The 144,179-nt window shown below is 37.5% G+C and overlaps 4 protein-coding genes across 5 annotated transcripts in view; all 4 read left to right on the top strand.

Moving 5' to 3' along the window:
* Positions 1 to 6,772, top strand: part of DPH6 (diphthamine biosynthesis 6) — a 199,988-nt gene extending 193,216 nt beyond the window's left edge. The window contains exon 15 of the mRNA XM_053980646.1: positions 6,455 to 6,772. Within this exon, the coding sequence (XP_053836621.1) occupies positions 6,455 to 6,570 (116 nt within the window). The 3' untranslated portion in view covers positions 6,571 to 6,772. The remainder of the gene's footprint in view (positions 1 to 6,454) is intronic.
* Positions 6,773 to 44,051: 37,279 nt separating this feature from the next.
* On the top strand, positions 44,052 to 52,797 carry ZNF770 (zinc finger protein 770). Of its 2 annotated transcripts, none has more exons than XM_053981496.1 (2): positions 44,052 to 44,093; positions 48,841 to 52,797. In XM_053981496.1, exon 2 carries the CDS (start codon positions 48,983 to 48,985, stop codon positions 51,146 to 51,148), a length of 2,166 nt encoding a protein of 721 aa, XP_053837471.1. In that variant the 5' UTR covers positions 44,052 to 44,093; positions 48,841 to 48,982; the 3' UTR covers positions 51,149 to 52,797. The 2 variants fall into 2 exon arrangements, with proteins under 2 accessions (XP_053837471.1, XP_053837470.1); XM_053981495.1 differs by having other exon boundaries at positions 44,075 to 44,114.
* Positions 52,798 to 62,223: 9,426 nt separating this feature from the next.
* Positions 62,224 to 111,036, top strand: AQR (aquarius intron-binding spliceosomal factor). Its single transcript, XM_053980035.1, has 35 exons — positions 62,224 to 62,339; positions 63,278 to 63,334; positions 63,634 to 63,674; positions 64,662 to 64,697; positions 65,743 to 65,863; positions 67,185 to 67,325; positions 68,936 to 69,004; positions 69,469 to 69,569; positions 70,233 to 70,309; positions 71,521 to 71,585; positions 73,400 to 73,516; positions 74,955 to 75,068; positions 75,837 to 75,940; positions 76,450 to 76,552; positions 77,537 to 77,657; positions 80,478 to 80,619; positions 81,333 to 81,511; positions 83,340 to 83,507; positions 83,936 to 84,105; positions 87,914 to 88,155; positions 89,601 to 89,744; positions 90,242 to 90,311; positions 91,256 to 91,366; positions 93,450 to 93,559; positions 94,885 to 95,020; positions 96,678 to 96,887; positions 97,387 to 97,524; positions 98,392 to 98,463; positions 99,884 to 100,071; positions 101,679 to 101,850; positions 104,107 to 104,277; positions 105,002 to 105,087; positions 105,896 to 106,070; positions 107,385 to 107,498; positions 110,515 to 111,036. Exons 1-35 carry the CDS (start codon positions 62,244 to 62,246, stop codon positions 110,758 to 110,760), a joined length of 4,407 nt encoding a protein of 1,468 aa, XP_053836010.1. The 5' UTR covers positions 62,224 to 62,243; the 3' UTR covers positions 110,761 to 111,036.
* A 25,209-nt stretch (positions 111,037 to 136,245) lies between these two features.
* Positions 136,246 to 142,335, top strand: ACTC1 (actin alpha cardiac muscle 1). The gene is made up of 7 exons (XM_053980449.1): positions 136,246 to 136,304; positions 136,878 to 137,026; positions 137,794 to 138,118; positions 138,754 to 138,915; positions 139,028 to 139,219; positions 140,434 to 140,615; positions 140,966 to 142,335. Exons 2-7 carry the CDS (start codon positions 136,898 to 136,900, stop codon positions 141,107 to 141,109), a joined length of 1,134 nt encoding a protein of 377 aa, XP_053836424.1. The 5' UTR covers positions 136,246 to 136,304; positions 136,878 to 136,897; the 3' UTR covers positions 141,110 to 142,335.
* The last annotated feature ends 1,844 nt before the right edge of the window (positions 142,336 to 144,179 follow it).

The raw sequence follows: 144,179 nt of genomic DNA, 5'->3' as shown, positions 1-144,179 counted from the left end.
TAGAAAATAAGAGAGACTTTTTAATAGGGCTTGTAGTGACAGTATACCCCTTATCCAAGGAGTAATGGTTTTAAACTAAAAGAGGGTAGATTCAGACTAGATATGAGGAAGAAGTTTTTTACAACGAGGGCAGTGAGACACTGGAACAGGTTGCCCAGAGAGGTGATTGATGTCTCATCCCTGGAAACTTTTCAGGTGAGGTTGAATGATGCTCTGAACCACCTGATCTGGTTGAAGATGGCTCTGCTTATTGCAGGGGATGGACTAGATGAGCTTTTAAAGGTCCCTTCTAACTCAAACTATTTAATGATTCCATTATTCCTCTTGGTGAATGCTCTGCTGGGGGAAGTGTTGTCCTCTTTCTATGTCCAAAGTGACAGAGTCCTATCAGTCTGGATCCCAATAATTGTATCCTTCACAAAAGAGGTTGCAATAATTTAAAATGGTTCTCCAGTATTAGGGACAAGCTGAAAAATGATGGCTAACATTGGCCTTAGTGCTTTCAATATAGGCTGTATTTTCATCTGTTAGGTGGTTAAATGAAAAAGGTATTTTCATTAATACAACTAAAACTAGTTTAGTGGGAGAAGAAGTCTGTCAGTATAGATGGGTCCATGTGAGGAAATCTTGGAGATAGGTTTTTATGAAAGAATTGTTTGCAAATACAGACATGCAGATCTGGCTGCCTTGGCAGCTGACCGGGCATATGACTTGAGTTCCAAACACAACTACCATTCCCTCTGTAATTTATTTTTTTTTAATTTGTGATATGTATACTTACAAATAGGCTTGAAACAGTAAATCTGGGGATTTTTTTGAAGTCTAAATTATACCAGTTACATTTTTTGTTAAAAATTGTTATTGTGTATTTACCATTCAACAGGAAAACTCATTTATCAGTTGTTGTCATTGAAAGAAGGGAGAGAAATCTAGACACAGTTTAAAAAATCTCAACCACACAGATTATGTTATGAAAGAACACAAGTTGTTTTATAGTCACAATTCCAAGAACTGGCATAGGAAATCGCAGGTTTGAAGTGGTTTCACAGCCTTATCCAAACTCCTGCTGGTCATTTGTCTCATATATCATGGCTATAACAGACTTCCCCTGCAATTCAAAGCAACTGCTTAACTTGTATTCAGATAAATATCCTAGGTCAGAGTGACTGAAGTGCATCATCAGTATTCCATGAAGGAGCTTACATCAGTTTTGAAAAACCTTAAAAGTCCCTTAAAAGTACAATGACCAACATGAGATAATGTCATCAAGAAGAGTAATAAAAAGCATAAGGCACCACATGAAAAGCCAAGTATTGGACTGTGAAAAATACCCATGTTGTGATTTAAAATCTTTATAGCTGCAGCAAAAAAAAAACAAAATCAGCACAAAGTCATATTTTGCCAGGTGACTCCCTTTTATATTCCAACATTATAATTTTGTTTACTGGGTTTGATTTTATTTTGGATAGAAAGGTATTAATTGCAATGATGCAAGCAAACTCTGCAGGTTTTCCCAAATCTTATATTCCACTACATCATTTTATATTAAGAAAAATATGTGAAAAACCCTGGACTGTAAAAACAGACAATATTTTAAAGCACAGCTTCTGTTCTTGCTGTAGTTGAACACCACAGAGACAGTCAGCTGGATGTTTAAGAAAGGGAGGGGCATCTTCAGTTCCTCATGTTTCACCTTTTCATTGCACTGCCTGATCATTTAAGGCAGAGGCTTGTTCCAGACAGCTTTAATTAAACTATGCTGTGAAACTGAATATAGATCAATTGAAATGATCCATAACAAGCTAATCATGTATTTAACAGTGTTCAGTCCAGTTCAGTCACCTTCTAACATTTCTGTGGCTTTACATTCATGTGGCAAAGCCCTGGGTGTGTATATGTATTTTTAATCCATCTCATTAGTGACCATATGCTTTGGCTTCAAGGGAGACAAGAACTGTCTGCAATCTGCCAGGGATTTAGGGACATCAATAATTTGTGAATAGTCATGTTGGTACTGGTCGAAGGGTTAAGTGTTCTGCGCACCAGGGGCAGATCTTTTGGGACTGGAACTCTTAGTCAACTGTTAGGAACCTGATCCCCTCTGATGCATCTTTTCAAAGTACATGCTGCATGTCAGATCTCTGCAGCAGAAGCAATGGAGCTTTATTAGCTCAGGGATTTAAAACCTGCTCTAAGCAATGTAACAATATATTTTGGTTAAAAAGTGAAGGAAAGATAGAAGTAATATGAAAGTGATTTTTTATGTACTGGGCTAAATGTGATCTTCCTTCGTGCTACCATTTTCCTTTTTGCTACCATTTTCCTTTTTTATATGAGCTATTAGATTACTACTCCCCTGCAGATATACAGTGAAGCAAGAGTATGGTAACAATGACAGGGACCTGATTTTGAAAAATGTAAATGGATTCTGTGGCCTCACCTGATACTGCCTAAATCCAGCTGAGGCCAGTGACAGCAAAGATGTAGAAATCACCTCCTAGTTTTTTGGAATGATCCTTTAGAAGCCCTCCGAGTGCTGCTTTTTCTACCTAGTATATAAATTACCTTTAAAAACAACAGCTTACACTCTTAGTTTGTGCCATACTATATGGAAGGGGTGCTGAGTCAGCATGAGAAATCAATTATTGATTTCAGTATCCTGTCTTCACAAAGTGATGGCAGAAATAGATGGTAATGCCAGAATACACTGAATAAATATTGTTCATTTTTAAGTTTTAGTTATGTCCATACTCCTCAGCTGCACCCAGGTTAAAAAAAAAAATATATATATAGATAGATATAGTAGTGCAGGAAGACACTTCATATGGAACCTGCTCCCTGAATTTCTGTGGATTATTTGGGAGCAAGGGAATCCATCTTGCAGGTTGAAGTTCACCTGCTTTGAGCAGGTCCAAACCCCCTGCTTTGGGTAGGACATGTTTCACTAGACCAGATTGCCCTGTGCTCCATCCAACCTGGCCAGGAACACTTCCAGGGATGGGGCATCCACAATTTCTCTGGGCCTCACCACACACAGTAAAAAATTTTGTCCTAATATCTAATTTAAACCTACTCTTTTCCAGTTTGAAGCCGTTTCCCCCTTGTCCTATCATTACAGTCGCTCTCCATCTTTCTGGTACAGTCCCTTTATGTACTGGAGGGCCACAATAAGGTCACACTGAAGCCTTCTCCAGGCTGAACAAACCAAATTTTCTCAGCCTTTCCTTGTAGGAGAGGTTCTCCATCCTTCTGATCATCTTCAAGGCCTCCTCTGGAGTCACTCCAGCAGCTCCGTGTCCTTCCTGTGCTGGCAGCCCAGAGCTGATGCAGCCCTGCAGGTGGGCTCTCACCAGAGCAGAGCAGAGGGGCAGAATCCCCTCCCTGGCCCTGCTGCCCACACTGCTTTGGATGCAGCCCAGGACACGTTTGGCTCTCTGGGCTGGGAGTGCCCATGGCTGGGTCATGTCAGCCTCTCAGCCAGCAGCACCCCCAAGTCCTTCTGGGCAGGGCTGCTCTCCATCCCCTGCTCTGCATCTCCATCCCACAGGCTGTTCATCCCCAGCCTATACTGACACCAGGGGTGGTCCCAATCCAGATGCAGCACCTTGCACTTGGAATTCTTAAATCTCAAGAGATTCCCATGGGCCCACCTTGAGCTGTGTTGTAATGGCAACAAGGACATGGATGTCAGGCAGCACGGTGTCTTCCAGCTTTTCCTGTTTACATGCTGCATGTGTTGGTGTAAAGGCACCTCAGCTGGGCTGTCAGCTGTGTCAGCTTCCTAGAGGAACACCCCTTAATTTCTTTGAGATACTTCCTTCATGTTTCCCTGTTGACTTCTGTTACCTCAGGAGTCCCTGGGTGGCCTGCATAAAACTGCAAGTGTGCTGCAACGTGGCTAGCATAATTAGTGTGGACTCTCAGGAAATGAAAACATCCACAATGTACACCACTTGTTTGCTGCTTGATGATCAGTTGGTTTTGCTTGTACTTATCCTGTATCAGGGCAGTTTAAATAACTGTAAGACTGTCATCAGTCATCTATAGCCACTAATAAACTTCCAGTAAGCACACTCATTGTAACCCTTTGTCCTTTACTTGTTTTTGCTTTTAAAATCAACTTTTGTAAGTACGGCATACAACTGAGCAAACATTCCCCATATATGATATAAAAGGAAGGACATTTTTGAAAATCTTTGTAATCAAACAAAGAGATACTTATTTAGAAAACACTCATGGCTCTTATTTATCTAAAATCATATTTTGAATGAGTAAAAAAATATAAATAGTGTCTTCATTAATTTCCCATCATTAAGAATATATTAAGAATATACAATTAGTATTGAAAGATTTAGAGTAACCTATTATAGCAGGTAAAATATATAGCTGTCAATTTTTTTAGTTTGCTATAATTTCATAGGTTGCCACAGATCTACTAATTGTATGTTGTCTTCTGTGAGACCTTAGAGTACAATTTTACTGTTTTAGAAGACCCAATCTCTGCTTTTTATGGGAAGTTGGCATGAACAGACTTTTATCCATAATTTTTAAGTGCATAAATATGCACATCTAAGCTGCATTGCTTTCATATCAAACTAATTGATTTGTAAATACAGTAAAATATTTAGAGGCATATGTCCCAGATTTTTATCCACATTTCATTTATACATATAGGCAGTGGCAATAAAAAAGGCACTAGTCTTTAGGAAAGGTGGCTCTTCCTGGTTGGCAAGCAAGGCCACTAGGGTACATTCAAATGTAAATATTTATGGCTATTTTGGCCAAAATATTGGCCACCTCAAGCCCACCAAAGAATGGAGTCCCATTTTAAAATTCTCCCTTTAAAACAGAACTTGTTTTGGTAGCTTTTAGCACTGATTCACAGCTTTTAAGCCTGTGCATAAAATGCTAAAGTCTCAAATTGTATTTTCACAATTTTAATTGATTAAAAAATAAATGTAATTTTAATTGGGTGAAATCAGTCATTTTAAGGTGGCTTGTCTTTACCCCTTCCACTAAAGCCTTCTGAGTCAGCACAGCCATAAAGTTCTCTGAGGTCAAATTTTTCAAGAAAAATGCTAGTTGATAGTTAATTACCAGGTCAATGCTGAATATCTGTAATACAGAGAATGAGTTCCTTTTTGCACACCAGATGAAGAAGTCCTTTGACCTTTGAGGTGGCTGTTGATCTTTGGCTCTCCCTTATATGTCTTCACTTCCAAAATCTATGATGCTAATACAAAAAGAAGACTGGTACTGTCTTTGCAATATTTTGTAGGCAGCATTGCCATTATTACATTAATTTGTGCTACTGCTGCTAGATAAAAAGAGAGGAGTTTTGGCTTCAGTGAATACAATTGCAAAATTCCTGTTTTATCCTGGATGAGGTAACACTTTGACTGAACTGCCTATTCGCAGTTTCACAGGCAGTGACGCCAAAAAAAAAGCTCTGACAGTCTGCAAGTTCTGCCCTCTTTACACCCTTTCTAGCCAAGATTGCTTAGTGTTATAAAGAATTGCCATAATCCCAGAAGCTGCTGACAGAAATACGTTATTGAAACAAGAACCTTTGCAGGCTATACCTTATCATTAGGAAACTGTCTTTTGTGGGTCATTCAGCGGGTTTTCGGTAGTTTTCTTTAGGGGTCTGTGTGGCTTGATTTCCAGCATGTTCACTGAGGCTGAGCACAACCAAGAATGTCTTGATGCCAAGTTTAAATTTACCATTCTTTACTTTTCTTCTGTACTGTAATTAGATCTTCTCAACTATTAATTCTGATCCTGTAATGCACTTTTAAATTCGCAAACTTCTGCCACAGATACCAGTGCCTTTAGAGCTTCTTGTAGCCAGGTTCTGTATTTTTAGCAGTTTGAATCTTACTGTAATTCCAGATATTCAGTCATATATGTTGCCATTCCTGGACTTCCTCCATTATGTCTTCAAGATGGCATGCATCCATTGAGTACAAATTGAAATTAAGTTCATAATGTTTTTAAAAATGGCCACTTTAACTTCTCTTTTGATTGATGCCCCGCAATGGGACTGAGAGAAGAGTTTCATTTACAGACAACTATTTGCTGATCGTCCAAATATCAAAAATTACAAAGAACTGAATTTCAGCTGACCTTTTGGTATTTCTACTACTGCTCTACTTCAGTTCTCTTCAGTATCTATAATCAACAGACCGCTCACTCACTCAAGGTTGAGAAATATGCATTTAACTGTTTTGCTGAATTCTGGCCTTAGGCAACATCTAAAGTTAATCTCAATTAGTCAAAAAGGAGGTGGGAGATTTTCCTTCTATATAAAATGAAAATTTAAGAGATGCATTTCACTTCATTTTGTTAAGTGCTACTCCACAATATTTTTCAGAAAAGTATTTAGAAATCATTCTTAAGAGATAGGGCACAATAAGACAAGGGGGATTCATTTGTTGTTTTGTTTCTATTTTAGGACTGCAAGAATACCTTGAAAAATATTTGGAAGAGAAGACCCCAGCTCTGATTTTAGTACCTGTGGTGGATTTACCTGACAAAGATATTATTCATATAACATGCTGGCTAAGCTAGCAGTTTAAAGGAGATGAGTTGATATCAAAACACGCATACATTCCACCCAGGAGAGAGCAAAGAAAGGAGCTGATACTAACTCCATTGGATACTTTCATGAAGCAATATTTTTAAGGCAAGTTGAATTGCCTTGTTAATGATGTCTTGTGATATGTGACAGAGTCAGGTTTGCATGAAGAATAAAGCTTTCTTTTAAAAACAATGTACTTTTTTCTGACTTGTTTTTAGATGTATGCAGGTTATAGCAGGTGGCTTCTGAGAGATGCAGTTGGTGTGATCACATTGGTTCTTTGATACATTTAGGTCTGGTCACAATACACCAATTATAACTTTAGATCATTTGGATGGAGGTGAAACTAGAATATTTCCTCCAACACTGTTTTAAAAACTAGATTCCTTTCAATTCTATGTGGAATTTACTCACTTCAGGCCAACTCATGAAAAACTTATTTGTGGCCAGATTTTAACCATTTCCTAGTTCTGAGGAAGAATTATTCAGAGTGGTATTTAGGATGCACATTTTACTGAAACAAATAATGGAAATGATGGCCAGACAGTAGGATTTGCCCCTTGCTTTCTAATCCAGGGCTATTTTTGTGTTTTATATCTAGTAGTTAGCTGTTATTAAAGAGCTACCAACATTCAGGTAACTACCAGCTACCAGTATTCACACCTATCATAGACCCCGGGCTTCCGTTTTCTTCATAAAATCAGCAGGAGTTTTACCACTGCTTTCACTAAAACAGGCTCAGACACACAGGTGAAGCACCTGTCAATTTCATTACAGCTGATATTTTACTCATTAGATAAGGTCAGTACAGAAAAGAAAGCCTTTTGAACTTTGCTTGAAGCAGTAATGCACTGCAGAAAAATCTTACTTTCAGACAAAGGCTACAAAATTAAATCTTCAAGAACGAGTATCAGATCTTTGCTTTGCCTATATTCTGCATCTATATATTCTCTTCCACAGTGTGAGCACTGGAGCTAGGAGATGAGCACTCCAAGTTATCCCTCTCTGTCCTCAGCATATATCTGAGATACCTCCACAAAAGGCAACAGTACGGCAGGACATTCACATTGAGGTGACAGCAAGGTGGACTTAGCACTCCAGTTTAATTTTCTTACCCACTATCAGAAATGCACTTGGCAGCAACTGATATAAAACAAGAGACTAAAGATAAGAGGATCCTCCTCTGTTAGAACTTCTACATGCCCTGCATACTATGCTGATCAATACTTGAAATTAGAAACTGTTAAATGTTATTGTTCCTTATTATTGTTCCAATAATATGGCAAAGCTGCCATCTTCTTTAGTAAGAAATACTTTTTTTTCACAGATCTTTAAATGTTTTTGAAAGGGACAAGGCAAAGAATCTTTTATATAACAGTGTATAAATAAATGGTTGATTTAATTTCTTAAGGAAAAAGGGATGAATCTGTTAACAAATACATTAGTTGATTAGCATTCAGGATCATTTTTAGGTTAGACTTAAACACATTTGATCCTTTCCCACGATCAGAAAAGGACTCGTTAATACCTGGATGTGCCTGGTTCATTTGAATTCTACTTTTTTAGAAGGCTAAATCATTTTCTCACTTCTCCCTGGAACTACCAGTATTTCATTTCTCTCAGTGTGGAGTGTCCATGGGCCAGAGACACAATGGACTGTAAGAGAAGAAGAGAAGATGTACTTTCACAGAGATAAGGATGAAGCTTATTTATTCATTGATGCATGTGGAAACCAAAGAGATGGCATAATTTTCACTGTGTCTCCTGTTGCAGACATTTTTTTTCACTGTGAGTTTTAAAAAAATACTGAAACACGTTGATCTTAGCTTTTTTTAATGTGCTGGATATTTTAAGATGTCAGGATATCTGCTCCTAAAGAAAACAGCTTTTCCTGCAAGTCTTCCTACAATGACTCTTCCTTCATGACTCGAACTAGCCTGTTTTTCTCATTAGAGCCGCTTTGAGAAATGGTAACAGAATGCATTGGTCTGAAAAACAGTGTGATCTTCTGTTTTTCTCTCAACTGAAAGCAAAACTTTTTCCTTTTTTTGAGAGAGAGAAATAGAACTTCAACAGGTTTAAACTGTGAATACATAAAAAAAGAAGAGTTTGCTGACTTTTTCTCCTAGAGAGACTTCAAACAGTTTCTGAGTGGTGTGAATGACTGAAACGATAAGCTCAGTCTACACTATTTTAAGTATGAACAAGGCCATTTGTGCAACATTGATATGCAAAGGTGAGTAAAGTGTGTCATAGAGAGGCCTAAGACTTTTATAATAGAGAGAAATAGCACCATTTTATCTGCCTTAAGCTGCTGTACTTTCATCAGAATTACTGGGTCCTACTATGAATAAAATGTTTCAGTAGAGCTATTTTGACTTTGTAACAAAGTGGTAGCTGAAGACATGAGGTGGGGAGATGGGTACAGACATCCACACACAGAGACATACACATGGTTTAGTGAAAAGAGGGAAAGACATCAATACTCAAAATTTATAGATACAGGGCTGGATTTTTTGTGGTTTTTTGTTGTGGGTTTTTTTTCACAGCAAGCTCAGCGGAGTGATTACCCCAGCAAGTTGTAATCTTGAGACTACAAATTCCCATATGTGTGAAGATACTGGTTTTGAGGACTATATGCACACAAATTCTTCTTTTCTCTGATTTTTACTAAGCCTGCAGGAAAATGTTTTGTATGCCTATTATGACACAAAATGTTGGGTTATTCCAGCACCCCTTATGTAATGGGTGGAAAAAATTCTTTGAAAATGTAACCCAAAGTTTTAATTTTCATTTCTCTGCTTAACAAGTGTTAGAATGTCTTGCAAATCTTCTCTGCTTCTTTTTTTTTTTTTTTCCAAGAAGTAATCTGTCTTGTTATAGCTCTCTGTGTCCATAAAATTTTGTCTCCTGCCGCCTTTTAAAAGTCTCTGTATATCAATTTCTTTAATTGCTTGAAAGTATGACCAAATGGCTCTGTAAGACCAAAACTGATTTAGTAACTTTGTGCTGTGCTCATTTCAAAACCCAATGATGGCAACAGTACTAGTCAGCCTTTACAATGCACATGGCTAAGCTGCTATAAAGGCACCAGACCTGATCTTTCTAAATAGATTTTAAAATGACATTGAGATATTTTAAAAAGAGATTATTTAATTTTTTCCCTGTGAGTTTTATAGTTAGGTAATTCAGGAGCTGATTTGTTACACCAGATAGCATGGGTGCATCTTTCCTCTTAGCCTTCAGAAGTTCAATGAGTACTGGAAGCAGGATGTCTCCTGAGTATTAGAGAGGTAATCTGAAGGAGCTCTTCTCCTTCAAGGACATCCTGTTCAATCCATTATCTCCTGTCTATGTGCAGAGCCTAGTCTATCAAAATACAGTGACTGAACAAAAATTTTATTTCAAATAAATGAGTGCACTGGTTTAATAAAAGATTTCTACTGCATGGTGTAACAGTTCTATAAATGAACACTGAAATCTAAAATACAGAAACTTTTCATGTGTCCAAGTTAAATCTTTGTTATTTCTTTCAGGATGGCTTTCCTGAAGCAAACCTAGTTTGTTCTCTGTATTAAAGTTCAACTGTTCTGAGCTCTCTGAGTACTAACTGGCACTTATTATTTAAGTAACCTCTTTTACTATTATAAATGTCTGGCAATGAGAATACATATTAAGAATACTTGACAATTTACTAATTTATGATCTTTTTACTTGTATTTTAATATTTCTGGCAAGCCAGCCTGTGTTGATGTATTAGACAAACATTCAAAATACAGACTTGAGATCTTGAAAGCTTCTTTTTTCAACTTTCATCTGAACACTGAATATTTTTGACCTATTTTAAATTTTAATTTTAAAAAACAGACTGGGTACCTGTGAATTGAACTCATATGTTACATGCAAGTGCCCTTTTACTGATGATTCACTGCTCACAATTTCTTGGATTTGACTTCTGTTGGATTAATTCATGACTAGGATTTGCCTGTGATTTCCTGCCTTTATCATTTTTCAGAGCACTGCCTGCTTTTCCCCTACATTCCCAAACAGTCTGGTTGTTCTGAGGCTTTTGGCACAGCTTATATCACTGGCCATAGGTCTACTTGCCATTACTTTGGCTCTCCATTTCACTTGCAATGTTTAAAAAACATTTGTTGGATATGTCTGTTCATCTTCCATCTCCTATTATATGGCTACTTTGTGACTGTATCAATCCTAAATTATTTCAAAATGCTGTTTGCATGATTTGACAGGGTTGATGAGACTAAATGTCCACAGTACAACTCGAAATAGATCAGATTTCACATTTGCTTTTCCCAGCTTTCAGAAATTCCTCTCTGAATTATAAAGATCCCCAGTTCAGAATAAAACAATGGTTCAGAACAAAAAGACAAGCTGAACTAAATGCCATGAACAAGCTGACAGCTGCCCTGATCTAGTAATCTGTTAGGGCACATGTTCAAGTCAGGAGGCAAAGGTTAGGACCAACTCCACCCCCATCCTGGGAAAGTTTAAGCATATCCATTAGATTTCTTGTGCCTTTATTTCCATATTTGTATGTTTTCTCACCCTGGTAAAGGTGTTAGCAAAGGGATGCTATGTTGTAGTCATACAACCTGCAATAACAAAAAGTTTAGACTGAGTGAGCAGCACACGAGTGTGAAAGTAATGTTGTAGTGGGAACCAGAACGAATGTGATCACAGACAGAAATTTGCATGAGCACAATCTGGAAAGCTTTTCTCCCAGCACACTGCCTGCAGCAGTCTCAGATCACAGAAGTCTATAATACATCTAGTAACATTAATGATACATTTTACAGCACAATTCATCCCTAGTGATCCTGAAGTGCTTTACAGGTCCATCACATAAAATTTTCTTGGTCCATCACTGGGACAGACACACACGTGGTGGGGGCCTCCACTGCCCAGCATGAGTGCAGGCAGATCTCAGGTTATGCTGCTGGGAGAAGAGCTCCTCCACTCTCCACAGTCCCCGAGTAGGGGTATTTACTTTGGCAGAAGAAGCAGTTTTCAACCTCAAAGGCACATCACCTGGCAGCCAGAGTTACTACTTTCTGTTACTCATGAGATTTGTTCTACTTCAGATTTTGCCATGTTAGAGGGGGAAAATCTCTCTTCTGTGCTCTGTCTCTATTGTCTTTCTGCAACTCCTGCTACTGGCAGCTGCTGACAGTACTGTCTTACCATAATATCCTTCATACATCACATTATTGCCATATCCTCACTTCACAAGAAAGACATAGTTTGTCGGAACTAGAACTTGAAGCCATTGCATTAGGGATGCAAGCTCGTGCAAGAATTGCTTCCCCTTCACTGATACCCATGGGTTTGTATGTAGCTGCCTTGACATTAGTTTATTTTGTTGCTTATAAAAGACCAGAGGCCCAGAAGGAAGAAATACGTTTCTCAGGTGTAAGAGTTACCTCTTGCAACAAAGTTCAGTCCTCCTCCCACACATACCCAACCGTTCTGCAGCAAGACCCAGATACATGCAAATGTAGAGCCTTTTGTAACTGAACCAAATTACCACAGCTCCAGAGCTGGATCTGTTAAGGTTCAAAGCAGGAGGTGTTAAAGGATATGAAATAATAGAAAGGAAACACAGACAAGAAGTTATTGCCAAAGGAATGGTATTACTAGGAACTGGTGGGGAAGTCAAGCTAAAAAGGCAAACAACAAGTCTAGGGACCTAAGGGGTTTATTCTTTATTTATGGGATGTCTTTGAAGGAAAGGACCCTGGACTGCCTTCTCACTACTACTAGTTCTTACTATAAAAGATTAATGAATGAAGAACAAAGAGGAATAAATAGAGTTGCCAGGAAAGAGATCCAGAAGTGAACTTTAAAATGCATCTCTCATCCCTTCAAAAGGTAAATGCTTTGACTCCTCTAATAGCGTGTTTTGGTCTGGGTCTGAAGGGGAGGATGCCTGAAATGAGGGTAATATGCAAGAGAAGCCACCAGCTGTGCACCATGGTAAGGGACATTTCTCCCAGGTGCTGCCACCAGGAATGTGGTTAATAGGTCTTGACTGGAGAGCTGTAGCTCATAAATGTGCATCTCATCTGTACTCCTTGATCAAGGTGCTACAGTGTACTGAGATGTTGATTCAGGACTCGTCTTCATTGTCATGGATCTTGTATAAAACTAACTATTTAAATACTGAAAGTATGAGTATCTTGTATTGCAGCTCAGACAAGGCAAGCCAAATGTGATTCTCTTAATGCTATAGTCCCCAGTGCAGACAAAAAGCTTTCTCAGGTTGAGATCCTGCCACTCACGTAATTATTTAGAGAAAGACAGCTCCACTACAACTCCAGTACTTCACAAGAGAAATGGAAACATTAGGAAAAGTTTTTTCTTTGATGTAGAATATGCTGCCACTTTTTTGTTATTAAAATAGGAGCTAACTTTAAATAAATAAAATTTTGCCTGGAGGCTTCTGAAAACTAATGTTGTGTTTTGACAGTGTCATTTTTCTGATTCCTGAAAGCATTATGTGAGTTAGCTCAGGACTTCAGCATGATTTTTCTTCTATGCTACATACAGTGAATTAGTTTTTCAGTTCTGAATTTTATTTGATTTCTCTCTCACACACAGGCAGAGTCACATCACTATGCAACTTTCCTACTTGACAGGTACTCCTCAAAGTTGGGTTTTCCCTTTTTTAATGAACAAGTGGATCAACCCCCTGTAAAGGAAGCAAAAGAGAGGGTATAGCAAAGTGGAGGCAGCTACCAGTATTTCTTATCTGAAAAAATGGATGGAAATCAATCATCTTTGAAAACAAACTAAGAAAATTAAGAAAGATCACACAAAACCCCCACAAGACAGAATTTTTGTTTTAAAAACCCCACACTACCTTCACTTGCAAACTGCATGTAATGCTTTTTTAATTGAGTTCATAAGTTTATATTCCTTGAATTTCTGATTTTCTTTAAAGGATATTGATACAAGAATGACATGGGATTTTGAGAACAAGTAGACTGTTTAAATAAGAGTTGATTTGAGACCCCCCCCCCCCCCATCTTTGATGACAATTTATGGCCCTCTTAAAAAAAAAAAAAAAAAAGTAAAATGTCATTTAGGTGTATGCTCAACTAGAAAACTCAGGTAATGTGTGCTTAGTGGGAGGATTGCTAACAGAACCATGTGTCTTACAGCATAAAGTGCAACCCTAAAATTGAACATTGCCTAACATTCTTAATGTATTGTGAGCAATTTCATACACTGTATTTCAAACACTGAGTGCCCACCCTAATATGTACATATATCGGGGGTGGCTACATTCTTTGCTACATGATTTCAAGAGACAAAAAGAGCTGGCCAAAGGACTTCAATTCCACCTTAAAATACTCCTCAGAGTATTTTGTTTTCTATTGAATGACAGTAAAACACTTTAAATGGTGTGGGGCTTAGGTTTTTTTGATGGGGTGGAGTTTTTTTGGTTGGTTGGTTGGTTGGTTGGTTGGTTGGTTGGTTTGGGCTTTTCTTTTGGTCATGGTTGTATTTCCTCCCCCCCCCCCCAAAAAAAAAAAAAAAAAAAAGTACTTCTTCTCTATTGAAAAGGTCCCATTTTCTGTTCAGATTCCTTTTTTCCCTGGAATTATCTTAAAGCATTGAACCATGGAAAAATTGTCTGTTGCAGAACTTGTTGCAATTTACATCTTTTAAAATGTTTAGTTGGAATGCCTAATTCTATTTAAAAGATACTTAGAAAGATACTTAGAGACACATTATTTCAAATAAAAAAAAAAAAAAAAGAACTTTCTCTCTGGTGTAGAGTTCAGAGGTGTGAGAAGAATCCTCAGGAACAAGAGCTCAACATTCTGATGTTGACATTGAACCTTGCAACAGTAACAAGTTATACATTTATGATCTCTTCTGTCCTGTAAAATGAGGGCAACAGTAACGGGTATGGATTGGATTGTTCTGAAGATTCTCTTGTAGGCAGTGACAGGTATGCAGTGAGGTATCCTGTAAGTGGCATGCATCATGGGAAAGGAGAACATTCCCAAAGCTCTTTATGCCCATGGTTCATGAGGGAATTTTGAGTCCTGTGTGATGTGACAGAGACTTCTTTAAAAATACAACACTGAGAGTTTCTCACTTGCTTTCTGGTCCACATAGCAGACTTCAGGATGGGTGGGGATGCTACTGCAGGTCAGGTGCAGACTGGTGCAGGAGCCCAGAGCATAGCCCAGGCTTGTCTGCTGTTCAGCTGCAGGGTGACTGGTGAGATTCTGCCTGGATTCTTCCATCTCTGCACTAGAGAGCAGTATGTAGCATGGGCACACTTTGTCTTTTAGGGCTACTCCTTCATTGTCATGGTTTTCCCTGTATCCTCAAAACTAGAAAGCCATGGGTTTAATACTACTGAGATTTTTAGAATATTATTTCTCCACAGAAGCTGGGGAGTTAAGAACTGCAAACAGGGCAGGAGGATTAAGAAAATGGCTTTTTCTCTTATATCAGACATTGTATGCCTTTGGCCTTTGTCCTCTGTTACCACTGTGTTTCTCTTCTCTCCTTTCTTTCCCCCTCATTAGGGTTCCTATTCCTCTTTTTTGATTTTATTTTAGTCTCTCTCTCCCTGGTACTGACTTAAAATGTTCAGTGTATGTTCAACAAAAGGAAAGATCCATGTGAGCTCTTCTTTTGCATTCATGACTAAGGATCTTAGAAATCCAAGTTAAGATGAAGATCATAAGCATAAGTGAGACAGCACGGAGAACAAAAATGCTGAAACTTGCACCTGGTACCATTGGCATGAGATATATTTAGAAATACAAACTGTAAAGTTTCATAGATCCAAGGCAAGGTGAGAGTAAGCCTTACATTCTACCCAGGTGTCAGCTGCATCTCAACAATGTGACTCAGTAGTGAAATACCATCTGTTCCCTTTACCAAGCCCCACATACTTCTTTCAAAATGACCAAAGGACTGAGAACACAATTGGTATTTTGACTGAGTGGAATTTGTGCTCCCAAGTCATGTAAGGACCTTCTACAAGAAGTGTCTTGGGTAGGAAGTATTTTATGATCTGGTACATTGAACCAAGATTTCTAAAGTTTAGCAAAGCAGACTATATAAATAAACTATAAAGTCAATCTACTGGAAAAGGTGTTCGAAAAATCCTCACTATTCCTTCTGTCTTTTACCCACGTGATGTGAGGCTTTAAAGGAGGTGCACCAAGAGTGCCACACCACTTAGTCTGAATGCTGAAGCCCAGCGCCTCTCCTAAAAATCTGCACCTTTGCACGGTTGCCAAAGAACTGATTTCTTCAATGGTGAAACGCCGGAACAGGCTCTGCAGAGAGGTGGCTGTTGCCCTCAGTGTGTCAGTGTCTAAGAAGAATTTGGACATTATCCTCAAGAAGACGCTTTGACTTGTGGTCAGCCCTGCGGCGGTCAGGCAGTGGGGCCGGCCCTGCAGGTACCCCCGACGGAAGCGCTGTGTCCTGCTGTGCTCTGCCCTGCCCTGCTCTTCTGACTCCCCGGCCCACTTTCAGAGCACCAGCCAGCAGTACTCTGCACCTGTGTTGCAATGTAAGGTCCCGGGTTTTTCCTAAGCACGTTACAGGTCACACGCTTCACAAGTTAAAAATCCCACTTGGGAGCCTTTGTCACCGCTCCCGCGCAATGTATCCCTGTCGCCGCAGCGGGCACCAGCTGCTGGTGCTGACCGCATTTTTTAATCTCACACCCTCCCCCGAAATGGAAAGGCGGTAAAGGCGCGTCCGAGCACGCCGCAGAGCAGCCCCCGGCAGACTCCGAAGGGGCACAGCAAAGGAACTCAGCAAAGGGGCTCAGCAAAGGGGCTCAGCAAAGGGGCTCTGGTTTCTCTGCTTCCCCTCCCTCGTCCCTCCCGCCCGGGCCGCGGCAGCAGCCGCCATTTCGCGGGCAATGCTGCCCCCGCCCGTTCGCGATGCGCAACAGCAGGGGCCGCCCGCGGGCCGCCACGGGGCCGGGGCCGGGGCCGGGGCCAGGAGGGAGCCGGGGCCGGGGCCGGGGCCAGGAGGGAGCCAGGGCCGGAGCGGCCCCACGGCCCAGCCTGCGGCGCCCCAAGGCCCAGAGCTTGGCTCTCACTCTGCAGTTGTGCAGAAACGGGGCACAGTAGTTACAATTAGTAATTAATGGTGGTAGGCATGGTTCCTGATTGATGCATGTATTATGGACAGCAAACACATACATACAGACACACCCCTCTTACCACACCATTTGCTGCTTTGCAAACTTGAGGGTTTATTTTAGTCAGTTTTATGTTTTCGGACCTAGAACTATAAATACAAGAATTACATTCACAGCAAATACTGAGAGATACAAGTATAATGTATCAACCAGGCGGGAGAGAGAATGAGGCTGCAGCATGAACTGGTGCCAAAGGGAGAGTTAAAATGCAGGAAGAGAAGAGAAGTCTGCTCTGCTTTAGACTTTTCAAACCCCTTCTGTCAGCTGCTTTCTCATGCTGCAGTTCTTCCATATGCTCCCTACACCCACCAACACACCCACCTACACACACTCACAATTTACCAACATACTTCATGTCTTCGCAGAATTAAATTCCACACCATCATTCAAATAAAATAAAATAAACAGCTGTTTTCTTTCCACCAAAACCTAATGTTTTCTGACTTGCCACTTGCAAGCATTTGAAAGAAGCAGGCTGCTGGAGATGCCTTGTACTGGCACATCATGATTCTGCACACAGAGCATGGGCTGGACCTGGACACTGACCTGTGCTCTTAGAACCACTCCACTTCGGAAGGGGGCTCTTCCCAGGAGGAAGCACTTAGAAACTATGCAAACAGGAGCAGACTGTCCTAGTGGTCACTGAGATGCCAGAATATGCTTTGGTTGAGTCTCTGGGCCTGAAAAATAGAATATTCAAAGCAGTATGGACAGGCAGGGCACTGCAGAACCACATCACAGGTATTTATTTCACAACCTCCCTTCCCGTGGGAGAGGTACATCTCCAAAAAGTACAAACACCAGAGACTGGCTGGCATTTACCCTACCTGTGTCATTGTTTATGTTAACTCCCAACTCAATTTCCAGCTGAAGTTTGAAAGCCTAGCGCACAAACAAACAGTAGGAAGGCAGGGCCTAGAAAGAGTCAACAACAGGATCCTGTTGGCAGACATTCCTGTGGTTTGTCAGCATGGACAAATGTACATCTCTGGAGGTCAGAAGGGTTGAAAGCAAGACAACCAGCTTAAGTGGCCACGTCAATATAAATATGACTCTGCTGTACCACTCCTTTGTGACTGTTCCAACATGGTTGTCCTAACAGCTCTGGCAGGAACAGCTCTCTCAGATCATTGATTGTGTTGGTCACAGCTGCAGGAGCAAGGTTGCTGCACTGTACAGGTGGAAAGCAGATGAAAGAACACTATCTAACTCAGAGCTGACTTGTCATCTAGTAGAATCCAAAGACCGAGATTATATGTCTGGTTTATTCATAAAACACATTGTGAGACACAAATCACATTCTTTAAATCAGCTGTATCAATTTACCAGGATATTGTGTAGGTACATGCCAAGCCAGCATGAGCAACTGAAGGACTCAGATGCCTTGCTCTCAGCTCAGTGCAATTCAGAAGTCATAGATAGTCATGAATACTCTCCCCATACTAAACACCCAAGCCAGGTTGGACCTGGCACAGAACCAACCCAGAGAAGAAACAGCACACTGTTATTGTGCAGTACAGTTCACTGGAATGCAGGACAACCATAACCAAATGCATTTAAAATGCATGTAAAACCTGCAGAAGGGTTTTGAATCAGTATTAGCTGTTGGCATCAATCACTGACCTAGTTAAGTTTCTGGTTCATGATGTAAGTTTTCATCTGTCCATCCAGTCTTGAGTGCTTTGCATCACTGCTGTTATTGGTTACCAACTTCTACACCTAGAGAGGTGGAGCAGCAGTCAGTGGTACAGGACAGGATGCAAAACAGAAGATATTTCACCTCCATCTCATCACATGTCAACTCAGAACTGCTCTCTGATAAAAGCAGCTGAGGCACAGCTTACTGTAGTTGTAAGAAGAGTCTTTAGGCTTTTCTTCCCCTAAATATCTTTCTTTTATTCCTCTGCAGATGCGATAAGGAACACCAGGGCTCAGGGTAAATCTGTGATGCTGTTACAGGATATGTGAGCTAAAATTTCATGAAAGTGACACATGTTGACATATCTCTTTTGGTTCTAAGTCAGGCCACATGTCAGTGAACTGTTACAACTAGAATCCAAAGAAATAACTGATCCTGTTGTCTACCTCGAACATCAAAACCTCTACTCATCCTTATATTGTCACTTCCCAGTTCATGAGAGAAATTATTTGCCTTAGATGGGTTTTCCCGACTAATTTTTATAGTTTATTTACGGAGCTACCCTCCTGATTCTCCATGTTGCTGGTGTCAAGCAGCTCTCCCAGAAGCCTTTGAGAAGGACAACAGAAAATAACTTCCAGCAACTAAACTAAATAGGAGGAAGGAGCTATTTTAATCCTTTGCTCTAAGGAAAAAGACATGAACTCCACTACAGCTGTGAAATTATGAACTCGGCTGGGAAGAAGAGGATTCCAACAAAGTTTAATGCAGGTCACATCAGTAGGATCTTGTCAGGCTGTTGATTAACAACTGACAATGACTGTTGAGCACAAGAAGAACTGTGTTCATAGGAAAACCCAAAAACTTCTAGCCATGGTTGATATTGAAAGACTATTTCCTTTTTTTTTTTTTTTTTAATGTTTTTTAAGTGCATTTCAACATATGGGCTCCCTTTCAGGAATGGATCAGTGGCTAATTATACAAGGAACAAAAAAACCCCAAATAAGTTTTCTTTCTCTGCTTGTTTTCTCAATCTTTTCTATTTCAGGTACAATCTCCTCAGTACAAAAAAAAAAAAAATCAAATTGTCAGTGTTATTCCTATTTTCTTATGAAAGCTTCCTTTTCCTGGAGAGACACTGCATTGACATTGGGCTGACCTTTTTTTAATACTGATTTACCTGTAAGAATTCATTTCCCTGAGGTGCATTAAAATTGCTATCAAAATATGCTTTCCTGATATTAGTGAGATGTTTGGATGTATGCTTATACATTTTGATCAAGTGGCACCAAAATGAATGCCAGTAAGCAGCATAGTTTGCATCAGCACAGAAAATAAGGAGTCTAATGCATCAGGAGTATTTTCTAAGAGGCTACACCTCATTTATTTTTTTTTTTTTATTTATGATACTGCATATTTAAAGCATATCTTTCTGCAGATAGGAGCTGAGAAGATGGTTAGATAAATTCTGGTTCTCCAAAGCAAGGGAGAATTCCACCTCTTAGGAGGGCAGAGAGGAATGCATTGGCTCTAAAGCTGGAGGAGAGCAGTGGTGAAACCTACTGGTTTAATGGTTATGGATAGCTTAAAGAAGAGAATGTACCAGGAAGAAAAAAAAAATGAAGTTGTGGGAAGAAGAACAAGAGAAACAGCCAAGATAACCTAAATTAAAAAGGAGCAACAAAAGAAAAAAATGAAAATGCAGGAAACTACTTTTTTTACCTTGTCAAACCCACTATTCTTCCTCAACTTATAGGTGGGGTCAGGTAATGAGTGTTGAGTATAAGAGATTGTACTACAAGGTGAAATGAAAAGAGCCACATTTTTAAATCAGTATTTTCACTCTTTCATTTTGCTCTGTTTTCTAGCAGCACCAATTGTATTCACAATTTATGAGTACATAGGTTCACCATAGGATCTCAGAGATACTGAGAGTTATTTTATTGCTGTTAGTATAGTCAATTATAGCTGCCTTTTTGACTTTGTGACTAAAACAGTGTTGTTAACACACCAGTGTTTTAGCTATTGCTAAATCCTGCTTGCACAGCATCAAGACTTTTTCTTTTTCCCAACTCTGTCCCCCAGCAAGTAAGTAGGACATGGTCAGGAAGCTGGGAGGGAACAAAGTGGACAGCTGACCTGAAGTGGCCAAAGGGATGCTCCGTACCATATGGTGCCATGCTCAGCAATAAGAGCTGAGGTAGAAGGCAAGGAAGGGGAGATTGTTCGAAGGTGGCCATTGATTTGGCATCAGTCTTCTTGTTGGAGGGGGTGAGTGATTGCCTTTGCATCACTTGATATCACATCTTTTTTCCTCACCTATTAAATTATTTTTGCTTTGACCCATGAATTTTCTCACTTTTTTTGTTTCTGTTTTCTCTGCCATCTCACTGGGGAGAGGGGAAAAATGAGTGGGTGGCTGTGTGGGTGCTTGGCTGTCGGCCGGGGTCAACCCACCACAGCAACTCTAACAAAATTTCATAAAGTCAGTCAAAATGCCTTGAAATTACTCAAATTCCTCCTTTATGGAACATATTCTGACAATCAAACAAGCTGCAACATCTTCAGATCCTTCAGTTATCTCTCAGTTTTGGTTCTATTATCCCTCTAATATAAGTCAGGCTGTCATGGCAGGCAGAGGAACTTTGCATTGCTTTGGCTACAGAAGGACTCAAGGAAAACAAACCTGTTAGAACAGGTCTTCTGGGATGGACATTAATCTGTATTATTTGTGGAAGAAGCCTTGGAACAGGCTTCTTTACTTGAGACATGAGAAAAGTATCTAGTGAAAACTAACAGCAGGAAGCACTCTGCCTCAAGACTGATGACAGTAAGGGGTAAAAGAGAAAAAGAGAAAAACTCTCAGCACTCCTTCCCTGTGTATTGGGAACCTGATTTTGGCAGCTCTGCAGGCTCAGAGCTCTGCTAAGATGTGTTCTCTCTTAATATTTTAATGAGCTAAGCAAATGACAGTCCCAGCTGAGTACTCATCTTTGTTGCTGTTGCTAAGCAAAACAATAGTAAAGAAAGCTCCTTTTTCATCTTCTAAATCATGAAAACAACCAAACCATTTGTTGGATATGTGTAGAAATTCATTCTAACTCTATGCCAGCTCAACCCACACACCTCAGTTCACTCTTTCATGCTTTTCATATATACTTGATCAATTTTTCTAACATAGGCCATGACACATCCTGATTTGATTGTCATGCACATCCTATATATCCTTATAGCCACACAGAGTCCATTCAGTTTGTCCTGTTCATCTGGGCTTCAGCACAGCTCATGGTAATATAAATCAACACAGGCTTCTGTTCTCTGGATTGGCTGAATATCTTGCCTTGCTGGTTTTAGAGTTCAGCAATGGCATAAGAGATGCTGGCATATTTTTGCATTCTTTCTCTCTTTCCTTCTCTGGTGACTTCCTGCTTTCCTAAAAAAAGCTTCCTGTTTTGGTTTTTTTTGGGTGTTTTTTTGGTTTTTTTTTCAAATTAAGAAATGTTCAAGATTCCCTTTTCTTCGTTATGTATTTATCAAATAACTTTTTGTATTTCTAATTCTTTCCTTATTTTTCCTTTCACTCTTACATTTTCTTTAGCCATCTTGTCTGCATTTCCTTAGTCATTTGAGTTTTAATTCATGGGTAGTTATAAGAAGTTCTAGTCTCACATACATTTTGGTGGGGGCTGATGAAGTTATCTTCAATAACATGTCTTTGCAAAATGTGCCTTGTGATAAAAAAGGTTTATCTAATATGATATTAAGTCATTTTGTCTGTAATATGAGTAAGGAAATTCCTAGTTAAAGCATCAGTGAATGGTAACTATCCTTTTCTGATCAATGCTAATCGCTGATCCTGAACCCTGATCTTTAAGACACAGTCAACAAGCATATTGGGGAGCTACAGATAGTTCCAGTTTGAATAATGAGACAGAGCAAAATAAGCAAGTGATTATTAGCCCTCCATAGGCCATTGGTAATAGATTTGCACAAAAAGAGGGGAAGTTTCTACCTTTTGGTGATACTATCTGACAAAAGTGCTTTCATGGCTAACAAAGATGCCGAAAAAAGAACAGTAAGAGAAGAAAATATTTGCAGTTATACTTTGCTTTGATGCTTTGATGGAGCTTCCTTTGACTATGGAGTTCAACAGTAAAATTGTGCTACTCCTAGGTTTTTAATATCATGAGATTACTATAAAAACACTACCATCATAACAAACAAACTCTTAACATAGCATCATTTTTCAAGTTCCAGTACAGGAGCATTTCCTTATCCTTCATGACAGAAGAACTCTGAGTACTTCTGAGCTCACTGTCAAGGAGCACTTTAAAGGAAGACTGCTGAATCTCAAAAGTGTTTTCTGTGCTCATCGCAGTTACCTTTTTGTCTGTCTGCTTCGCACAAATCTTGAGCAAGGTACAATGCTCTACCTCAATTTCATCAGCCTTTTGCTCTCATCTCTGTAATCTACACCTTCCAAGTGCAGTTAACCGATTACACACGGAAAAGGAATTTAATAAATCACATAGGCACACTGTAAAGGATTTTCATGCATTCCTATCCTATGTAAATGGTCTGTAACTTTTTCATGAATCAGGCCCACAGACTCTTTATTTCATATTTCCATCCTCCTTTCCCTGTAGAATTGCAATTTAAATGATCCTTAAACTTTTGAAGACAATTAAAGGTTAGCTTTGCATATCAGTGACCTACCGGCAATTCCCCTGTAAAGCTCTGATAAATGTACAGTGTTTGATCTACACCTGCCTGATTTCAGGAAGGTAAAAGTGTTTTCATGCTGCTTTGAACTCTACATAGGGTTGAAAAATAGACTCGGAAGACACCACAAAATAGCTACCACTTCCTGAAAGCTTCACACTTTTTAAGGACACCATTGTGGATTGCCATGATTTTTTACTTCATTTGAGCTTTGAACAACATATTATTAAAAGGGTTTGGACTGCCTCGCCAGAAAGATTTAAAGGATGTTCAGAAAATACTTTTGGTTGGTTATGTGTTGTTTTTCTTACATCAAGCCATAACAGTATTTTGTTAGAAATGGTATAGCCTTTATTCCCAGAAGCATCAATAGAGACATAACTGTGACTGCCTAAGCAGCGCCCCACAACCCAAAAGCTGTGATTTCTATATTGCATCAGCCCCATCAGACATGGTCTGTGTGGGTTCTTAGAGGAAATGAAGGCTGCCTGACAGCTTGGAATGACCATGTGTGACTTGATCAAAGGTGGAGTAAGATCTACCAAACTGTAGGGACTCAGCATGTAACTAGATTTTGAGTGAATTGTGAAATATTTGAACAAGATTCTTTTCCTTCCCTTTCAGCCCTTTCCAACTTCCTTCCTCTGGAAAAGCACTTTCATACATAGAATGTAAATTAGCAGGTCTCCAAAAGAGTTGATACACATTTGAGAAAATATTGTTGCACAGCATGACTGGACAATTTTATTCCATTTGGAACAGATTCAAAAGATGAAAATTGCTATAATATTGGAGGTGGAATAGCTCCAAACTCTTTCAGCTTTCTCTGGAACAGACACAGCTTAACTACTATTGTCTTACACAGTGACTAAATATAAATATTATAAAATATTCATAAATAATGAGTGCCAAATTGATCATATTGTGGAGTTTTACTGGAACATGTAATTCCTGTTATTAACATGGCATTTATAAATTTTTTACTACTGATCACTTAAGATAGTCATCTGTCCATATAGGTTGTCTTACTAAAAAAAAATGTTAATGAGGAGATGGAAACAGCTTTGTGATTTATTCAATCTCTCTGAGACTGTTTCTGCCAGTGTGTGTGCTGATAAATGTTAGGTTAACTTTTTCTCTTTTTGTTTAACATTCTCCTGGGGAGGGCCTGATGTGATGTCTCGTATATTTAAAACACAGCATTAATATCTAGTCTGCGGTGGGAAAGACAAGGAAGGGCCACAGGTGGCACAGGCACTATTCTCACAGTGGATAGTCTTTGTCTTCCTTTGTAAAACCGTATTCGCATCAGAAAGTACTACTGATCTTGAAATCTTGATTTAGGAAAATATAGTCTAAAAATTACATTCTGCATCGCAAGACTAACAGCCTAAAAGGACTTTGTTTAATAACAGTCTAATATCTGTTTTCCACCTTTTTTTTTTTTTTTTTTTTTTTTTGCCTAGGTTTGCATGCAGCTTGGTATACAGCAGCTTTTTCTTAAAGGAAATAGAAAATTTTTACAAGATCCTCAATACACACAGAGGCATACATTCACACTTGCATCCTTTCAAGCTATTTTCTAGAACAGTCTGTAATACAGGTGTGATTAATCAGACCTCAGTTGAGATTCCAGTTGCATCCCTGTTTCCAGAGAGCATTTGGAATTGCTAAAGTAATTCAAAGTCTGAGATTTTTGCCTTATTGTCATGAATATTTGTTATGCCTTGTCTGCATTTGATGGACATCTGATTAAAATGTAGAAAGCTGAATCCATATGACAGAGAACCTAATTTTTCTCACTATGGACAGACTGAAAGTAAAAAAAAATTACTAGAGAAAGCCCACTAGATTAAGCAATCCCAGTAAGGTTATGCAAAAGTGGTTGGTGTTTTGGTTTTTTTTCAGATCAACCATTATAGAAGAAATACTATCATAGAGCATCACCTGTGGAAAACCCGAACTGTTCAAACTTCATTAAATACTTGGTGAGAAGAGCTGATGAAGACTGCTCTGTGTCCAAGTTTTGATTCACCTGCAATTACTAAAAAACCATGCATCAGGCTTCAAGGGAAGTGCTCTCCACAGAAGGACTTAGAAAGCAGATTATCTAAAAGCTGTCAGCTGTCCTTTGGATGAAATGATAAAGTTGACAACCAGATAGTTTTGGTTTTGGATGAGCTGGATCTGAGGTTGCAGATGTTACAGAAAATGTAACATATTCCCTTCTGAATTACCTTTCATATAATGTAGTGCCTGGTGTGGATAAATGAGATTACCCCTAAGAGATATAAATTCCAAAAACTGGGTCTGCTGTTTATCCATAGATTCAAATAACTTTTGGTCTTTGAGCCCACAGGCTAAATAAAGTTTTCAAAAGGAGGTCAAAGATTCAGCCCTGCAAGGCTCTTATCACCAGACATACAGCTGCCCTTAGGGCAGTTTCCTACACTTTCTAAAATATCACCTGATGACAGAAAAAATCACCTGACTACAGAAGCCAAGATGATTTTTTTTTACAATATCCTGAAAAAACTGACAACTTTTGGTCCTTTAATACCTTCAATTTGGGATGCTAGTCAGTATCAGCCTCTATTACCTGAATAACTACTGTCCAGTGTCATTCTCTGGAGTTCAGAGTGAAATATTAGGGCAAGTTCAAGTCATGGTCTATTTTCAGAATCCCTAGAAAGGCTTTATTTCTCCTAAAATACTGATTCAGTGATTGTTACACACACAAACTAAAGTCTTGATGTCGTTAAGTTAAAAGCCACACTTCTAGAAAATTATTATTATTATTATTATTATTATTATTATTATGTAACTGAGGGATCTGCCAAAGAAAAAACAGAAAATTTCTGTAATGTTACCACTGTCATGTTTTTATTAGACACAGTAAAATGTTCCTAAAGCACAAAAGTTAAATCATCTTTTATTGCAATACCCTTAATTAGAATATTATGTTATGTCCAACTTCACATTGCTTGTAAAATCTCTTTGCCAAAAGTTCTTCATAGTAGAAAGGCAGAGATGACATATCGGAAATAGTTGATAACCTGATGATCCTGTTTATTAAAGCTCTCTGTTTCTCCTATTTTCATTCTTCCTCACTTGAGTTGGGTGAAACCAACACTTGTCACTTGTAGATTTAACTGCTTTGGACGTTTCTCAGTAGGGTATGTTATTGGGGGATTTATGTCATTCTTAATTAGTCTGCTTTCAGGTTTGCTGGTAAGTCTAATCATACCACTGTCAAGATACTGTTCTGTTTAACAGGTGCTAAAATGTATTAGGCTGGCAACTACATTAGGCTGACAACTACTACAACAACTACTTTCTGTGTTTTTTAAGTAAACAGAGATAATTACTTATTATTATTTTCCTGAACTTTCACAAAGTGAAAATCACAAGTACAACAATATGAATTTGTTCTGTGCTTTGAAACCTAGGCCTTACTGGCCAACATGCTGATTTCATACAGTCAGTAACACACTGGGATTCATGGTAACCAACCAGCTGCAGTGGTGCAACCAGATAAAATATTGCATTTCAGGAGATACAGGAAAAATGCAAGATAGGAAAATTAGAAATGGATCCCCAAAGACATTTTAGGGGTTGCAACCAAGTCCAGTGAACTATATTAAAAGTGAATTTAATATAAAGGAATCCAAGGTCTGGACACTCTAAAATTTATCATGCAATGGGTCAAGCAAAGCTCTCAGCTCCAACATGAACACTGGGGATAGCTTTTTCTCTGAGTCAGATAATGAAGAAAACTTGCTAATATGGAAACAAGCCAGAAATGCCACACTGAGGGAGAATTTATTTAGTGGTTTCCTACCATCTCTGGCAAACAGACAGCAAAAGATCCCTTGATCTTCTGTGGGGATCCATGGACATTAGCCACTCAGTTATACACTTTAGGAAAAAAATAATCTATTGGAGAATGCATATTTAGATGGTATGAAATGCTTCAGTTGGATATTAACACTTGACAGGATCTCTAAATTTTTAACTACTGAAATAGTAGTTTTCATTTTCTGTCCTTTCTGCATAAGCCACTTCTGAACACAAGCAAACTATGCCCTATTGTTTGTTCTTGCTGCTCTGTCGTCAGCTTCAGCTGGCAGCCATTGTTTCTTGCATGGGAAGAGATAATAAGCCGTAGATATCCATCCAGCACCCTTGCTGCTCCTTCTGGAATACACGATGATTTACACTGAGATTACTATGCCATGCAGAGATTTCAATACCACAGTCATTCGTACAGTACACAAACTTTGGTCTGCAGTGCATTAAGCAACATATTCCAATATCTCTATATGAGCTTCATCAGTGATGTAGAGCTGGAGTGCCTTGTTCATAGCCTGCTGGTTAGGTGAAATTTGTGAAGGCAATTCAGTTATTGATGTATGTCCTTCTCATTCCTCACTCTTTTAAATAAGGATCAAAACATGGAAAGGTTGTCCTGGCAACCTGCTCAAAGGATCAAACAATTCCTTTCCCAGGTACGAACATATGAGGTGGTAAGAGTTGCTCTGCTGGTCATACACTGAACATATCTGCTGGTGACCATATTCTTTACTTCCTTTTGCCCTCGGCATCTGTAGTTTCTTCAGACAATTTATAACACATGCTTTCAATATAGGGCAGGGATATGCAGGAGGTTTTATGAGTGGGATCAGAGTGCAGTTATTAATTATTTTTGTAGTACTATAAACATACAGAGTTCTCTCTGTTCTTCCTAGGATAGCTAACAATGCAATTTAAACACAATGTAGCTCAATGAAACAGATGAAAGAAACAAAACATGGGGCAGTTGGAAGAGAGCAGAGGTTATAGCAATATATCTACATGGTTAGACAGCAAAGGCTAGCACGTAAACGTAAATTTCACAAGGTAAATTTATGAGAATAGAAATAAAATAAAAATAAAATAGAATTAAATGGAATAAAATAAATAAAATAAAATAAAATAAAATCTGTGTCTTTTATGTAATGGAATTTAGTAATAATGATAACAGGTTATGTTATCATTATTAAGAGGTCTCTGTAGTACACCAAATGAGGTTACCCTTGCTGTTAGAATGTCCAATTCAGAAGGAATAAAAGTTAACAACTGATCAAATCAAATTAAAATATAGAATCCCCAGCATACCCTTTCATCATGCTTTAATGGCATGTAAAAAGTACATCCTTAGATAACCAAGTGAATCTGAGCAAATCTTTATGCACAGATGTCATGGACAAGGACTTACCTCAGCTTTTTACAATATTCTTTTGAAGAGTTGCAAATCTGAAACTAAATCCAAATGTATAATTACTTAGGGATTCTATATCCAGAGAGCAGACTCGGATCATTTGTGAGAGCAAAACCAGTCCAGCATACAAGTAATCTTTGAACTGTACATCCCATTTAAGGGTACACATAAGCTTGTATATGAAGAACAATATTCAGCAGAAAAGTCAAATAAAAAGGGGCAGTAAAGCTAGCCTTTTCTTGAAGCAATGCCTGAGTGAATCTAAGGGAATTGGCTTTGTGGAATTATCTGGAAGGTGGATTCAAAGCATATTATTATCATTCTAAAATATTCCTTTCTTGTGGAATTAAATTTTGTGAATTCATCTTTATTTCTCTGCTAAAAGAAAAACTATGTAAGTTACTCTCCTCTCCCAGCTTCAAAATCCTGGAGGTTGTTTCTGTCCTCATTAGGGTCTCTGTGAGTTTTGCTATTAACCTCTAAAGGAATAAGACTTGATTGTCATACTACTTCAGGGGACTCTGAAGATTCTGAAGTTGCTAATCCACTTTTATATGTAAATTACATAAATCATTGATTTGTATGAAATTGAGGGGAAGGAGACACTTGTGGTTTTGCTAGGTAGAGAATCAAGGCCTATGTAATTGTCAGCTCTCAGAGTTATAAAATTAAAAGAAAAACAAACCCCTTCAGAATAGCAAGAGTATCCAGTTCATCATCATTCTACAAACTGGTACCTTTATGGGTTTTGCTCTTTTTCTTTTCCATCCCCACTGTTCTTAATAATTCAGTACCTTCTTTCTTTAATCATATTATTAAAAGCAATAGACTGATGATTCATTTTGCTTTCTTTGCTCTCTCAGTGATGTCCATTAATGAAGACTTACTTTTCAGCACCATTGACACAGTTATCTAAATTATTTATTTGGTTGAGCAGTACAGTGTATCAAACTTTTTTCTCAGTGTAGCAACTACTTATAGCTCAGATTAGAGTTTCATATTGATTTTCTCTTGGAAAATGTGTATGAAATGGATTGCGCTTTAAAATGTCCGAAGTGGCAAAAGCAGGGCTAAAGAAGGTGCAGCTAAAAAAGATAACAATAATTCCTATTGCTTTAGCAGTTTTTACATTTGTTGTTCTTTACATTTTGAATGAGTAAAAGACTTTTGAAAACCATAATGGTGCTGAAATTGCCATAAAGAACCTCATTTCCTGCTAGTTAGGGTATTGGCCTAAGGTTTCAAAGTCAGATATGCATTTTCTGCTTTTTGCACTCAGAACACAGTATTAGTCCCTGGCCACTGTAAATCAGAGATAAAATGGATTTTAATGTCTTCCCACCCAAAGCCTGTTCACTAAGTCATCACCTCCAGAAGACCTCATGTAAATGTTCAAAGAATGAATGCATATTAATAATATTTACTTCATGGATCATTTTTGAGATGCTTCATTTGTTTTACTTCATGGATCATTTTTGAGATGCTTCATTTGTGTCAGTGATTTCCCATTTCTTTGTTTGTCCTGACTCTAAGGAAACCTAGGTTGCTTGTTGGATATGTTGATATCACTCAGCTTCATTTTCTCCCACATTTTTACTCTCCTATGACCATCCAATTCATAATGCCTCTTTCAACTGCTTTCACAACTGATCTTACTATGTTTCCTACTCCTATCTCCTAATAAAAATCTTTTTAAAGACTTACTTCCTTTCAGTCTTTCCTGTAATCCAGTAAACAGAAGTATTTGTTTCTACCTGAATACTTGAAAAAAATAGCCTGATAAATTCCCTTCATTGTGCTTCATACAACATTGTTAAAATGTTATTTTCTTTGTTAGGCCTGCATTCATAGACTTCTGCATAATGCTTATATCACTGATTCAAACTCTCCACTGTAGATGGATATTGGCAAATCTGTCAGTTCCAAAAAGAGAAAAAAATATTTCTGTGAAATAATGTTACTTTTGAGGAACAATATTTTCTTCACCTAAATACAGTACTTTGGGATGATGGAAAAAGCTTTTTCCATTCAAAGTCCACGATCATCTTGTGTTTAGATTCCTAGCAATATCTGTAGAGTTAGATAAATTCTGTAGGATCTGTGTAGAGCACTTATCAGAGACAAGGGTGGAAGTTCAATTGAGTACGAAAGAGTACAACTTAGCAGAAATTATAAAAGAAAAATGGAATGTGAAACTTACAATAAAATGTGACTACTATTTGTCAGATGGAAAGGATCTTTACTATCTATTTTGTTTGTTATGGAGATGATACAGAAAAAGCTTTGAATGCAGAAGTATTGGAAATTCCTTGACTTGAGACCTGGTACCACCACCTGTAGCTATGTCTGTGGAATGTGACTTCGGGAGAATTGACAGAAGCTATTGTATTTTCTCCAGATAGCAGGAATGTTCGTTCCTAGGCATGATGTGATACCAAGTACCATGGTGTTTCAGCACTGCACAAGTAATAACAAATTTTATTTTAAGGCATTTTTTTGATCAAGAAAATATTTGATCTCTCCATTTTCCAGAAACAAACTGAAGCACAGAGGAAGCCTGAAAGTAATATTTTTCTCTGTAGTACACAATGAAACCATTTTTATGTGGGACATGAATGATATTTCCCACTAGGGAAACCTTGAGGAGACCTCACCCTTGTAAGCAATTACATATGGGAGCAAGACCATCCTTTAAATGACTAATTTGTAATGAAAAAGGAATTTTTATCAAACAGACTGAGAAATGTCACTCAGATCCTTAGCATCTATCTTATTAAAAACTAGATTGGCAATGCCAAGTTTTTAGTGCATTATTGGTCCTTAATTTCAATAACGTAGAGAAGATGACCTCCTCATTAGTGCTGGATCTTATTGCACAATAGAGGTAAAAAATACATTATTTTCCATTTGACAGCACTGAGAATCATGTGCTTGTTATCAAACTCCAGATCATATAAACCCAATCTTTCATATCCTGAAATCTTCAGTAACATTCTCTACAGAAAAAAATTGACATGGAAAGTGTTTTGATAATGTTTGACTAATGAATTTAAGTAGCTTTTATTAAATATTTTCTGAACTTAAATTGCTATAGAATACTTGGGAAAAGAGTGACATTTTTGAAATATCAATTCTATAACTTCTGAATTAGTGAAGGCACTTCATAGAGTAGATGCATTCCCAGCCACCTTTTAACAACACAACAATTCCCTCTCTACAAAAACTTCTACTCAAGATTAAAGACTAGACATGATGCTGCTTATCTGGTCTCTTAAATGTTTCAGCAGAAAAAGCAAAGTATATGAAAAAATGAACAAAATTTGAGGTAGGAAAAAACTTGCAGACTTGCATTTACCAGTATTTTAAGTGCAGCATCACACCAAGGGATTTCTCTGTTCTCAAGGTGCCACAGACACAGTGCAGCTGCATAATCGTGGTTTAGATTGTTGAGAAAAGAGTTGCCTGAGAAAAAAACTGTGAGAAGGGGGCTGCTTGAACCCTCCTTGCTCAGAAGCTGCTTTCAATTCCCTGTTCTTTTGCTTGATCCCTGCCAAGGGTCCTTGGCCATGCCTGGCCATCTACCCCAGTGATTTGACTCACTGACTTGCTTTCACAGCTTGGACAAGCACTTGTCTCTCCACCACAGATTTGTCTGGCAGCCCCATGACTGTTGGCTGACCCTCATTGCTATCACCAGACTTGCTATCCTCTGCTTTGGGTTTTATGGGACTGGACCTTTGTTAGTGCAATCACAGCCCTGCACCTGCCTTTGGTGACCGTGGCTCTTGGCTCCCTTTTCTTTACAGAGCATCCTGCTCTTGCTGCTCTCACACAATATCTTCAAATGCCATAAGAAATCATAACACACACACTCAAAAAAATGAGAGAAAAAAAATAGAAGACAAACACAGCAATGGATAAAAATCCTTCATACAGTATCTTCAAATGTCATAAGAGATCATAACACACACACTCAAAAACTGAGAGAAAAAAATAGAAGACAAACACAGCAATGCATAAAAATCCTTTGCAGGTCACCTTAGGCATTGCTTTTTTGGCAGAAACCAATTTGAGTATTTATAGCCAAGTTAAAACCCATTGAAAGCCCAGGTCAAAATGGAAACACTGACCCTTGCCTACTGCAGGGCTAGTGATCATCACCCCTGTCTAAGCCCTTGTAAGCTGCTTGCAATAAAAAAACCTCTTAGTTTCAGTCCTCCAAGTGTCAGCCCTCTGTACTGGTTAATATTATCGAGGGAATCCTTGCCTGACAGAAAGTAATTTAGGATCCATTAAATATGATTACTTGGCCTTGAAAATGATGGATATTGAACAGAATTATAGGATCACTTTACAAAAGAAAGGTCTCTTTTACATCCTTTCTTGTGGGGCATTAAATAAAGTCTGAGAAAACTCCTAAGGGATTTCTGGCATTTATGGGTTAGATTATGAAAAGAAGGTTTGATATTCATATTAAAAACTCTAAAAATTTAACAGGGTGATGTAGTAAGTACATGGACAGCTGAGACATGTCTAAAAAGTGAGTGACATGTTCACCAACTGTTTTCGTTGCTTCAGTTATACTAGAGATATGAAAAGTGCCTTTAATTTCAGACTAATCTTTCATGTACTTTATTGGAATATTAACCCCAAGTGGTTTCCTAACTTCCCCATACTTCTCACTATAGCTCTGTTTTTAACTGAAGTATTTATGCCAGAGGTTTTCAAAATTCTTAGGTCACTGTTTTCATCAATGTCCTTTCCTAACCTTATGTTGAAAGGGAATTGTATACAGTTGTATACTTGATATGTTTGTGCTGCTTTACCCTAACTGAAATCTATTCCTAAGAACATATTTTAGGTAATGGGAAGTTTAACCTCTTCATTACTAAATCATCTGCCTAAAGTTCAAAAATACAATGGAAATAGAGTTTGATCTTTCTCATAACTAAAATTTTAAACTTTCAAAATGAATTTTTTTCATTTTTATTTTTATTTTTCCATGAGAAGGTAGACTGGCTGACTTATCCTACTGAGAAAGTAGCAAATATGACCTCCAAAAATAGAAAAAAAATGGGTTTGGATGGCTCCCCTTGAAAAGAAATCCTTCTCAAGAATCAAGGGGAAAGGGAAAAAAATAAAGAGAAGATAATAAGGATTAATTAGGTCTTCTGCTGTGATCTTCCTCATCTTGTTGTTTCCCTGTAAGAAGCTGCCCTAGAAACCACAGCATCCTGAAATCTTGATCCTCACTCTGATTATTGTCTACAGATAAGGGTTCAATTTACAAACAGAAATTCCAGATACTTTATCCCTGAATCTTCATCATTAACCATAAGGCAGCAAATTCATCTCTAAGTCAAAAAGCACATTCATCATCTACTTCATAGCCTTAAACACAACCACAGTTTGGGCAAAGCACAAGGCATGGCCCACTGACAAATCTTGGCTTGTGTGCTTTCTGTTTTGAGATAAGGAGGAGGTTTAATATATCTTTGAGTTTCAAGCCAGAATTGTCAAGAAATTTCCTGTCAAACTGATTTTTGATTGCAGAGTGTATGTTGAGCATATATTCAGACATTGCAAGATTGTGGATGTGTACTTTGAACCATTCACATACACTGACATTTAAATTTTAGGGTTTTTTAAAAATATTAATATATCCACTCAATGACATTAAATCACCCCTCTGGTTTTTAGATCTGACTGTATGCAGTGCACAATGGAAGCAGGTCCAACCCCTTCCAGAGGCAGCCTTTCTGCTACTTCATGTAATGTGGGTTCACTTGTACCTGGGTAAACATGGCACAATATTTTATGGGACTACATATAGTGCTTTAATTTACACTGACAACAGCTGCTACATGCATAGGGCTGGGGAGATCTCAGGATATCTCAGCTTCAACAGCAAAGTAGGTTAACTCTGAGCTGTTTTCTTTTAACTAGCAAAAAAGCAACAATCAGCAGCTTCATGCCTCAGGCACACATCACATACAGACACATGGGTTTAAATTCCAGTTTTGCCAGTTGCAGAGCACAGCAGTGAAGTGGGATTTTCCACATCCCCTATGAATGTCTCAGCTATTTGTTTGTTCAGGAAGAGGGGCAGTCTCACTTTCCAGTTTCAATCAGGAGAAACACATGCTTGACATGAGATAACTTCACCAAAAAAAGGTTGTGTTAAAACTGGGGTCAAAAAAATGTTTTAGTAAATTAGTATTTTCTAATAAAAAGGTGGTTTCATCAGGCAGTTCTTGACCAGTTCCACTAATGTAAGCTTTGCACAAATTTTGGTGACTTTATACTACATTAAAAAATGTAATTAAATTTATACAAAAATATTTCCTAATGTTATCACTATAGTTTCATAATCCTCAGCATGAAAACTAATTTTCATTTTTGAAGGAATTTATGATTACGTATCTGGGAATATTTAGAAGCATATGAAGTTTCTTTTTGTTTATTTTTTCTTTCTAGTACATCACTGGAATCTTCTTGGAGAAAATGAAACTGAAAAGTCCTATCAGCTAAGTATAGAAGGAGATGAAGAGGGAAAAAAAAAAGATATGTGGTTGTAAAGAAATGAGCACTAGTCAGCCTTTGATCATGATACTAAAAATCCTTATTAACTATTTTCCAATGTATGTAAGTGCACATAAAAATACATTTTTAATTATGCATAATCTAATTATTCCTTAGACAGCAATCTTAGGTAGCCAGACTAAGTCAGAAACACATTTTGATGGTGGCGACATAAACCCTGCCAAAACAGGAGCTCATAATGGAAGTGCTAACACAACCTTCACACTTCACATGAAAAGAGTATAATCAAATTTAAAAACTATTTTATCTCATCTGTTAAGTGTATTGTCACAAGCTGGCTGTTCAACAGGAAAATAGATGATGACAGCATGCAAGCAAAATAAATCAGGATCAATTTATGCTGTTTGTTATACATATTTTGTGAGTTTTAAGAATAAAATACATTACACAGATTTCAGTGTTGTCCTTTTTTATAAATGCTGCTCACTGATGCTGAAGCAAACCAGCAAGTTGTGTTGCAGTATAGATTTTCTTGTACATCTTTCCCCTCTCAGTACTAGAAATGAATATAATGAGAAGCTACGATAACCAGGCTGGAGAGAACATTTCATTCTGTGAGAGAGTTTAGAAATGTGTCCTTTACTTGGGTGCATCAAAACAGTATCCTAACTTTTTTAGTTTCATGCTCTTCCAGGGTTACATATACCTTTAAAATTTGCCAGTTTTTTTCTGAGGTTTAAATGATTTGTAACACCAGCTCTCATCATGCTGTATGTGTGGACATATGCGCCTAAACATCTTTCCTTAGCATTTCTGTGATTACCCTGAACTGCAGTGTTTTAAAAACAGTGCTGAATGCCATGTTCATACCATCACAATGTTCTGCTGTTACTTCATGTACTGCTGGATTTATGATGTCATGCACTGTTGGACCCCTGTCAGAAAATTATATCATTTCAGACCAGGAGTGAAACTATTTCGTTTCTATAACTTCTCTTGTTTCATTCTATCATTTTTCTTTTGTTGTTTTTCTTTCTCCTAGGTACTGGCAGATGGCCTAGAGATCTGTTATTCCTTATGGTGATTAATATAGATAGACGCCTGAAAAAATATCTGAAGTTGTGCTGGGACATTAAAATAAAGATTCTGAAGGTATGAATGAAGACATGGCTCAGCAAATATTGAGTGGAACTGAGAGGAATCCTATGGTCCATTCAGACAAAAACACAGGATGGTGCAGAACTGTGAAGAGCAGTAAAGCTATTACGAATTGGCCAACACTGACTATTGCTGATCAGCAGGTAATTACAGCATTCTTAGTTAATCAATCATTCATCTTGAAATGAAGATGTTTGTGACTACTGAGTGAGCATCTTTTTCTCTAACTCATAAACCTGGGTAAAACATAAGAGGTTCTGTGGTCACTGGGGTCCCAAAAAGAGCTAAGGCAAGTAATGGGATACATGGAACCATTTTCATTTCACTCCAGTTGTCAGCATTCAGTAACAGAAACAAAACTTTCTCTTTGGACTGGTGTTTTGGTTTCTAATCTTTCTATATATTGTACTGATCTCTGCCAGGTGACTTTTAGGTGCTGGGATTGTTTACTTTATGTATTCACTGGTGGACCTTCTATGGGTTATGAAGTCTCATCTTTTTGAAGTTTTTAAGTTGCTTCTATACAAAAGATGTGCAGAAAATGTGTAGAAAAAAACGTACCATGTAAACTCAACATTCATTATAGGATGGTAAAATTGTAGCATGCTTCTCCTGTATCAAAGACAGACCCTACATAGTGAAACAGGTGAACAGACCCTACATACACACCTTCAGCTTTTGACTTACTGAAACAAGAGTTTTAATGGAAAGTTACCAAACTCAGACCACAGAGCCCAGGAAGTTGTTCATAACATTATTTGCTTTCTGACTTAGGGTTAAAGCAGAAATTGGAAACTAAAGAATGCATCAGGGTTTTCAGAATAACTATATAGTGGTGATCACACTGCGGGGCAGACGAAGTATCAAAGTGAGTTTTGAAGACAAATGTATCATCTATCCATACTGTGTAAACCTTTCAGGGTTAGCTCTGGGCAGCACATCCAGTACAACTAGCAAGAAAGGGTCTTCTTCTTCTGGCTAACTCAAGAATGTACATTAGGTGAAGACAGGTCCTGGAACTATCTTTTACCTTAATATCCAATCCTCCAGATGTATAAATTATTATCCTCCAGATATTATGTAAGAAAATATCCAGCCTTAGAAGCCAAAAGTATATTTTTCTCCAACTTAATTGTATCCTTCCGGCAATATGACTTTAGTTGACATTAAGCACATCAAATTTCAACATATTTATTGAGTTATCAGGTAATTTGATAATTTGACAATTTGATTTGTCAAGATTTTCAGCAGTGTAGATAAAACTAATTGTATTGATAGACAGGAGTTATTGAGTAAGTCAATACAGGGGCACTGGAGTTTAAGAATAGAAAGGATTTCATAGCTCATCAAATCCAATTTCCTGGTGCCACAAGTGGTCAAGTGTTTCATGTTCTACGGCTGTTATATTTCTGGAAAAATAAACATACAGCTTTCCTAATTGTCTCACTTCAAGCTTTACAAGTTTTGCTGCTACTTAAGATTCTCAGTTTCCCTCTCTTTTCACCTACCTAGTGATCCATATTGAAAACTGAGGCAAAATATGCATTACATTTTGAATATTCAATGCATTTTGAACCATGCATGGTTTATCCTCCATTGCTCCTTTATCTTCAGTGAACAGCGATGTCACTTAATGTTCTTTTAAATTTATGTGGATGAAGAACCTTTTGTTATCTATTTTTTAAAGATTTATAATGTTTGATTTTGAGTAAATCTTATTTCACCACTATACTTCACATCACTGATGTTTAGTTTTCCTTGCTAACCACTATTTGGTTTAATTAATTCTAATTTCCTAAAATTCACCCTATCTTTTGAAATCTGTAAACCTGAAGACTAACTTCTATCAAACCACCAGCTAATCAAAATGTTATCTGTAGGTCATCGCTTAAAAGGTTATTTTTATGACTAGCTATTCTTTAGTGCACATACCTCTTCAAAAATCAAATGTAAATCAGTTCTAAAATAGAATCAGCTCTATTTGATTCAGTAATCATTCACTATTGTTTACCACATCTGGTTCCAAATATTCTTATTGACACTTTTCTCCCAGGGAATGACATAGAAATTAATCTGTCCAGCAATTATTTTGACTATTGTGTTCCTAGCTCATTTATTTCTCCTTAACTAAAGCTGTGGTCCTACAGACCTATAAACCAGTTTAAATGTTATATCTTTTTGTCTTTCAAACCTCCATCAGCTCCAACTACATTTAATTTTGTCCCTAAAATCTCCAATGATGGAGACCTCACAACATCTCTGGACAACCTCTTCCAGTGTTTTACCATTTTCAAAGCAAAAAAGTTGGGGATTTTTGCCTCTCATTTAGGTGAAATTTCCTGGATTTCAGTCTGTGTCTCCTGCCCTTGCAGTGGAGACCACTGAGAAGAGTACAGCTCCAGCTTCTTCCCTCCCTGCCTCCCACTTCAAAACATATTTAAACACATTGATAAGATCCCTGCTAAGTCTTCTCTTTCTGAGGCTAAATAGTCACAGCTCTTTCAGCTTTTCCTCACAGAGCAGATGCTACTTAATCATCTTAGTGCCTTTTTGCTGGACTGATTCCAGTATTTCCAGCTCTACCTTCTACTGGGAAAGCCAGCAGCAGGCACAGTACTGAGAACATGTTTTGTTTTCTCCATATCTGTTTTTATGTTAATTTTACTAATTCCATGAAAGTAGTTAATTTCCATTTAATAAAAGGTCATTTTTAGCTTCTGCATGCATACATATACCTTGGAATTATATTGCCAATTTAATGTTTCAGTGATGTAAGGAATACTTTATCACTCAGTGGCCACCTAAGCTAGCAAATGGCACTGGATGTGCAAAGTCAGAAATTCAAAACTCACATATTAGACACAGCATATGCAATTTTATATTGCATTTTATTTTTTCACTTCTATATCATCAGAAAGTTCTTTTAAATTGAAACAAATGAATCTACAGGAAGGAGGTGAAGAGAAGGGGAATTTTCTATGGAGTATGTCAATCTGTAGATTAATTAATACATTGATTCTGTTTGAGAGCCTGAATGTACCTGTCTTCCCACTGAGATACCCACTGTGCAATCAGTGGTAATTTAAAAATCAATTGCTCTTCTGTAGTAATTAGGTTTGTCCATTTAAACAGATAAAATTGATAGAGCCTGCAACTAATTTCAAAGCAGAGATTCTTAAGGGATTGAAGAGATTAAGAGCTGTGAGCCAGCAATTTGTGGGTTTTTCACTCAACAAATGAACATCTACATACACTGGTTTGTGTATAAGTTTCAATTACATTGTACCAGATAAGAAAATTATTTTGAAATATACTGCTAAATAAAGCATAGTATATTTCTAGACAAAGCCAAAAAGTTAATGAAAGTGATTCTTAAAGACACTGAAATAGAATTATTCTTACATCTCATAGAATTAAATGTGTTGTCTTTAAAATTTCATCATATTCTTTATGAAATTTCTCTTTCTTTTCCCTATGTTTTTATAAGTCTGGCTGAATAATGTTTACTCTTCTCAAAAATTTCATTACAATTTGTTTTCTGTTTTGAGCATACAGAGAGAATTTATGGAGTTTTTGACACACAGTGCTTAATCAAATAAAATATGATACTTGCAAATGTAGAATACATATTTCTGAGATTCATTAAACAACTATCTTCCCTCAAGGCAATTCATTGTTATGCACCAGAGGGCTTTAAGATGGACTATTTAGGGGAAAAAAAAAAAGGCAGAAAATAGGGCAAGAGAAAAAGGAAGAAACCTAAGACTAACATTAAATGCATATTCACAGTTTTAAAAGCCTTTGCAATTTACTGCAGCCCCGAGGTGGCATTAATTGACACATTAGCAAGTTATATACTGTGTTATGTGTCTATTTAGCCTATAACACAATAAAAATAACACCAGGGGAATCGCTGTAACACATTGCATATACAGCTTGTGTTTAAAGTAGGGAACACCTTACAAAAGCAGACAAGAGCAGATTAATGATAATGTGTTGCAGTTAACTCACAGACTGTCCCTGCAACTCATGTAATTGAATTGCCAACTGTCAGCTTGCAGAGGCATCTTCACAATATTTTAAGGCAATAATCTTATACTTCTTAAAAATTTGTGGGAACAGAAATTTATTTGAATGAGGTCTGGCTTTCCATATCAATAGACTACAGCATATACCCACAAAAAGACTAATCACTCATTTTCTGTTAAAATTGAGACAGAGATGTTAATACCTACTCTAGATAGTGTGCCTTCTACAAGAAGTGGAGCAATATGCATTTAGAATAATAATGTAAAAGAATTACATAACTTATGTTCTTCTGTATAATTTTCTTTCACAAATGAAGGAACAACTCAGCATTTCAGTATCTTGAAATTCAGCACTAGCCAGTGAAACTATTCTATTGCACAATTTTTATTTAAGGAAAGTTTAGAAATTCTTTCTTTGTTTATTTTTTACACTTCATTTTTGTTGAAAAAAAATTTTAAAGGATCTTGCATGTAACACTATAGCTATCACTAGAGCTAATTCTGTATAACCTCTCAGGTGCCAAGTTAGATAACAATCATGCAGATTGTTTCAATATGCTCCTGGTCTATTACCTGTTAAATGTAAGCTTATCTAGATAAGTAAAACAAGGATAATATGTATACCAAAGCATGTACATCCTGAATATTCTGCATATTCTTAGCTGTAGAAAACTGCTAGAAATGTTAATTTTATTGTGCGGGGGTGGGGGGGAAATTAATAACATCTGGGTAGAAACATCAGAAAGAAAAACCAGCTGGAGAATAGTTACAAGAATGGTGTGTATCCACAGCACCTCGATTAACAGGTCATCAAGATCCCAGCACATCCCTACCTACAGCTTCGAAGCACACAAGATGAGGCAAAGGGCAGCAAGTAAATTCCAATGACTTGCTGAAGTGGGACAGGATCGTGAAAGTAAGTGTGGTCAGGTTACAAAATGACATCCACAACTGAGATGTGGGAAGAAGGCATAAGTGAATAGCTGAAATCAGTTTAGATTTAAAATAAATCCACTTTCCACTCCTAGGAGGTCTTGCATTGTTGCTACAATGTTGCAACACAATTTCCTACAAACCCTGCCTATTTTTTCTTTGGCATCATAAAACCGTATAATTGACTCCGTGTGTTTGCAGTGTTTTCTACAAAAACATATTGATTTAATTCACCTGTTTTCTTACAACTGGGCTAGGATTGAATTTAGTATTTTTGAATTATACTTTCTGGTAACTTCTAGAACTACACAAGATTCTCAGCTGGTATTCATTGCAACAGCTTTGTTAAAATCAAGATACCTACAACAATCTACACCAGCTGTGGGTCTGCTATACTAGTGTGTTACCAGGCACATTCAGAACTCAGCTGCTTGCTTCAGTCTAGACCAGAGGTTTCATGAGCAGGCTGCTAAGGCTGGATACACTTTAAAATGAAATAGATACTTTAAAACGAGAAGTATTCAGGTGATCTGCAGTTATTAAATGATGACTAATATTTCCGAATAGCTTTATTAGATGCACATGGCAATTATTATGCACTTTTTATAGCTAGGGGATGGACATCTAGAAGCCTAAGTGACTTCCCTCTGACCATATAGTGTTTCCAAGCTTTCAGCTCTAGGCTGTCCCAATCCCCGCTTTAACCACAAGACTTGGCTCCCTTTCAGGGAGGTTGATATGTGACTGTATGCTACTAAAGCAACAATCAACACTAACTAAGCTGTTTGCTTGAGCATTTCAGCTTAAATGGAAATAAATTTTGTTCTGTAGTGTTACAATTTGGCTCGTGTGTTGTTAACTAGGTCAGATGTTATTTATACCACTGGCAATGAGAATAATTTGATTTCTAATGTTGCTAATCTAAGAAGTAGTGATTGTTCTACAGACATTTTTTTTCTAGGTATCAGAAGAGGACATTTCTAGGTATCGCAAGAACAGTTCTTCACAGACACCTAAGCAAAATTATCCTTAGGCTAGTAATATATGTATTTTTATATATACAGCAGTTGTTTGGAGTTTCCTCAGCACAGATGGTTTCTACTTGAATTCCCAGTAGGACTGGGAGAGAGGGCTTAACACCCAGAGGAGAAAGGCAATTTAAGTTACTGCAGCCTTTTTTAAAACTTTACTAATTTACATCTTTGATATTTTGTTTATTCTGCCCTCTTCTGTTCCTTCTGCTAAGAGTCAGATCCATTGCACCAAGATGGAGTCTCGGTAAAAGGACAGCTGAAAAAAGATGAGAGCTGGCAGTCATGTTTTTCAAAGAAATTAATGCTGCACGTGCAAATAATTATTTAATTTCAGTCTGCATGAACAAAAGAAAATAAGCAAAGCTCTTAGGAAAATGCATCTGTATGAAAAAAATAAGCTTTATCTCAGGGAATGACTTGTCTTCAGTGTTACAATTTCACTCACAAAGATGGTCAAATCAATTATCAGTGTTTAAAAAGGTGGGGGTTGGTGAACTGTCTCTTTTTTTAAAGGAAAAAGGAAAGCATAGAAGACATCTGCTGGTCCTCTGTAATTCCTCGGATATGGTGATACCTTAAAAATAAAAAAAAAAAACAAAAATAGAAAAAAATCTGCAATCTGTGTTTACCTTCTTTTGATAAAGAGTTTAAGATTTGACTAATAGAGTCCATATTGAGCTGTAAATGCAGGTGGCTAAGTCTAAAGTCTAGTGACTAGAAATTCTCTGTCCCAATGGAGACAACATAATCAGCCCCCTTGTCCTTGCATTTTGTTAACAGACATTTATGATGAATCTCTTACACTTTGCTGTGCCATTTGCATGTTCTTTTATGAGGCAGAATCACAGCACAGAGTGATTTGGTTTGGCAGGGACAAAACTCAGATTATCTAGTCTAACCCCTTGCTGTAGGTAGGGACATCTTTCACTAGACCAAGTTGCTGAAAGCCCATTCAACTTGGCCTTGAACACTTCAGGGGTGGGGCACCCACAGCTTCTGGGCAACCTGTTGCAGTGCCTCACCACTCTTATTTGTGCAATATTTATTCCTTATGAAAGAGAATAAATCTATTCTCTTTCAGTTTAAAATTTCTGCTCCTTGTCCTGTCACTATAAGCCTTGGAAAGTCTTATAAGCCTCCTTTAAGCACAGGAGGGCAGCTGGAGGGTCTCCCCAGAGCCTTCTCTCTTCCTGAACAACCCCAACTCTCTCAGTGTGTCTTCACAGGAGAGGTGCTCCAGCCCCTTCTTGTGGCCTCTTCTGGGCTTGCTCCTGCAGGTCCTGGGCTGGAGACTCTTGAACTGGATGCAGGACCCACCTGTAAATGGTTTCTCTCTTTTTCTGTATGTCTTCAGCCCTTTGCTGGCCATTCCTCTGAGGTTGCCTCAGCCAGGCTGTGGCCACCAAGGGAGATCTGACTGGGCAGGCATCCTTCAGCCCACCAGCCCCTGCACTTGTTTGCTCCCGCTCTCCTGCAGAGGAGGCAAACCCGTCACCTTTGGGTGCACGCGTTATTGATGGTGGTTTTAGAATTCCAGGGCAAGCGTCTCTTTTCCCCTTCCCTTCCAGGTGCCATTTCCTGGCATTTTAGGCCAGTAGGTTTGGCTTTGCGGTGCGTTTAACACATAACAAGAGTATAACTCTGCCATCGTGCTTTGCTTGCAATCTGCAACCACCGGGCATTGATATGTGCTTTTGGGTAGCTGCAGTAGAAAACGTGTCTTGTTCGTACGGAACAACGTGCCACACCAACTCAAAATTCATCAGCACGGCTGGGGGCATTTTCTGCCTGAGCATAAATGAAACCTTCCCCGCCCCTCATCCCGGCCCCAACCCCGGCCCCGGCCGCGGCCTGGCGGCGGCGGGTGGGGCCGGATTGAGCGGGGGAACGGAAAGCACCGGGCCGGGTTTCCCGCTGTCCCGGTGCCATCCGGGGGGAAGAGTTTAGGCGGCAGCAATCCCGGGAGAGATGAGGAAGGTGGAGGTGCGGTAGCTGCTTCTCCAGGTCGCTCCCTTCTTCGCCCCCGGTCGCTGCCCTTTCCCTGGGCCGAGTGCGGTCCCGCCGCGGCGCCGCCGAGCCCCGGGGCACCGCGGGGCCGGGCTGTGCCGGGGGGGCTCTGCTCGCGGGGGGAGGCGCGGCGGGGTCGGGCGGCCGCGGGCCCAGCAGGGACCCGCTGTGCGCCGAGACAGCCGGCCCGGGGGCGGTGGTGCTGCGTATATGTGTGCATATAGGTGTATGTATGTATGTATGTATGTATGTGTGCGTGTGCGCGGTCTGCTGTCCGTAAGGGCCGCCTCGGCACCTGCTCTTAGGTTTCTAACTGGATTTGCGTGTGTCCTCTTTGGGGGAGTGTTGGTGTCAGACCCAGGGGTCTCAGGCCCCTGAAGAAGAACGTATGTTTGTTCTTAAACCAGCCCTGCTTCACCATCATACATCTTTTACTTCGGTTGGCTTCAGGAAGTGTATCAGAAAGTTACAAGGAAAAGAGGAGAGAATGAAGGGTGTTAGCTTTGAGGAGCCGTAATGCCTGATGTTGATTTCTGTGTAACTGACGAGTGAAGGTTCCATTTCTGATGTTATTTGTTCTCCCAGTGTAGCAATCTAAACTTTTCTCTTGGGAGAGCTGGTGAGGAAATCCAGCGAGCAACGTGTTTGTTGTCTTGGTGCTCAGGTTCCTCTCTCTCTCTCTCTCTCTCTCTCTGGCATGCTATGTTTCATAAATCACCAGCTAGATTTTCACTTTTTTGTTGAGTCACTAGTGTTACTAGAGGCACCTTATGTTTCTTCACACATCTATAATAATTTATTTTCTTAAATAATTGTTTATAGGAGGTTATAAGCATTAGTGTGCCTCAAGGATTTGAAGATGTACTAATAATAATGCAGAAGAATCCTGCCTGGAAAATTTTGAAATATACTGAATTTTTAATTCCTAAATGTCTTGTTTTGAATTACAGTAACAAGTCACCAAAAAATAATGCAAGAATATATTCTCTTGTATAGGGTCAGCTGTGTGGTGTGGGAATTTGAGAAGTGTTTGTACAACCTGCTTTGGAGACCTCCGATGTAGGCAGAGCAATCTCCCCACATAACTTATTTGTATGCTCATTAAGAAACACTTTGCAGCTGTAAGGACAATAATATACTTGGAATTATTTCTACAGTAATTTGAAGCCATTTTCATTCACAGCAATAAATGGTTTGGGGAACAGCTTATTTCTGTTTTCCTTAAAAGTGATTCTTCTGCTTTGTCTTGCAGGGGGTGTGTGTGTTATTTTTTTAAATTGTGCCTCCTCTTTTTTTAGCCTAAATGTTCCCAGTTACTTTAATCTTTTCTTGTATATTTTACATTTAAGCTCAGATCATTCTTGATCCTCTTCTCTGAATTCATTCATTCTGATCAGTTCATATGTTTGACTCAATTCGAAGGGCAGTATTCAAAACTGGATAGACTACTCTAGCTGAATTCTAAACAGTAGTAAGTAAATAAGAAGGAAGATTTATGTCCTCTCAAAGCGTTACATCTGTTCACTCATCCTGGTATGGGTGGTAGCCTCTGGTATATTTACCTTCTGTTCCAACTTAGACTCTAGGTCTTTTCTGCACCAGGGGATTATTCTGTCCTAAATTGAAGATCTTGCTTTTCTTTTTATTTAAGTACCCTCTTCCTGGTTGGTTGTTTACTTTTTTTTTTTTGTTGGCGCTTTTTAAAAAAAAATAAAAACCAAAACACTACAATACAATTTTTCTGATTAGTAAAGACTAGATTAGAATGCAGAATTTTTTTCCATCATGTTTTTGTTTTGCTGCAGCTTGCTGCCATCTGTAATATTAAGGAAACAGTTAATCATTAAACAATACTGCTTAGGAGGGTCCTCTCTGAACTTTCAGTGGCCTGTGTAGTGCCTTGGTTCTATTTTTCTGCATGACCTTGCAGCCAAGATGAAAAGTAGAGACAGCGTAATATTAAATTGGACCTTTGCCATAAACTAAATCTTTATCACATAGTGAGGTATGTTTTCTAACTCTAATTAGGACAAGCCTGTGTACTTTCAAGGCTAGCAGGAAGCAATATTCCAAGCTTGACTTTTGCTCTGATCTTCAACAGCAGCATGTTTATTCCTTAGATGTCCAAGGCACAGAGGACCTTGAAATAGATGTGGAGATGCCTGTCCTTAGTAAATAGGATTTGAAAATATATTTGGGCCACACAGTAATGCTCTGTCTTGGCTCCTTTCTCCTTCCCTTGCATCCCCTTAGTTTAGCTTATCTGGGCCTTCAGTCTTTCACAGGGCAAGAAGATCACAGCAAGAAGCTCTACTCTGCTTTTGACACCTTGTACTACAGAGCATTTTCCTCATTCACCAGAGAGAATCTTAAAAAATTTATAAGCTAAATACAAAATCCCTTGTGTAATATGCCACAGCTGTCTCTTACTTTGGACTTCTTTTCTTTGCATGTCACTGTAGTGTTTGAGCATTTTCCTGATGTGTAAATTAGATCTGTGTGACAGTATGTTAACTGAAATTCATCACTCTTTACAGTTCTTCCTCAGGAGGTTTTATTTCCCTGCTAATGGAGGCTGCCTTGAGCTGCACAGAAACTCAGCATAGCAGACAATCTTTTCTCCTTTTCTCAGCCTGCCTGTCTTTAGCTTCATGGTAGCACCAACTAGAAAGCATTTGGTGTCACACACTTACTCTCTCTAAACTCCCAGCTTCCACATGATGTGACAACTGGGAGGCAAAGGAGGTCCAAAAGTGTTGTGTTTTCTTGCATCTTCAAAAGGAGACTGAAACTGAGTAGCTGTTAAAAATCTACAGGAAAAGAGAATTGGAAGAGTTGACTTTCTCAAACTGTACTGTTTCAGTGAGATTAAGAAATTCCTCAATGTAGTGACAATCACATCTTTGGCAAACATCCAAATGTTCCTTATTAAGGCCCACAGTTACATAGGAACATACCTGTTAGGGATGGAACAATTCTACCTCATTACCAGGTTTTCTTTCCATTAAGCTGAAGAAAAACCTTGATTCACCAGGTGTTTTCAGTCTTAGTGCATGTTTCTGGAATCTCTAAATGCAGTAGGCTTTTATTCTTTGAATAGATATTTTGGATATTTATGATTTTTTAAAAAACAAGGACATTATCTCTTTGTGAAGTGACAGGGGTTTTGGAGACACTGAAGAAACTAATTTTTTATTCTGCTGGTATGTTGAATGAATATTCAACTTGTAATAACTTTGAGATACGTTTCTACTAACTATAATTTGTGGTAGTTTGATATTACAACTCAAGTGCTAACTGTTATGCTCAGGCTTTAAAGTTTTCTCCCTTCATCCCTTTTCTTTGATATTGGTAATATCATAGAGGATTTTTTATTCTGTTGTTTGTACTATGCTTGTGGACTGGAATACTTGAATACTTAATCTTCCTTAGATGCTGCAATTTAGGAATGAACTGACCAACTGAAATTGGTCCAGAGATTATTAAAAACACTTTTTTTTTTTTTTTGGGTGAACCTAAAAGCAATACTTAGAAACTCCCAGAATTTTCCTAGTTTTAAAACAAAAGAGTAGAAAGCACACTTTGAAGCACTCTGTCACAGTTGTGACAGAGAATGCCAACAATAACTTTGTAGTAGAGAAAGGCTCAGCTGGGTGCAAGGAAAAGCTTCATGGGAAGGTGAAACTTTGAAGCAGGAGCCCTGCTGAGGTTAAGGAACCTCCCTCACTGGAAGGTTTTAAGACCACTTTGGAGGCTGTCAAGACATGGGTTGGCCTCACAGTGGAAGGCTTGGGCTAAATGTTTGGTTAAGTTACTTTCTAGCTATTCCTATGAATGTTTTAGTAACTTTTCATGCACTCAGGAGCTTGCAAATTATTTTTTCTTGTAAGTCATTGAGCTGAGACACAGTAGCTTGCCCAACTGTGTTCCATGTTGAAAATTTAAAGAAAATAAGAATTATTTCACTATTTTGGTTTAGACTAAAACAATAATTATGATGAATTATGATAACTACCTTGGTATTCATGATGACTGCACAGTATATGCATGGTTAGGTATCACAACCCTGATATTCTAGCTTTATTGTGATACAGCAAACATAGCCTGTCTTTTTTCTATGTTCTGGGAGTTGTCTTTGTTATGGTTATAATTTATGGCTAGTGTCTTGCTCTTGCTGGCTGGCTCCAGCATTTGCCATGGTGAGAGAAATCAAAATTGATTATACTGCAGGACACAGTTGATGAGATACAGAAACATGAATAATAAATTTACCAATATATTGAAGCTAAGTGTTTTTCTTTTCACTAACACTGCATTCATTTAATGTATTTCTGAAGTGCAAGAAATCTTAGTTCTTTTTTTCTCTCATCTTCATAAATAATATACTTGGGAGTTAGAATTACTGCTGTAGAGAAGACATTTATTACAATAAGTTCTTGTTTTTTTAAAATGAATATGATGTAGTTGATCTGTATTATTTGGAAGAACAGATGCATTTATAGCACAGATGACTTAAACTTACTTTTCTTCTGAAAAGTAATCTAGTTTTTCTGCATCATGAAAGAACTAGTAATTACTCTGTTACAAGGAAAGTATTTTAAGCCAAATTAAATCAAGAGTGTGTTAATCTAGATACTTTTGGTATCTTATGCAGAAAACAAGAGACAAACTTAGGCAATTATGTATTAATATAGGATAAATAATACTCTTTTTCTTATTTTAGGGACCAGTGGGATTTAAGAACCTCTCTTCTAAGAAAATTTGCTGCTTCTACAGCCTTCCATCTTAGTGTGCACTTGATGATTTCACTTGAAATACCTATCTGAAGAAATTAAGAGTAGGCGAGGTGTAATTACCTTTTAAAAATGTTAAAAACTCAGCATTGTGTAACAGCTGTCAAGATACCCAAGAAAAAGCCATATATTTGTGACATGTGTTATAAACAGTTTGAAACCCCATCAAAATTAGCTAGGCATTATCTCATACATACTGGTCAAAAGCCATTTGAATGTCATGTATGCAATAAAACATTCAGGCAGCTAGTCCACCTGGAGAGGCATCAGTTAACCCATAATCTGCCTTTTAAGTGTATTGTTTGTTTTAGAAATTTCAAAAATGTAATCACTTTCTTAAAGCATCAGCAGCTTCATAATGAAAATGATGAGAATGATACAAAGCAAGCAGAAAACTATGTGAATTCTGAGCAAGACAGGGTCACTTGTGGCATATTTCATTGTTCTGTGTGCTGGAAACCCTTTACAACTGAAGAGAGGTGGATGCTGCATCGGTGTCTCAAGTCAGATCATCTACATGGTGCCAGAAGAAGAAAGAAGAAAGCTCACATTTGTGAAACATGTAACAAGATGTTTCCATCAAGATCCAAGCTAGAAAGACACTTCCTTATTCACACTGGCCAGAAACCTTTTAAGTGTTCTTCATGTGGCAAATCTTTCAGACAGTCAACACACTTGAAAATTCATCAGCTCACACACACAGAAGAAAGGCCTTTTCAGTGCTGTTTTTGTCAGAAGGGATTTAAAATACAGAGCAAACTCATGAAGCATAAACAGCTCCATGCCAGAAATAAGAATTTCCCCAATATTGTATGCAAAACAAAGACTCTTAAATATTCCAGACCACACAACGTGTTGGAAGGAAAATGGGATAGTTTTGAGAATGCTGATACACACAAGTCACAGGAGAATGACCCACATGATGTGCACTCAATTTATATTGTACCCTTTCAGTGCCCAGCATGTGAGCAGTGTTTTGAAACAGAGCATGTTCTAAAGTTGCACAAATGTTGTTATTCAAAAGACAGCAGAAGTTCAAATAATGGTACAACATCACGCAGACACGCAGTCAACAGGAAGAATAAGACCCTGATGAAACTGAAGCATACTGGAGGAAAGGCAAAAGATTTTTCTCTGACTGACAGAAAAAAAATTAAATCAGGTCACATTGGAAGTCCTGACCTGGTTGCAGCTAGAGATCAGCATTGTGACCAGCATGTGTCCACTAAACCTTCCAAGGACCACCGGAGCAGGCGTGACGTGCACAAGTCAGTTTGTAATCGGATAAAAAGAACATTTCCTGTGCCGTTACCTTGGCAAGAGTACCCACAACCTCCTGACTTGGACAGTAATTTAAAAGGTGTGCTTCCTGGTGAAAGCATGTTAAATGTTGGTGATTCACTGGATAATAAAGATGATGCTTTTTATGGTTCATCAAATGATAGTTTTTTTGATAATCCAGAAGTACTTCACTGTGCTTTTTCATCTTCTGCTAAAAATACACATAACAGACACAAAGTGTGTAAATGTGACAGATGTGAAAAAATTTTTCCATCTTCATCCAAACTTCAAAGACATTATCTTATACACACGGGACAAAAGCCCTTTGGCTGTAATGTTTGTGGGAAGGCATTTAGACAGTCAGCTCATTTAAAAAGACATCAGCTCACCCATACTGAAAAGAGAGCCTGTAAAAGCCCTGTTTGCCATGTAGAATTTGTAAACCTGAACAAACTTTTCAATCACCAGGGAGATCATACTGAATTTATGTCATCTCAGCCTGTGGGTTATTCAGGTTATTCTCAAACACCTTCACAGCCGTGTGGCTTTCAAGAATTTGAGCTGATTCAGTCAAACCAAGCAGCTGAAATCAAAGTTGAAATTGAGTCAGGGGATTTTGTTCTTGACACCAGCAGTAGAAACCCAGAGCCATATTTGTGCAGTAAATTGTCAGAAACAGAGCAAAGCTGTTATGGCTATTGGCATGATTTTTCTGAAGGTAGTGAAAAAAGTGAAGCTGTTAACAAATTGTATCAATGCAGTATCTGCTTTAAAACTTTTAAATCTCCTTCTAAGCTTGAAAGGCATCACCTAATGCATGCTGGACAGAAGCCATTTGAATGTTTAGTTTGTGGAAAAAAATTCAGACAGGCCCCACATTTGAAAAGACACCACCTTACTCACTTTAAAGAGAGCTTAAAGCTTAGTTCCACTGAGGAACAAGCAGAGACTGTATGAGTTTTATCAAAACAGGATAATGTCCTATGAAACAGTTTTTAATGTTTTTGGTTGCCAAACACTTAACTGAAGGGGATTATATTTTCTATTACAGAGATCACCTGGTGAAGTTAATTTACTGTCTTCAGAACTGTCTACTTAATATAATTTGTGAGATATTCATGTTGAGATGTTTTTTTAAAAATGCAACAAACCCACACATTCTTTGCATTCCCTTTGGCTAGATTAATTTTATAAATACACATTGATGTTGTATCAATAGTGTTGCAATAATCTGCAATGTTCCATGAATAAGATAATTATCACTGAACATAAAATACTATGTGGTAAAACATAACACTTTCAAACTATCAGAAAAGTAAAGACAAAAAGGTAATTTTGAGAATATGAAAAAAAGGTCTTTTTACTTTCTTCTGGCTCCCCATATGTTCCAAGCAAAGGATTCCTGCTGTATCTATCCCATACTTTAAAAAAAAGAGGTTATTTTTAGATAGAAGAGAGTAGAAAAAGGGGAGAAAGTTCAATGAGAAGATGTTGATGTGGGGTTACAGAAGATTCTATTTCCTATAGGATAGAAAAAAAAGAGAACTGCTTTGTTATTTACACTTAATGTGCTTGGAGAGATATACATGAGGAATTCGATAATTTCCCTTTTTATATAAAATACAAGGAGACTGCTATAACATTAGAATTTATAATCAATTTATCCATTTCACCACTTCATTAACTCTACTTCCTTGTAAATCTCTTGCCTTCTCTAGCTTTTTTTGCCAATTTATACTTTACTGAACTATTTTTCTGTAAGGAGAAAAGACAAGAAATTATCATTAAGGTTAAAAATGGGCTTACTATCTGTTCAGTCTCCTTCTAGCATACATAGTGAACCAGTAAAAGGAATGTTCTCTAAGATGTGATAATAACTCAGATGAGCAGTTTTGTCAGGAAGTCATGTTCTCATTACGTTAAATATAAGAGACCGAAAATTACTTTTAGCTGAAATTAAGTAATTCTGATTTTGTATTAATAGAATCTCTAGTTATACTTTCTGGTAAGTACATGGTTTTGTCCATTGTGCCAATGGAGCTGGCAAGAAGTGCAAGTGCAGTGAAGCTTCATACATCATGAACAAGAATGAAGTTTGTTTCTTCTTCTTTGTCCTCTGAAAAACTACCTTTTAGGATGCTTTCTTTGTTATGCAACTTTTGAATAGCTGAATGCTGAAGTTCTTATTCCTCTTTCTAAATTAACATATCTGTAAGATACATGACATTGGTTTTAGTATTTAAAAAGAACCATATCTATTTAAGTAAAGTGGGTTTGATTTTTTTTTTTTTTGAAATGTCATGGATTTTGTGGTACTTGGTCAATATGAAGGGTAAAAGAAGTTTTATTTTCATAGATGTTATTCTTTTCCATTTTCATCAAGAATAAAACAGGAAAAACATTTGGAAACAGGCTGTAGTTATTCTGCTTTTTGTATGACAGACAAATTCAGTATATTAATGACAATTATAGTTCTATATTGAGATTTTTTTCTCCTTGTGTGAATTGTTTCATATTGAAAGACAAAATGCTGTATAAAATGTTTTGAAGGCATACTGTAGAGCTCTTTTAAAATACTTGTAATAAACTATTTTATTTATATTATACTTTCAGAGTGTGCTTTATTTGCAAACCAGAGTTTTGAAACTACCTAACATTCATTATACAGAAAAGACTGCATATCAAAATTACTTTGTGTGTTAGAACAATAGGTGTGTGTTGTGGTTTCAGATACTTTTGTTATAAAATATACATATGTTTAAAGACAATAACATCTTTCTTAAGGAGTTACAGTCATTTAAAAATGCTATGAGAGTAATGTTTAGAGAAAACTAAACTTTCATGTTTTGAAAACGCCAATTTAATTAAAATACAGGGAAAGTAATACAAAAAGATATTTTGAGGGATGAACAGACATTTGCAGGAAGTGTTACTGTGGGTCCTCCTGTGTTGACAATGAGCTCCTGCTGAGGAGAACTTCTTCAACAGCATGGGTTTAGCACTGAGGTTGTTCTGTGTGGAATAGAAGAAGGGTCACATATTTTAAAACAAGCAGAAAAAAAAGGTAAAAGGGATTGTTTTAAGACAAATTATGCAACTGCAGTACTAACTGATCACACCATCCATTTGCTGTCTAGATGTGGCTATGTATACCTTTAAAATGTTCATGCTGCACTATCACTGCAATGTATCACAAATTACTGTTTTAGGTAGCTCAAGGAATCACTGGCAAAGGTATCATCAAAAGCAGGTTTGATGTAAAAGTGAAAGCACAACAAAGTGTTGGCAACGTTCTGTCTACTAATTAGATGGTTAAAGCACACAGACAAAAATTGTCGTAGTTGAGATGGAGACAATACAAAGCAACACACTCCATTTTGAGAAGGCTTCAAACCATTTTTATTATAGCATGCATGCTTGTTATACATTCTTACAAAACTCATACGTTTATACTTTACTCATTGGTCATGAGAGACAAACAAAGTGCTTACTGGAATAGGCAGTTGCAGGTTTCTCTTATTTATCCTTCTTTGTTTCTTGGTTTCTATGTGAATGACCTTGGTAGAAAATTCTTTCAGGGGTAAACATGGATCCTCTTCTCTCTGGCTCACAGAAGTTGCTGTAAAACCTGTTCCACAAAAAATCAGGCTAAAATCTAAAATAAATCATCTATGACTAAAATCAACCTAAAATAATCTGTGTGGAGGCTCTTGATGGAAAAAGGCTAAGGGGAAGGATAAAAGAAATAAGGGGGACCCTCCAATTGAGTCACAAGGTTCAGAGAGGAGCGCCTTCCCAAACTTAGCCTTAGATTTGACTAACAGTTTAGGCCTAAAGTAACAGCACTTAAAAGCACTTAATTTAAACCATTTCCCAAAGATTCTGTAGAACTTATATAGCACTACAGTAACTCACAGGCCTAACTTACAAATATAACATACTTCAGAATCCAAGAGAGCAACATTCATGGTATGTTTGCTTCAGCATATTCACACTCACAAACACAGAGAACTAAAGGAGTACATCCAGGGTATATACCCATGAAAAACTCCCCTCAAGTTCAGTGAAGTTCTCACATCAGATGCCATTGCATCTTCTCAATGGGCAAAGGGCTACCTGGGGGGGTATCAGCCGAGCAGTGCTCAGGGCAGTCCTCAGAGTATAGCAAGCTTGAGAGTTCACCAGCTGAGAGCCATCCACTCACAGGGCAAGTGCTGGTTGAGGCCCACTGTGGTTCAGGAGAGCTCCAAGGCTCTCACTTAGGATTGCTGTTTATAGGGCTGCTAGAGAGTTGTCTTTAGTCACAGTAACTTTCCATCCTGGATGAAATTCAGCTCAGTAACTTTCTTTGAAAGTTTGGTAAAAAAAAAACCATTGTTCCACTTGTGTTGTTATGCAGGCAAAAAAAAAAAAAAAAAAGTTTCCAAGGCTGTTTGTTAAAAACCAGGAGCTTGTTAGATAACAAAAGTTCCCAGGAAGAGAGGAAGAGACAGTGTTTCTGATAAGCTCAAGAGTAGCTCAGCCCCACTGCTGTTTGTCAAGGCTGAGGCCCAAGGAGCAGTTCTGAGATCATAGTGGGGCCCGAGGTATGTGTGTGGGTGGCAGCTGTACCCCCACACAAGGTTTGCAGAAAGTCAAAACAAACATATATAAGTATTCCTATATATGTCTATAGAAAAATTCAAAAGAGGACAAAAGCAATAATAAACCACAGAAAAACTGTTTCATCACTGAAACTGCTTTTCACTGTGTGCTGGGTTTTTCACGTGGCCGTGGTCTGCTCTCACACACCCAGAGCCAACAAGAAAATTAGTGATGCAAATGGGAGATAGACACAAAAGAAACTTAATTGAAGTTACTGACACCTTAGGCGTCAAATCAAGATGCTAGATCTAATATTTAGTTTTCCTGACTGCTTCCTAGTATAAATGTAAAACTATAAAAGTCATAATCTCTCAATAGTAGCTCATTTGAGTAACACCTAAGTACAATTGGATGACTCTTAAATCAATAAAGACTATGGATTCAGTCCATCTAATGGCGTCTTGTAATGACGTTGAAAATGCCCAGACCTCCTAAATAACTGAAGTGGTAATGGTTCATATTCCTAGCACAAGGTTTTGTGGATTTTTAAAGTGTAAGTTTTAACTTAATAGCCTGGTTTTACGGTCTGATGGCTGTGGATGAGATGTGTCTGAGAGGCAGTTATCATAAGGAAAATTGAAATTACAGAAGTGACTTTTCTATGCTCTCCTATAATGTTCTTTCTCCAGGTTAAGCAAATAAGTTGTATTTCGTCATATAATGACTAGTTCTGTCAAGCAGCTTTTAAACAGCTTTTTTTTAGCATCTGTTAAAAATGTGAATCTTCAAAGTCCATGCAAGTGAAGGAGAAATCAGTCCTATGACGACAAAATCACTCACAAGAGAACTGATATCTCCTTGTTAAGAAACTATTGTTCTAACATTGAAGTGTCATTATGCTGAGTTATCATGGGTCTCTGAGTGCTGTTTTACTTCTGCTCTCTGCCATTCTAGTTCCTGACTGCTCCCAGGATATCCTTATGTGTGGCTTGACTCTTACACACTTGACATGATTTGGATACGTGGGTGACATTTTTCCTCTCTTGTGGAATCCTTCCAGTGTCCCTGGTGCCAGTCTGTATGGCTCTGTTAAACCCCACCTGTGAGTTCTAGTCCAAGAGTCACAGAGCTGGCTGTTGTGCTGCCATGGCGTGTAAAATAGTGCCTGAGGACGTGAGTGCAGGAAGATGTGAGAAGCTGACTGGTGATGATGCAGGCCATGGCCTGTCATTCTCCACTCGAAGTCATCTGGATGTGTAAGGTAGTAGGAGCACATGGATATGGTCACTGTCCAGCTTTGCCTGTGGCACTGGAACATGCCTTGCTGACACGGTGAAGGAGGAGAAGCAGAATTCAGTGATCACTGCTATTTCAAAAAGTAAAAGACTGTTCCTAAACTAAAGAAGCCAGCTATGCATGGTGTCTCCCCTTTGTACTCCTAATGCACTGCATTCAAATCCTATTGACATAAAGGAAAACACTCTCTGGGTGCTGTGGCATTATTTTATCTGTGCATTTTTTGAGTGTTAATTTTAATCCCTACTATGTGTTTGCAAAAGCAGCTTGCTGGGCCACAGAAAATCAGATGCTTTCCTCAATTTTTAGTTTATTTTGTTTCTAAGATGATCCTGAAAACACAGTAGAGCAGAGAGATTCCTGTTACTGACAATACAGTTCTACTAAAGGAAGTAGAAATCTGCTAAGCTGTCTAGACACCCCAAGTGTAGCAGCTGAGGGTAACTTTTATGATCAAAACTGGTTAGGGTTTTTTCATGACAGTGAGAGCAACCTTGGACCAGTATCTTGGCAACCTTGTTTGCTGTAGTGTACTATATCTTATATTTTATACTCTGGTTCTTAAAAGCAGCAGGTACTTGGGTGGTGAGAATAGCTCTGGAGGAATCCCCTCAGATGTTGAATAATGTGTCTGATGCTAATGCAATTAGTAGAGGAAAAATGTGTGTTTGTTAATAAGCTGAAATGATTTGTTGAGTAATACTGTCATTTATATTACAGTAGAAATGTTTTTTTCAATAAAAAGAATTAGTAAAAGTCAAAACTTTTTTTTTTGTATTACACAGGTGTGAATTTGCTGTTTTCATTAGGTATTCTGTTTCATTGCCATTTTATACTCCTTTAAAATCCTGAAATGCTAATGGAAATGTCAACCAAAAACCTAGAAAATACAGAGAAAAGCAAGGATGAAAGCTTTAGGAAACTGGACCTAGCTCTCAGCATCTTAGAATTGCTGTCTTGATTGAGTTTTATGTTGCATATTAGACATGTTACAGTTTTGTCTGCAATGAATATTTTTTTTCCTTTATTGTGAGAAAAGAGATGTGATCAAGAATGTACTTTTACAATGATGCTACAAATAGACCCAAATTACTATAGCACTTCTCATGCCAGCACTAGCAGAAAGGAAATTATTCACCTTAAAATCTCATTTCAGTGATGAAATTTCTCCATCGAACAGATTTATTTCATATTAACTTTTTCCACAAAGAAATGTCATCACATAAAATCCACTCACAGGATTTTTCACAAATATTGCTAGAGCTTTTCTGACCATTGATCTCAGCTTCTTACCACTGTTCTCCCTCGGTTGGCAGGAACCTAGCTAGAAGTCTCTGAAGGGAATTAGAATAGTCCTGAGTCTGCTCTAACTTGAGCTGTTATCCAAATGTGAGCCCAGCAACAGAAAGCTAAGAATGACACAAAGTCTCCTCTTTCACCATCTCCTTCACTAGAGGCACTGCTTGCTATTCTGGGATATAAAAGCAGCTGGGTTGCTGAATTAACCATATTTTCCTCTAGTCATGAGCTCAGAATATCCATTGAAGTTACTGTAAGTTTTGCACAAAAATCAAGGGCAGTACATTGGCCAGAATGTGTGCTAAATAAATATTTATACACAAATCAGAATGCTACTGATGGCTTCTTTACACTTTAAAATTCTAAATATTTTAAGAAGCATCTGTTACTAAACTGAGGCATCATTTTTGAAAGTACCCATATTTACTGAGTGGAAGTACACATATTTAATGAGATGAACACAGTGACAAAAGTCTTGGACTAGAAGAATGCACATTAAAAAAACCAGTAAAACCAACGTGACATGATTGAATTAAAGCTGTAATGAACAGACTGAACATTTAGTTTATATAAATATTAACTGCTATGAAGGATGAGCCATAACCAAAGCAATAACCCCCTGTCATTGTATCTAAGCTTTTTACGTGTTAAAGGATTCCTCTAATCTTTTTTGAGAAGATTTTCCAAATTTTATTTACCTGAAAGGAAGTTTAAATCAATATATTTCTTCTATAAGTTCAACAGGTAAGAAACACAGAGATTTCAGCTCTTCTTTTCTTAATGTACATATTATTCTATTTATATGCTGTGCATCCCCTCATCTTTTCAAAAAACTTATTTCATATAACTTAGCAATAAATATTTCAAAATATTGCATATTCATAGTCACTTTTGTCCTTTGGTTAGAAGAAAAGTTGTACATTCAAGTTGGTGTATTTATGTGATGCATGATGACACTTGAAATTCTCATATGTGGAGATTTCGGTTTCAGAGCTTTTCAGAGGGATACCTCTTGAAAAAATCTCATGTGTATGTGCAAAAGTCAATAAATGAAGATGAAAGCTAATTTTAAAGTGATGCGTTCCCCTAAGCTTTACAGACTCGATTCACAGAAAGCCTGCCCAACATATGGCTTAGTGCCACTCAGGCTGAAATTCATCTGCTTTGAATTAAGGTGTGCAGCGTGCAGTTAGGTACCTCCCCAAAGCTAAATGTACACATGCAGTATGCTGCAATGATAACACATTCCCATACAGCAGTGAGATGCATCCCAGATATTTTGACCCCCATCCTGAGAAGCATAGTTCTATTAAAAAACACCTCAATATTTGTAAGTTGTGCAAGCACAATTCAGCCATCAAAACTTAGCTGGTTTTGACATTCTGCACACAGAACATGGTTGTCAGAACACTCAGGGCTCACTTTCAAAAATGGCACGTAAAATTCCCTTGGCCTCTGAGTTAGGGAACACATGGGCCAAGGAACACTAAGGGTATTCAGCATATGCAGAAAGGAGAAAAAACTGCTGTTGAAAAGGGAAGTACAGCCACATTCAATGATTTGGGAAGGAAGAAGAGTCCATCTATCAGGCCCCAGTGTCTCTATCAAGAAGCAGTTGACGCCAAAGGCTCAACAGTCTTGGTCATGTACTGGAACTTTATCCCTAGTTTGAAACTGTACAGGTGGACCAGCAGCAAAACAACTCCTGGATAGGAGAGCACAGGGCAGTACAACAATGCTGCTGTCAGTGAGCTGCTTCTCTCTTTTATGAGAGCAATGTTAGCATGCCCTCAGCTATGAGGGAACAGAGTCTTCACCCTGGAAAGAAGGTTTTGATATCTTGAATACTATCTTATGTCAGGGGAACGTTTGTTCTGCTCTTCTGGCCACCTGGGCAGGTGACAGTAGAGTTGTGATAGTAACCACCCCATCATTCCAGATCAAAGAGCCAGGAATAGTCACTGCTGCTGTGCTGCAGTGACCAGGCTGAGGCACATGGGGAATCGTCATCTCTCACAGCAGGATGCTTCCTTGGAGGAGAACAAGTCAGTGTCCACCAGACAAGTTGCCTGTTCATAATTTTGAAAAAATTGCTGACTTGAATGGGTAAGATAATGCCATTTTGCATGCTGAATACAGTGCTGGTATTTTTTACATGCTTTGGAACAAAACTTTCCCACCAGAGTATACAAAGTGCAAGATGGTATCCATACACAGAGTCTGCATCTTAGTGCAGAATTTATGTCTAAGAAGCTGAAGTCTAAATCTTTGTGCGACAAACAAACAGTCAAAGTGAGACAGTGTTTATATTAGAAATATGGCCCTGCTGAATCTATGGCATCTGCTGAATCTGCTGAATTCACTGGTCATGTCTCACTGATGACCCTATAACAGTAACAAACAAAATCAATTAATGTTTGAAATCTTTATCTATGAATTCTCCGGAGTTTTCATTGCTAGGAATTAATATTTTCTGTGACTTTAGAATCTAAAATAATCTACAAGGTAGAAAATACAGAACATACACCAACCCCTGCTGATTACCACTAGATAGTTCCTGTTCTGGTGGAACTGTGCTCAGGAGAGTATAACTGAAATAAAAGCAATGGCCAGCTTACTCATGACCTTGGCTTACATGGTTTACAAAGAAAAGGAGAAAAGCATATTTTTCCCAATTACAATAATATAGAAAGGGAAGCATCCAAAATAAGAGAAGCTAATTAAGCAAGAAAGCAGCATGGAATATAAATTGACCAGGACTGTATGCAGCCTAGAAATGAATAATAGTCTTGAAAACTGCATCTACTCAAATATGTGACTTTTAAATAATACATGTCTTCATTAATGAATTAACAGGTTTTTGAAAGGAATGTTTGATTTTCTTGACATGTTAAGCCAATGAGTATAGAAAGATGGAGAACTTCACAGAAGGCTGCTGGGAGGATGGGGTACAGGGTTTTATTTCTCCTCAGTTACAAAGGAGTTTGGAGTGAAAAGTGTCAGATGTGCCTCCACTCTGGGGGAAACTGAGCATAGGAATTCAAGAGACCAGTCTTATCAAACAGTTGTGAGCTGGGGTGAGATTTGCAGATGGGGACAAAGGTACAACACTGGGTGTCATTATGCTTGGTCTCACCACAATTCTTTAAAGGTTCCTCTGCTCTTGAGGATGAAATCAATGTATTTTTCCAAAGCACTAATTTATACTTTTGCTACTCGTTTGTAGTCCTACTGTCTCTGGCACTCTCTAAATAAACAATACACTCTATAGAGAAAAAATTAATATATTATTATAGGGAGGGGATCTTTGTCACTTTATTTGGCATTTTCACTGAGGCATCTAATATTAGTTTCTGATATCAGAAGCTCCTTCAGAGAATGAGAGCACTTAGATTAGCTCTAACTTGCCCTTTGGAAGGACCTCTGTGGCCACATTGACTGTAGTGAGATTGAAGACAACTGACCTCCTCACTGGGACACCCAAATGCCAAAAGTTAGCTAAATGTGGATTCCTCCTTGAGGTTTCATAGCTTTGATAACATATGGAAATTTGTGGGTTTTGACACAGGCCTGATGATCCATTATAACCAGAAGATTTAGGTTAGCCTTGCAAGGCTGTTCTAGAGAATTCACAATTTTTTTAACAAAATCTACAAAGTCCGAAATGCTTTTGCCTCTCCTAATTGTCTCGTCTTAACACCAATCAACTTTTGACTTCCATCTGAAAGCCAGTTCAGAAATTTTCCTATTTTCAGCCAATATTTATAGGTAATAAATTTACATTCCTTTGTCCTTTTTTATCACTGTTTTGTAACTTCAATTTCAATCCTTGTTATTTACAAAATTTATTACTGGTACTTTTGTAACTGTTAAATTTTACTAGTTTTCACCTTCCTGGATCTTCTAAAGTAAAGGCATTCAGCAGGCATATTTATTTGAATGCGACCATTGTCTGATCCTATTCAAGGTACTGTCATTGCTTTTCCCATTCCCATTGTACATTCTAATTCAACTTCAAAAAGAATATTTAGTTTAACCTCTGCTTGAAGAAATGAAATGGAGATCACCTTGATATGAAAACAAAGGAGGTCATATTCAAACAGACTTCAATGGGACCTGCCTGGAAGTTTAAAGTATTCAAGTGGCAGGTGATGGATAATGAGCCCAGAAACAAAGCACAGTAACTTCCCTGGGGAATCTGTTCATTTCCTCCTTAATTAGTTTACCAAATAGAATAAGTTAATTGCAAACCATTCTAAAGCATTACCAAACTGTTGACTTCCTTGAGCATGCAATTTCACCCTTGTACCTTTGCCTTTTCTGCACACTTTTGAAGAGATTCTACAGAGTATTCTGAGTTGGAAGGGACCCCATAAGGATCATCTTGTCCAACTCTTAAGTAAAAGACCTTAATTACGGGGCTGTGGACGACACAGAGCACTCACCCACGCTCAGGAGTCGGTGGCAACTGTTTGATATTAAAAATAGTGTGTTTTTTCCACGTTAGATGGACAGAAACCTGCACTCTAAGTGAAATATAAATAGGAGTCCCCCTAAGCGTTGGAAGGCCGAGTGTGGCAACAACTCTTGTGTGCTGACAGCCTCCTTCATCTTTTCCCACAGCCTTTCAACACCGACTCCTGAACTCCGGCTGGCGGCACGGAGGGAGCGGCGGGGCAGGGACGGAGGCAGCTGCAGCGCACGGAGGGAGCAGCAGATGGCGCGGCCGCCGCCCGCCTCCCCGCGGCCGCTCCAGCACTCCCGGCCCCGGAAGCGCTCCCGCCTCCGCTGCTCCCGGCCCGGAGATCCCTCCCTCGGCCTGGCCCGGGCTGGCAGCGCCGGGGGACCAAGGCCTGTGCCGGGCGGTGGTACCATGGCGGCGGCCGCGGCGACGGCGGCGTCCTCGGCCCCGCCGAAGAAGATCGTGGCGCCCACGGTGTCGCAGATCAACGCGGAGTACGTGACACAGGTAGGGCCGGCGGCGCCTCCGGGCTGCCTCTGCCGCGGCCCCTGCCGGGGCTCAAAGGGACATTCTGGCGGCGACGGCGTCTCGGTGTTTAAATAGCCTTTGTAGGCCGTGGGTGATGGGGAAAGGGTCTTGCTTTGTCGCAGTTGACGAGAGATGTACGCCTGTGTCATGTACGAGAGGGTATTTCCCCCCGCGCTTCCGGACCAGCGGGATTTACAAAGCAGCGCTACCAAACGCATCAGTGCGATACACTGTGCATCGCTGTGAGGCATGCTTTAACGTGTGAAAAGCTGCCGAGAGTTCCTTGTTGGTTAAAGTTCTAAATGATTTTTTATTTCTTCTTTTCGTTTTTACCTTTTTTTTTTTTTTTTTTTTTTCTTTTTTTTTTTTTTTTTTTTCCCTTGGAAATCTGGTTTCCTTTCTCTTCCAGAGCATAAAGAAGCTGGAATAAAGTTGCATAGGAAGCTCTTGTCATCATTGCTCAGGAGTATTGGTGGAGTGATGGCTGCAGCAAAGAGCCTTAAACTGCTAGGCCTTTAAATAGAGCTTCTAGTTACTTGTCAGATTCCTCAAGGAAGCGTAATCACTTGCCATTTGGGCTTTGCAGTTCCTGAAAGATCATGGTTTATTTTTTGATGGATTTGTTAGACGTAACTTAAGAATAGAAAATGTTCGTTAGATAGCAGTCTATGCACCTGAAATTTTCCCAAAGACTTGCACTTCTGTTGAAAGAGGTTTAGGCATAAAAGCTTTAAATATTTGAAAAGTATTGCTGTTTTGAAAAACATTATTTTGTTACTTGTAGTTAGCATAAGCTGAAATTAAGCAAGATACTAGTGAAATAAAGTTTGGGGATGGGATATGTTGTAGAGATGTTATATCACTGACATGAAAAATTATGTATTTAACAGTCCTTTTTTTTTTTTTTCCTTGTGCAGTTAGCAAATAAATACTGGGCTCCACATGTGAAGAAAACATTGTCTTTTGATGTAAAGGTAATTACTTCTACTGGAATTTTGTTGGGGGCTGTAAAAGAATGAGGATCAACCGTTCCGTGATGTGCCAATATTTAGTGTTGCTTATTTTATATGAGACTATAGGAGACTGCTTGGAAGGTCAGCTATTGCTTGAGACACTGTAGTTTGTTATGCATTTGTAGTTTATAAATGTAGGCATTGTTAGGAAGGTATGCTGTATCATGCAGTTATAGTATCCTATTCCTAATAAAATGTCATAATGCATTTTGAATTGTGTTCGTGGGTAAATCAAATTCTCTTAAAATATTTTTCCATAGGTCATTGAAGATGTATATACAAAAGAAATTGTCAGGTCAAAGTAAGTACACCAGTTGCTTTCTCTTATTTACCACCATTCCAACATCATCCATGTTGCTGGAGTTTCTAATGTTTGATAGAATACTTTCAAACTCACCTATATATTAAAAGCAGATGAAAATTACTCAAGTACATTTAAGTAATCATTATGGTATTTCAAAGTCTGAATGTAGTAACAAGAGAGTTCCTAAGCCCATAAACCTTAAACATGATGGTTTGAGTTAATATTTTTCAGACCCTTTTTCTGGTAGTCTGTTGTCTTTTATGTTGGTTTTGTTGTGGTGGTTGTAGAAGGCTGATCTCTTCTTTTGTCACTAAAGAGAAAAAACTGTTGTGGAGTGCACTGCCTCTAGCTTCCTCCTCTGTTCTGGCTGCTGTTACCAGATTCATGAAGGGAAAGTGGTTTCAATGAATTGTACTGTTAGATGGGGGAGACGAATCCAAGATACACTGCATTCTGCAGCTCTCTGTGCAGAAAAGAGGTGTAACTGTAGCTGGAGCTTTTTGGGGAAGATCGAGCTCTGCAGAGAATTCTCTGTATTATTCCTGTATGAAAGCAATCTAAGAATTTGTCATATGGAGTCAAAGCAAACTTCCATTGCCAGTCACTAAGAAAAAAAAACCATTATGAACAGATTAAATATGTAATTGTAGTTTTCCAGGAGACACTCTCAGCTGCTAGCATTGTGTATCATCAGGGCTATTGGAAGTGGTGTTTTCATATTTAAAAGACCTACATTAATTTCTTTAAAATGTCAATTTAATTGCTTAATGAATCTCTATGAACTTTAGCATCTCCAGTGTTACAGCAGTTGCTCCTGCATTCAAGTGGTTGCTATTGCATGGAAATGTCAGGACAGAAATAATTCCTGAGTGTTTCTACAAGTTTCCTTATATAATGAAATAAAGGAAAATATAGTCATTTTCCATGCAGCTGTGTATGGGAGGCTTTCTTTTCTATGTTAATTGATTAATTTTTCCTTTTTAGGTTTGCGATCAGAAAGATAATGCTTCTTGAATTCAGGTAAGCTAAGGGGAGGGAAATTTGGAGTTATATTTTCATAGGAACCTGTAAAGGTGAGAAGGAAAAGCAGGGCAGTAAGACAGTTTGAAGGTAGCGTATTTGTTCCTGCTTTGTAAGGCCTTGAATTGTGTACTGAGGAAAATTAAGTGAGGAGAGCTTAGTTTGAAGAGGAAGTAATTCCATAAATGTAAGTGATATCTCAGAGTGTCTTATGATTCTCAATGTCTAGTGTAAGTGGAGCACCGAGAAAGAGAGTGTGAATAAAATAAGTGAAAAACTTGGGACTGTAATTTGGAATGTATCATTAAGCTTTAAATCAGAACTCACTGAAATCAGAGAAGTTTTTGGATTATATCTCTTACTGTGAGGTTAAAAATGGATTGTGCTGCAGCAGCATCATTAACATTTTCTTCTCTTGAAAAAGAATGGAAGTCTATTTAAACAGTAGTTTACAATTGCTTCAGACTTTCCTGGAAGAGCTTGCAGAGTATGTCTAAAAAGATGTAAAATAAGTATTATCAATATGTACTTAAAACCACAGTATTTTATGTTCTGTTTGGTTCTTTTAACTCTCAAATCTTGAAAAAATAAGAGATATTTTTTGTTTGCAGTACAAAACAAGCCTCTTTGTTTCAAAAAGGCTCAAGTCCCTAAGTTACTACCAGTAACTACAAAAGGACAAACTTCACTTGGTTTTTTGCATCTTAATTAGAAAAAGCACAGAAGAGAAAATGTAGATTATGGTTAAGGATTTGACACTAACAAATGGCATGCAGTGGACTTCAGGAATTTGTATGTCAGCAGTAGCACAGAGTTAGAGGTTCCTGTCCTTTCTGTGAACATGGTTAGTGTCATCAGTTACTGAGTCTAACAAGTTTTGCTTCGGTGACCTAGATGAGAGGTAACTTGAGGAACTACTCACAAACTATGAAGATGGCTTTCAGGGGAAGGAGGAAAAAAAAGGCTTGTGGATAACTGCTTTTTAAATGAGTGACAGATTATGTGGGTGGCTGCAACTAATGAAATACTCTTTATCTTTTCACAGTCAGTACCTTGAAAATTACCTGTGGATGAATTATTCTCCAGAGGTGTCCAGTAAGGCATATTTAATGTCAATCTGCTGTATGGTGAATGAGAAGTTCAGAGAGAATGTCCCTGCGTGGGAGGTAACTGATTTCAATTGCAGCTAGAATTGATTTTGATCCGCAGGTTGCAGCTTTTACAGTGTGCTCACTTACAGTGACAGGAGGTAGAAGAGCTTGTAGTGTTAAAGGGAAATGGTCCCTCAGCTGGAATATCTCATATGGTGTTTCAAACTTTGTGTTGTTTTTGGAGAGGGGACTGGACAGGTGTAAAATGACTTGATTCCTTCTGGTGTGGTTCTGCTGTGAGATGCTGAACATAATCACCAGCATTTGCTTTTTTGCCACTTGACAGAGGCTGGGTATTTACAGAGAAGTTCTTGTTCTGATATTGAAGGAAAAAGAAGGATTTGTATATCTGTATAGTCAAGAAGGCACCACTGAAAGTCTAACATATTATCCAATAACATCTTGCTTAAAACGTGTATATTGGTTTCTACCTTTTTTGCTTTATACTAAAATAATGTCTTACTCTTCTTTTGTGTATATTGTTTGTTTGGGGGTTTTTCGGGCTTTTTGTTTGGAGTGTTTTTTTGGTAATAATAGGTTTAGAAATTGTGTAATGTTTCTACAAATAATCCAGGTTTTGCAGGCCATGTCAATAACAGAAGCCTAGTTATACATTCTATGCAGACATTATTTCAGAAGCACACTTAACTTCAGTGTGTGTGCCATTACTTGAGTGCTGACAAAGCACAAAGGATTAATAACTTGCTCATATATTATCTGTATGCTTTTCTTCTGGCACACGTACTAGAAGTAAAATGACAGGTACATGTTATGTTCCAAGCAGCTTAGTTAAATTTATTTGGTACATGTAAATGTATTTATTTGGTACATGGCCCTTGTAAAGGAATTATTTTATCTTGGTGGTTATTCAGTTTATCTTTTTCCTGCTCGGGTAGCTTAATGGAAGTTCCAGGACTAAGATTAATCTCTGGTGGTTTTTACTTGCTCACTTTTTGCACGTGAGCATGTCACTTAGAGCTGCCATAGCTTTGGCCAAAACCTACCATTTATCTTCTACCTGGGAGATTTTAGAGTATTTCTGTGCAGTCACAAAGTGAACATTCCCACAAGACTTCACCTGTGCTTCTTGTTTAGTTTGTCCTGGAAATCACCTGTTACACTATGCAGAAGGTATAGGGGGAGGATCCCTTGTCAAGAGGGTATCATTAGTCTGTTTTGCTTGTGCTACCTGGTTAGAGTAAGTGAAAATTAAAAAACTAATCCTTCCTTTTATAGATTTAAATAGATTTAGAGAACTTCAGCTATGTTATGTGAATGAAGATTGAAATTATTTCTATCAACTTGACTCAAAATTACCTTCCTCTTCTATTCCTAGACATTCAAAAAAAGGCCAGAACATTTTCCTTTCTTTTTCAAACGCATACTGGAAGCATCGCTGGTTGAAAATGAGAGTGAGTACTCTCTGCATGAGCAGACAGTCCTGCTGCTTTTCCTTGATCACTGCTTCAATAGTTTGGTATGTAAAATTAACTGTAAATATTTCCAGTGTGTTTATGCTGTTTTGTGTTAATAGCAGTTTAGTTTGAGCAATTTCTTCTTATAAGGCAGATGAAGCAAAATTCCAATTTAAGGAAAACACAGTACCAGAGTGCTTTTACCCTCTGTTTTGACTCTTACTTATCTCTCTTAACACATTTGCTTTTCTCTGACATAAGGTCATAGATGAGACTTGCAACTGGAGGATTGGCAATTAGACAATTAAAGATGGGATTTAATATAAATTTTTGCATTAAAAATGGTACTGTAAAATTTATATATTTATATTTGAAAAGATGCTTTACATTTAAAACTGATTAGTTACTACTGTGTTCTTTTTAGTTTGCTTAGGAAATAGCACAAAAATTATTTCCATTAATTATTGAGAAAGACAGTGAGGCTTTTTTAACTTTTGAAACCAGGTTTAAATACAGTTTTTATCTGCTGTTCTGAGTTAGTTAGTTTTAAGAAAGCCTTAGACCAACTTGTGTTCTCAATCTATAGTTGAAACAGAGTTATAGATTCTAAGTAGCAAGCAGGAAGAACACTTTACCTGTTATATGAAGCAGTGCTCTCTAACCTCTCTTGCTACTGGGCTTTTTCCTTACTTACACTGCACGTGGAGTGTATTATTCAAAATCAGGGTCTGCACAAATGAAATTGTTTCTCAGACAAAACAACATAGAAAGTGTATTATTTGATTTTGGAATTAGGAATGGTTTTGGGAGCCAGTAACTTCCAGGATGCAACAAGTAACCATCTTGAACTTTATGTGTATGGTTTATTGAGATAGTATTTTTTTGTAGTGGCCATGGTACAATGCATCTTCATTTAAAATAGTTTGATGGTGACTACAGAATCCTTCTTGTAGAGCACATTTCTAATACATCATGATAGGGAAGCTGGTGAAAATGTGCCTGTAAAAGCACACTATTAGAAGCTGCCCTTCTTTGTGAAAGACAGAATGGAATAGTCACAGTAGTGTTTTTAGTGAAGAGCACTGAAGTTTGAAGTTTCAGAATGCTGAGAATGGAGTATTTGTCCATGAAGACATACTTAAGATGTTAATTGAAAATTTTCAGTAGCTCTGGAGAGAAGGAAAACTTTGTGGATCCAGATCATAGGCATAGTTGGAGACAGCACATTTGAACTCACATGGAGAAAATTATTTGTTTCAGCCAATGGGAAGAGTGTAGAAGAAGTGAGAGAAACTTGATAAATTAAGGGCTTCAGGAGACAAAGAACAGCTTAAAAACAAGTAGAGAAACCATGGTAGGTGAGTTCAAGAATAAGAAATGACAGAGGAAGGAACATCAATTCTCAGCAGCTTTTGTCCTAAAAATTCTTGCATGAATGGGGCTCCTGGTGAAGTGTTAAGAACTGACAGACTCCATGAAAAGAACCTAAAATACAGGGATGTCACTGAGTAGGGTTATAATGCAGTTTCCTGTTAGGAAGTCGTGAAATCTGATAGAACAATATAAATATTTTTGTCAGATGGTAATGTACGTTGATGTATTTTGTAAGATAGTCATATAAGAAAACATAAGAATGTTTTAAAAAATTTTATCATCTGTAACTTTCTAACAGGAAGTGGATTTGATCAGAGGACAGGTGCAGCAGCTGATTTCCTTACCAATGTGGATGGCTCTACAACCTGTAAGCATAACACTGTTAACTGACAGAGCAGTTTTCTAGGCATTATCCAAATCATGTACAGCAAATTCTCATGGAATACTGTTGAGGAACTCTAATATTTACAACATTGCTATGGAATTACATTTTAGTGTGCTTTGCTAAATTCTTTCTTTTTTATTGCAAATTTCCATGTAATAAGGTTTTTTATGTAATTTTTCAGAAAACTGAGCTTTGTTGTTTATAGTTTCTTCAAGCTGTGATTTGTAGACAAGGCCATGAGGTCACAGGGAGGCAATGGAGTTGACATCAAGTCATGGCTGGACTCTCTAGCATTTTTGTTTCACAGTATTACTGAGAATAGCCAGAGGCAGCTGTTTATTTCAGTTTGTAATATACTTTTTCTTTTTTAAAAAAAAGACTGGACTGTATTTTTATCTTATGAAAACAAGGTTCCTTGGTGACTGAATATCATTTTTACATTTCAGAATCGACTGGAACAAGAGTTGAAAAAGACACCAAAACTAAGAAAATTCTGGAATCTAATTAAGAAAAATGATGCAAAAATGGATGAAGAGTCAAGAATGCAGTATGTACAGAAGCCTTTTCTCCTTCATTCATTGTGTTTCAGCTAAAATAAATTATTTCAATGAAAAAGGTGTTTTTTTAAAACCTGTGGCAAATAAGGATTGATCGTATGTGGTTTCCTGGAAGCTGTTTTGGCTTTCAGTAGTCTTTATGCAAAATAATGTTATATAACTTTATATTTTATTTGGTCAGTGAATTTGTGATACTAAATCTTAAAACTAAAGGGTGAAAGCACAAAAGAATATTCATGTAGCTACTCACTTTTTTTCGTGACCTTTAGCAAATGTTTCACTCGTAGGTATATAGCTTATGCAAGTATTTCAATAAATCTGTGTCTATCTCACCAAAATTAAATGTTCCAATGCCTTTGTGTTGCAATGTGCTAAGGTGTAGGAGGGGATTGACTTCTCCTTGACACAGTAAGAAGCATGGGTTGTTAATCAGTTTCTATGCCTAAAAATGTAGACTGCTCATCTGTCTGCCTGAGTGCAGAGAGAAAAGTTATGATCTAAACAGTTTAGGTGTGTTTCAAAGCAACCTACTATCAAACCTACTATCGTTATAATAATTTTGAAGCAGCTAACTTTGTATTAGTGAATGCTACAATATACTCCTAGTCTGCATTTAAGGAGTATTAATTCTTTTGTCATATGTCTAATTTTAGAGCGTATCGAGAGAGAAGATTTCTTTCACAGCTCATTCAGAAGTTCATTTCTGTTCTAAAGTCAATACCTGTCTCAGGTAACTGTGTTTCTTACTTTACTTTGTTATCTGGTAATTTGTGTGAAAATCTTCTCGTGTTGCTGAAGCAACTGGTCCTTAGGATACCAGTCTGAGGTTGGGGTCCTTATTCAGGTGAGGCTTGTAGTGAACACTGTGCCTGTCTGCATGGATTTCATATCAAAATTAATATTCAAATCTGTATATACTTTAAAAATGAAACTGCAAAAAGCTACTTTAAACCCCCTTCTATTCAATATGTACTTAGTAAAAACAATATTTCTGGGAACTGATATTCTTTACTGTGTGCTTAGAGCCTTAAAGCATTTCATACGTACTTAGGTGCCTTATAGGTGATATAAATGGATATCATAAGGCTCTGTCTGTTCATACAAACTGTTGATTTACAGTAAGAACAAAAAGCCTAAGTGAAGTGAAATTCTGTAAGATTTGACTGCTCTTGAGTCATTGTGACAAGCAAAATTATCTCCTTGCCTGATTTAGAAAGGAAAAGTGTTTGTGGAGGAAGGTGTTAGCCTTTTAACAGAAAAGGGTTATTATCCTCTAAGCACAGCACAATTTGGGTGAAATCAGTTCCCAGAGTTTTGCTTTTTCTGTTAAACTCTTAGCAAACTTCAGCTCTTACTTGAGCTGTAAATTTTGTAATGTGGCTTCCTCAGAAAGGATACCTATCCCTTCGGTTTTCCTAATTATGCTAGACCTGTTTTAGGAAGATTTACTTCAACATTTCTTTGGAGGCTGTAAGAGTTGGAGGAAAGTTATTAAGGGAGACGTGGTTTGTTTTGATGTGATTCTAAAGGCCCCTTAGTAGTCACCTCTGAGTACCTTTGAATATGGTCAAAGCCTTTTGCACACATCTTGTTTGCAGCTTTTAAAAATGTATTTTTGAGTACCTGGCATTAAAAGTTCTTAACAAAAATAATGGGCAAGTGACACTTCGTGGAAGTGAGCATTTTTGCATATTACATTCAAGGTTTTTCAAAGTAGACAAAATCACTCCTGAAATTCTGGTTCTGTTATTCTTCCATTGCTAACCAGAAGAATTTTTAATATAAGAAAGGATTGTTTTAAAAAGAGAATAATGTTTTAATTAGCTTTTAACAATATTAAAATAAATACTTTTATATTTGCAGCATTTATTTAGTTTTTAAGGAATTGTGCAAGTGTAAGTATATTGTGATGTGGATCAATTTAATTTTTTTTTTATCTAGGTCCTATTTCTATGGACAAAGTTCATTATTGTGAGAGGTTTATTGAACTCATGCTAGACCTTGAGGTAAGTTTTTAAATTGATTCAGCTAGTTTCCAGGTGTACTTTTCTAGGGTTGAAGTGCATAAGTAATTATTACAGCCTTATTCCAAATTGGAGATGATTGTCACAGCTGTGCATATGGTTGTTTAAAAGTGATTTTTCATCTATAAATAAGAGGTTGTAGCATTGCATCCATATTGGGAGCTGACCAGCAATGTTGATAAACCAGTAGGCAAAGCTAGGATCCTAAGTGCTTAGTGAAGAGGATTTAATTGGAATAGTGGTAATAATACTGGCAATTTCTGAAAATGTGTAATGCTTTTATTTGATAGGAATAATTCAGAATTATTCTTCCCACGGCATAACAGGTCACTTAAAGTCTCTTTTGTGTTGTTGAGTTAAATCCCAGAATGCAGCAGTAGTCTGAAATGTAAACTATTTCTGTTTGGCTGGAGTTCATTATTTACAAGTACCAGATCTGAGGATCTGCAGTTTGTTAGAGTAATAAGGCGTGGAGCAAGTTTTTGTGAAATTGTTCAGCAGATACCGAGGAAGTGAGACAATTTTAAGCTCCACAGTACCAGTATTAAAAGGTATTCATTTACAATTTCCTGCATGAGTAATTACTTATTTAGAGTAACTTCAGATTCAGAAGGCATTGTGAAATAAAACAAGAGTTTTCTGAAACAGTAGCACAGGGAACTTTAAAATGGCTTTGTGGTGAATTTCTGCAGACTGACTCTGTTAATATTTTAAATTAGAGCTTGCTGCCTTATGTATGTAATATACTCTGGTAAGAGAAAACATGTTGGAAGGTGAACTAAAGTCTGATTTAAAATGCTTAGAAGCAGCACATTTAAGATTGGTTCTCTCTAGGTATTACAGAAAGATTAGAATTCAGACAGGTTTATAAAGCCTATGTAAGTGACTGGAGCAAGCAAATGAGAAATTAGCTGTAAATCCAAGTCTTTATGCCTTTGTAGCATGTACTGTGTTAATGGGCTCTTTTTACTTGGCTTTTTTCAGAATATTACTGTTTCATATTACAATGCATGCGCTATCATCAAAACTGGTGATTTGATAATTTGAAAGTAACAATTCAGTGGAGAGTTCTTACGGTTTTATGGCTTTGTTTTTGTAATTATTGTGCAGGGCGAGCAACATCTTCTACTACAGATTCTTTTATTTTCTTCATCTTAGTTCTAAACATCGTGCTGATGCTTTTTGGCTTTCTAAATTCAGTCTGTAGAGAACAGCTAATTTTTCTCTTAAGTTGTGGTCTTCTACTGTATGCTGTTCAACAGTTGCTACATATAGCAGCTTAATCTATTTACAATGAGCAGGAAAGAGCTCTATTTTTGTTATTGAAGATTTGAAAAATACTTGAGCATTTTGCAAAGAAGAGAAGTAATTGGCAATTTTAAGGACCTCAGGCTTAAAATTCATTAAATTGGTGCAGAAAACAGACATTTAAAGCAATGCTGAAGCAGTTTGACATATCATTTGTAGCACACAATCATTATGTAGACACTTAGTAGTAGATTAATTGCTTTATTTAATTTACTTTTTTTTACTGGCAGAATGAATTCTCACTAATGGCGAGTTTGTGCCGTGCTTCCTGTTACATAAAGGACTGTGTTCGTAGCAGCTTACCTGCATAAACCCAGTGTCTTGGCATACATAAATGCTGCCTTAATACTTCTGTGAGGGTATTAGATATGCAAATAACTGCAGTAATCTGTCTTAATATGCCTTTTTGAAATGGAAAAATTCTGAGAAGCCAGGATTTCTTACTTTTTGAATAGTTGTTTGTATTAACATGATTTAATTTACCACAGGCTTTGCTTCCCACACGGCGCTGGTTTAATACAGTGTTGGATGACTCCCATCTTGTTGTTCACTGTTACCTGTCTAGTCTTGCTAAAAGAGAAAAAGAGGGCCATCTCTTCTGCCAGGTGAGATACAAAGTTCTTGAAAAGAACTTTTTCATTCCCTTTGTTTCTGAAGGCTTTTGTTTGGATGCAAACTACATGTTTATTTAAATCTTTCACACAGTATTTTTTTCTTACTTGTACCTATGTGTCCGACTGCTCCCATAGCATTTCATACATTCATGGAATTACATGATGACTTGGGTTGGAACAGACCTTAAAGATCATCCACTTCCAATGCCCCTGCCGTGGACAGGGACACCTTCCACTAGATCAGGTTACTCAAGAGTCCCATCCAATCTGGTCATGAACATCTACAGGGATGGGACATCTGTAGGCAACCAGTTCCAGTGCCTCACCATCCTCACAGTGAAACGTTTTATCCTACTATCTAATCTAAACCTGCCCTCCTTCAGTTTAAGGCCATTCCCTCTTGTCCTATGACTACGTGTCCTCTGAGAAGTCCTTTTCCATCATTCTTGTAGCTCCCTTTAGATACTGTAAATGAAGCTATAGGGTCTCCCTGCAGCCTTCTTTTCTCCAGGCTGAACAGTCTTAACTCTCAGCCTGTTGTTACAGAAGAGGTGCTTTGGCCCTATAGGAAACTCCTCTGGACATTTTCCAAAAAGGTTTTTTTCGTGTTGGAGACCCTAGAGCTGGACACAGTACTGCAGGAGGGGTCTCACAAGAGTAGAGTAATATTTCTGCTTCTGTTTTTGAGTTCTTAAAAGTACAAGCTAGAAAGCAGTGCAGCTTCTGGCATGCTTTACCACACACATAGCAGAAGTTGTCACCCTGCATTCTTCTCTTGTTCATTTTGACTTCATGCTGTTTTGCAGTGCAGCTGTTTTTCACTCCTGTCCTTCAGTTTACTCACTCATAGCTAGTACATTGTTTTTTATATGGCAGGATCTGAAGATCTGTCCCCTTTCCTGCATCTCAGCTGCTTTTCCTGCTGCTTGCTGTCCCCCATCTCTGCCTCTTGCTCATTTTCTCTGAGGGTCAGTATTGATGGAACACAAAGGCAGCAGCACATCTGAATTTTCTTCCTCCAAGTTAAATAATCCTATTGAAAGGTCGGATGAACTTCAGAGCTGCCATCAGAGAGGGCAGAAGGGCACAAAGCCTCTCCCTTTTGGTAGCAAGAAGCTGTAAGTTGGGTTCAATGACAGCCTCTGGCTAGATCACCTTACTGTGATCAGTTTCAATTTCAAGTCTAGTATATCAAGAAACTATATTGCTGATGGACTATACTGAAATTTTGATGTCTTGCAGATGAGATACCTAACTAAAACTATTTTATGCATCAGCCAAGTATAAAATTTAGATACCACTCCTTAGTCCAATTCTTCTAGACTCTGAGGAGTTCTTGTTTGTGCATTTGTCCTCTTGAACTGTGGTTTTGTTCATAGTAGTGTATCTCTTATTGTTAATCCACTAATTTATATTGATGATGTCTCAGCTTTTAGATATGCTCAAATTCTACACTGGCTTTGAAATCAATGATCAGACTGGAAATGCTTTGACAGAGAATGAGATGACTACAATTCACTATGACAGAATTACTTCTCTACAGGTAAGGAGAGGATGAAGTGCTTATGAGAGACAGGGGACTTGGTTCTAGTTCTAGTCTAATTTGCATCTGGAATAGGCATTAGACTATTTCCCAAATCAACCCCCTTATTTTCCCTCTTGAATTACAGGAATAGCTTTAGCTTGACTTGCCTCTACCATACTGAAGACATGTAATACTTCAGCATGGTGGGTGTGACTATGACTAAATAATATACTCTAGCAAAATATCAGCATTTTTGACCTTGTGTTACCAAAATGAACTGTTCCTGTTAAGTCTGTTAAGAAGGGAAGGCACAATGCTGTAGGACCCTGTGGTGATGCAGTAGGTGGCAGCATTTCCTCAAGATCAGTGTGCACATGTGCTTACAGTGGTCCCTTGTACAAATTGACTCACACTTTTTAGAATTGTTTGCATCAGTTTTAACAGAACAATTCAAGGAAGCTTGGTTGAGTTAAACTTGTTCCTGGCTTTTCTTAGTTGCGTGCAAAGCTACGTATCTGCTCCCTTATGTTTTATTTTAATGACAACAAATGCTGGTAGAAGGGTGTAATAAGGAAGATACTGTGTCAGAAGTAGAGGAGTAACAAACAGATGGTGTTAAGAAAAATGGAGATTTAATCTGGCTTGTATTTCTGTCCTGGTAGGGTCCATAGTGTGGTTCATGTTATGAACCAGAAGAAACGATGCTTTTTTCTAAGTATTGAAACTGTTATGAAATCATTTCATGAATACACTTACATCCACTTTTCATGCATGGATCTTTTGTAGAGAGCAGCATTTGCACATTTCCCAGAGTTATATGACTTTGCACTCTCAAATGTAGCTGCAGTAGATACTCGTGATGCACTGGTGAAGTTATTTGGACCTCTTAGGTAAGTTATCAAGTTGAAATTGAAATTCTTGGTTCTCAGTATGATTAAATTTAATAAATTTCCAGCCTTTTTTCCTTTTGATTTCTCATGTGCATAGCCAGTAGTTAACCTCTAACTTGTTTAGTATATTTTTTTACTCTGTTCTGTAGAAGAACTAGAACAGAAATCATGAAAGCATGCCATTGTATTAACTGTACTATATTGTAAATGCTGTGAGTAAAAGGATAGCAGTATGTTTTTTGACAAAGGCAGTGTATGCTTTGTTGTTTACTTCTGTGTCAGGTCTTGAAACAATAAAAAAAATATCCACCCCTTACCATGTTCATCGTAGGAGAGGGGTTCAGCTTACACCTTATACACAAACTTCACCTAAAAGCGTACTCGTAATTGTTTAGCTCTGGTCGAATCAGACAGTTGGGAGTTTTCTTTAAGGAAAAAGCAGCTGCAGTAAGTGCTCCCTCTCTGGTTTCAGTGTGACAGAGGCTTCTTGTTTTCCTTTCGCTGTGCAGCTCCAACGTTCTCCACCAGGTGGCGTCGTACCTGTGCCTGCTGCCGCCGCTGGCCGAGGGGGAGGACACGAGCCACGAGAAGGAGTTTCTGCTGGAACTGCTGGTAAAAATGTGCTTAATGCTGCTTGCACTTTTTCTGTTGAAAACTCAAGGCATAGCTAAACTGCAGGAAAGTAGTCATTTAGAACGTTTTGTGAACCACCTGTGAACCACAGCAGTGTTAAAGCAGTAAATGGCATGTTAAGATGGGGTTTAAAACCATATAAATTAAGTGTTGGAAAATGCCTATTCATAAATATAGTTTCAATGAAAGAGTATTGTGTGTTTTTTTAGGTCAATAAGAAGAGCCTTGGAAGTGGTTTTGAGTTCTTCTGAAAAAACTTTTATCCCATTTAAAAACAAAAAGATCTGTTAAAGTAGATCTAGATTTTCAGTACCTATTTGATCCTCAAACCAATTTGAAATATTGTTTGATGCACATAATGGTTTTTTGGATATTCAAGGTCTAGCAATACTATTGTAGGCTTCTAATTTGATATCAGTATTAGAATACCATAACTGTTTTTTAAAATCTCATTCATAAGTTTGTTCTGTGATTGTTGATTTCTTAAAAAATTGTTCATGTAATTTTCTAAGGTATTGAGGGTAGTGATATTCCTATTGCTACCATGGAAAGATACTTGTTCAGATAACATATTATAGTATTGGATAGATTTTTTTTGTGTCCCAAAGAGGAAATAAAGACTGTTACTGAATGAGTAGTATTAGTTAGGTACTGACCATATTTTTAATGGGAAGTAAGGTAAGTTTTATTTGAAGTTGATTCTCTGCTGAGCTTTGACTATTTTCAGTTCTGTTGTGCCATTTTTGATCTGCTGAATAGCCAACTGATTGTTTGATTATTGTACTATGACCACGAGTTGGACTATATTCATCTTCTGATGTCACTGTGTTATATTAAAATATTTAATTAGAAAAATATTGATGGAGAAAATGCAAGTTATCACCTTAAGAATTATTGTCTGATTCAAAAGTATGGTTATTGTTCCTTTTTGACTCAGAGGTTTGAAATGCTTCCTTTCTTTAGGTGTCCCGTCATGAGCGACGAATATCTCAAATTCAGCAGCTCAACCAGATGCCTCTCTATCCCACTGAGAAGATTATTTGGGATGAAAATATTGTACCAACTGAATATTACTCTGGAGAAGGTATGATTAGTAGTTCAGTAAATGCTGAACAGAGTAGTAAATGCTGCAATAAAAAAAGGGGTTCTGATATATTATGTTTATTCTGTCCAAGAAACTTACACATGGTACTTCGGCATCTTCCAGTAAGATCAGGGGTGTTTTTTCAGTTATGAGTCAGGAACTCTTGAGATTAAATTGTTAGCAAATAAATAGTGGAATTAAAGAAAAATCAAAAAATCTATTTTTACACAAAGATGTTTATTTGCTTCTGGATAGTAGATGTGCTGTACTACCCACTGAGGCACAGGTAAGGTGAAAAAGGTTGGAAACAGCAGAAGAAAAGCTGTTGTCTGTTTTCTGTGCTGAAGTACATTCAAGAAAACCTTTCTAAAAAGGGGGAAAAGGTGGTAAAGGGAGGAAATTAGCACCACTGATCTTACTTCTATTTCAAAGTAAAAGTGCACATAGTTACTGAAAGGTGACTACTTTGAGAACGTAATGTGCTCATGATCAGGGAAGTAAACTGCTGGTATTGCAAACAGGAATCATGTAATTTTAAGGCTTGCAATAAACAGCACATGTGTTTTTGTTTAGCTGCTTTTAAAAACTGTTATTCTAATGTAGATCATGAGAAATTTTATTAGAAATGTGAAAATTTTAATTTGGAATGTGACAATTTCAAATAACAACATATGTCTCCACAGACTAGTATAAAGTTTGTTTTGGGTTTCAGCAGCCAGTATTCCATACTCTTCCCTGTGTAGTTTTGATTTAGAAGGGTTTTTTGCATAGGTGTAAGCTGTAAGTTCAGCTGCTTGCCAAAAATTAGTCTTTTTGGATAAATTCTCTGCAAAACAAGTGTTAATGAGAAGAAAGAGATGACCCCCTTTAGATAGGCAGGGTTATAGGCAACAAAGGATCTTTTTCTCAACAAGATATGAAAGATAGGAAACAAATATCATCTAGAAATGTGCTCCAAAAGAAGAGGAAAAGTATTTTTCTTTAGTATGATGCAATTTGTTAAAAGCTGATTCAGATTCTTCTGCTGCTGATGTTTAATCTTTAAAAAAAAAGGGAACAAAAAAGAGACTGCCCCTCTTTCCCCCCCAAAAAACCCCAAGCCAAAACAAAGGAAAAAAAAAACCCTGAACCAGGGAGATTACTGTAATTTCTAGGAAATTATAACATAAACCAAGTCTTTTTTAATTTTTTTTTTTGTTTCAGTGAACAGCACATAGGTTGTTCTAATGCTCTGAACCATTCAGGTTCTTCAGTGCAGGTCAGGGCAGCTCTACTGTCATTCATCCTGTTCTGGGTGGTTAAGTTCTGTGTGCTGTGTGGTTATGTTGGATCAGCCAAATATATTAATGGCAATATGGGTTATAGTGGGGGAGGGAAGGGGTGGCAGGAGGAGAAAGCAGCTCATCATTGTGACTTCTTAATAATGCATTAAAGAAATCTTGTCAATGATGACGGGTAATTTTGTCAAGTAACACTGGTTGCTAGTGAAACCATTTCCTCCTGTGGTGAATACTTATGGTATTGATGATGGTGCTGTTGTGAAGTATTTATTTTGCTGTCAGACTGTTCAAGATTTTTTTTCTATTTTGCATCTCTTAGTTTAGTTTATACTTTCTCTTTCTAATCTCCATGTGCTCTCCTGTCCTGGTTTCAAAGAAGACAGTGTTGGATTTTGGTCTTTTAAGGCTTTTTTTTTTTTTTTGTGTGTTCTTAAAAGTAACTAAGTTTGGTCTAAAATTTATGTAAGAGTAATTTAAACCAAGAATGTTAGGTGTATTGTTTCTATTTCCTTTTAGAAAATGAGGGAAGAAGAGTATCTCTCTGATGAATACTGTGCAGTCATAAGGAGGTGTTGCTTCACACCCTGCCCTTTGTGCATATAACTAGCTTTACAGGACAGGGTTTCTTACTTGGTGTTGGGAAATGTGTTAAAGTATTTTATCACCATCAGGCTTTCCACAATAGAAATTACTGTGTTCTGCTGCCTTTCTTCACTGCGGTTTTATCTCAGTGCATGTGAAAGTCAATACATAGTACCTATACCAGAGACAGGTTTCAACAATGATGTTGCAAGTTTCAAAAGCAAGATGCTTTCACAGGTCTTAAACATAGGTATCAAACTGGAATAGTAGTCCAGTAATGTTAGATGAGTAACTTATAGGAATTTTAATTATGGAAAATTATGGAAAATCTATCCTAAAACAATGGAAGAAGCTTTAGGACCTGTCTAAGAGTTCTAATACTCTAATCTTCCTGTGTTTTTTCTTGTATATGTAAAAAGCAAACCAGTAACAGAAACTTTAGAGATGTGTGTTAAAATTTAATTTCTTGACTTAAAACTTTTTTCTACATTAATGGTTTTTATGGCATCTAATAAACATAAACTGTGGGAATAGGGGAATTGTTGGATGTTGCATCGTTTTTATTATTTTATTAGCCTTTTTCATCATTTTTAATGCTAACTTAATTGTTGCATTTCCAAAGACCATTTGTTGTGCATTTGATTTTCCTAAACTTAATTTTGTTATAGTCTGAATACATTTATGGATTTAATATTTAAATAGTTTACTGTATTAGTGCTAGAAGGATCAACATTCCTTCAATCTTGTACAGGTTCTTTTAGAGAGAACCTGAAAAATACATGCTTTTTAGGGGTGTGTATTGATAAAAGGGGTAGTTTTTTAGAATCTCCAAGGATAACGGCAATGGCAGTTGTACAATAAAGTGTGTATGTGTGCATGAATTTATAGAAACAGTATAATTAATCTTTTTTTTATTTGTCCCTCAAATACCTCTTTCCTTCTTCCCTTAAATCCATAGGCTGTCTTGCACTTCCCAAGTTGAACCTACAATTCCTGACTCTCCATGACTACCTGCTGAGGAACTTCAATCTTTTCCGCTTGGAGTCTACCTATGAGATCAGACAGGACATTGAAGATAGTGTCAGTAGGATGAAACCATGGTAATATTTATTAATTGGTGCAAACCAGTTTGTTCTCTTCTAATCAAAGTGTTTTTAAGAATGAAAAACTGGTACTGTGTATATATGAAATACATTGTAACTAATGTGTTTTTTTATTAGATAGATACTGTGGTTTGTACTTACTCCTTCCATAAGGTATTGCCATCCCAAGAGTTGATATTTTAAGGGTTTGTGGCTATGTATCCCTGTAGGTATGTTAAAGGCGTGTGGATGCTAACAAACAGCTTTTGTTTTGTTAAGATGGATGAGTTAATTTTCCATGAGTACTAAGCCTTGGCTGACATTACAAAATACAGAAACGTCATAAACTCCTCTGTTTGTGGGAGAGGTCACTGAGTATTCTTGAATTTGCCGTCTGCTACATTTTAATCCTGTTTTGATTTAAAGGGTTTATTTGGTGTGATATCTTTAATACTCAGTAGTTGCTTTTTGTTACCTTTCCTTTATCTTCTGTCTCAGTGAGTTTTTTTGAATAATGCTAGCATAAGTTGCCCTTGTTTTTTGAAATATAAGTTATGTTATGCTTCAATTCTAAAATGCAGGATTACATGAATCTAATTCAGTAGTACATAAAGTTAAGAATTCTACTTTTGTCTTAAAACTTACTGTAGGGTAAATTTTCTCACAGTTTAAAAAAGAATTGAATCTGTAATTAGCTAATGACTAACAAAACTTTGGGATTTATTTCTTAGGTTATCAGAATATGGAGGTGTGGTCTTTGGTGGATGGGCTAGGATGGCACAACCCATTGTCTCTTTCACAGTGGTGGAGGTGGCCAAGCCCAACATTGGTGAAAACTGGCCCATGCGAGTGCGAGCAGATGTTACAATTAATTTGAATGTCCGAGATAACATCAAAGATGAATGGGAAGGTACTTAACATGCTTTGAAATGACGTGCTCAAAATAGGTGCTCATCAAAATACATTTTGATTTAGTCGTATTTGTAAGAAGAGGTTTTAAACCATGATACAGGTTTGTCAATCCTAATATACAGTTTGGAAGTCAGTTACTCAAATTTCAAGTTTAAGGAGTTTCATAAAGTGAAGTTTGAAGTATATTTTCATAAAGTGAAGTTTGAAATAATTACTTAATCATTCATTGGGAACAGAATGTTTATTACTTCAGACTGATGTCATTCAGTGACCAACTGTAAAATGCTGTCCTTTATAGGGACTGTTGAAAGTTAACTTAGCATTTTAAATAATATGTTTGTTAAAAATGTCATATTGAAAAGTATGGGGAATGTGATATCTGTCTCATACGCAAGTGGAGAGGATAGATTTTTATTTAATTCAAACCAGTGCATTTCAGTAGTTTTCAGTATGTTTGAATGTTAAGAAGTGCTGACTGTACCAAATACTGTTTCTTGTAAGTATCCACAGGCGACACTTCTTTTGCTTGGGGATTTGAACTTTAGTTGACCGTGTTGGCAAGTGACATAGAAGCATGCAATTGTACTTGTGTTATCAGTAAATGTCACTCCTTCTCTTTTGTTAGAGAAACCTGATAAATGTGCTGGAGCTGCGTAGTGTGATTACAGGTCACGTAGCACAAATGCTAAAGCTGGACTGTGTGATAAATGAGCAGATACTGGTTTGAGGCTGTAGATTTCTGTTAAAGTAGAAAATCTAGGAGGATGGCAGAGGATTCACTATAATGACGATATCGATATAGTGGTACACCTGGCTTTTTAAATACTAAAACAGCCTCTATGATTTGAAAAAAAATCATATTTTAACTAAATCAAAACTGAGATGAAGAATTCATAAATCATTGCCTGACTTAAGAGGATCTTGATGAAACTGCCTTCTGTTGAATAGTATCTGCTGCTTAATGAGGAATTATTTGTCTCATGAAAAATACAGTATGTTTTCTGAACTTTGAAGGTGTCTTAGATCTCTGAGACTGTGGAGGTGTACTGGTGAGAAGATTTAGTGTTCAGAATTATGTTAATGAATTGGAGAAGCAGCATTCGAAAAGTAGGATGTAGTTCAGCAGGGATGATTATTAAGCAAGAACAAGTCCCTGTACAAATACATGGTGGGGGAATAACTTATAATAATATATAAAGTAACCTCTGCAGAATGGAAAGATCAGAGGTCATCATTGCTCACACATGAATGTGATTCCCCAACATTTTGTTAGTACTGAGGGAAAAAGACAAAATCTCAAGTTATATTGGAATTTATAAACTGGAATGTAACAGTAAACAAGTAACTTGGTTAAGTGACCTTTTACTCTATTAAATAGATAACTAAAGTAACTTGGTTTAGGTTTTTGTGCCCAGTTCTAGGCACTACACTTAACTTGTTGAAAAAAAAAAGAAAAAAAGGAATTGGAGGTTTGTCCAGAGGATAGCAATGAGAATAAGAGATTAATGTCATACTCCCTTAGAGATGATGGAAAATAACTAGGTAAAAATAACTGGAGTAAGATTACTGGAAGAAGAATAATCTTGAAATAACGTTTGTTCTTATGAAAAAAGCATTCAACTTCTACTTTTTATATCTATTATATCACAACGGCCTATGGTTTTGTATTCTCTAAGTTCAAGGCATATTTTGAAGCAAAACAAAAATATATACAGGTGGGATTTTATTTAAAATAAATTTGAATCCATTCTTTCATATATATGTTAAGGACTTGATGAGGACAATGCCATTCAATCACATCACTGACTGTTCCTTTTGGGGCTCAGGTCTGCGCAAGCACGACGTCTGCTTCCTGATTACGGTGCGTCCCATGCAACCTTACGGCACCAAGTTTGACAGGAGACAGCCTTTCGTTGAGCAGACTGGCCTGGTGTATGTCAGAGGCTGTGAAATTCAGGGCATGTTGGATGAGAAAGGGCGTGTTATTGAAGAAGGTATGATAAACCAAAACTTGTTCAAGAGATTTATCTTTTTTTTCTGTCTCTATTTTTTATCTTTAACAGCCTAATGGATAATTTTTCTCTCTTTCAAAGAATGTTCATTGAATTAGTTACATACATGGAAAAAGCCAAACCAATTCCATAAGCAGCCTGAGAAAGGTTAACTAGTTTCCTCTGGTAAAATCTGATGTAGCTACATTAATTAAATAAATCCAGTATGCTGGGTTAAGGATTAAAACAGATTCTATTCAAAAACTATTAGAATAATGTAATGAAATGTTTCTATTGCTATGCAAAAATTAGTTTCATCATATGAATTTGTCTGAATTTCATTTAAGGAACAATTATGGATCACTTATTTGAACGATAATTTGCTTTTAGCACTGAGTCAAATTCTAATCTTGCTGTTTCATTATGGGCAGGACCTGAACCAAAACCAAGACTTAAAGGTGATTGCAGAACATACAGAGTATTTCTGGACCCAAACCAGTATCAGCAGGACATGACCAATACAATCCAAAATGGAGCAGAAGATGTTTATGAGACATTTAATATAATAATGAGAAGAAAACCAAAAGAAAACAATTTCAAGGTAAGATACTTGCTCCTTGGCTCTTAAGTAAGAGTATGTCTGAATATGCTGTCATTACTGAGACTTTTTTATTTTAGATGCCTATAGTTAGGCTATTTAGGTGGCAAAGGTTAGGCTTTCCCTATGGGAAGCTAGAGTATGTCAGTTGGTGATCACTTTCCCCTGCAGATAACTCTTACACTGAAAATCAGAACACTGCTACTTTGCTTGAGTATATAATAAAACATTGGTTTATAATTTCAGTCTTGTAACAGGAAGCCTTCATATTTGGACTTTTGGGTTAAGGGTGTATGTGGAATGTTTTTGTTACCTAATGTAATAGTAAACTGTAAGAAAAGGAGTAAAAAAGTCAAAATGTGAAAATCAGAGGAGCCTGCTTTTGGGAGGGTCACTGGATCAGTTTCTTATGGGGCATTGGACTGTGTCAGATCAAGAGCAGCTCTGCTGGGAAGAACTTGGAGGTACTGGTGGATGATAAGCTTGATATGAGGCAACAGTATGCACTCACAGTCCACAAATCCAGCTGCATCCTAGTCTGCATCAAAAGCAGGGTGGCCAAAAGGTCACAGGAGGTGCTTCTTCCCCTCTGCTCTGGTAAGACATCACCTGGAGTGCTGCGTCCAGCTCTGGGCTCCCCTACACAAGAAGGACCTGTTGGAGCAAGTCCAGAGAAATGACAGGGAGATGATCAGAGGAATGAAGCACCTCTCCTGCAGGGAAAGCCTCAGAGAGTTGGAGTTGTTTAGTCTGGAGAAGAGAAGGTTTCAGGGGCATCTGACTGCACTGTTTCAGGAAGGCGGCTTTTAAGAAAGATGAGGACAAACTTTCTAATAGTGGTAGTACAAGGGGTAATGTTTATAAACTAAAAGATGGTAGATGTAGACCAGATATAAGAAAAATATTTCATGATGAGGGTGGTGAAATGCTGAAACAGGTTGCCCAGAGAGGTGGTAGATGCCCCATCCCTGGAAATTTTCAAGGTCAGGTTGAACAGGGCTCTGAGAAACTCTTGTCTGCTTGAAGATGGCCCTGCTCATTGCAGGGGGGGTGGACTAGATGAGCTTTAAAGGTTCCTTTCAGCCAAAACTACTATTTGATTCAGCCTCAACAGCACTGAGCAGAAAGGAAGGAGCCACTTCCCTTCACCTATGGCAAATTCATACTGTAGCACGAACAAGGTGCTGTTGGCCTTCTTCACTGTGAAGGTGCATCATTTTGTACACCTAAAAATATTTCTTACTCAGTTTCTTTGCCTTTTAGACCTCTGAATCATTAATGTTCCTTGAGTATTCCATTATGAAAATGCAACATGAATGAAAAACTACATTTCTTTTGGTACCTTAAAATCATGCATTGCATAAAGTGATGTTCATTTTGAGGGATTCTGTCGCAAGTTCTGTGTAAATGGATAAAGAGGTAGGCAGGAAGACTTGGACTTTTTTTTAAGTCTAGAGGTATCTAGAAAGATACCTCTGGTGTGAAGCAGTAGCTTTCAGCCTGCATAGACCATTGTGGTGTCATCGTTTCAGCTCTGTTCTTGGAGCAGTAATTTACAGGCAAATCCCAATGCAAACCATTTTATGCTGGCATTTATGAAGGTCTCATACATTCATTTCTCAAGACAACCTAATGTATTTCTACATTTATCACATTGCTGCCAGTTTAGGTGCATGCATCCCATGCCATTTGCAAACCTTTCTAACTTCAACTGGAGAAAACAAGACAATGCTGTGATTAGTGTAGACAGTGTATGCAGCAGATGGAAGGCAGCTTGAAGTTCAAAGCTGAGCTTGTAGGAGAGAAGACCAGAGAACTCTTGTGCAGTCCTTGTAAATTAAGCAGATGAGACAGCAGAGAAAGTGCAAATACAGTGAGTTTGCTGGAGGTGACACCCCTGTGTAACTACAGTTGGTCAGCAGCATTAGTTCTTACAAGAATGAATCTTATTGGTTTTACATGCATAAAAATTACTTTTTGAAAAGCTGAAGCAAAGATTTTGTGATGTAGAAACACCACATTTTCTGTTAGGAACATATTTCTTGCTTCCTCTTAGAAACTGATCACTAGGTTTAGGAATACTACCTGAAAATGTGACATTGTCTGATTTCTTTGTGCTTTTCTTAGCACAAGCATATTATGCTGTGCTTAATATATGTTTGAGCCAGAAGTACTTGTTCTGTATTTGCAACAAAATAAAAAAAATCTTAGTTAATATGGGACGTGTCCATCCATATATTTTTGAAGTAATTCAGGCTTCAGAAGTACTAAGATGCCTTCAACTTCGTAGCTTTACAGGTCTGTCACAGAAGCCACAGCATGATTGTGACTGGAAGAGACATATTCAGAGAATGGTTGAGTTTAGAGGGACCTTTGGAGATTATTTAGTCAAAGATCTGTTTAAAGCAGAGTCAGCTAGAGCAAGTTGCTCAAGATATTGTGACTATGCTGTTAGAATTGGGTGTGTCCAGTGATGGAGACTACATAACCAGTCTAGACAACCTGTTCCAGTGTTGCATTACCTCTAGACTAAAAATATTTTGGTGTATTTAGGTGGAATTTCCCATATCTCAATTCATGTCCATTGCCCCTTGTCCTTTCACAGGGCACTACTGAGTGACTCTCATTGCATTAGCCTTACTTCCTCTCGTTACATTTTTTTATACAAATCAGTCAAATTCTCCAGTGCTCCTTGAGTTTTGTATTCTTGAGGCTAAACAATCCCAGCTCTCTCAGTGTCTCATACAACAGATTCTCCCATCCTGTAATCATCTTAGTGGCTTTTTGCTGGACTCTTTCTAGTATGTCTGTCTCTTGTCCTGAGGAGCCCAGCGCTGGACACAGCACTCCAGATGTGGTCTCACCCACTCTGAGTAGTGGGGAAGAATCAGGACCTTAATAGAGGTTGACTAAGCAGGGATGGTGATCACATTACTTGGCTCTTTGAATGATACTACACAAGCAAGGAAAAGAAAATCCTACCCTTTGGAGATGGATATATAAATGTAGACTCTCAGAATAAAAATCTGTACTTAGATTTGACTGATTGTTCTTTTACAAGATTGGCATTTGGAGGTTCTGTATTATATTCTGGTGTGGACATCTGATGCACTGTGTTTGGCATTCATTTGCGTCCATGTTTGGTGGCATGGGAAGTCAGAGGATCTTGAAATCAGTGCAGGTCTGGTATCCTGTGTTCCCTGCTGCTGCTGAGAAGCAGATACATAGTGACCAAATGCCAAGTTTCAAGTGAGATGGTTCTTCAAGACTTGCCACTAAAGTAGCCCTTTAACAGGAAGGCAAAAATTCAGCTTCCTCTTAGTTAAAAAGCGCACCTTCTGTGCAAGTCTAGGATCTAGAGCATTGGTGTTTTCACAAGAGGGGAAGGGAGAGAAAACTTACACAACCACAAATGATTAGATAAATTAATTTGTGGGTGAAGAGGAAATGCTTGAAGGGAAGCTTAAGCTGACTGCAGGGTGAAATTTATAGGCATGTAAGAGGAAACCTTAAACTACATGAGGATCTTCTATGTGTTTTTCCCTTGCTGTGAATGTTCTGGGATGAAAACTTTACTGATGATTATGGTCATCTTTACTAGCTCTTAGTTTAAGAATTCTGTGCTTTGATACTGGTGTTTTGTTGCATATGTACACTGTCTATGTATTGACTCAATCTAACCAAACACTGTCAGTTAAAGAGTTATATTCTGTCATCTTAAAATAGATTTGATTGAACTTCAGTATTATTTTTACTTGGTAAGAAGTCAGTTTCTTCAATCCTATTTTTTCTGTTTTTTTCTTATTTACAGGCTCTTCTGGAGACTATTAGGAATCTGATGAATACAGATTGTGTGGTTCCTGACTGGCTGCATGACATCATTCTTGGATATGGAGACCCAAGTAGTGCACACTATTCAAAAATGCCCAATCAGATTGCAACTCTGGATTTTAATGACACTTTCCTGTCCATTGACCATTTAAAAGCTAGCTTTCCTGGGTACAATGTTAAAGTTACTGTTGACAATCCAGATCTTCATGTACCCCCCTTCAGGTGATCTCAATATTTCAAGTACTTCTGGTCTGATATTCTTGCTGAAATGTGTTTTCAGGTGGAGTTATGTTCAGGGGTTGAAGGGAGATGCTCTTTGTTTTAAAAAAAGATAGAGATATGTTAAGATTTAGATAGTTACATGATAGAGTTAACTGTACAACAGCTAGGACCAGCTTCTGTTCTATTCTGTACAAAAATGCATCAGAGCATTGCTTGTAGATCAGCCTACAGAATATATGCAAAAAACAAAAGTATGAGATAGAATCAAGACACATAATACTCTTCTGTATTGTGGTATCTAGCCTCCTCAAGATCAGGCTAGAGAATTTTAATTAGATGTCTCATTACAACAAGCGAAGAACAGCAATTTCAACATCAGTTGAAATTTGAGCTTTTGGAGACACCATTCAATCAACACAAAGGATTAAGTCTGAAATCCCATAATGCTTATTTTTAGAAATGATTTCTGAAATAGGATGCCATTGGCACCTAATGAGATTTACTCATTTTGTTTCAGTGATGCTATTGTCCAGCATTTTCAGACTTGCAATTCTCAGACTTGCACCTCCTGGTGCACTTCCTTGAATTTTGACGAGTTTCACATAGTACTGGAGAACAGTTCCTTCAGCTGAAGAAACTACATCTTTTCCTTGTGAAAGAATAAAAAGATGCCTTTCCCCTGCACCAGTCAGCTTTTATCATGGCTAAATTGAATCTTGAAAAGCAGGGAGGTAATCTCCCAAGCTTTTTTTTTGGAAACACTGCATGGAGAATTCATGTGGAGAAGGCACTACCACTATATAATGATATAAAAATAGTCTGAAGGTATCAGGAAAAGATCTCACACGCAGTTTTCCTCAATGACCTGTTGTTCAGTTTCAGTTCCTATATTAAGAGAGATAGTGCTCTTTATGAGGAGCTGTTGCTCTTCCTACTGCTACATCTGTCCTGTAAGAGATTATTACTGTATTTATAGGTATCTGTATTTTGGATAGGCATTGGGATTCATTCACCTGTGATTTGTTTCTGAATTAGAGAAACTTGCTAATATATACAGAAGGCTGTAAAAAATTGAAATGGAAGGATCAAAACTTCATCTGTTGGAATAGTTTGGAACACTGATACAGCTTATGGTCTTTGATTACTTTTTCCCTGTCTCTTCCATTTTCACTTATGAACTTCTTGTCTTCAGCATTTTTCCAGCTGGCTCTCAGCACTGCTCCTGGCTTTTCCAGTGTTTTGAAATACTTTTTGTATAATCAGCTTCATCAATTTATGTGTCATTTCTTTTCTTTATTCTCCTTAAAACTTTGTCATTTGCAGCACTTGTTTCCCTGTTGTATGAAAGTTTGTCTTAATGGTGAGAAAAAAATCTTTATTACCTTCTGAGACAATCTATGTCATAGTGAACATGTTGAACTATAACCCTAAATTATGTGTTACAGGATAACTTTCCCAATGAAGGAAGGTAAAGGAGCAAAAAGAAAAGAGGATGGAAGTGAAGAAAACCCTGAAGAAGCTAAAACGCTGATTGTAGAGCCTCATGTTATCCCAAACAGGGGACCATATCCATATAATCAACCAAAACGGTAAAAAATGGATGGGAACTTATTTTCAAATGATAACACGTGCATAGCAGTTAATTTTCAGAAATTATACCAGTTTGTTTTATATTTAAATCAAGATATTCTATTGCCCCTTATGTGTTAAAAAAGTCCCTGGAAGAACAGTGAGAAATACTGCCTTCTAGTGTTTTTTGTCTCAGGAATTTGAATATTAGGAAAGTAATACCTAAATAACTTTACAACATTCTCTGCAAATAATAACTAAAGACAGTCTTTTAGATGGAAGGAGTTTGTTGTCACATGGGCAACATGATTTACTGTCTTGCTTAGAAATTTCGAGACTGTTGTATCTATAAAAAACATAGTTGTAATGCTGATTTAATTTGTGCAAAAGTTTGCAAGTGTATAGTTCAGGAAAGATATAAACAGTTAATTGAAATAAAACTTGTTAAAACAATTGCTTTTATCAAAATTGTTTGCAAAATCTGTCAATTATCTGATCTTGTTTTGCTTTGTTGCAGCAATACTATTCAATTTACCCATACTCAGATTGAAGCCATCCGTGCAGGAATGCAGCCTGGACTAACTATGGTAAGAATGTTTCTAAGTTTGGTAAGAATATTTTTAAGGATTCTATACTCTTATTTATTTAATTCTGGCCTTAGGTGCATTCAGTGAAATACTAGTAATGCCCCTTTCTGTAGCCTTGCTGAGGTAATTTCTGTTAATAGTTTAAGGATCTGAAAAGTTAACATTCAAAGGTTCAATGTGCTCCAATTCTCACAAAATCATACAGCGACACATTTCTCTATCCTGTGCTTCAGTGGCTGAAGGTTTTCCACAGCAACTGATTTTGCTTTTGCATTGGTTGAATAGTCTTTATTTAAAGCAAGAATGATTTCATAGCAGTTTGTAATTTTATGTGTAGATGCTTATGAAAGCTGCTGTTCAGTGGTTCGTAATCCTGAACAAATTATTTTGAGATGCTTTCTTTATAATACTTTAAAATGTCTGAGGTATCAGTTTTGGAGTGTTTGTGGAATTGACCCTATGAAAACATTTACTATTACTATATGTCTATATCATCAGTTGTAGATTTTGGAGTAAATAGAAGGAATGAACTCTTTTTTTTTTAATTTTTCCTGTTCTTTATGTCATTTTCACCTTACTCTTTTTCAGTTGTGTGTCTTGATTCTCTTTTCACTGTTTCCCCCCTATTTAACCTGAGGCTAAAATACCTTTTTTCTCTGAGGACATCTGTTTTCATATTAGTACTTCCTGTACTGGATAACCATATTCCTTTTAGTCAGGAATCTGCCAAAATAGTCTGAAGGAGTCTTTTATAATATGTTGTATTTGGTCTGAAAGCTCACCAGAGCCAGGAAGCAGTGTGTAATGTCAGTGTCTTGTGAGGTTGTTCTGGGTTTTTTCTTCCCAGCCGACTTAGTTTTTTTTTTTATTCTGAAGTATTCTGTTAAATTATGTATTGATTTTTATTTGGTTTTATTTTTCTGTGTGTGTGTGTTTGATTTTAGGTAGTGGGTCCACCTGGTACTGGAAAAACTGATGTAGCAGTCCAGATAATATCCAATCTTTATCACAATTTCCCAGAACAACGAACTCTAATAGTTACCCACTCTAATCAGGTAAAGTGTCAGTCATGTGTGACATTTTCCTGTAATTGCAACGTAGAAGAACAGTAGGTATTGAGATCAGTAGTTTGGGAATTGCATTTGTCTCCTAACAATAGAAACTTGAGTCAACTTGTGTGCAGTTTTGCCAGTTTGATAATGTGAAATTAAATTTTTGAATTTCAGGTGTGTAGTTCTAACTATTTATCTGAAGTTTTCAATGTGTTTAATTGGTTGGAGGTCAAAAATAAGAAAGTATTTTGAAAAAGTCTCTGCTTGGTTCTTACAGTTGCACATGCAGTGCAAGCATGGCAGATTTTTGCTAATTAGCTCTGTCAGACACTGGTTGCTCTGTGCTTCATGCTCCAAAGAAGCATGGCTTCCAAAGGCCTTTTCAGATGAATATTTGCTTTCCATTCATAAGAGATGGAGTCTTAACTGCTAATTCTCAAGCATATATAAAATTTAAAAAAATAATAATGGTAAGTTTTTAAGAGCCTTACTCTTAATTTCCCCACTTTACTCTGCACTGGTGCAGCCTTACCTTGAGTTCTGTTTGCAGTTTTGGGTACTACAATATACAAGAAACATAAAGCTATTAGAGAATGTTGAAATAAGAGCAACAAAGATGCTGCAGGGGCAGCCATATCAGGAGCAGCTGAGGTCACTTGGTCTGTTCAGACTGGAGAAGAGGAGACTGAGGGAAGACCTCATTATGATCTACAACTTCTTCATGAGGGGAAGAGGAGGCACTGATCTCTTTTCTGTCGTGTACAGTGACAAGACCTGAAGGAATGGCCTGAAGTTGTGTCAGGGGAGGTTTGGGTTGGATATTAAGAAAAGGTTCCTCACCCAGAGGGTGTTTGGGCGCTGGAGCAAGTTTCCCAGGGGAGTGGTCGCAGCATCAGCCTGACAGAGCTCAAGAATCATTTGGATCCTGCTCTCAGGCACAGGGTGTGACTCTTGGGGTGTTCTGCACAAGGCCAGGGGTTGGACTTGATGATTCTTATGGGTCCCTTCCAACTCAGCATATTCTATGATTCTATGAAATTTGCGTCTGATTTGGAATGATTTGTTTGGAAACCAGGGTCAGCTGTTTCCTGGTCTCCCTGGTGAGCCTCTCCTGTTTCAGTTATGAGTTACTTTAACTGAACATACCATTGGAAAACATTTCATATTTTTTCATCAAAGCAAGATCAAAGAGTGGTTGAAGGGGTATCGTTTCGGTGAGGAGTTACAGCCTGGAATAATACAGGCCAGTCTGCAATGGGTTGCAGGAGAGTGGCAGGTTAAAGATAGGAGAAAGGGTTGAGAACATGTCCATTGAGGAGAAAAAGAAGGAAATACTTTGAGGCAGATAGAAGACTCTTCTTACCAGACAAGACTATAATGAGGACATTAACTTGAAGTTGTGCCCTGGGAAATTAACTCTATCTCAGCAGGGTACATTACCCATGCTTTGATGCTGCACTTTTAAGATGTTTACGTGACTTGCAGCTGCAAGTGGAGCTTGCTTGTGTTTTCAAAACTTGATGATCCAGTGCTTACAAGTTTGCTCTTTTGAAATAAATGGGTTAGTAGATAGTAAGCCACTAGAGAACTGAAGAGTTTAAGGTAGAAGATATAGCACACCTAGAAGTTTAGTTATGCAAAATTCAATTATCCAAAATGGGATAGAGTCACAGTACCTGACAGTACCAGATCATACTTCTTTCATGTTAAGTAAAAGTTAAATTATTTAATGTCATCATACAAAAATTGGTGTTTGTGAGACAGTTTTGTAAATTGATAGCTTTATCAACTAAGTTAACTAAGTGATAGAATTAAATTTTACAATTGTGAAATTCAATGTAAATGTTGTATAAAGTATGCAAATAAAAGGGTGTTAGTAGGCTAATTTCCCTGTTGTCATGATTCGGAGTTTCAGTATTTACTTTGTTTTGTTAAAACAAAATTAACTTTTGTTTGTTTTTGCTTCCATTTATAGTAAAATAGGCATGATCTCCTGGTTTACTTATGAATAATTCCTCAGTTTTCCCCTGCAAGAGCCTCTGAACTTCTAAAAACTACCTTTTCTCCTGTTCTTGTCAATCTTTAGGCTTTGAACCAGCTGTTCGAAAAAATCATGGCTCTAGACATTGATGAGCGTCACCTTCTGCGTCTGGGTCACGGAGAAGAGGAATTAGAGACAGAGAAAGATTTCAGCAGGTGAGAAAGGAGATGCTAATGATAAACTCACTTGTATAAACATGGCAGCAAGATGTCTCTGTTGAATTCACTTGACCTCTCATGCAAAGGAGCTGTGTTGGACAAGTTTTACCCTTCTCATTGAATCCCAGTAACAAAGAGTGCACTATTTTTCAGTACCAGGTTTAGTAATTTTTGGTTCTTATTCTGTACAGAAGCTGTGCTCCCTTGAGCATCTAAAGGCAGAATCAGTCCATTGCTTGTTCACAAACTCAACTGCTTGAATAATAGATAATTATATTTTTTTGGACCCTTCTACCTTTCATACAATTAATGTGTGAGAGAAATTAGAATAATAAGGCAGATTCTTAGAGTTACAGTTTTTTTGTACAAATATGGTATCACTTCTACTATCATGGTGATTTTTGCATTAATAAATTTGAAATTAAACTTTCTGCTTTGAATTCTTCTTGAACTGCTTAACCTCGAAGTTGCTTATTTCATTCATAACACATTTTGAAGTATACATGTGTAAGGAAAGCTATCAACTCGGTATCAGCACAAAACTTAAGAACCTGTTCTTCTAAATATTTGTATGTTTGTCATGCATTAGTCCAATTGACGTCAGTAGGATTACAGACATTCATAAATGTAAGCGGGGTATAATGGTCGTGCACTGGAAATATCTGAACTGCCCAGTACTGGATTATCATAGCAATACTTTGACTTCAAAAGCTGTAGTAAAAATTATATATAGTCACTAGAAGCTTCCCACATATACATAGTTCAGTATTTAGCAAAATAAATACCTTGTGATTTTTTTTCTTTTAAATTGAATAGTTTGATGAAGTCAGATTATTCCAGAAACTTGATAGTCAGAAACTTACTGAAATGATGTCATAGCAGATATTTATTTAGTAGTATCCATAGTTTAGTATATTCCTTGAACTCTAGCGTTCATCAATAAAAGGAGTTTTCTTTAAGACACTACATTTTTTATTTTCACACTTTCTCAAGGTAACTCCTGACCTCTGGGATATTTGTGCAAGCAATATGGGTTCTGGCAGTTCAAGAGGGAGGGGTAAAGGTTGAGGAATATATTTGAAGGTGGGCTGCACTACTGTGAGAACTTTATTTCTTGATTTCTTGTTAGCTTGTCTTTGTGAATTGTTAGGGCTCAACTGATAAAAATAGTCAGCATGTAGCAGATTCTTAGGTTTTGGAACAGGGTGGTAGTTGTGTCAGATTTTGGCAGGGTGATGGGGTTTTTTGTGATCTCTCATTGTGATACTTAGATACTATTTTGAGTTTAATAAAAATGATGCTATATGTAATCATTTTTGTAGGTATGGAAGAGTTAATTATGTGCTGGCTCGAAGACTCGAACTTCTACGAGAAGTTGGGCGATTACAAGAGAGTCTTGGAGTCCCAGGAGATGTGTCTTACACTTGTGAAACAGCTGGCCACTTTTTCTTATACCAAGTAAGGACTGAAATACTTTTGCAGACTCTGTATGACCTAAATATGTTACGAAACACTTCATAAAACTTGAAATGAATTTTTCAGAGTTGAGAGTAAAAGCAAAAGGCATTTTCCTTGGTGATTCACAATACAGTAACAGCTAAAGTTAAAATTGCAGTGTGACTTGCTTGTGTTGTTATTGTTTTAAATCCTGCCTGCTGACTCACCAAGTCATTGCTGCCCTTCATGAATGCTGGCAAAGATTCTAACCTGAAGCCTCTCCTTCAGATAGGAAAATCTGTGGGCTGCTTTATATTTTGGACAAGCATTAGAGCAGCTACTTGATGGTTCCGATAGGAGGTTTTTATAGCATTAAATGCCAGTGTGAAATCAGATGTACAAAATCATATGTTGTATGTCCCTCATTTCTTCTCCATGTATTTTTCAGTGACGTGGTCTACATTTGCAATCAGTGTTGCATAAGGAGGCTTCTAGAGGGGCACTTAGGACGGAATGCACTTACTGTGTATGTTGTTACAGAAGTTACTCTGGGCTAGCTTTAGTGTGGACCTTAACATTAAATGGACATTTGGTGTTGAAGAGTGCAAGGAACAATGCTAGAGGTCATCTGGTTCAGTTTACTCCTAAATGAATCCCACTTGGTATTTAAATCAAAGTATTGTAAATGGAGATAATAAAGAAGTTTGCTTCTGTATTGCATTTATGTGGCAAGGTTTTGGTAGCAGGTGGCTGTAGGAATGACCTCTGAGAAGAGGCCAGGGGCTGTCCTGTGTAGGACAGAGCCAGCTCCAGCAGACCCACTGCTGACCAAGGCTGAATACACAGTGACACTGATGGTGTCTGTGAAAACCTCATTGAGAAGAGGTCAAAAACCAGCAGCAGCTGAGGGCAGAGAGGACAGTGTGAGAAACAACCCCCATACACCCAGGTCAGAAGAAAATGAGGGAGCAGGAGGTGCTTCAGGCATCAGAGCATAGGTTCCCCATAGCTTGTGGAGACAAGCCATGGTAAAGCAGGTTTTCCACTTGCAGCCAGTGGAGTGGCTGTGGCAGAGCAGATACTGACACTGCAGCTCATGGAGTTTCCCATGCTGAGCAGGTGGATATATCCTGAAGGAAGAGGCAGCCAGTTGAAATCTCATGCTGGAGCAGGGAAGAAGTGTGAGTAGAAAGGGGTGGCAGAGATGTGATGTTGTGAACTTGAACCATTTTTCTGTACTGCTCAGGGTAGGGACGAGGTGAAAAAACTGACAATGAAGTTAAGCCTGCAAACAAAGAGGGAGTGGAGAAGATGGTTTTGGTTTTGTCTTTGTTGCTCACCATCTTACTCTGTTTTTAATTTGCAATAAATGAAATTAATTTTCCCTGTTTTGTCTGTGATGCTACTTGCAAAGCAATCTCCCTTTCTTTATCTCAACCCATAAGCTTTTCTATCTTAATTTCTCCCATTGTCCTGTTAGAGAGGGGGGCTGAGAGGAACTGAGTGGGAGTCTGGCAGCCAGCCAAGCTCAGCCCTCCACAACTTCAAAAATGTCATTCTGACACAAGGTCAAATACTACCTATGACATACCTAACTTTTGTGATAATTTTTTTAATGCTATGCTGCAAGCTTGTATATTGCCAAAAACCTTATGATATAAACCTTGCTTTGTCATAGGTAATGTCTCGTTGGGAGGAGTATATCAGTAAAGTGAAAGTTAAAGGTGGAAAATCGCCTGATGTTGCAGATGTCTCCAGTTTCTTTCCTTTTCACCAGTATTTTGCAAATGCTCCTCAACCAGTTTTCAAAGGCAAATCATATGAAGAAGATATGGAAATTGCTGAAGGGTGTTTTAGACATATTAAGAAAATATTCACTCAGCTTGAGGTAAGACATATTACTGTTAAAGGCAAGTGAATCTGGCTAATCCTGTAGAAAAATGACACGATTCCAAAAATCTTTTTCCCTACATCCTAGAAGAAATATACACGTCTAGGCAGCTTCATTACCTTGCAAGGTGAGAATTTTCACCTTTGAGTAATACAGGTATGTTGCACAATAGGGGCAAGGGTCTGGTCTCTTTTAGTTGGATTGTGGGAAGCAGGCGTTCTGCATCCGTTTTCACTGATGAGGTTACAAGGATTGGTACACCTATCACTGCTTCTCTGATCCTCACAGGGTTCCTCACAGAAAAACAAGATTATTTTTCAAAATACGCTAAACATGGAAACCACAATAAATTATTCAGATGGGATTGTTAACAGTACATACCCTCAGAGCTTTCTTGTTTAATTATATCAAGATGGTGTCCACATAGTTCGAGTGGATTCATAAGTGATATTTTTTCATATTCTGACTTTCAAGACTTTTCTTTTGTTCTCCATAGGAATTCAGAGCATTTGAACTTCTCCGCAGTGGCCTGGATAGATCCAAATACCTGTTAGTGAAAGAAGCAAAAATCATTGCCATGACTTGTACTCATGCTGCTCTGAAACGACGTGACCTGGTTGAATTAGGATTCAAAGTAATGATTATACTAGCATTACTACTACTTGAGTTTGTTGTTGGTTTTCTCCTATTTCCCACCACATACAAATCTCTGCCCCAAATCTAGGCGGCTAGATTACTTAGAATTGAATTTTTTTACCTGTATATTTCAATTTTTTAATTTTACTGAAGAAAAATATAACTTCTGTAAGTAAAAGATTAAATTGCTTTTAAGTTACTGTATATACAAAAATGGTAAAATTTTTTAGACTTTTTTTTAAAAAGTCAGTTTTGCCATATTACATGATAAACAGCAGTGATACGATGAATAAAATAGAGGCAGAGCTGGGTAGAAAAACATGGCCTTTACATTTAGCTTTGTTTACCTAAAAAATTAACAATTTGAGGAAAAATAACTATGATGCAATGCTTTTTTTCACTCTGCAGTGGTAACTATAACTCTTAATTTAATGCAGTCTTTTTTTCTGACAAAAGCTGACCACCAGTAATTCTTCCAGTATTATTTTTCACTGATCATGTACTGTATTGGATCACAAAATGGCTCCTCTTCAGCTTCAGTGCAGAGATACCAAATTTGTTTGCTCCGCTGCACAAGACTTTTCTCTTGTGATTATGGCATATAGGAAGCATGTAATGTAATTCAGTCATGGATTCCTTCTAGTATAAGCCCTGACTGGTACAAAGAGATCTGCCATTGATGTAGTAGGACTTCACCTATTTGGTAATACTAATATTTTGCCTGTAAGGTGAAATCCTGCTGTAACTGTTCCACCCAGCAAAATCTGAAGGAGTGATAGATGCTTTCTTTTGGTAGGCTGAATAAATAGTTCATTTGTGTTACTGTGTTTACAGACATCTCTTTACTTTTTTTTTTTTTTCTCAGTATGACAACATCTTAATGGAAGAGTCTGCTCAGATTCTGGAGATAGAAACCTTTATACCTCTCCTGTTGCAGGTTAGACTTGAAACATAAAAGATCTTAAAAAGATAAATGAGACTCTGTGTTCTTGAACACTATTGAATATTAAAATGAAAAATATCATGTGCAGAAAGTAACCCAGAACTGATATTTGCTAGTAAGACCTTTCACACTGATTTGACTGATTTGATTTTTAATTATGACATTATTTTATTCAATGTAGTAAACATCTTACATTTTTTTTCAAACATATAAAAGAGCATTGAATAACCAGACGCATCTGGCAGGTGAGGGAAAACAGGTATATGTGAAAAATGCAGAAACTCAAGAGTTTGTGTAATTAGAGTAGACCATTTCACCATAGAGACATATTCTGGGCGATAGTCCATGAGTTTATTTATGTGAGGTATCCAAATAGTCCTTGAAAATTGAGTGGGTTTTAATTTTAACAAAACCTAAGGATCTAATCTTCCAGAGTAGCAGTACTTGATTTCTTCACTTGCCATTCAGTGAGAAATTTTTAAAAACAAAATTTTGGGGGGCCTCTTTGTCCAAAATTAAAGTGGCTGATACATACGGAACAACTATATAGAATGCTTTGTCATCTCCAAAGCAGAAGCTCTCAAGAAAAAAAAGAAAAAAAAAGTTTGGGGTTTTTGTGTTTTTTTATTCTTGCCAATAAAAATTATTTCCATCCTCTTACTTTCTTACTAAGGCATTTTCAGGCTTGCAGAATTGGACAGTTCAGAGTTTGGTTTTCTTTCCTTGCTATCTGATCAGAAGCAGCTTCAGAGCTCTTCCACTTCAAGTGGCAGGAAAAGGAACTTTATGTTCTGTCTCAAATAATGTTCCCATGGGGAAAGGGAATTATCACAGGAGTGTGTAATGAGGATCTGGCAGCTGGAAGTCTCCAGGATGCTAATTGTGAAGAGCATTCAGTCCAAGAGCCAAGATGGGAATTAGTTAGCGGCACATCCTGGTCTTGGAAGAGGCTATTTGAGAATTACAGAAGTAAACATGAACTACAGAGACACTTGAAAGGCAGGTTCAGTGTTGCCTCAGGCATCTGAACACTAAAAACTGTTTCAGATGCTTCATATTCACTACCTCAGAATCCAAAAAATAAAGTTCAGAGGACAGTTCTGGGGTAACTGCTACTACTGTGTAGTAATCAGGGATTTTGGCCTTTAAAGCAATACAATATGATCTTTATTCTGATAGTTCTCTACTAATTTTATTAGATAAAGGTACTTGTTTTATAAGAAAAGAGATTTTATTTACAATTCTACTCTCTGATTGGATGAAAGCTAGTAGTCTTTAAAAAGACTGAAGTTCAGTGTAGCTTAAAAGCAAATGTTGAAGGGCTTAGACAAAGGCAGACAATCTGACTCCTAGTGTGTTTTGAGTGCCTTGATTATATTGTAATAGTTGCAATAGTATAATTGTTCAATTCTAGAACCCCCAGGATGGATTCAGTCGTTTGAAGCGGTGGATTATGATTGGTGACCATCATCAGTTGCCACCAGTCATTAAGAACATGGCTTTTCAAAAGTACTCCAACATGGAACAGTCTCTTTTCACACGGTTTGTTCGTGTTGGAGTGCCAACTGTTGACTTGGATGCACAAGGAAGAGCAAGAGCAAGGTAAGACAGAAAATCCTTTGTCTAGCTTGTCAGAAAGTAACAAGTTAAAAATGAGAGAGGGGCATGCATAACTACAGAAACTGTTTTTTATTGTTAGGACAGGAGTTGGTAAAAGCTGGAATTTTAATTTCAGCTTAGACTAGGAAGGCAAATTTTACATCTCTGAAATGCAATCAGATTAATTTCTTCATTGTTATTTTTATATAGTAGTAGTCTGCTGTTGCATGAGTGCTTTAATGAAAATTATATTCAAAGGTACTTAATCATCTTAAGTGTTCAGGGTTTTTTAACAAATGAGACTTTACAGAAGCTTTCTTTTCTCAATTAACATTTAGTATATTCAAAGTTAAATTAAAATATTATATATTTAGTGTTGAATATATAATAATTCCCTTAAAGACTGTAAAAGGGTGCTTTTCTGTAGTATTTCAGGAGAGATGCATCCAGAGATTGGACACATTCAGGTTGTCCTCACAAGACCGTAAAACATTTTTTATAGTAAAGGAGATACATAGATAAAAAAGAAAAGCTATTACACTACAGAGTTGCAGTATTTGTCATTTCACTGTGGTAATTTAAACACCAGATTTATTGATTGTGTAAATTGCATATTTGTGGTGTCATGTTAAGAAGAGAAATAAGAGAAATAAGAGAAATAAGAGAAAATTACCCTCCAAATAAGAGAAAATTACTCCATATAAAACCTTGCTACTTTAGGTTTAGTTCTAAGTCTTTATTTTAGGCATAAAGTGTAGTGAACAATATGACGGAGAACTTATTTTTTTTCATGTAGGAAATGTTTGGAATCTAGAACATTATTTTCTAGTCCTTTGACAGTTCAGTATGATTTTTGAAATGAAAATTTCATCTGAATGATAGTAAATAAAGTTTACTTTACAAAATCTTACTGAACTTCTTAGGGATAACAAAGCAGAAGTCCTTCATTTTGCAAGTTATTTCTTAAGAGATTACTTCCTATGCTTTTGTCTTTTGCGATCACAGGTAGCTTTCCCATGAGCTGTCTGCTTCTTAATCTGGTCTGGATATTCTTGGGCATTTTTGAATGAGACATTTTGCTAGTATTAGTGTCCCTATGAATATCAGGAATCATTCAGAATTAAGAAGATCTTGTTTGTTTGCATTCATATCTTGTGATAATACTAGGAAATACACAAAATAAATAAGGAAATCAATTTCTTTTTACTGTAAGAAGCTTTACCACAGTTAATGCAGAAAATATTTTTTTCCTTATTCCTTCTGTTTTGTAAAGAAGGATTAATATTCCTTAAGTTCTGTTACCCATGAATTCTTGCAAAACTTGTAGCTTGATCAAGAGGAACAGACTTAAACCTGAGTGTGCCACATTGACATGGCATCTGAAGTTTTCAGTGAGAGAGATGAAAACAGAATCACAACCTAAAAATAATATTGCTGGATAGATTGTTTGAGTGTGTTCATTTATATATGTACAGGCTGCCTAGCAAAATTATTCTTTTCACTGCAAACCTACAGAAGCCCTGATCTCATATGCATCTGAATTCTTTTGAATGAGTTAAAGAGCTTGCTCTAGCTCACTCTGTGTGCTGTGTGTCTGTGGTTTTGAACAGTTTGTGTAACCTCTACAACTGGCGCTACAAGAACCTGGGTAACCTGCCTCACGTGCAGCTTCTGCCAGAGTTCAGAACAGCCAATGCTGGCTTTTTGTATGACTTCCAGCTTATAAATGTAGAAGACTTCAACGGTGTAGGAGAGTCTGAACCCAATCCTTATTTCTATCAGGTAAGGGAAGTACTACATGTGTAATTTATTAACCTCAATAGGCCTTGTTAGATCTGCAGTGAAGACAGACTATGAAAAACAGTAAACTGACATTCAATTCATGTTCTCAGATAATTGAGTCATGTGTGTGATTTTTTTCCTCCTTTTAATGAGTTTTGAATGTTGAAAATGAAAACATTGTGTTAGGGCTTTTGCTCAGTAAATGACTTTGTTTTCTCCTTGTTACGGGAGGGATGAGACTTGATGTAATTCATTACAAAACGTAATTTTGACCTAAGGCAAATTAAAGTCCACTGTAATTCAGCTGTACCATGATAGTGAAAAAACACTAGTAGTAGCACTTCCTCTGAACACAAAGAATTGAAGTTTGCTTGGTTGCTCATACCTGAGTTTGAAGGGTCATTGTGTTGATTTGATCAATAGGTAGGAATGCTAACATGCCCATTCGTTAAAGAATAAAACAGTACTGCTAGAGGCGTACATAAGAGCCATAGAGACTTGAAGGATGAAGTAAATTGAAGAAAACCTTAATCTTGGAGTTTCTCAACTAAGTTTTCAAACTCTCAACTAAATTTTGAAATTAAGCCATCATCAACAGTCTCTATCTATTTCTCTTAAATTAGGAAAACATTTTACACTTGTAGTGAGATGCTTATATTTTCAGTTTTAAAAAAACTGGTGAAACAAACTATGGTGCCTAAAATAGCAAACTTGGCCTATGGAAAAGTTAGAGCTGGAGCAACGTTAAGGAGTTTAATTCAAACATGGAGTTAACACCTTATATTTTGCTTAATATTATGGAAAACAAACGATATACTTTATGATGATAATATTCTTGTTCATTTTTCCCTCTGAAGATCACTGAGACTTAGTGAATCTATGTTTTTAAAAAGGTATGAAATCTATTTGTAGGTTTTGCTTGGGTTCTTCTTGATACTTTTTCAGTACAAATTAGTGTCCTGCTAGAGAAGATGGTTAATCATAATCCACTTTATCCCATTGCTAGATTGAGGACAGAATTGTTTGGAGAGATCATTTTGATTTTGTTTTTGAAACTGTAACATGCAAGTAGTAAAAAGTTGTCCAGTGGAACACAGACAGCTGAAAGGAGTGCCTGATAATTGAGAGTACAAGCACTGCTTTAGACCACTCTTTGGCTAAAGAAGATTAAGAGCACTAACATGAGGACACAGAACACACTTCTCATTATATCAGTACTCTCATGTGCACACTCCTCTAATACTTCCTACCATTTCTTTTTTTTTTTTTTTTTTGGTGATCTTGGTAATTGAGTGATATTTAGCATAATATGTTGGTGGCATTCAAGGTTTTTCATGAGATAACAGGTTGCTGTCATGTATAATTCTCTTCATGAATTTGGGCTTTTCTTTTCAGAGTTAAAGGGGATTAAAATTTGTAGAATAGCTTTACACCCACAGGTGTTTGATATGCCTGGCAACTGCATTTTCCAAGTAATGCAGAGCCCACTTAGTAAGAAAAAATAAATGAGGCTGGTATGTCCAGCCTATTCAAACATACGCCAAGTGGGGATAAAATTCCTTGTATAAATAGAGCAGGAGTAAATGTCAGCATTTGAGAACAACTTTTTAACCTGAAAGATAATTTTTGTTGATAGAAAATGGATTTAAATAGGCTATGAATAACTTCAGTCTGGAAATAGAACAAAGCTTCCTGTAGTCAGAAGAGTGGTACTTTGGAACAGACTCATAAAGTAATGACAGAGAGAGAATGTTACCATATACAAATAAGCGCTGGTAATTTGTAATTGAATAGGATGGCCTGCAGTGGAAATAACTGGATTTCATAATCCAGATGTCTGTCTCCTAATTAATACTTGAAAGGACTTTGTTTATACTAGTGCAACTAGTTCATACTTTCAGTTTACTGGGGAGTGAGTCATGCCTTTTTTGGCTGACTGGAACTTTTGAGTAAATATTGCAAAGTTTCAATCAGTGCCTAACAATAATACTGATGTAGATATTTTTAACAGTTGTCTGAAACTGAGTGAGAATGATACCACAGGTATTAAACCTACTTGTGGTTCTTCCATTCTTTCAAAATGGCTTGTACAAAGTGAGCAAAGAATCATCAGATCTAGGGACATTTCTCTCAGCACTAAATTATTTGTCTAAATATCTGACAATGTCACAGGTGTTATTCTTTCTAACCTTACAAGATGAGTAACCCTTTTTCTGTCTTTTTCTTCATGTCTTTTTCTCTTATTTTAAACTTTAGAATCTTGGTGAGGCAGAGTATGTAGTGGCAGTCTTCATGTATATGTGCCTGCTTGGTTATCCTGCAGACAGGATAAGTATCCTGACAACATATAATGGACAGAAGCACCTGATCCGTGATGTCATTAATCAGCGATGTGGAAACAATCCTCTAATTGGAAGGCCAAACAAGGTGATTTTGAACATATATCAGTCATTGTAGTAGTTCTAGTCTCTGTGTGTTTAAATTGTCATATTGAAAATCAGGCTAATTTAAGCTATACTTAAATAGGTATCTCTGGAAATATTTCCTGTTTAACCACATATTTATGAACCTACATTCTATCGAATTTCATAGACTAGTGCCCTCATTTTTGCCTGTTGATAATTTGGCAGAGTGAAGTCAGTGAAGGTGAAAAGACTACAGGATATGTGGGACAGAATAACTATTTTTGTGTCATTTGTTTGTCCTCAATAATAACATAATTCCCCAAAATCACATCATTAGAAAGGTCCACCAAGAGTGGAAATTATTTGATAGAATGTATGATCACGAATCTGAAGAAATAAACAAATAATACTGTTACAAATATCTGGTGCTAATTCTGCAGGTTAAAACTGTATTGCAAAGCTAATGGCTTCCATAATCTTTTGGTATTAGCACCTCACTTCTCTGACAAATTTAAATAAAAAGAAGTAAAAGAAACAGTATACAGTCAGACAAAAGCTCCTCCCAATGTATTCCAGAAAAAAACCTAGGCTTTTTGTTAGAGGCCAACTAAATCAGTTAAAGAATTTTCTCTTCTTGTTTACTGCAATCTCAGTCCAAAGTTGATGTTAAAATTTTGGTGTCGTGTTTTAATTGAAATGGCAAAAATTAACCTATAGAGGTTTTTTCTTATTTTTTAATTCTGTAGGTAACAACTGTGGACAGGTTTCAAGGCCAACAGAACGATTATATTCTGCTTTCCCTAGTGCGTACAAAAGCTGTAGGCCACCTTAGGTATGTAAGAACATCTTTTTGTAGTGCCATAGCAGTACTTGTGCTCTGTATCAGATACAGAAATACATATAGTCCATTATACAAAAATTCTATTGTATGAGTATGTAGTAGAAGTGAAGTTCAATGCTATGTGTATAATGAAGTTCAGACAGACTTCCTTTTATAATTGTCTGGTACCCTCTTCTTGAGCACTTATCCTTTTGTAATGGCTCTTACCCTATAATTAGTTTATGTTGCTGCAGGTAGGTTGACCTTGGCTTCACCCTAGTAGAATTATAGGACTGTAGGCTTTTTGAGCAAATGCAGGCTTAAATTTTCTCATAGATCCTTTCCTGTGATCGAGATTTTTATTTCTTTTGCAATCAGAAGTGTTTGATCATTGCATAAGTTGCATTATTGTGTACAGTTTTAAATGTTTGCACTTTTGGTTTGGGATGTGATGGAGGAAAACGTGTCTGATCTTAGGTAGATAGATGAGTTACCAAATTAATCTTTACTCATTCAGTTACAGAAATGCTATTGGGATTTTTTCTCAATGTTTACTTTCAACTTCTGAGGTGTAGGAAAATAGTAGAGGGCGGTTTTTCAAAGTGTTATTGGTACAGTGAACCAATATATTTGTTTCTATATAATGGTACTAGGATTTGCTAGTTATTTAAAACAATGTGTAGGGGAAAAAAACTAAAGACAAGATAGTATTTGGGCAGATGATTTTATATTTCTTTTAAGACTCCCATGTACTTCTAGTTATTTTTATTGCAAGTGCGTCATTAATGAAAAAAACCATGATTGATTTTATTTTCTGAAGGGATGTCCGACGATTAGTCGTTGCCATGTCAAGAGCCAGACTTGGACTTTATATCTTTGCAAGGGTATCACTATTTCAAAACTGTTTTGAGCTAACTCCAGCTTTCAGCCAACTCACAGCTCGACCACTTCACCTCCATATCGTTCCCACAGAATGTTTTCCAACTGCAAGACAGGTAGGAACAGCTGCACTGGATTTTGGTATGTGTAATGGGTGTTTGTGTTTGCTCACTTTTTTTCAGTGGGCTGTAAGAGGTAAAAGTGTTTTCTCTGCTAGACTGGTGCATCTGATTCTTGGCATTGGACCAGGCTGTCCAGGGAAATGATGGAATCACATCCCTGGAAGTATTTAATAAAAGGTGTGGATGTGGCACTTGAAGGTATAGTTCAGTGGTGAACTCAACAGTGTGATGATTGGATTTTGTTGATACTAGAGGTCTTTTCCAACCTTAATGATTCTGTGATTCTATTAATACCTCCTCAGAGTTATTTTTTGTCATGATAAACACCAGCTGGTTTTAATTGCTGTTCCCATAAAAGTTAATTATCAATATAACTTAAGATTCAGTAACTGTTGTGCCTGCTTCTTCCTGAGTTCTGCTTGTGTAAATGATTCAGTATCTTTCTTTTGTGATCAAAATATATTTTTAGTTCTTATGCATTTTTGGTCTTGTTGTGAAACAAAATTATGTTATTTCTCAAGCAAAGCTACATAAAGCTACTCATTTCTCATTTAAAGATGTAAAATTACATGTAACTGAGTAATTCAGCATTACAAGTTAATTTTTTTTTCTCTTAAAATTGGTTTTGATGCCACAAGACCTTTGCTGTTGAGCTAGGTTCCTAAGTACAAAAACCTAATTTTTAATACTGCACTAGATGTTTGGGGAAAGGTTTGTGTTGAGGATCTAAGCACAGGGCACACAGAGCAGGATGCTAAATGAAGAAACAAAGGAGCATATCTGCTCTGCTTTCTGAAGCTTTGAGAAGGGATGCCTGCATGCACCAAAAATTCAGTTACAACTCTTTTCCTGGTCTTAAATGCTGTTGACAAGTTTGGGAGGGAGCTCTTTCAGTTGAAACTTTCAGATCAACTGTGCAACAAGAATGCAACGAGCAAGGTCAGTGAGTGTGAGCAAGGAGCTGGGCTGCAACAGGCCAGAGGCTAAATCCTAATCTGATCATAAACAATTTGTGCCTTTAATATGTTAAATTACTCAAGTCCAAAATGTACTTTATGGAGTAAGAATCAGAACCCAGCCTCTCCTTCTGAAGTTTCTTCTTCAGGCTGCAGTATCATGATTAATCCGGTTCCCCAAAATGTAAGACCTATGCTTCCTAATTTTCCAAAGAATTCACCAATTTTTTTTTTCTTTGAAAACCGTTATTTAATTTCTTGGAGCTTTTGACTTCTAATATAGTTAAATAAGCTTTGAATAATGGTTGTTTTGCTTTGTTTGCTGAATATCCACTTTTTTCCCCTTCCTTAGAATGGAGAAAGACCAGCTCACCAAATACATGTTATTAAGAACATGCCTCAAATGGCTAACTTTGTCTACAATATGTATATGCACATGATACAGAGTACACGCCACCATCAACAGGTAAGGACCTTCAAACTTTTGGAAAGCATTTAAAATAAAATCATTTTTCAGTAAATTGCATGAGAAGCTGTTAAGATTTGAGTCTGTTTCTGTTATATTTAAAATTCAAAAAGTATTAGTGACTGGAAGTGAGAATATTGAGATCTTGTAAAATGTTGTGGTAGCAAAAGCTGTATCTTCTGGTGTTTTAAGCCTCAATTTAAGGCCCCAAATCTATCAGTAATTGATGACAAGTGCATTGATGGCTCTGTTTGGGCCAAAAATACTATTCATTAATACTAAAGAACTAGTTTGTCTAGTACTAGTATTAATTTGAAGGAAACTTGTGTTTTACATTTCAGGTAAGTGTGGGATTTCAGCTAGTTGGATTGTAACACCACTGCATGATGTAATAATGTTTTGTAAGAGCAAGACCAGATCATGTCTTGAAACCATTTTAACCCTATTAAATCACCCTATTATCCAGGTTGGTTTGCAGCTGTAGTGTTTTCAGTTCTGGAGCATTTTTTTTCAGACCTACTTCAGCATCAAGCAAAGCAGTTGTAGACACTTCTGTACCTAGTTTTGTCAGTGTTTAATCCCTGAAGTAGAATTTAGAACCCATCAGAAAGTCTTTGTAGTCTCGTGTAAATGAGTGGACCATTAATGTAGATTAGATAGTATACTGAGCATACTTAGATCATCTGTAAAGCCTAGAGGTAGTTAAACAAAAGGCAATGGTCTTAAATGCTACCCCTTAACTGCATCAGCTTTCACACAGTGTCTGGGGTCTGTCATCTTCATATTACCTATATATTATTCTTCATATATTCTATAATACCTATATATTGTATTACCTATAATTTATTCTTTCATGATACTCTGAAGTTCCCTTATTGGTTTTTGCTCTTTGAAAGATTTCCAAAACTTGACAAAATTGATGTAAAAAGACACTACTTACTCTGTATTAGCCGACTGTGGGAAGAGAGTGCGAACATGACTGTCCTTGAACAGATAGTCTAAGAGATCTAGGTCCTGTTCTTTAATGCAAGGATGTCTCTGTCACATCCTCTTCCTTTTTTTCTTTCACTTCCATGTTTCATCTAATATGGAACAGTGTAATCAATAGAGATCAGAACTCAAAACATTTTCAACTGAATGTCACACTTTCAGATAGAAAATTTATTTTGCTCCGCAGGTCTTACCCAGTGACTTCTGGATTTTATTTTTATTTCTGAGAGAAAGCTTCAGCCAAATTTGAAGTGTTTTGTTACCCAGAAAAAGCCTTTTCCAGGCTGTCTGGACAGAGAGGATACTTTCTGACTATTTTGGAGAAATGCTGTGTGCTATAAAGAAAAGAGGATATACAAAGAGGACGCTACTGGAATTTCTTCTTACTGTAATTTTTTTTAGTAGTAGTGAAGTAAGCTCACACTAGTTTTTTTTAGAAACCCTGTCCTATAAGCACCTGACAAGTCTTGTTTTGAAGTCAGTTTGTCTAATATAGTTGGAGATCTTTCAACCATGCAAAATATTATGTGATGAAGACTTACTTGTGCAGTAGATGGGCCACATTTAGGTGTAAATGAATAGCCCTATCAAAATAGGGAAGTATTTACATGTCCTGAAAAGTAGATGCTGGCATCTAAATTTTACCAAAAGCATTTGCTTGACGCCTTAATCAAATATGGACCCAATTCTCCTGCTAATACCTGTTACACTTTTTGGCGTCCTAATCATATCCATTGCTAGCTAAAATTAGGTACAAAACTGTTGTTTTCCTACTGTGATTATGAATCACATTCTCCTTGCAGGAGAAGCCGAGAAGTGAACTACTGAAAAAAAAGCAAAGCTGGCGTTAATTTTCTTTTATTGTATTCAGTACAGCATTATTATTTTCCCTTTTTTTTACACTGGTCCTTAAAGTAGTTGTCACAAAGCACAATGTGCATCTAAGTAAGTCACAGAGGTCTGTGTCTCTCACATCTTTTGTAAGATCTTTGGTTTGGAATTGCGCTTTCCTGTGCACAGATGGATATAGAGACCAGTGTGATAACTTCAAAGTCTATAGTCTTTTTATATCTCTGCTGGCAATTACAATTGATTTGTAGATTTGCCTGTGCACATAGGTAATATTAGTGTCATCGAATTGAAGGTAAAACTTCATTGTAATTAAACACCTCATTTGTCATGTGATACAAAGTTGCATTTTGAGCAAAACAAAGCTCAACAACTGTCAAGTTTTTCAAGATTGCATTTCATTAAAATGATCCAAAATATTCTAAAGAAATATCCATCATGTCATTAAATAATGTCAGGCTGCAAGAAGTATGAGTGTTTCTGTTCAGCCTGCAGTTCTATAGCATTCATCCATACTCTTCAGCTCAAAGTATTCCTGGTATTTTTTGTCCAGTTTTGTTACTTGACTACTATTCCAGCCTATAATGTTTTACAAACTACTTCTTTGGTTGAAAGCAGAACACTTGGAATACATGAAATTACTCTTTCAGAAGTATTGTGTGAAAATATTTAAGCATTGTTTAACTGTTAGTGTAATGTGAATTGTGTGAGTACAGATAACATTCACATAGTATTTTATAAGATGTTGCAAGGGGAAATTATGGGTATGAATTGTTAAAGACAGGCCTGTTGAAGGCATCAAAAACCAAGTTAAACATATCTTGGAGTTTGAAATGGTAAAAGATGAGATTAGGGTAGAAATATGCATATTTCTCCAAGATTTACCATAACCCTATTACTTGTCTGAGTGTTTGGGATAATTAAATGTGTTTTCTGTCCTTGAATTGGAAGTCCTAAGATTTTAACACCCTCTTTTCCATAAAAAAATGTATCTAAGATGACTATATTGTGACTAATTTTTCTTATATATAGGCACAAAGTGCTTATAAATCATTACAGCTTCTAAATTTTAAGTGTTTGTTGTTAACTTGTTATCTAATGCAAAATCCTAATTGTAAGATGAACAGTTCAAGCTAAAGTGTAACAACTTAAAATCCTTCCTTTTTCAATCATCCAGCATTTACTGCCCCCACCTGCCATGATTGAAGAACCAGAACCAACACAAACTGGAGAGACTGAAGTAGAAGGTGAAGTTCAGGGCATGCAGGCAGATGCAGCAGAAGAAAATGAAGTAGTGGAAGAAACGATGAAGGAAGGAGAATTGAATGTGGATGAAATGGATGAACACCGAAAAATGCCAGAACACCCTGGAAGAGACAGTGATAGTGGAGACAGTGAACCTGAGAATGAGACTGAAAAGTGATTGATGGAATCCTTGTCCTTAATGCATTTTGGGAAATCGGCAGGGAAAAGAGCAGTTGGAAAAATAATTGCTACTTTTACATTGACTTTCATTAAGTGGTTGCCTATATAATAACTGTTTGGTATATTTTTCACTGAATGCTTTGTGGACAAGCAAGATGTTTGGCAAACATTCTACTGAGTTCTTGTCACTATTGGTAATGTAATTTGTTTAATGGCCTCAAATTATATTTTTTTCCTTTTTATAAGTTGTTCAGTAAAGATGCTTTTTATACCAGTTTTGAATATTTGACTCTTAATTCAGTCACCCATTAAACCTCACAAAGTAAATTCAATATTGGTCAGACATGCTTTATGGTTTCCTTAGTATTTTGCCATGGAGAATTCCTTATGCAGAGCTGTGCTTGTATTCACTGAGATGGTATTTTAGGCACAGACTCAAGTTCATTAAGATATGTGATTGTATGTCTGAGAAATGTGAATTGTCATGGGACTTGGAAGTGTTCAACAGCTCTTGAATTTTGACTGTAGTGGATTCTCAGGATTCATGTACTTGTAGCAATTTCTTATCATTAACTTCTGATGTTGTTTTTAATTTTTTATTCTTTACAGAAGAAGGAAGGATGCTGCTTTTCAACAGCCCTGGGTTCTAAATTAGTATTTTGAAATAGATTTATTTTGCTTGAAGAAGAAACAGTATTTGCCCAGGCTAAAGCCACATGAGGAAGAAAAGAGAAAGTAGTTCCCTGAATGCAGGATATGTAAAACATACAATATTGGTATTAATGATATAATGGTTGAGTGGGGGTTTTTTAGGGTAACATCTGAGTGTGCACGTTTCATAAAGTGATCAGAGAAAGGATTTGTCCCTGATTCCTTATGAATACTTGCCATCATGTCAAATTAGTCAGTGGTTTAATGAGACTTAAGAATTTCCAAGTAGATTTTCAAGCACAGCAATAGCCATTAGAACACCTTTTGCTGGCAAAGGGAAAACTCTTGGATTTCAAGTGTTGCAGTTGTGAAGCTGCCAGATGGACTTGCTAGAATGATTAGAGAATAATTAACTTCCAAGCTTTTTTAACAGCATTGAAATTTTTTATTTTTTCTTAATATTTTTATAGTACAGGAGAAAATAGTATCAAATTAAATGTATGACAAGCTCCATGAAATGCATCTATTGCATACCAGTCTGTGTGTGCTGGGATCTCATCTGCTCCTCCCCCTGAAATCATTCTTTCCCTTCTCTCAGAGGGGAGCTCAGGAGTAGCAAATCTAAGTACTTGCCTTGGGTACATGGTGTTCTTTTATGTTCTTCCTTTGCTGAAATGAAGTTTTCTCAAACAAGAAACTAAAAATAATGCAGAATTTGCGTTCGGTCCTTGTGTGTTTTGCTTTAAGGGAGTGTACTGTTTATTACTGAATTGCCTGCCTTGAAAGAATGAATTGTATTGAACATATGGATATTAAGTTTCATGCAGTAGCAATCATGTACATGCAGAATTGAGTAATACTCAACCTTCAAGCCACAAGCAACTAGCTCAGATGAGGGTTGTCATCTTTGTTTTCCAGATAATTTTCTATAAATACTGAATCATTTACTTGCATTAGTATTTTAGTAATTTGAGAAGGATTCTCCAGTTGTTTGGGTTTTTTTTCTAAAAGGAGTAATTTAACTGACAGAGATTCTATAAAAAATTAGGACAGAATGACTCTTAATGAACACCTGAAGCTGAAGGGGGCTGCAGAGACCTTTTTGAATTGTGCAGTTTACAGTGGACAGTGTTCACACCTGGCTGTGCCATGCTGTGCTCTGTGTGCAAGCCCCAGGCATGTCTGGTCACTTTGGCTCAGTCCTTGTAGAGCAGCAGCCAAGTATGGAGTTGTCCTAGACAGATCTCAGTGTTGCCCTGAAGTCGTGAGAGGAGTGGCAGTGGAGGTTGGTTCTGGCTAAAGTGCTGGAAGAGGCAGTGGAACTGCAAGCAATTGTAAAAGCTTGAACAGCTTTAATGTGCAGCTTTCTGAGGCACCTGTAAAAAAAGTGGAAGGTTTTGTTGAGGTAACTTGACCAAAGGAGGTCCTTCATTATCCTTAATGCCATCTTCCACGTGTTAAAATTGAGTTTTTTCAGAGACATGGACGCATTAGGAGAATACATCCTCAGGAATTCGGGAAAATCGTGTTGTCATTCTAGCAGTGGTTGGAAAGTTCTTGAGGCTTTGCTTTGGAGTGTGAGATTGGATTTGGGGCCTTTTACTTCCAAAGCTTTTTAATTCTTTTTATAATTTTTGATAAAGGATGAACTTTGTCTTTCCACCAAAATAGTCTTTTATGACTGATGCACTTTTCTTTCAAGAAGAATTAGGTGGGAGAAGTGAAGGAGTTTAAAACTGTAATTTTGATCTATGTGGTTTGTTTTCCAATGGCAATATTTGCTAAGGACTTAGCATCTCTATTCAAGTGAACAACAATACCCAGTTGTTAAACTAAATGTATTGAAATAAAAAAAAATACACACATTTAATTACTTTAAAAACACAGAATTTTTAAATGAAATACTTGTTAAAGTAGCTTTTAAAAAATTCTTTTTAAACATTATTTCAAAGATTGTTTAGCAGTTCTTGAAAATCTAGTGAACAAAATCAAAATCTTTCTGAGGTCAAGATCCCCTAAGGGTATGAACTTGAGGAAAAGATGTAAAATTGCTTTATTTTATTGTTCCAAAGCTATAGAGCAAGATATCCATTAAGGACGTTTGAGTGAAACTAAAGAGCTATTAGTGTTTTTCCTTCATATTTTTTTTAGCAACCCTTACATGAATTGCCTCATTTTCCTCTTGCACTGAACCTGTAAAACAACTTAGTTACTCCTTTGCAGATTTGCTTAGAGACTGGTTTGGAAGCAGCTCAACCCTTGGATACTGATCCAATGTAGTGCCAATGTAAAAATGATACTGTAAGGCAATGTCCTATTCATTTCTGTAATAGCCAGAAAAAGAAAGGTAAAGAGCAATTTACCTTGGGTTCTGTCATCCGTATATAGGTGAAATAATGCCATATAAATACAGGCTGGTTTCTGTCTGTGACTGAACTGATGCAGTAAGTGCAGGTTTTGGTATTATCAAAGAAAATGCCTTGGTAACTCTCAGAGCAGTTTGCTTTTTTGCTTTAGTCTGTATGGACTTTGAAAGGGCTTTGCAAAGATGGTGGGTAAGTCAGGACTAGAACATTCAGGAGCAGTTTTGCCAAGGGGAAAAGAGCGGACGAGTAAATGGAAAGCATACAATATATATAATCTGTAATATTAAATAAAATAATATATGATAAACTTCTAAAGATAGGGCTGTTACTTTTTGCTAACCTACATTGAATTTGCTTTAATAGTGTGTACTGAGTACTGTTCTGTGTGTTCAATAAGGTATGACCTAACTTCCTTTGGAGGGGAAGCAAGCACTGGCAGTTTCCCTTCCCTCTTGGAATGGATCTTGCCATTTTCTGGCATGTAAAAGGCTATGAATCCTGAAGAAAAATATTCTCACAAGGAGTAGAAATTAAGTTGTTTCTTAATAGAATGGCTTTGCTGACAGGTCCAGAGAGACCAGCTTTCTGAAATCACTGAATTCTTTTAAAAGAAGACCTAGAGGTGGTGATGATCACCACCTCTAGATCACCACCATCTAGAGATGGTGATGCTGGATAAACCCAGTGACACACAATTTTATTGAAACAAGAAGTAGGTAACACTTGAAATCTTGTAGCAAGCAGACAAAAGTGAATGTCCTGGTCAACAAATGAATCACAGCCCACAGCAGTCAAAAAGCTTTGAGTGCTCTTAAGATATATGACAGCATAGTTTCCTTTGCCAAATACAGTAATGCTCTCAGGAGAGATAATCAATCGAAAATGAATGTTTTTGTGCAAGTTTTGGAAGCTGTTTTTATGGCCCTTAGTTTATGGCCCAAATGTTTCCTTTGCTGTGCAGTTTCTCAAGTGTAGTTCCTTTACAATCCTTTTCTCAAAGTATTGGTTGCTTAGGTACCTGTTGGAAAAGCCCAATAACAGTGTAATGTTCATACGTTATAATGTTTCAAAGAATGCTGTTTCCATTGCAAATTGCAGAATGTTCTTGAAAGGCTTTCAGCTAAGTCTCCTCTGTAAATCATGTATTTTCCTAAGTTTTTGGGAGATACCTGAAAAAGTACAGTACTCAAACTTCCAAAACTTGCAAACATGAGTATCTACAAAATGGCTACATTGAAGGGAATAGAGGAGAGAGAGAAACAATAATTGCAGTTACTCTCTCTCAGTTTCTAAATAATAGTATTTCAGACTAAACACTACTACAGTAATGAGAAAATGATTTTTTTTCCCCACACTTGTGGTAGGTAGCAAGGACAGATCATCTCTCCGGGCCTTGCTCTGGCAGGGCTTTAGCTTAATCTAACCAATATAAGGGATAATGTAATATGTTGCTGTTAAGAAAGATAGTGTGTTTTATTTAGCTGCTATTATGATTTTCACTCACCTTGAAAAAGGAGCAAGGGCGAGGATAATTGAATCAAGTAATAGCATTAATTATGTGCAATACAGAGTAACCTGTTGCTGTATTGCTATACCTGGAAAACGAGATTCAAAAGGAAGCTGAAGAGGAGTTGCTTCAGCTATAGGTAAGAAACTTCCCAGGTGTTATCTTTCTGCTGTAGAAACACTGCCAGAGCAGAGTATGTGTCTGTACAAGTATGTTCTAAGAAAATGTAGGCCCAAACAAAAGGTTGAGCAAGCTGCTGACAATGACATAGTTCACCTATAGATGTCAGTGAAAAAGCTATATACAGTAACAGTGCACATTTGCTTAATCAAACATTAGAATTTTGTGATTCCATAGAACAGCATAAAAGAAGCAAGCTGGATTGCCAAATAAGGATCAGGAATACATCAGTCCTGGCACCATTTGCAAGAGATAAAAAGAAGCCGCCCGTATTGCATTTATCAAGTGTGAATTCCTACATTGCTGCAACTTGCTGTAAGAGAAGCCCTGCTACGCATCTAGAGACGCTTCAGCATCCTGCTGTGCTAGTCTGACATCTCTTGTGTGTCAAGAGCACTTATTTTTAGATGGGACAGTCGTTAGGGACAGAAGTGTCTTAACTACTGTAAAGGAAGACAGGAAGTAGTTCAGGGGCAGCAGAAGTGGGTGGGGAGAAGCTCAGTACAGAGGCACAAAGATTCTCTTTCTGACCACAAGTCACAGTAGTTTAGGCTTGTCCTATTTTTTCAGAGTGGTTTTTGGCAGCAGCAGTCATGTCCTATTGGGCAATACCTGTTTTCTAAAATGAGACCATGTTTTGCAAGCTGAGTCAGAGAGGGGAGAAATCAACTCATGGATAATCCTCCTCTGCTGAGGACACATTCAAGAACACTGAAACAGGACTAACTGGGATGAGAAAAGTCGAACTGTGGAAAGGTTTTCTTGCTGTCTGTCACTGACAAACCCTGGAAATGTGATCAGGATTAAATAAAAAAACTGCTGTGTTGTAATTATGCAATATACTGTATGATCTAAATTTGAAAAGAACTCATGCAAATCCAAATATTGCCTCTGTATAGCTCTGAATTAAACCGAAGTTTAAGATAAGAAGAGATAATGGTTTTGCATATGAGAAAGATATACTGAAAATTGCTATTCTTTGATTAATTTATTTACTAAGTCTCTATTAAGAGTTTTGTGGTTTCATACAGATTCTAAAGGAGAATGCTACATATTCACCTTCAAGAAAATTTTGAGTTCTTATTTTGCATACTGTTTTTTTAATGATAGCCTACTGTGTCTTGATCTGGATTCTCTTATGTCCGTTGATGTGTAGAGAAATCTTGTGGAGAGCAAGGCCAGAACCCATGGCCTGCAGTTCAATTCTGTATTATAACTTTGTTATCTAAACTATTGCAACAGATGTGTTTTACATAAACTTTAATTGATGAACTATAGGTTTTCAAACAGAAAATAAATTACATTATTTGGAAACTCCTGTGAGATATTGTTTTTGAAAATAATGACATTCTAGGCATGATGACAATTTTTCCAAAGCAATGCTTTTCCCAAAATGTTGCATTAATGTTGCAATTTGTTGGGCACTTATTTAAAAACAAACAACAAACAGAAACTGTTCAAGCACTTACCTTTAGTAATGTACTATTCCCTTACATGAATTATACATTTTTAGGAAGTCATGGGATGAAATAGAAAGTAAAAGGTGCAGTACTAAAAAAAAAAAGAACTAAACAAACAAACAAACAAAAAATCAACAAATCAAACAGAAAACTCCACCCACACAAAAAAAAAAAAAAATCTCAACATATCTGATTGTTTAAAATTTCTGTTGTTTTGTTTTGTTTTGTTTGTTGATCCAATTAGCACTGAAAGGAATTTAAAATTTGGAGTTTCACACAAAATGAAAACATCAAACTATGACCAGCTCTGGTCAAATATGTTTGGATGTTGAGCCATTCCTACACTACCACTTGAGTCCCAGTTTTGAAAAATGGCCAACCTCTGTGCAGAAGTGGGTGATTCACTATAATCTTCATAAAGTTCAAGCTATTGGAATTGTCCTAAATGGCCTGCCTTCCTGTCCTGTTAATGATGTAGTATCACATGGTTTCTTTCCTTGTCCACACTGTCCATGTTTGAGGCACCTGTTAGTTTTACTCAGAGCTAAGAAATGCTAAGAAATTTTCACAGGCTCGGTTCTTTATCTCATTTGATCTCTAATGTACTATGAACTAATCTTGTTCCTGCATACACAGATACTTCAGTGATGGGACAGTTGTCCTAGATTGCTCCCTGTTCCTGCAGTGTTCACCCACTGGCGTTCTGTCAGTCTGAGCTGCGTAATGAGAGGAGACACTGAGGACAGCTGCTGCTCCTGACTCATCTCAGTGCTCAGTACCTTCCTGTAACTCTGAGCTGAAACAATCACTGTATATTGGAAACAAATACTGAGCAAACACAGCAGGTATAATACTTAAAATTTTTATCAATTGAAATACAAATATCAGTGGAAGTACATGCATACTTTGTGTAGTGGTAAATTTATATCAAGCTGATTCTAAAGAGAATGTCTAACTATAATCACAGATGTGTTCAGTTTTGTCAGTATGAAGCCTGAGATTTTATATAACTGTAAGGTAAAGCCTATTTTGTAAATTATTAGTTTAAACCAGGTTTTTGATACTATTTCCTTTTAAGGAACTATGAGTAAATATGTACCCATGCTTTCTTTCTAAGTATATATGCAAAAAGCCTTTCAATTTAAACAACATAAAAGGGTTTGTCCTGAAAATTTACAGTTATTCTATTTCCATTTATTTTATTACATTTAGAAATGAAGACTTAAAATGTTCCAAAATGAATATAATAGAATAAAGGGCTAATGCAAGTTATTGTTATTGCTAATGCTTCTCTACCATGGAGGAGGAGGTGTGGAGAAGGCAATCCCTCTCTTATATTCCTGAATTCTGCCAGCAAAGGAGAATGCTGGATGAAGGCATGTTTCACCCAAGCTAATGAGGCTTTGGGTTTTGATTCTCCTAGACCTTAGAGAAAGATGCTAAATTTACTCACATATAAATTTGTCCTAAAATTGCTACCCAAACTTTTTCATAAGGGATTGCATGGCTGTGAGTAACTGGGACCTGGAAGTCAATAGATATAAACTGGTGAGACCATTAGATCAGAGGTGCATAATATGCCATGAGCACAGTGTGAGGAGACGCCCAGTAATGTGTAGCAGTGAGCTAAATATGTTTAGCTTTAATTTATGAATGTAACAGCTCCGTGTTTCTTCTGGCAAGAGCCTGTAAATGATCTATAAATACTTCTGCTTTGATAAAATATTTTCCCAGTTGGTACCTGTCTGCACCTTAGGCTACTTTTCTCCTTTGAGAAGTGAGAGGCAACTGTGTTTTTACTGTTCTCACACTGATGCCTGCAGAGCCAAGCTCTCTTCCTCAAGTCAACCAGAAAAGCCTTAGAGCCTACGCTCTGCCTTCTGCCTCAGTTTGCTGTTGATAGGAACTTCTCAGCTTGGAAACCTTGCTGAATGCGTTTTGCAGCTTTTTGCACTCCAGATATGGCCACATTCAACACACAGTTGAAGGGAAAGACATAAGCTTCACCTTGCAAGGTGATCCTCTGATAGATTAATGTGAAAAAGAATGAATTTGCTCATAAGCAGAAATCTGTATAAGACTTATAAGGGTAACTGTAACGCTGAAGTATCAAACTGCCACCGCCTGACTCAACATCAACCATGTACATCAAAGTCTCTTCTAAGCCACACAACCCAGTGGCATTAGGTAGGAGATATGTGCAGATTTTCAGGTTATGGTTTTAGATTTTGATGTTTACATGCTGTTGTATTCACAGAAGTTTTGGTTTGGATAGGGTTTTTTCCTTTCAGATCTACTTCTATGCTGTATGGATATCAGTATCTTTTCAAATCAGCAGTCTTGAAGACAAGGAACAATTATTCATAACAATGTTTTGGGTAATTCTGAGAAAATACTTGAATGTGTTCAGAATGTTTTCATTAAAATTTTGGACTATCACCATTTTGATACCCTTGTAAAATCTGCTTAAAATAGGGAACTCCCTCACCCAATAGAACAAGAAAGACTGTACTTTCTTGTCTTGTTCTAGCTTGAAGCCAGATTTGGGACATCTTAAATGCATTCATAACTAAGAAGTTTGAAGACAGATTTACAGGAAAGGCAATCAGAAATTAAGCACTAATTTGCAATATTATTTCTGTGGGTACATGTTCAGAGTGAAGGTTTTGTTTGTTTTTTATTGGAAGAAAAATTCAAACCATCTCCAAATTAATGTTAAGAGCCTGTTTAGCAAATATGAGACTGAAGATACAGTGCCATTATTTTGCTGTTTCCTGTGCATTTTCTTTATTTGAATTTGTTCTTTTGCTTAAGTTGACTGTGTGTTTAAAATTTCAGCTGGCAAGCTGTCAGGCTTGCCAGAAGCATTATAACTGTGAATATCATGACATCCATATACTTAAATTTTCAACCAAAATATTTGTTTAGCAACTTCAGTGATGAAATAAATTTATGAAAAAAACCCAACTTCTTCATATACACTGTGAAAAAAAAATGTTGACATTGTTCAAATCAACATATATTTACACTGACTGTAAGATGTTTTGTGAAACTAAATGCTCAACTCCTTTTGTGGCAGAGACTTTCTTTGACATATCTCCACAAGAAGAAAGTTACTTAGAATATCTTACAACATTTCACTCTGACGTGATTTAATATAGTCTAAATGGATTTTAACAGAATTTTCTGAAGCATTGTTGAATTATAAAAAAGCTGTCTATACAAAAGCATTTGTTAAATGCCTTTTAAAAATTACAAAATGCTCTAACAGAAATTCAGACTGAACATTCCCTGGAAGTCATAGAATGTTCTTGTCATCTAGCAAAATGTTGGCAAAGACAAGTAAATTGGAGGATTTGAGGAAGTGCTTGTATAATGAATAAAAGCAGAAGCTTTTGCATAGGGCTTTTGGGACATGTTTTCCTCCCTGTCTAGTTGTTTTCTGTTTCTTTGGCAGGCCTGTACCAAAATCACAGAATTGCTGAATGTTTTGGGTTGAAAGGGTCCCACAAGGATCACCGAGTCCAGCTCCTGGCCCTGCACAGCATCATCCCCAAGGATCACACGATGTGTCTGAGAGCAGTGTCCAAACATTTATTGAACTCTGTCAGAGTTGGTGCTGTGACCACTTCTCTGAGGAGCCTGTTCCAGTGCCCTCTGGGTGAAGAATTTTTTTCTGATATACAATCTAAACCTCACCTGATTCAGCTTCATGCCATGTGACTGACATGAAGAATATACTCTTTCATAGTGATCACAGTGAAGTTTTCTGTAAGATCACTGCAAAACTTTTCTAGCCCTCCTTATTCTTCTATTCCTGTCACAGAAGGAATGGAGGGACTAATTTTTAATATCTTCATGTGTGCCATATCTCTTCTCCAGAAGTTTTCACTAATTAAAACACAACATGCACATGCTGTGTCTGGTTTTAGTTTCCCTGCCTCATGTTTCTTGTAGCTGAGATCAGAAGAAACTTACTGTGTTCACTGAAATACATCTGCCAAAGCACAGCTGAGGCTGGAACCTGCATCCTCAGCTCTTCAGAATAGGTGACATACAAGGGTCATCCATCAATGGTAGCCATCAATGCCAGCCAGGGCAGCCATCAATGCCTCTTGGGAAGTGCAGTCTCTGGCTGATGCTGGTGACTTCTGCACACTTCTGTCCTTGCCCAGCAGCTCCAGATAGCGCAGCCACCAGCTGGGATTTCATGAGCCAGCACAAAGATATTTCCTGCCATGGTTGCTGGTTTACAGGTGTGAGTGTTGGGGAATGTCAGGCTCAGGAGCACCTCAGTTCCTGAGAGACATTTGCTGTCTACAGAGTCCCTCCATTCCTTGCAGCCCTCCTGAGGCATGAGCCACTTGCTGAGACCACACCTGTTGCCGTGGCATGGCCGTGTTTTGGCTATAGTGGGGTTGGTGGTGTTCAGGTGACACAAGAGGAGAACATTGTATTCACATTGGTTTCCTGCTTTGGTGAATGCCCACTGGAGAAAGTATGATCATTTAGAAAGCCATAAATCTGTGCTGTCAAGGTAAGGAAGGCTGTTTCCCATATATTTTTCTGGTTTTACTCATAATTGATAAATTTGTATACTTTACAGTATGATATTATAAGACAATAAAAACTCAGCTAGTTAATCCACACCTTCCTATCTTTGAGCTCTTCTTTGGTCCATTTTCATTAACACGAATGATGAAAACTTCATTAGTATGTTAGTATGATTGTGTGATTGTGTTAGTATGATTAGTGTGATCACTATGAAATTAGTCCATGAGCAACACTCTCTAGGTAAAGCTATACTGTTCAAAAAAACATTCTTTCTGATCATATTTTACATGCTTTGTAAGCAGAACTTATGTGAAGAAATGGAACTGTGTATGTTGCCCATACACTCAGAGATACTCTTATTTTTCATGTAATTGCTTACTTTGTCATGATTTTAAACAGGTGTCTCCTGTGTGTTGTTCATGTATTTCATTAACATCTGAATTAGAGCAATCTGTTTAACTCAATAATACTGTACCATATCCAGTTATCTCTCATTATGCTGAGTAATACTGCTTTTTATTGCCCCAACTTTTGCTTCTCTTTCTCTCTCCTTGATGTTTAACCTTCGTATATATAACTAGCTAACAGCAGTCATCTGATAACCAAGAGTGTACAGAGTACTTGGGTTCTAATTTTAAAATAATTTCCTGAGTAGTTTGTATTTTTACCATAAAATCTCAATTATGAATTATTAAAACATTGAGAAATGTCTTAGTATTTTAGATATGATGCTTTATTTTTGCATTGCATCCTTTTTCTAGGTTTATTTAGTTGGACCTCTCACAAGACTATCAGAAAACAGCAGGTTGTGTTTTCAGTTGTGTAGTGTTATCGTAAATATATCTGCAATTTTCCAGTCAGCTGAAAGAATGAGCAAGGCAGAAATAAAATACTCTGACAGCTCACAACACATCTTAGTCATTGGGGAGATAGCTGTTAATATTCTTGGTGGATAATAGGCTTGATGGATCTGTTAAATAAAGCACATAGTCTCAAAGCTCATCACAGGGAGTAAGTGATAATGAAAAGAACCAGCAGATATGCCAACTCAATTAACCTGCCACTAGTTGTGTGCAATCTATTCCTCATTAAGCCAGAAAATAAACAATGTTGCCAGCCTGCAATGTTCTGCAGCTTTATGGACTAGCCATAGTCTATCTCTTGGGATTTTATTAATGTATTATATTCCAAATGTATTGTCTTCCAAACATTAATTTTATTCCTCATCTATAGCAATATTTTATTGTGCATTGAAGGGACATTGAAACTTGTGTCTGTAGAGCTGTGTTGAAAGTTTGCATCTAAGTCATTCTGCTCTAGAATGCTACTCATTAAAATGAATCTGGTATTTTCCTTTCTTCCTCAGGAAGAAACCCCAGAAGGCATGTGTGACTTGGTATTTTTTAAATTAGACTTTTGTTAAATAGAGGAAACAGATATTTCTTGGCTGAAAATATCTTTCAATCCCTCCCTCAAAAAATAATATTCAAACAAAAGACGTCTATCTATATATGCACTTGCAGTCAAAATCAACCCTTCTTTTCCATGTCAGTCATTTCAGATGGCAGAGACCACTGCCATCTGCATGCCATGGAGATTATTTCACCTCATTGTGCTGGTGTTTCTTGGCTGGCCCATAGGTGTAGCCCTGTGTGCCCTCCCTGGATTCCTCTCTCCTCTCTCGGCTTCAACAGGACCTGATGAAGTATGCGAAGTGTTGCTGAAGGGCGCGTGTCGGGAGGCAGCGTACTCAGAATGCATGCAATGGGCAGCTCCTGTGCCAGGCACTGGAGACAGCTCTGCAACAGAGCAGCTCTCAACTGTAGGCTGTTGGATTTCATTGTTCACTCTGTTAATCTTTGTTTTTCAGGTCTGAACAACCTTTCTCTTGAGCATGTCACAGAAACCTTAACAATCCAGAGGTTTGTCTCCTAAAATATACAATGGAAGTGAAAATGAGTAATGATACCTTGTACTTTTAGAAGGTAGCTTACTTGGAAAAGGTAGATATATATATGCATTTGTCAGGTCTTGAACTCAGTGTCAAAACCTAATTAATTAGAAAAGATTGAAAACAGGAGTATAAGACAGCCAAGGTTATATTGTGGAGATAGACCTGAATGTAACTAAGTAAGAATTAGGTTATGGGGCTGATGAGATGTTGTTGAAAGACTTAGAGGAAAACAATGCACAGAGGAATGATACTTATTTCCAACATGGTTGTGGAAAGCACACATATTACTGTGACAGTAGTACTGGTGAAAGTAAAGACACAAACCTCGCTGGCGAAAAAGCATTATGGTGCTATATGATGTCACTTCTGAATTTCAGCTTCCTTTTTTAAATCTCCCTGAAGACTTTGTGCAAAGACAATTCAGTGAAAGTACACCATGCTTGCAAAGTCAAGAATCTAAAGTCAGGAATGTTTCTCTTTACTGATTAAGTAGAAGTCAAATGACTGCATATATTTTCTTCAGCAGGGGTTTTGGTATCACTCTGGGCACTACAGGGATGTGCTCTGGGTGTGATGCTTCAGACTTTAATTTTATTCAAACCTATTCCAGAGCTTTGCATATGTGGAGATTAATGTATCACGTTCTGCAGGACCCTTGGAAAACTCTGTGGTAAAGAAGGGTACAGGAAAATGCCTGAGGAAACCAGAGTCCATCTTTTCCTGCTTACAGCTTAGAGAGCCCTCTCCAAGGCTGTTTACAGTATTTATGTAATGCAGTTACTTTTTAGCTGCTGAAAGAGAAGAATAGATAGAGAAACAACCCCTAAATATCTCTCTTAATATCTCACATATTACCTCTTTTTGATGATGCACCTAATCATTAGGGTATGGTGAGAGATTCAATCCTGTGTATAGCTATCCATAATTACTCCCGTAATAGATTCTGTCCAGAACTGCCTTGACCTTGGCTCTGAGAGGTAGCGATATGTATTTCTATCTCAGTAGGAACACAAAAGGATTACATATGCTATTTATGAATAAGCAACTGCAATTAAAACACATTTGGAAAATAAAGTTGGCCATAACTGATGCATTTTTGAGCCTTTAGAAAGTGGTTTCAGGCTGTGAATCCAAAGTGGCAAAAAAGAGCATCTAAGCTTTGAAGATTAATGGTATTTCAGAAAAACCCTTGTCCTCATTTAGCCTCAACCTTCAAGAATCAGCTTATGCTGAATTGGGTGATGATATACAGTAGAAATTTAATATTTTAGAGGATAGGATCAGAGAATCAGGATCTCAGTGCTGACTGAGGTGGTTCACTGGGGTTTTTTTTTTTTTGCTGATTCTGTTCTCTGAAACATTTAACTTCCCCTGTGTATTAACATGGGAGCTGTGAATTCTGCTAGGGCACAGCAGACAGATAAAACTTAGACGTTAAACATTTATCTAACATTCATGCTAATGCATCAGGTGGAAATATGATATTTAGACTGGGCACAGTATGTGTTTTTGATATTAAAAATAAGAGAAATAAATACACACAAAGTCAAACCCTACACATACTAAACTTAGTGTGTGGTTCATGTAAGGGGCTCCCTGTAGGTTGGTTTTTAAGTGCTGAAATGAAAGCATATTTTTTGTTTGACTTATTTAGCACAGACAGAATGACTCAGATATTTTCTCTTTTCTCCCTCTTTTATTGCTCCATAATGATCAAACAGAATTGAGAAAAACTTCTGAAAAAACCAGATTTTTTGTTGAAAGCTGATTTTGAAATATCTATCTGTGTTAATTTTTGTTCTGCATAGAAGTCCATTTTCTAAAAATCAGTCTTGTAATTAGATTTCCTTCTCAATCATAAATGTTGCTGTGTGACTTCCAACAGTGATTGTACTGGCTGGTAAAATGGAGCCTCCAATGTACAAAAATCATTAAGTCACTGCTCAAGCCTAGCAGGAGCCTCCTGGGAGTACTGGGAGCATTGGCTGGTTGGCTCTTCATGTCACTTCTGTCACACACCCAGTTACACATCCACAGGGTACCAACATGTCAAGGCTGTGTCTGTGGCACAGAGTCCCAGGAGGATTTGTGAGAAGTGCACTGGGAATTAGAATGTTGAATCATCTCTATGATCACCTCTTTAATTTGCTCTTCCATCTCCATCTCTCTCAAATCAAAAATTAGTAGGTGATTGCTCAGAAACTTGTGGATTGCAATGACTTTTGGAGCCCACCAATCAAGACAGATGTGAATGTCTGTCAGAATAGCCTCCATTCTTTTCCCTTCCCTTTCACTCTTAATGTGCTATCCATCTCTTTAAATCTTTCCTCTGTTTTTCCTACTTTTGCTGGGTTTTTGTTTAGTTCATTGTAATTTGCATCCTCTTTTTTTTTCTTGTAATATTTAATTTTTTTTTTAAATTTGAGATTTTGTTAATAGATTTTATTTTCCTTCATTATATTTTCTACCTTCTCCATTGCACACTTTACTTTGTTAAAGTCCCTTTTATATTTAAAAAGCTGCTTTTATGCCTGACATAACAATTGTAGAATTCCTTGTGCTGAGTATGACTTAAGGGGTTGTTGCATTTTTTGTGTTGTTGTTTTGGTTTTTTGTTGTGTTTTCTGGATCACAGTCTGTTAAACCTTATGTTATTAAGTTTTCTTGTTCAGTCATCCTTGATCACATTTTGGTCTACATCCTATTGTTTATTGTTTCCTACTTGGAATGGGCCTCCAGTGTTAAGTGTTCTAGGCTGGTGGTCTCCAAACTCTTTTGATTGCACACTTTTGTCAGTAAAAATTTTAAGTGAGCATATCCAATCTATGTATATTTATTAATGTATAACTTATGTATGAGTGCTACTGTAATAACACATTCTGTACACTATGAAACCTATAAAAACTATAAAAAACAAAATTAAATTAGAGAGTGAATGAGATAAAGATGAAACAAACACAATTTAAAAAATATTTTTTATCTTATCTATTAATGGCACAATGAATATTTTCTTCCTGCCCCCCAGTGGATTGTCTTGTGCACTACCTTTAGTCCTTGTATCCCACTTGGACCCCACAGCATTTACCTTTTGTAACATTGTTTTCCCTAACTCAAATTTCTAGAGTACTAAGTAGAAGCAGGATCATTTCTTCAGTTTTCCTTTTAGAGTCCGCCTAACTCACATGCTTTTTTCCATGTGAAGTAATTAATCTCTCGTGCTGTCATACGGGTTGTTTTGGTAGCAGTGACACTTTTATATCCAACTAAATTCTCCCAACAGTTCCAGAACCAGGAGGTAAACCAAGAATATATGTTAAGCTGTGATTTTCAAACTCCTTATGTTTCTGTGCTCAAGATTTTTTTTTTTTTAATTTGAATAATGCGGAGATAATTTTCCTAAAGGTAAGGCCTCCAGTATTTAGTTTCCTTTTTATTAATAACTGAACTCAGAATCTTACTGCTCTTTCGCTTCAGGTGGGTATAACTGCTGGAACCAGCAGTACTTTCTAGGGCATTCAAGAAGATCAGCTTGGAAAATATGGGTGAGCAAAGGAATTTCTTCATGGTGACAACTATGCCATCATATTAAAGTCATCTGTAAAACTGCATGCTCCAAAATACTAGAAGGAAAGGGGGATATTTAGAAAATTTGAGGACTATAGGACTGACATTTAAAACACTGGAGTGGTACTTCTAAGAAGAATTTTTTCTTTTTTGGGCTGATCAACAATTTCCTGTTTATTAGTAATCATTTAACCTCATTGCTTTATGCATAGAAGCCTCACAGGAATTTTGGGAGTTCAAAATTCACCAAGAATTATATATATATATATATATATATATATATATATATATATATATATATATATAAAACTATACTATACTATATACATATATATATAACTATACTATATACTATAACACTGTAGTTATATCAGACCAGAAGACCTCTGAAGATCCAGAAACTACTGACTTTAGGACAGAGGCAGGTTGATACCTAGTCCAAGACTGTAATTACAGTGCGTATTCTATCCTTTTCTCTTATTGTTCAGGCTTTGAGACCTCATTTAGTTTATGTGCTTCTTAGTGTACATACTTCCAGGCAACTGGAATTTTCAGAGTATATTTAGACATGATATTTTTAATATTCATCCTATTATTTATTTAATCTTGAATTTATTTTTTGCTTGCATGGAAATGCATCTTCTTCCTGGTGTTATGGAAATTGACTCAGCAAAATAATATGTCAGTTGCTTGGTTCAACAGGAATAGTCCAGTTTCTGCTGTGGTTTGAACTCTCCCAGTATCCTTTCAAGGTGACAACCTAAATTAACAATTTTGTAGGGTACAAAATGATTCATAATTAATGGCCAGAGTAAATATGCTAGTTATACTTCTATCAAACAAATATTTCTTTATCTTTGGGCATTTATGCCTTCTATTTAACTATAAATAGTTGTTGTGTCCTTCTTAATTTGATAGGAAAGCAATATACCCTAGACAATTCTTCTTGGGCTTATTCCAAAGCCAATAAATTCAGTGAGAGTTTAATAAAGAATTTTGGTGCGGTATTTATGAACTCCTTAAGCTTTCTTCTAAAGATTTTCTCTCAAACATATCACGTTTCTGAATTTGCTGTAGCTAATTCCCATTTTGCCTGGACTAGAGTATTTAGAACCTGCATTCTGAGTGCAATAGTTTAATTCTTACAGTAGCCATTTAGATAGCTTCCATCTGGGTTGTCATAGGGTCTTCATGGGGAATCAGCTTGACCATGAATGACAGAAAAAGGCGCAGATCAGTCTTACGGAAGACAAAGTATTTATTTTCAGTTTCCAAAAGCTTTAACAAAGTTTACATTTCAGAACAGATTCTGTATTTAAGGCCTTTACTTTTAAAATGGTATCTTTTTTGAAAGCATCGTAGATTTTAATCATTACCTTCAAAAAAATATGCGTAGTGTGCTAAATGTAAGGTAGGCTGGAGGTGCTGCATACCTAATTCTTAGTTGCCTCTCTCTCAGCAGGAGTCTAGAGAATTGGCATTGGCACCTGCAATATGTGAGGTGGCTTGGAACCCTCAGCAAGTAACTGGTCTTTTTTACTAGTTTTTGCTGAATCCTTTGTCTTAAGGCCATTTTATCTCATTTTGAAATGCAGTATGCTATATCTGAAATTTTCTTCATGTCAAGCTATGTCATGAAGACAATACAATCCAAGACATTTGGTGCTGGGAAACAACTGCTTATCATGAGAGACATTCCTCTGAGGGCAACCTTGTGGCCTGGTAGTTTAGATATTTTGCAAAGTAGAAAAACATTTAGATTTTCCTTGTGGTAACTGCCTTTGGTTGTACTATGTGTATTATTTTTGAAAATTGCTTTATGAACCATTGAATTGACCTTTTTTTTTTTTCCCTGAACATCTACTGTGCTTAAGGCAACCTATTAAAACTGTATTTTCAGCAACACTTTCCCCAGTTGACTTAAATGATGAACTTTTGCCAGTGAGATTTTGATGATTTCCATCTGGTACTTTCTCTGATCTTGAATTACTGAGATTTTAGGTAGATTACCTGGTCCTTGAATATGCATTTAACCTTTCAATTTTGACCCTTTTTTCCCAGAAGTTTTCCCGGGTTTTGCAATGATTCAAACCTCCATCTGCAATGGATCATTATTCCCAAGCGTAGAATACTTCCTGCTTGTCAATTCTTTACTGGATGGATGACAATCAATAGAAATTTTAGCTATGCCTTAACAGGATTTTAAATGGAAAATTCTATTGCTGCTGTCTACAACTCTTACCTGTAGTACATACTGGACAACTTTATACAAAATGCTAATTGAAATTTGAATTTTAGACACCTTTGTAGCAAGCATAAATAATTACTAAGTTTGATGAGCCAGTAACATAACTTCCTATATTAAAGATGACAGTACCTCAAATAAAGTATTCCAATATATTTGGAAATCCAGTATTCTGTTCTACAATTAACTTAGAAATTCCCCATTTTCTATCATGCTAATGAAATCTTGGTAAAAGCTTAGTCTTGTATAAAACAGGGCTTTTTAGCAAGAAAAATGAGGGACACCCTGACTTATATTTTTTCTGTAGTTAGATCTTTGAATAAATAAGTGACAAAATAAGTACTGGTAGAAAATATTTCCCACTGTTATTCTATAATAGTATTTAGAAAATTATAAAGCCTTGGACATAATCCCTTTTTAGTCCACTGAAATTGTTTTCATCACCAAGCATTCTATAATGGCTTAAAATGTGGGTTTGCTATTCTTATTTTACTCTGATTTTTTGTTGTGGTATTGGTTTTCTTAGCCTGTAGGTACTTAATAGGAGTTAATAAATGCTCTCTGAGATGTTAAAAGTCTATCCTTACTGTTATTTTATTTTTTATTTTATTTTACCAATATATTTTATTGGTAAAATGAAAAATGTCAGTCTGCTATGGATTCTTATTAGTTGTACTGAATATATTATGGAAATTCACGATTAGAATTAAGATTGCATTACTGAAGACAGCTCATTGTAGGATATGGATTTTGAAAATATTTGGGCGTTCTTTATAAAACACGCTATGCAAGTAACTATTGATGAACTCTGGTAAAAAGCCTAAGCCATACCTGCAAGAAAATGTAGCCATATTATAGGTTCCCTGTGAAAGTAAAATTTGCGATCCAGTGGCTGACTGAAAATTCAGGAAATGGAACCTGTATTACATAACAATTCCTTCACTGGTAAGTGTAGATTTTTGAATTAAGCTTTCTCTCTCCCTCTCAATCTCTATCTCCCTCTTATTAGGCATAAGGAGAAATGAATGGAAAAAATTGGATAAAATTCACATTTGTAACATGATATGTAATCACAACATATGAACTTATAAGATTTTTTTTAAATTACATAAACTCTCTTTTAAGGTAACATTGTGGAGGCTTTTTCAATCTTGTAACCAGTTGCTTAACTGCTAATTGCTCAATTTTCAAGGGAAACTAATGGTCAGCAAGATTCCAGTGAATTTTCATTTTGGTTTTCAGAGTTTTAGCTTTCCTTAATAAACTGTTACATTTGAGATAATTTTTCATCTTTTGAAAACAGTGAGACAAAACCAATTTTTCTACTGAATTTTTCTGGGGGACAAAAATATTCAAAATACTTAGAAACAAAATTTACAAAAAAATAGTTCCCATCAAATAAATTTTTATATTCATAATTCAGATAGTGTTTTTCTGTGAAGTAAATCTGTAGCTTTTTGGATTTTTTTAAACTGTAAGAAAGTAAAATGAGCTGACTTGACAGTATTCTTTGAAAAATGGAGTAGCAAACTTCTGGAGTAAATGTATTGTTATGGCGCTTTGTTTTTTTAGCAAGATAAATAACTTTTATAGAAAGTTCCAAGCTAGTCTCTGCATCACCCAGTTCTACACCTGAATCCACTTACTTCAACTCCATGTAACACAGTGCAGCTACACCCTTTGTTAATAACTGAGATTTTTTTTATCTAAACCATCTTACAGCTCTGCAAAACTGTATGTGGGAACCATCACAATTTTATGAGACTCATCAAATATCTTTGTGTTCCTTATCGCATCAGCAGGGTCCATGGGTCTTGTAACAACATTTCTTCAGAAAGACGATTCTATGAATTGTGGCAAAGCAAACTCTGCATATACAACAGATTCAGAAAATCTTACATACTCATATCTGAGAGCAGTGGAGTGCTTCTTATTCAATGGCAGAACTGGTCTTCAGAAGCAGGATTAAATTCTTACAGAAACTGCTAATTTCCAGTGTGACTTCATCCTGCTGAAGCTTAGCTTCTCAGCTGTAAATCATCACTTCCTTCTCTCCTTAGTCTATGCAGATTAAGAAGTGTTGGTCCTCCAGCTTTCACATGCAATATAAGCATATGCATGTACAAAGGTTAAGAGAAAAGCAAGTATTTGATGGTTTCCTCTATTAAAGGGTAATTCTTTAGTGAAAATGCAATTAAAATAGACTGTTAAAGTGCTGCTTTTGTTGTAATCATGAGACATCTGTCTGATTCTGGAAAACTAAAAGGCAGGTGAGAAACAATCTGGATACTCTCACCTTACTTTGCAGCAGCTGGTAGATTCAGGGTCCTTTAGTTTATTAAAAGAATTTCTTCCTAATGTCTAATTTAAATCTACTCTCTTTCAATTTGAAGCCATTCCCTGTCACTCCAGGCCCTTGTAAGGAGTCCCTCTCCATTTTTCTTGTAAGCTACTTCCAGGTACTGGAAGGCCACATTACGTCACCCCAAAGCTTTCCTTTTTCCAGGCTGAACACTCCTAATTCTCTCAGCTTTTCCTCATAGGAGAGGTGCAGAATGGATGTAAGAATCTCATCCTTTCTTTGGAAATGACATGTGGCAAATAATACTTTGGAGAGTGAGAGACTTGGAAGAACAAATTCCTTTGACTGGCATTCACCTCCACTTACGCTGCCTGTGCCTAAACCTCTCAGCTTCGTAACAAGATGTTTTAGCTGCATCTCTGACTCCCAGTACCCACCTCATGATTTCACCCTTTCAGCGCACACTTAAGATGTTTTAGGTTAATTATAGAAATGCAGCAGCACATAAGTGAGTGAGAAAGAGACACAGAGATGATAAGAGCCTGCAATTATGTGAAGGGTTTAAATGCTGAGGAGACTAGGAATATAAAAAGCATGAAACATGGGCTAGTACTAGGGTGGATGAGACATAAAAGGAGAAAGGGGAACACCCAGTGAATTCTCTGGAAGAGTTTACCAGACAATGTAACTATTAAACTGGGAGACACTTCTAGGAGAATGATTTCTCACTTGGAAGGTTCAAGACTTCAATAGTTTCATAGGGAATAATTTCAGATTTGTGGTGACTGCAGAACTGTCTTCTCTGGCTTCTCTTGGTATGTCTGCATACACAGAGAGATTCATAACTGCACAGACATTGATAACAACACATGGCTCCTTCGTGACAGTGACTCCTTCATGACAATGATTTTCATCATATATTACATGTTTGGCATTCTTATCTCATCAGGACTTCTGCCCATCAACAAGACTGCTGCAATGCTGCTTATATTTCTAAAGACCATATAGCTCCAAACAGCTGTTGTGAGACAAAAGAAAACCTGTCAGGATGGCATTTTCTTCTTATTCTTGAAAATGTTAAGTTTCTTTCAAAGACTACACTGGCCTGAGGCTTAAGAGAGGTAACATTTGGCTCTGTGCTAGGACAGATTTTATATGTCAACATCCATTGGATTTAGAAATAGCAGATTTTAAGTGAGAAGTTGCTTTTAGAATCTGATAGGTCAGGATATACAGTATATAAAATTGTTTGGTATATTATGAAAAATTTATTGATTTTATTGGGACATTTACAGAAAAAAAATTACCAAAAGGCTGAACTGAAAAATATAGAGAGGACCCGATCCTACAGAATTGCGATTTCTGAATGCATTGCTAAATACTGTAAATAATCTGAAGTCTGTTGTAATAAGTGTTCTATCCTTTAAAGCTTTTAAAGAATCATGGCTATATTTTTAACCTTTTCTAATTTTTTTTTAAGTCAAAAGCTGAATAGCAGCTGTGAGGTTTTCTAGGCAGTGTGATTTTTTTGTTCACATTTTTACCATGCAGAGGTAAGGACTCATGTTCTGATTCTGGCTGCAGCCACAACAGTGTTTTGTTGGTTGAACAACACATCCAGTTTTGCCTATATGCATGTGTCTCCTATATATATATATACATCTCTCTATATATATATACAGACATACATGTATTTAATTTTTCTCTCCTATTAATAATCATACACATTGAGGCTTCATGCTCTGGTGTGTTCAGGCTGTTCTAGGGACATGCAGATCACGTCCACTGCAGATCTGTCTGCTCTCCAACACCCTGTACTGCCTGTGCTTCTCTTGTCTCTGGGGTCACTCCCAACAGCTAAGTCATGAGCAGTGTACACAGCATGTGGGGGCCCTGGTCAGAGCTAGAGTGTTATTCCTCTAGATGACATTGCATAACATACCTCAGTCGGTTTTTGCTCCTCTGGTTTACTTGAGACTGTGATAACACTTTATTGCAGAAAGCAGAATTATTTTGGCCTAAGGAATACCTTTAGCTGGGCAATTTTCAAGTGAATACAAGGAAGAAAATTATATTTTGGAATTATGTATGTTGTGTGGTGCCTCTTTCATTTGACCTTGCAATATATGGGAGTGTGTTGGTGTGTGGACTGATGAGTTCACAAGTACACCAGGATCCTAACTGTGAGTCTTGCTGGATTAGAAATGTAAAACTTGAGGAGATAGTAGAGAAAGCAAAAATTTAGTTAGACAGTAAACAAGAAAATACAAACTGTCTCATAGATTTTTCAGTGAGAGCTGGCTCTGTCTCAGCTTCAGGAGAGTCTGTCTCTCCCTAGCCAGAGGGAATGCAGGATGTGTCAGAGAGGGTCTGATTGGGGAGGAATTCAATGCAGCTATCAGCAGTGGACTTCTATGTAAATACTGCAACACCTCTGAACCGAGCAACAGCTGAGATAACACTGTAAACTAATCTCTAGTGTTGGCGAAGCTGGTCAATCCCTCACATTAGGTGCTTTCTGTAGAAAAGATGTGCAAGGGAAAAAATAAGCAGATTTAAACTATATATGGCAACTTACCAGGGGCTAAAATATGCTGACTTTTTAAAATTGAAAGCAGTATATGGTATTTTTTTCTTTGAAAGGGTGCTCTGTGCCAGGGTATAAATGCTTAGAAATCCTTGCTTCTGCATGAATTCTTGTGTAAACAGGCATCACTATCAACAAAGTATTTCCAAGTGTCTGTTATGTGTGCCTGATCAATTTAGATAAACATATACTTGCTTGGGGTCTTTATCCCACCAGTATTGATTTTGGTTGATTTTCCATCAAGACAAACCAAACAAAGAGCCAAAGCTTGTCCAGAGCAGAGGCACTGAATCACAGTGTTTTGCTGCTTTGACCTTTTGAGGTCACCGCATTTCACAGTCCTACACAGCCTTTCTTAGGTAGCTAAGAAAAAGAAAAAATCAATATATAAATACATACATATACACACATATAAATACATGCATATAAAATATATATGGGCTTATATATACTGATGTATTAAATATACATACACAACTCTGTACAAAAATGGTGTCTCACCTGGAACAGGTTCTCTTTCCTTGCAGCACTTAAAGAAAAGCAGGAGCTTATCCAAGAAGTTTGTGGCTACCACCTCTTTCAGAGCTGTGCTCATAATTTGGCACTAACCCAAGATACACTGGGGTTGGGGTGGAGCTAACCACCTCATTAATTGTGCTAGAAAAAAGGAAACTGATTCCACAATCTCTGATTTCAGAAGAAATTAAAGTCTGAGGGACTCCGACGCCCCCTTTGGATATAGTTTAGAAACAAATAGCAATTTCCAGTTGTCGCATGCTTTGTCAGAGTTAAACCACTGTGCAAAGACTGCTCTTCCCCCAACACTTCTCAAAGACCCCAGACTGCAGGTTGTGTAGCATTCACAAGCTCTTTCTTTCCACATAATTTAAGATGTATACACCCATGTGATGTCTGCCAGCCTTTGTATGGCATCTCATAAACTGGACCTGTGTTTAAGCACTTGAGTGTTCCTCTCTTGATTTTGAATCTCACCATTCCCTCCTGTCCCAAACCTCAATTCTCCCCGCTGCATCCTAGCATTGTTTCACAGGCAGACATGGGGCATTTTACAAGATGAGCTCCTGGAGGACACTGTACTCCACATTATAATGAGTTTCTCTGGGACGTGAGTTGACAATCTCTGCTTTCACATACCAGGCCAAACCCACTCAAGGGATGCCTCTCCAGTCTTTCTATTTTTAACAAACAAAAAAAAAAAGTCCTGAAGACACATGGATTTTCTAGGTTCCACCACTGGAACAAATTATCAATGTGGATGTTTCAACAACTGAGCAGGAAAACAACTGTCACATTACATTAATACCATAGCTGGGTTTTGTCCAAGCTATTTCCATATCTCATCCTCTGTCCTAGACATATCACTATCTCTCATGGATCTGGTGTGCATTAAAAGAGCAAAGATGAGGAGTTTAAGTATAAGCATATTAACTAAGTGACCACATCCCATTTTGCGCTATAGATGTCAGCCAAGCAGAGAAAAGGGTGATTTTTGCAGCATGTCCTCATCAAAGTTTAAAAGAAATTGAGTGTGCGCTGCTCCTTCCTAAGGCAACACAGAAGAGCAGATGCCGCCCCCATGCAGGAGAGGAGCCTCAGTTGTTGGCACCGAAGTAACTTTATCGCTCGTTGATTAAATAGAAGCTCGACTGGCCTTTTCTTTTCGGTGGAAAAATGAAAAGCCGGGGGAGAGAACACCCGTGCGGCTTGCCTCGCACCCTCCGCCAAGCCCGAGCATCACGAGTTTGAGGCGCCGCACCTGGTCGGGCACCGGCGGGTGCTGACCCCGGGGACCGAGCCGGGCTGCGGGCGCGGCGGCCCCTTCCCGGCCCCTGCCGAGCCCCTGCCCGGCGGCGCTGACCCCCGGGGGCTGCTCTGGGCTCCCTATTTGGCCATGCGGCGGCCGGGGCCGCGCTGCCCCGCGCCTGCCTTACATGGGCCGGGCGGCCGCGCCGCGCCGGGGCTGGCCCGGCTCCATTCATGGCTGCGCGGCCGCTCAGTGGCGCGGAGCCGACCAAATAAGGAGAAGGTGGCTGCCCCGGCCCGCCGCGGCCCCGGACGATGCTGCCCCTCGGGGGGTATAAATTGGGGCGTCTCCGCCGAGGCAGCACCCAGGGTCTCCTCCGCTACCCCCCCGCCGCCGGTGCTGGTCTGGTGAGTAGCGCGGCCGCATCCGCAGCCCCGAGGGGCGGGCGGGAGGCTCCGGGTGGGACGGGACGGGACGGGACGGGATGGAATACACGGGAGGGATGGACGGGAGGCACCGCCGGGCGGCGGACGCCGGTCGTGCAGGCGCGGCCGGAGCTCGGGCCGTGCAGCTCCCGGCTGGGCGCTGCTTCTGCCGGGGACACCGCCCGGCCCCCGCGCAGCATCGGCCGCCGCGCTCCGGCGGGGAGCGCCGCTTCGCCGCCCGCGAAGCGCTCTGGGCAGGACCGATCTCTGCGATTTAAAAAGCTTTCCCTCTCTTTTCGATCTGCGGCTAGAGGGATCCACTAATGACGCTCCAATTGAGCGTCTTGCAAGCTGGGGCGGCTTTAAAGCGCGGAGAAGAAGCGACTGACGGGTCCCGTTAGAGCCCTGGCCACGAACCGTCGAGCATCCTCCAGGACGACTCAAATTTCCCGCTCCCGCCGCAGCGATCCGGCCGTGCCCTCCGGGATGGCGGGCGGGAGGGCGCGGAGGGGGCTGCCCGCGGGGCTCTGAACGTGCCACCGTGCTGTTTTCCAGGTTCGTGCTTCCTTCCGAAGATGTGTGACGACGAGGAAACCACCGCACTGGTGTGCGACAATGGCTCGGGGCTGGTCAAGGCGGGCTTTGCCGGGGACGATGCCCCCAGGGCCGTTTTCCCGTCCATCGTCGGTCGCCCGAGGCATCAGGTAAATTCAGAGGCAGGACCGAGGGAGGACACTCCATAAAAAGTGATTTTTTAAATGAAAACATTTGCAATTTGTATTTTTTTTTTTTATCCTGGATAAATTACTGCTAAGGTTGCATAGTAATATGAAGTATCTTTGATCAGTAGGATGCTAATTTTCCTCTGTATTGTCCTGTTTACAAACTCCTTTGTTCATGATATTGTGCAATTTACTTTCAGTCAAATTTTTGGAAATCAGAAACAAATAAGAAAAAAGACCATGAATATAGGAGGTGTATTATAAATGGGGGAACACATTAATCTCATGGAAGGAAAAAAAGATTTTATGAGAACACTTCAGATTCTATTGACTAAATATTTTAATAATGTTAAATTTATTTTCTTGTACAGCCGTTCAGGGGTGTGACTGCTTGTACCTTTCTTGAAATAAGATAGTTGGAATTGCAGAATCATAGAATATCCTGGCTTGAAGGGACCAACAAGGATCATCAAAGTCCAATTCCTGGTCCTGCATGGGACAGCCCTGGGTGTCACACTATGTGCCTGAGACAGTTGTCCAAATTCTTTTTGAACACTGTCAGGGTTAGTGCTGTGGCCACTTTCATGGGGAGCCTGTGCCCTATCATCCTCTGGGTGAAGAACCTTTTTCTAATATCCAGACTAAACCTCTCCTGACTCAACTTCAAGACAGTTGTCTGTGATGCAGTTGTTTGGGGTCTGTGATGTTGTCTTCCTCAAATAATACTTTTCTGTGTTTTCTTCTCTTAGGGTGTAATGGTTGGTATGGGTCAAAAAGATTCCTATGTGGGTGATGAAGCTCAGAGCAAAAGAGGTATCCTTACTTTGAAATATCCAATTGAACATGGCATCATCACCAACTGGGATGATATGGAAAAGATCTGGCACCACACTTTCTACAATGAACTCCGTGTGGCCCCTGAGGAACACCCTACTTTGCTCACAGAAGCCCCCTTGAACCCTAAAGCTAATCGTGAAAAGATGACCCAGATAATGTTTGAGACCTTCAACGTACCTGCTATGTATGTGGCAATCCAGGCTGTCCTGTCCCTGTATGCTTCTGGTCGTACAACAGGTAAAATAAACAAATAAACACCATTTAGATTCTATTTCTGTTCAAGAACTCTCCTTCCTTTCCATTCCAAATAGGAAAACACACCATAACTCATTCAATTTACAGAAAAATAGGTATTTTTGGTTTATAGCAATTAATGATAACAATAGCATAAAAGCGAGTACAAAATAGGTCACATTGTTTTTTCCATGGACAATTTGCATTGCTTTTGGAGTGGCACTGCTTGTTGTGGTGCAAATGAGGAGATGTTCCTGCAGGGATACTGCAGTTACAGAAGTGTTACACCAGTTTAAGCATTTAAACTGGACCAAAAGATGCCCATTATCAGACCAAGACAGTCACTATTGCAAATATTCTTACTGCTCAGTATAGTAGCAGTGGAAGACTGGTCTTATGGACTATCTTAAAATATGTATGGAACAACTATTCTGTGTGAAAATTCACACCCCACAGGAATGTCCAGGCAAGCAAAGGCAGAAAGAATTGGAATGATCTTTGTTACTGAAAAAGAATGATGACACTTTATACTGCCTGAAAAATCCTTTATTTTGTTGTGTTTCTTGCTGCTTCCTGTGAGCAAGGGCTCTAAGCATTTGCTAGGTGATTCCAGCTGCTCTCTGACATTTCTCTCCCAGGTATTGTTCTTGATTCTGGAGATGGTGTCACCCACAATGTACCTATTTATGAAGGGTATGCTTTGCCTCATGCTATCATGCGTCTGGATCTGGCTGGCAGGGATCTGACTGACTACCTCATGAAGATCCTCACAGAGCGTGGCTACTCCTTTGTGACAACAGGTCAGTCCTTCAGCTTTTCTCTACTGAGAAAATCCTCATGTCTCTCTTGGCTGATCATCTTCTCCAGTATTGTGCTTATCCAAAGCTTGATTTGATTCTCCTATATCTACAGCGGAACGTGAGATTGTTCGTGACATCAAAGAGAAATTGTGCTATGTTGCACTGGACTTTGAGAATGAAATGGCCACTGCTGCCTCTTCCTCCTCTCTGGAAAAGAGCTATGAATTGCCTGATGGTCAAGTGATCACAATTGGTAACGAACGTTTCCGCTGTCCTGAAACCTTATTCCAGCCATCCTTTATTGGTAAGTGTTCCCAGGAAATTCTCCTTTCTGTAGGAGGTATGAATGAATCAGAAGATTTGGAAGGTGCCCCGCTCCTCTTCCTGCTTACCTAAATTTGGCACAAAATCAGACATGAATGAATAATAATTTAGATAATTTGGTTCCTGTAAGATGGGCTTGATGTGAGTGCATCTGGTAGTTAGCTGAGTTCCGGGCTCTTGTTGCAAGTTTTAGATCAAGTTTTTGGGTCACAGTTTTTTAATGATAAAACATGCAGTTACAATACCATCATTAAGGAGTTGGACTCCATGGTCTTTATGGGTCCCTTCCAACTCAAGACATTTTGATTTTGTGTCACTGGTGGCAAGAATAGCCTTCAGAGCTGCATTTGCAAGGCTTGCACTCAAACAGTATCTATTTCCATGAAGCAGTAAAGTGTCAGAGAGGGGAAGGACATGGAGCGAAGGTGTGTGTATATTTATATACACTGTAATTAACATTGCCGTGGTCGAGATGGTAAGCCTTGCTGGTTGTGCATGCAGCTGACGGATACAGCAAATGTTTATACTCTTAAGTCCCAAGTGGTACATGCAGTTGTTCATCAGCTGACTTCTTACTGTGGATCCAGTGTCAGCCCTTTCAGGAGGCACCTGTTAAAATTAACAAATTGGAATGCAACCTACAAACACTTGCTTCTTGTTTCTTTTTTCTTACCATCAAGTACTAATATCTTATTCCGTGTCATGTCTTGCCTTGATGATTCTGAGTAACATAGACTACACTTTGAGTAGACTGAAGAAGTTACTATTGTCTTCTTTAGTTCTACTTCAACTATTTTTATTGTCTTCATCTGCTGTCTTTATTCAACTAATGATTTTAGTGAGTCTGACATAAACCAATACTTGCGTTTTCTGTTCTTGATACCCTTCTTCCATTGCCATATACTAAATGAGTTTGTCTCGCGTCTACTTGTTTTCTTACCGTATATTTTGAGTCTCTTGTCTTTGCACATGCATTATGATTCTTACCTTTTCTAACAAATAATATTCAATTCCTAAATTAGTTTTGTAATTCTATTTTTTTAATATTTTTCTGTAACACTTTATAATCATGAAGCATTTTTACAAGAAAAAGGCCAAAGAAGCTCATATTAATCATGATGAGAAATGCCACAGTTTAGTTTCATGGAGACCTCTTGTATAATTCACTGGCCTACTGTCTCTTTTTTCCTCAAGGTATGGAATCTGCTGGTATCCATGAAACTACCTATAACAGCATCATGAAGTGTGATATTGATATCCGTAAGGACCTCTATGCTAACAACGTCCTCTCAGGTGGTACAACAATGTACCCTGGCATTGCTGATCGCATGCAGAAAGAAATCACTGCTCTTGCTCCTAGCACTATGAAGATCAAGGTAAGGAATTTGTATGTGTTATAAAATGTGGATAAAGGTGGAGACAATGTCCACTTCATTAAACTGGGATATAGGAACAACACAAAAATGAGATCAACAGCTGATGGACAGATGAGCAGAAATTCCATTTAATCAGAATAATTATGTTAGTTAGAAGGAAGTGTTAGAAAAGAAGAAAATATGATTACAGATTTTTTAAATACATTACATGTATTGTAAGAGCTGCTGAAGATCAATACCGTTATAGAAATATTCTTTATTTGCTTGAGGAAATATCTAGTGGTGTGTAGCATTGACAATATGGATTAATTGTTCAGAAATGAGGATTTTGTTGCTTTTTTTTATCCTAGATCATTGCCCCTCCTGAACGCAAGTACTCTGTCTGGATTGGTGGCTCCATTCTAGCATCTCTGTCCACCTTCCAGCAAATGTGGATCAGCAAACAGGAGTATGATGAAGCTGGTCCATCCATTGTACACCGCAAGTGCTTCTGAGCACCTCCCCCTTCAATTTACTTCCCACTCAGGATGACGACAATATGCTTCTTGGAGTCTTCTGGCAAACCTTCCCGAACTCTTCAGTCATTGTACAGTTTGTTTACACACCCGTGCAATTTATTTGTGCTTCTAATATTTATTGCTTTATAAATAAATGAGATCTGGGACTTGCAACCTACAAAATATTGCCTTTTGTTTTACTTTAAGTATTTTTGGGTCAGAAAAATGAGACTTGTAAAAATAAACCCTTGGGATTTGGAAACTCCCATCAGACCTATGAATACTTTTACTGTATCCATGTCCTAACTGATGTAGGCATGTTAGGTCATGGTTTTCTATTAGTAAGAATTTACACTTTATAGTTTTAATTTTGAAACCTGGAACAAAAGAAGCAATATATTTCAAGGCTTATAAAGAAAAAGCCTTAGGGTAGACCCAGTAAGTAGAACAAGTGAAAGGAAACCTCTCATACTCACTCACTCAGTTTAGAAAGATTCTTCCATCCCATTTATTGTAACCCAGACATTTCAATATTAATTTATTAAAAGCCAAAGCTTCTGTAAAAGAATTATGTTAATACATTTAGAATGTGATTTATAAATAATTAACTTAATCCTAAAGAGTCATGCAATTGTTTTCCATGAGCTATAAATATTTATGACAAAACATTAATTGAAACTGACAGCTTACTCATCTTCCCCTATCTCTTCAAAGCCAGAGATAAAGAAGTGAAGTCTTTATTGTACTAATGCACAAGAATCAAACTTTTGCTGTATAAACCTACAGTTGTTACAATCACAATTATTTTCACATTATCATTCATATGTTTTAGGCAATTTTTAATCCTTAATCTTTGCTATCCTTTCTTGCTATTTGACCCAGATACTATAATCATAAACTGCACACTTTCTGTGGGCATTTGTGTTCCTCACCAAGACTTCTTATAAGTGGGCTCTTTGACTTTTTTTTTTTTTTCCAAAAAGTAGTAGCTAAAAAGGGAAGTACAGAATGATCTGGGATATTTTTGTAAGAGTAATGGAACCAGTCAGTGTCATAGTTTGAACTATGTAGAGACTGGAATATGCCGAAATTTGATTTAGAAAATCAGTTAAAGCATGTATCAAACTGTGTATGTAGTTAGCTGAGTTTCATCAAAGCTGTTTGAAAAGATAAGACTTTATGCTAATTTTATAATTCAATGTTAATTTAAAAAATAATTTACACATTTGTTTGGAAATTTTCTGTTCCCCTTTGCTCTTATTTTCTTGAAAGGCATTAAAAATAGTTATTAGATGTGGTCTGTAACTATATAGAACAAATTTTACTCTTTTCAAAAATATGAAGATATATTTAATGTTTGTCCTCAATTTACTTGTCATTAGGAGGCATTTTACTGGGTGAACCACTGTAATTTCCTACCATCCCCTTGCAATCAAAATATTAAAATATTTCTAGACATTTTTGGGGTTGGGCAGAGAAGCTGAATGGAATTGTCAAATATAAAAAAAAAATAAACATAAACATGGCATGTAAAAAATTTTACAATTTGGACATTCATTTAAATATTTTAGGCAATGATAAAAATGAAATTTTAGTGATATGACAACTTAAACATAATGTGAAATAGTCATTCTAATACTGCACACAGTATTACTGAAATGTTGCTGCAAGCAGGCCTTTTCATTATTAAATACAGATTTATTAACTTGTGAATCTGTTAAGGCAAAGTCAATAGCCTCCACTGCTCTCAAGAAGGTTCCCATCAAAGGTAATTATTCTGAAGTTCACACCATGGAGAAATTTTTCATGTCTTGAAAGCATGGGAACTCTTCCAGATGTGTGACCAACACAGATGTTTGCCAATGTCTTTTGCATATCGTTGTTTAGAGCCATTGCAGTTTTTCACTTGACTTGCTTGCTAATTTGAAAGATTTGGCTGGGCAGAAAGGTTATCTCAGGTATTAGTGTGAATTAATAGGGTGATACTGGACATAAATTGCAACTTATTGGAGCTTAAAATGTTAAGCAAGTATGCAAAGGGTGTACTACGTCAGCCCTAGTGGATGCCTGCCTTGACTGGCTCTGACTGACAGGTCAGGAATGGCAGGCAGCATTTGGCATCACATTCACAGCTCTCATCAGGGATTCACTGCTGAGCATGTGGGCATGAGCAGGGAATTGAAGGAAGCCACTGATTACAGGACTGATGGAAAAATTCCTTCCGCAGGCATTTTGGGATTTGTAATTCACAGTTTGTGGAAATGGATATGAGCAGCAAGGATCGTACAAAATAGTCATGTGCTTGCATATAGGTAGGATAGGACTAAAAAAAGTATCAATGCCTTACCCTTTCCTCTTCTTACAGTGTTTTCCCAGATGCATTAATTTTTAGTGCAATTATCCTGTATTTGGCCATTGAAAATGATATATTCCCACTCAATGCAGTGAAAACTAGTAATTCATTCATATAGGAACTATAATAACTATTTCTGGAAGCAAAACTAGATCTAATTTGAGAGGGATTTGAATATTAAGTCACATAATTTAGCATTCAAAATACTGATAAGAGAGGCCACTGTTAACCTTTGCCTTCTGTTTACATTTTACAAGAATTAATGTGCTATACATTTTGCATACAAAATGAAAATGGTAGAATGGGATGCAGAAACTAACTGCAGAGCACCTATATGATAGGTAAAAGTACTTTGGATATTTCCTTGAAAAAGATTTAAAAATATCTGTACTCAAGATTGTTGTGGTAAACAATCTTCACCTCTGAAACACCTCATCTAATGAAGACATTGACATTAATTTGAAGACTAAAGGAGCCCAGATAACCTTCACTGCTTTTGATGAGATGCCCTTTCAATGGAAGAAGAACAATAAATGTTTAACCAAATTATAGATTCAACACACTTGTTTTGAAAAGCAGTGTGAATACGTGGCAAAAGGTGTCTCTGCCACACTGAAGGGTGTCTGGTTATTTGACTTTGCATCTCCCTACTGCTCTGTATGTAAAATGGAGTGGAAGGAATTCTGTGGAGGTCAGTCTGATGTGATTCTTAAG

Source organism: Vidua macroura, chromosome 6 (genome assembly GCF_024509145.1).
Source record: "Vidua macroura isolate BioBank_ID:100142 chromosome 6, ASM2450914v1, whole genome shotgun sequence".
In the NCBI taxonomy this organism is placed as follows: domain Eukaryota; kingdom Metazoa; phylum Chordata; class Aves; order Passeriformes; family Viduidae; genus Vidua; species Vidua macroura.
Note: the sequence above shows the minus strand (reverse complement) of the source record. Positions and strands in the feature narration are given on the sequence as shown.

Bases quoted from the DNA above. Each gene is read 5' to 3' on its own strand.
- ZNF770 (XM_053981496.1), top strand. From the start codon at position 48,983: ATGTTAAAAACTCAGCATTGTGTAACAGCTGTCAAGATACCCAAGAAA.
- AQR (XM_053980035.1), top strand. From the start codon at position 62,244: ATGGCGGCGGCCGCGGCGACGGCGGCGTCCTCGGCCCCGCCGAAGAAG. The intron at 69,570-70,232 runs GTATGTACAGAA...GTCTAATTTTAG, and splicing joins GATGAAGAGTCAAGAATGCA to AGCGTATCGAGAGAGAAGAT. The intron at 95,021-96,677 runs GTAAGGACTGAA...GCTTTGTCATAG, and splicing joins GCCACTTTTTCTTATACCAA to GTAATGTCTCGTTGGGAGGA.
- ACTC1 (XM_053980449.1), top strand. From the start codon at position 136,898: ATGTGTGACGACGAGGAAACCACCGCACTGGTGTGCGACAATGGCTCG. The intron at 137,027-137,793 runs GTAAATTCAGAG...TTCTTCTCTTAG, and splicing joins TCGGTCGCCCGAGGCATCAG to GGTGTAATGGTTGGTATGGG. The intron at 138,916-139,027 runs GTCAGTCCTTCA...CTATATCTACAG, and splicing joins CTACTCCTTTGTGACAACAG to CGGAACGTGAGATTGTTCGT.